The sequence below is a fragment of the Ranitomeya imitator genome, chromosome 4, assembly GCF_032444005.1.
Source record: "Ranitomeya imitator isolate aRanImi1 chromosome 4, aRanImi1.pri, whole genome shotgun sequence".
NCBI lineage: Eukaryota > Metazoa > Chordata > Amphibia > Anura > Dendrobatidae > Ranitomeya > Ranitomeya imitator.
This window is the reverse complement of record NC_091285.1, coordinates 449,399,928-449,544,106: the sequence shown is the minus strand read 5'-3', so window position 1 is coordinate 449,544,106 and position 144,179 is coordinate 449,399,928. Positions and strand designations below refer to the sequence as shown.

Sequence of the window (144,179 nt, the reverse complement as noted above, 5' to 3'; positions counted from 1 at the left end):
GGTCGGATCGGGTTTCATGAAACCCGACTTTGCCAAAAGTCGGCGACTTTTGAAAATGAACGACCCGTTTCGCTCAACCCTAGCTGCTACCACTAGGTCCCGCTCCAATTTTAGTTGGTGCCTCCCCTCTGTCTGTTGTTTTCATAGAGGTTCTCGCATTACCCTGATGTGTCCACCTGTACATCCTTTGCTTCTCCATATCCAATCTATGATGCTGAAACTTGCTCTTTTTACCTTTAATAATGTCTTTTTCATATCTATCAATTATTTCTTTGAGATGAATTATAAAAGGCTCTATTTGGGTTTTACTATCAAAAGTCTCTAGCTCTCTCTCTTTCTTATTTATGTCCTCTTTGATTCTTGTTAACACCAATTTGTCCTGTTCTATCAACATATCTATAATGATATATGAACATCTCTGCAGACCTTTCTCCCATGTGGTTTTAAATTCCTGGCCTACTTCCCACGCTGGGAATATTTGGACTCTGAGGCCCCGTGGTACCAGCCCCAACTTCTTATATTCACTTAGACTAGTCATATTCCACCATGTTTTTGTCAATTTTTTATGTAAGTTTATCAAATCCTGGGTTAAACTTTGAAATTCCCCATCATTAATATTACTGTTCCCAGCCACAGCACCCTCTATGGGCCCAAAAATGTCCTTCATTTGCTCCTGCCAGGCCGCTTCCCTGGTTTTTAAATCCATTATATCAAAAACCGATGTGCTTCCACTTATAGAAAAAACTCTTTACACAGAAGAGTCCAAAAATTACTACTCAAACACAGCTTTTTAAGTGGGCACCATCAAATAGTATATTATTTTGTATATATAAATAATGTGGGTTCACTACCGAGCATGTAAAAAGTACAACATAAATACGAGAAGAAAAAGCACATGCTCAAGAAAGGTTGGAACTCCACAAGAAAAATTATTGAAAAAATTACTAAAGTTCATTTCCACATAGAGATACTACACACAGTTAAAAACATTTAAAACATACTCCAAAGAGTAGATGGCTCCAGTAATCCAAAAGACAAGTGTTGCATATAAAATACACTATATCCTACAACAATAATAAAAAGTGAACCGAAACTAAGACCATACATTGGAGACCGGCCCAAAGTAGTAGCAAGGAGGGCGAAGAATCTGAAAGACTATTTGTCTAATAGTCGTTATAGACGCCCAACTACAAGATTAAGAACCAGCCACTCAAATAAGGGTTCCTTCCCTTGTGGGAACTGCACAATTTGCCCTAAAATGATTGCCAGCAGGGGGATTACAGTTAAACATCTGCCCACACAGATACAATCTAAAGCCTATTTCAATTGCTGCTCACGAAATGTGGTCTATGCATTGTTCTGTGGTTGCGACAAAATCTATGTCGGCCAAACGACACAAGAGATAAGATGCAGAACACAACAACATCTGTCTAATATAGCGACCGCCAGAGCAGATAAAATAAAAGGCAAAGCAATAACATCAGTGGCAGCACACTTCTTAGAAGCCCACGCGGGCTCGGAGGATTCCCTCAAGGTCATGGGTTTAGAAGGGGTAAACATCAACATAAGGGGAGGCAATGCAACAGAAGAACTTTTGCGTCGGGAAGCCAAATGGATATATGATCTGGATAGTTTGGCACCAAATGGTCTCAACGAGGAGTTATTATACTCTGGTTTTTATACAAAGAAATGATCTGAACGGCTCCTCTTTGTTTGACCATGGGTAGCAAGCTCTCCTTCCCTGTGTTTTCCATGCCCATGTACACATTTTCTGAGATCCCCCCCAAAAAAAACTTTGTTTCCATTCATTTATTATTTTATATATTTTTTTATTTTTTTTGTTCCCCCCTATCTCTTTCTTTTCCCCTCCCTCTTTCTAGGTTTTCTCCAGTAGTAATCTACTACAAAAAGTCTGGATGAAATATGTAAGATCCTGGAGACCTAGCCACCTATGACGAAAATCTTAGAAGCAAGAACAAGAGAAAACCCTTTAATTATATTATTATGGGTTTTTTTTTTTTCCTCCTGACAGCGGGGTCTATGTGATTCAAAATATATCCTTGAGATTCAACAACCTCCTCATGGGAATTTTTCCTGAAATGGGATAGAATACCAAAGAACATATATACTAGTCATTTACTATTGTAATTTATGATGTTTAGCCTCTACCTTTATGACATTTAGTGTCATTATAAAGTATTAAGATTGCAGAGTAATTCAGACTCATGAGTGACATATGTAAATATGTTTTATTTGTTCATATGGTCACATAACAATGATCGTTGCCGTACGTCCTGGATCACTGGTGGGACCACCATGATTATGCGCTTAGCGTAGGGGACCAATGTTATGCTGGAAGTGCGGGCGAGCAGGGCTATAGCCCTAAGACCACTGCAATATTAGAGGCACGGGCGCTGAAGCTTGGGGTCCGCAATGGTACTATTGGATCTTTGAGCATATTTAGCCCTGTCTCAACAAGAAGGAGCAGGGATTGGCTCTGCAGTCTGATCGTGCAGAGTTATTTTCCCAGCCCTCTGCGCAAGCACATTATTTGTAAGGGCTGAGTACCCAGTATGTAAAAGCAACCACACAATGCACATATACGGGTAAGGATGCAGATATACTCCCGTTCATGGATGCGCCAGCGCATACTGAAAGATAAATGATATGGACTAATGCGCAAGCGCACAATAAGGAGGTGATCCCGGACTTATATGTACAAACATGGGTAAGGATGGACGCATCCTCTTGCTTGTAGATGCGCCTGCGCACACCGAAAGGCAAATGAAAGGGGCTAATGCGCAAGTGCGTAATAAGGAGGTGACCCCGGACTTAGACTTCCGGGTCAGCAACAAACAGGTGAACACCACCGCAGCTTCCTACTTCCCACACCTGCGGGACAGGTAAATGAAATTAAGACGGCTTAAATAATCGCAACTCCACACAAGGGACACACTCACCTTGAAAAAGACACCCGTGTGTGTGTCGGAACGCATGGGTTTCCAATCTCCATTACAAAGCTGGCTGCACCGCTGCTTAAAGGGACCAGGGGGCGACTGTAGAGGACTGGTTAGGGTGAAGTATACAGCTCTCTCCTACCATATTTACTGGGCATACTATGTTTTCACATGGGCACTCCTGATTCACGGCACTGCCTGTGTTGGTGTGAGCATTTCTGGAGACCAAATTCCAGACTTAATAGGGTTATCAGACCTGCGTGTATCAGCGTTCGCTAATTGCAGGTAAAAGCGACTTTATGCATGACTTTGTCATATCACTATAAGTGCTGTGCCCTTATATAGGTTCTATTGGTTCACACCTCTATGAGATCAAAAATTAGGTTATTATACCAATCAAAGGAAAAAGTGTTAAGCCCTATGAGCCTGCTATTGATTATGTCCCCCCAGAGATTTTAGGTTCTGTCTATTGGAATTTTTCCTTATATTATATCTGTATGCAGCATTTGTGATACAAACAAATTTATGTTTGGTGCAAAAAAACTTTCATCTATGCCAGCCATTATTGTTGTAGGATATAGTGTATTTTAAATGCAACACTTGTCTTTTGGATTACTGGAGCCATCTACTCTTTGGAGTATGTTTTAAATGTTTTTAACTGTGTGTAGTATCTCTATGTGGAAATAAACTTTAGTCATTTTTTCAATAATTTTTCTTGTGGAGTTCCAACCTTTCTTGAGCATGTGCTTTTTCTTCTCGTATTTACAGTGGGGCAAAAAAGTATTTAGTCAGTCAGCAATAGTGCAAGTTCCACCACTTAAAAAGATGAGAGGCGTCTGTAATTTACATCATAGGTAGACCTCAACTATGGGAGACAAACTGAGAAAAAAAAATCCAGAAAATCACATTGTCTGTTTTTTTATCACTTTTTTTGCATATTATGGTGGAAAATAAATATTTGGTCAGAAACAAACAATCAAGATTTCTGGCTCTCACAGACCTGTAACTTCTTCTTTAAGAGTCTCCTCTTTCCTCCACTCATTACCTGTAGTAATGGCACCTGTTTAAACTTGTTATCAGTATAAAAAGACACCTGTGCACACCCTCAAACAGTCTGACTCCAAACTCCACTATGGTGAAGACCAAAGAGCTGTCAAAGGACACCAGAAACAAAATTGTAGCCCTGCACCAGGCTGGGAAGACTGAATCTGCAATAGCCAACCAGCTTGGAGTGAAGAAATCAACAGTGGGAGCAATAATTAGAAAATGGAAGACATACAAGACCACTGATAATCTCCCTCGATCTGGGGCTCCACGCAAAATCCCACCCCGTGGGGTCAGAATGATCACAAGAACGGTGAGCAAAAATCCCAGAACCACGCGGGGGGACCTAGTGAATGAACTGCAGAGAGCTGGGACCAATGTAACAAGGCCTACCATAAGTAACACACTACGCCACCATGGACTCAGATCCTGCAGTGCCAGACGTGTCCCACTGCTTAAGCCAGTACATGTCCGGGCCCGTCTGAAGTTTGCTAGAGAGCATTTGGATGATCCAGAGGAGTTTTGGGAGAATGTCCTATGGTTTGATGAAACCAAACTGGAACTGTTTGGTAGAAACACAACTTGTCGTGTTTGGAGGAAAAAGAATACTGAGTTGCATCCATCAAACACCATACCTACTGTAAAGCATGGTGGTGGAAACATCATGTTTTGTGGCTGTTTCTCTGTAAAGGGGCCAGGATGACTGGTCTGGGTACATGAAAGAATGAATGGGGCCATGTATCGTGAGATTTTGAGTGCAAACCTCCTTCCATCAGCAAGGGCATTGAAGATGAAACGTGGCTGGGTCTTTCAACATGACAATGATCCAAAGCACACCGCCAGGGCAACGAAGGAGTGGCTTCGTAAGAAGCATTTCAAGGTCCTGGAGTGGCCTAGCCAGTCTCCAGATCTCAACCCTATAGAAAACCTTTGGAGGGAGTTGAAAGTCCGTGTTGCCAAGCGAAAAGCCAAAAACATCACTGCTCTAGAGGAGATCTGCATGGAGGAATGGGCCAACATACCAACAACAGTGTGTGGCAACCTTGTGAAGACTTACAGAAAACGTTTGACCTCTGTCATTGCCAACAAAGGATACATTACAAAGTATTGAGATGAAATTTTGTTTCTGACCAAATACTTATTTTCCATCATAATATGCAAATAAATTGTTAAAAAAACAGACAATGTGATTTTCTGGATTTTTTTTTCTCAGTTTGTCTCCCATAGTTGAGGTCTACCTATGATGTAAATTACAGACGCCTCTCATCTTTTTAAGTGGTGGAAATTGCACTATTGCTGACTGACTAAATACTTTTTTGCCCCACTGTATGTTGTACTTTTTACATGCTCGGTAGTGAACCCACATTATTTATATATACAAAATAATATACCATTTGATGGTGCCCACTTAAAAAGCTGTGTTTGAGGATGAAAACCAAAATTACAAAAGAAAGGCGAAACCAAAGTAGCCGAACTAGCCCGATTATTAAGGGCTAACTCGGCCAATGGCAAGAAGGCCACAAATCATCCTGATCAGCAGACACAAAGCATCTCAAATAAGTCTCCAAAGTCTGATTAGTTCGCTCAGTTTGGCCATTTGTCTGAGACTGAAATGCAGAAGAAAAAGACAAATCAATGCCCAGCCTAGCACAAAAGGCCCGCCAAAACCTAGAAACAAACTGGGAACCTCTGTCGGACACAACATTCTCCAGAATACCATGCAAACGAACCACATGCTGAAAAAACAACGGAACCAAATCTGAAGCGGAAGGCAATTTAGGCAAAGGCACCAAATGAACCATCTTAGAGAACCGGTCACAAACAACCCAGGTAACAGACATCTTCTGGGAGACCGGAAGATCAGAAATAAAATCCATCAAAATATGCGTCCAGGGCCTCTCAGGGACTGGCAATGGCAAAAGCAACCCACTAGCACGGGAACAACAAGGCTTGGCCCGCGCACAAGTCCCACAGGACTGCACAAAAAAATGCACATCATGCGACAAAGAAGGCCACCAAAAGGACCTACCAACCAAGTCTCTGGTACCAAAAATGCCAGGATTACCAGCCAACACGGAACAGTGAACCTCAGAAATCACTCTACTAGTCCATCTGTCAGGAACAAACAGTTTCCCCACAGGACAGCGGTCAGGTTTGTCAGCCTGAAATTCCTGAAGAACCCGTCGTAAATCAGGGGAAATGGCAGAAAGGACCACCCCTTCTTTCAGAATACCGACCGGTTCTAAGACCTCAGGAGAATCAGGCAAAAAACTCCTAGAGAGGGCATCAGCCTTAATATTCTTAGAACCCGGAAGGTACGAGACCACGAAATCAAAACGGGAAAAAAACAAGGACCATTGAGCCTGTCAAGGATTCAGCCGTTTGGCAGATTCGAGGTAAGTCAGATTCTTATGATCGGTCAAGACCACAATACGGTGCTTAGCTCCCTCAAGCCAATGTCGCCACTCCTCAAACGCCCACTTCATAGCCAACAACTCTCGATTGCCGACATCATAATTGCGTTCAGCAGGCGAAAACTTACGGGAAAAGAAGGCACATGGTTTTATCAAGGAACCAACAGGATCCCTCTGAGACAAAACGGCCCCTGCCCCAATCTCAGAAGCGTCAACCTCAACCTGAAACGGAAGAGAAACATCCGGTTGGCGCAAAACCGGAGCAGAAGTAAATCGACGTTTAAGCTCCTGAAAGGCAGAGACAGCCGCAGAGGACCAATTCGCCACATCAGCGCCTTTCTTTGTCAAATCGGTCAAGGGTTTAACCACGCTGGAAAAATTAGCAATGAAACGGCAATAAAAATTTGCAAAATCCAAAAATTTCTGAAGGCTCTTCACGGATGTGGGCTGAATCCAATCATGAATGGCCTGAACCTTAACCGGATCCATCTCTATAGATGAGGGAGAAAAAATAAAGCCCAAAAAAGAAACCTTCTGCACCCCAAAGAGACACTTAGACCCTTTCAAAAACAAAGCATTGTCACGAAGGATCTGAAATACCATCCTGACCTGTTGCACATGAGACTCCCAATCATTGGAAAAAATCAAAATATCGTCCAAATATACAATCAAGAATTTATCAAGATAAGTCCGGAAGATATCATGCATGAAAGACTGAAAAACAGATGGAGCATTAGAGAGTCCGAATGGCATCACAAGGTATTCAGAATGGCCTTCGGGCGTGTTAAACGCAGTTTTCCATTTATCACCCTGCTTAATACGAACAAGATTATATGCCCCCCGAAGGTCAATCTTAGTAAACCAACTAGCTCCCTTAATCCTAGCAAACAAATCGGAAAGCAAAGGTAAAGGGTATTGAAACTTGACCGTGATCTTATTCAAGAGGCGATAATCAATACAGGGTCTCAAGGAACCATCTTTTTTAGCAACAAAAAAGAACCCCGCTCCCAACGGTGAAGAAGATGGTCGAATATGCCCTTTCTCCAAAGACTCCTTAATATAGCTCCGCATGGCGGTATGTTCAGGCACAGACAGGTTGAAAAGTCGACCCTTAGGAAACTTACAGCCTGGAATTAAGTCAATAGCACAATCGCAGTCCCTGTGCGGTGGAAGGAAACTGGACTTGGGCTCATCGAATACATCCTGAAAATCAGACAAAAACTCTGGAATTTCAGAAGAGGAAGAAGAGGAGATTGACATCAAAGGAACATCATTATGAACCCCCTGACAACCCCAACTAGTCACAGACATGGACTTCCAATCCAACACAGGATTATGTACCTGCAACCACGGAAAACCCAGCACGATAGCATCATGCAAATTATGCAACACCAGAAATCGACAATCTTCCTGATGGACTGGCACCATGCGCATGGTCACCTGTGTCCAAAACTGGGGCTTATTTTTAGCCAAGGGTGTAGCATCAATGCCCCTTAAAGGAATAGGGTTCTGCAAAGGCTGCAAGGGAAAACCACAACGCTTGGCAAACTCAAAGTCCATGACGTTCAAGGCGGCGCCTGAATCCACAAACGCCATGACAGAAAATGATGAAAATGAGCAGATCAAGGACACAGATAACAAAATTTTAGGTTGTACAGTACTGATGGTAATTGAACTGGCGATCCTCTTTGTCCGCTTAGGGCAGACAGAAATGACATGAGAAGCGTCGCCACAATAATAACACAACCTATTCTGAGGTCTGAAACCTTGTCGTTCCGTTCTAGACAGAATCCTATCACACTGCATAGGCTCAGGAATTTGCTCTGAGGATAACGCCACAACGCGCACAGTTCTGCGCTCCCGCAAGCGCCGGTCAATCTGAATGGCCAGAGACATAGAATCACTCAGACCGGAAGGCGTGGGAAACCCCACCATAACATCTTTAACGGATTCAGAAAGACCCTTTCTGAAAATTGCTGCCAAAGCATCATTATTCAATTTAGTCAACACTGACCATTTTCTGAATTTCTGACAATACAATTCTGCCGCCTCTTGACCCTGAGACAGGGCCAACAAGGTCTTCTCAGCTTGATCCACAGAATTAGGTTCATCATATAACAATCCCAAAGCCTGAAAAAAGGAGTCTACATCAAGCAAAGCCAGATTCCCAGATTCCAGGGAAAATGCCCAATCCTGCGGGTCGCCACGCAGCAGGGTGATGACAATTTTAACCCGCTGAATGGAATCACCGGAGGATCGAGGTCTCAAAGCAAAAAACAGTTTACAGTTGTTTTTAAAACTCAAAAATTTGGACCTGTCACCAAAAAACAAATCAGGAGTAGGAATCTTCGGTTCTAAAACAGGAGTCTGAACAATATAATCAGAAATACCCTGTACCCTAGCAGCAAGCTGGTCTACACGAGAAGCTAATTCCTGAACATTCATGCTAGCACAAGGCTCTTCAGCCACCCAGAGATAAAGAGGGAGAAGACAAAGTAGACTGAAGAAAAAAAAAATGGCTCAAGACCTTTCTTCCCTTCTTCTGAGATGCATTTAACTCATTACTGGCCAGTTGTACTGTTATGATCAGGTGACCTTGGAGCAGCATGAATAACTTTCACTGGAGTAGGTGGTAACTATACTGACCGCAAACCATGATCTTAACACCGCAACTGTTGTGAATTCCGCTCTTGGGCTCCCTCCGGTGGTTGTAAGTGGCACTTTTGTGAGTTCTGCTCTTGGGCTCCCTCCGGTGGCCAGGAGGATAATTCTTGGGTTGTTGCCTCCGATGTCCATGCCGTCGATTTGGTTCGTGCTTTTCACTTGGCTCGTCCTGATCGGCCTGGGGGCTCTGGTGAGGGTTCGGTGACCCCTCCTCAAGGGGGGTACTGTTGTGAATTCCGCTCTTGGGCTCCCTCCGGTGGTTGTAAGTGGCACTTTTGTGAGTTCTGCTCTTGGGCTCCCTCCGGTGGTTTTAAGTGGAATGGCTGCTCCTTGGATTTAGCAGTCTGCAGCTGCTTCCACTAATTGTCTTTCTGCTCGGCTATTTATGCCTGGCTCTTTCCTTCAGCCAGTGCCACTTGTCAATGGTTCCTGGTTGGATTCACATCTCTCTTGGCGTAGTGTAGCTGGGGTAGCGTGGGTTAGCGTTGCTCCCGGGACTGGTGACAGGCAGAGGCACTTCCGGGTATAAGTGCGCTCTGCCCCACGGTCACCTGACCGGCCACGTCACAGGGGCACGTGATCGGGAGAGTAGCGCATGCGTAAGGGAGCAGTCGGCTCAGAGGAGCCAGGGAAGTGACCGGGGCCTACGGCGCTTGCGCAAACGGGCAAGAGCCCAAACGGGAATAAGAGACAGACTGTGTAGACAGGATCGCAGCGCCGGGCGGGTCACGGAGAAAAGGACCATAAGCGAAGGGACTCGAGACCGATGGATAGGCAGGGCTGAGGAAAGGTATAAGAACACTCTGCATAAGGAATCCTCTGCATAAGGAATAAGGTAGTCATGTGAAGGAAAACAGGACCCTTACTGGTGGTCACACGGATATGATGTAGAGATAAGGATAACACTCTGTATCAGTCATGGCATTGTGCATATATACTATACCGTGTATTGTACTGTGCATCATGCAATTTTTTCTAAGTCCATTAAGTTCAGGGCAGCGCCTGAATCCACAAATGCCATGACAGAAAAGGACGATAATGAGCAAATCAGGGTCACAGATAAAAGAAATTTAGGCTGTACAGTACTGATGGTAACAGACCTAGCGACCCTCTTAGTACGCTTAGGGCAATCAGAAATAACATGAGCAGAATCACCACAGTAAAAACACAGCCTATTCTGACGTCTGAATTCCTGCCGTTCTGTTCTAGTCAAAATCCTATCACATTGCATAGGCTCAGGACTCTGCTCAGAGGACACTACCATATGGTGCACAGCTTTGCGCTCGCGCAGACGCCGATCAATCTGAATGGCTAGAGACATAGATTCGCTCAAACCAGCAGGCGTAGGGACTGTGATTGTGCCATTAACTTGATTCCAGGTTGTAAGTTCCCTAAGGGCCGACTTTTCAATCTGTCTGTGCCAGAGCATGCCGCCATGCGGAGTTATGTTAAGGAATCTTTGGAGAAGGGGCATATTCGGCCGTCTTCGTCACCATTGGGAGCGGGTTTCTTTTTTGTTGCTAAGAAGGATGGCTCCTTGAGACCCTGTATAGATTATCGTCTTCTTAATAAGATTACGGTCAAATTCTAATACCCCTTGCCTTTGCTTTCTGATATGTTTGCTCAGATTAAGGGGGCTAGTTGGTTTACTAAGATTGACCTTCGAGGGGCATATAATCTTGTTCGTATTAAACAGGGTGACGAATGGAAAACTGCATTTAATACGCCCGAAGGCCATTTTGAATACCTCGTGATGCCATTCGGGCTCTCTAATGCTCCATCTGTGTTCCAATCTTTCATGCATGATATTTTCCGCAATTATCTTGATAAATTCATGGTTCTATATTTGGATGATATTTTGATTTTTTCCGATGATTGGGAGTCTCATGTGAAGCAGGTCAGGATGGTATTCCAGATCCTTCGTGATAATGCTTTATTTGTGCAGGGGTCTCAGTGCCTATTCGGAGTTCAGAAGGTCTCTTTTTTGGGTTTTATTTTTTCTCCCTCGTCTATGGAAATGGATCCTGTTAAGGTCCAAGCTATTCATGACTGGATTCAACCCACATCTGTGACGAGCCTTCAAAAAATTTTGGGCTTTGCTAATTTCTATCGCCGTTTCATTGCCAACTTTTCCAGTGTGGTTAAGCCCCTTACTGATTTGACGAAGAAAGGTGCTGATGTGACGAATTGGTCCTCTGCGGCTGTTGAGGCCTTTCGGGAGCTTAAACGCTGATTTACTTCTGCCCCTGTGTTGCGTCAGCCGGATGTTTCTCTTCCTTTTCAGGTTGAGGTTGACGCTTCTGAGATTGGGGCAGGGGCCGTTTAGTCTCAGAGGGATTCTGATGGTTCTTTGATGAAACCGTGTGCTTTTTTTTCCAGAAAGTTTTCACCTGCGGAACGCAATTATGATGTCGGCAATCGGGAGTTGTTGGCTATGAAGTGGGCGTTTGAGGAGTGGCGATATTGGCTTGAGGGAGCTAAGCACCGCGTTGTGGTCTTGACTGATCACAAGAATCTGATTTACCTCGAGTCGGCCAAGCGGCTGAATCCTAGACAGGCTCGATGGTCCCTGTTTTTCTCCCGTTTTGATTTTGTGGTCTCGTATCTTCCGGGATCTAAGAATGTTAAGGCTGATGCCCTCTCTAGGAGTTTTTTGCCTGATTCTCCTGGAGTCCTTGAGCCGGTTGGCATTCTTAAGGAAGGGGTGATTCTTTCTGCCATCTCCCTTGATTTGCGACGGATGCTTTGGGAATTTCAGGCTGATAAGCCTGACCGCTGTCCAGTGGGGAAGCTGTTTGTTCCTGATAGATGGACAAGTAAGGTAATTTCTGAGGTTTATTGTTCAGTGTTGGCTGGTCATCCTGGGATTTTTGGTATCAGAGATTTTGTTGCTAGGTCCTTTTGGTGGCCTTCCTTGTCACACGATGTGCGTGCTTTTGTGCAGTCCTGTGGGACTTGCGCCTGGGCCAAGCCTTGCTGTTCCCGCGCTAGTGGGTTGCTTTTGCCTTTGCCGGTCCCTGAGAGGCCCTGGACGCATATTTCCATGGATTTTATTTCAGATCTTCCTGTTTCCCAGAAGATGTCTGTTATCTGGGTTGTTTGTGAACGGTTCTCTAAAATGGTCCATCTGGTACCTTTGCCTAAGTTGCCTTCCTCCTCAGATTTGGTTCCATTGTTTTTTTCAGCATGTGGTTCGTTTGCATGGCATTCCGGAGAATATTGTGTCTGACAGAGGTTCTCAGTTTGTCTCTAGGTTTTGGTGGGCCTTTTGTGCTAGGATGGGAATTGATTTGTCTTTTTCTTCGGTGTTTCATCCTCAGACTAATGGCCAATCTGAGCGAACTAATCAGACCTTGGAAACCTATTTGAGAAGCTTTGTGTCTGCTGATCAGGATGATTGGGTGGCTTTTTTGCCGTTGGCCGAGTTTGCCCTTAATAATAGGGCTAGTTCGGCTACTTTGGTTTCGCCTTTCTTTTGTCATTTTGGTTTTCATCCTCGTTTTTCTTCGGGGCAGGTTGAGCCTTCTGATTGTCCTGGTGTGGTGGACAGGCTGCAGCAGATTTGGACTCATGTGGTGGACAATTTGACGTTGTCTCAGGAAAAGGCTCAACGTTTTGCTAGCGGCCGTCGGTGTGTTGGTCCCCGGCTTCGTGTGAGGGATTTGGTTTGGTTGTCTTCTCGTCATGTTCCTATGAAGGTTTCTTCCCCTAAGTTTAAGCCTCGGTTTATTGGTCCTTATAAGATTTCTGAAATTATCAATCCGGTGTCTTTTCGTTTGGCTCTTCCAGCCTCTTTTGCCATTCATAATGTTTTCCATAGATCTTTGTTGCGGAGATATGTGGTGCCCGTTGTTCCCTCGGTTGATCCTCCTGCCCCGGTGTTGGTTGAGGGAGAGTTGGAATATGAGGTTGAGAAAATTTTGGATTCTCGTTTTTCGAGGCGGAGGCTTCAGTATCTTGTCAAGTGGAAGGGTTATGGCCAGGAGGATAATTCTTGGGTTGTTGCCTCCGATGTCCATGCCGCCGATTTGGTTCGTGCTTTTCACTTGGCTCGTCCTGATCGGCCTGGGGGCTCTGGTGAGGGTTCGGTGACCCCTCCTCAAGGGGGGGTACTGTTGTGAATTCCGCTCTTGGGCTCCCTCCGGTGGTTGTAAGTGGCACTTTTGTGAGTTCTGCTCTTGGGCTCCCTCCGGTGGTTTTAAGTGGAATGGCTGCTCCTTGGATTTAGCAGTCTGCAGCTGCTTCCACTAATTGTCTTTCTGCTCGGCTATTTATGCCTGGCTCTTTCCTTCAGCCAGTGCCACTTGTCAATGGTTCCTGGTTGGATTCACATCTCTCTTGGATTTCCCCGATATCCTGACCAGTGCAGCAAAGATAAGTCCTTGCTTTGCTCTTTTCTGTCCACATGTTGTGGACTTATTCGTTCTGTGCATTCTATGTTTTGTCCAGCTTGTCAGTATGGATTAATTCAGTTAAGCTGGAAGCTCTGGGAAGCAGATTTACCCTCCACACCTTTAGTCAGGTGTGGAGATTTTTGTAAACTCTGTGTGGATTTTTGTAGTTTTTAATACTGACCGCACAGTATTCTATCCTGTCCTATCTATCTAGCTAGACGGGCCTCCTGTGCTACATCCTGGTTTCATTCTGTGTATGTCTTTTCCCTCTCCACTCACAGTCATTACTTGTGGGGGGCTATCTATCCTTTGGGGATTTTCTCTGAGGCAAGATAGTTTTCCTGTTTCTATCTTTAGGGGTAGTTAGTTCTCAGGCTGTGACGAGGTGCCTAGGGAGTGACAGGAGCATCCCACGGCTACTTCTAGTGTTGTGTTGAGCTTAGGGACTGCGGTCAGTACAGGTACCACCTCCTTCAGAGCTCGTCCCATGTTGCTCCTAAACCACCAGTTCATAACACGCAACTAGAAGTAGCCGTGGGGTGTGCCTAACAAAACCTAGACACCTCGACACAGCCGGAGGACTAAATACCCCTATAGATGGAAATAGGAATTTCTACCTTGCCTCAGAGCAGAACCCCAAAGGATAGGCAGCCCCCCACAAATATTGACTGTGAGTAGTAGAGGAAAAGACACACGCAGACAGGAAACAGGATTTAGCAAATGAGGCACACACTAGCTAAATAGGAATGGATAGGACAGGATACTAAGCGGTCAGTATTAAAAATCCTTCCAAAAATATCCACAGCAGAAAATACAAAAACTCCACCATCTAACTAAAGATGTGGAGCATATATCTGCAGCTCCAGAGAATCCAACAAGACTGAGAAAACACTGACACAGTCTAAGCTGGACAAGAGAAAAACAAATGAATAGCACAGAATATAAGCACACTGCATGTGTGCCACAGAAACAAAAACCAGACACTTATCTTTGCTGAATTGGCAGCAAAGCAGGAGAAGCCAGAAAGTGATCCAACACTTCACAAGAAACATTGACAACTGGTAAGGACTAATGAATCCTGCACACCTAAATATCCCAGTCAGAACTGCAATCAGCAGATACACCTGGCCAGGACTGCGACTCAGAGACAACTGCATTCCCACCTACAACCACTGGAGGGAACCCAAGAGCAGAATTCACAACACCCACCCCACCTCGACGGGATAGTACGTCTGATGTCAGAAAGGGGTTAAAGCAACATGGCTGCCATAACACAAGCAGTATGTGGTCAGTGTTTTATATCAGTATTTGTAAGCCAAAACAAGGAGTGGAACAATTAGAGGTAAATTATGATATTAACATAATAACTAGCACCTCTGCCTTTAACACCCACTCCTAGTTTTGGATTACAAATACTGATATTAAATACAGACCAAATACTGCTAGTTTTAGGACAGACTTGGTTTGTAGAGGAAAAACATAGGAGACACGGTCAACACAACCAAAACTAAAGTTTATTAATGAGAAATATTATTATCATTTCAGATAATTACTGTTACAGATCTAATTACAACAGGACATTTAAACAACATTGTCCTGCCATGACACATGTCCAATATCTGAATCAAAAAATGCAGCAAATTGGTCCCGCATGTGACCAACTGCTGCAGTTGACCGCAGCGGGTGATGCTGGAAATCGGGCAGTGGGTGTGCAACTGGTTCATCCAGTTCAATGTTGGGTTGCTCCTTAGCCATTATATAATTGTGCAGAACCTCACAGGCTTTGACCACCTCGTCGAGTGTTTCCACTTTTAGATTTATGGCTGATGCAAGAATGCGCCATTTTGAGACCAGAATACCAAAGGAACACTCTACTGTTCTTCGGGCCCTGGTCAGTCTGTAGTTAAAGATCCTCCTAGTGTGGTTCAAGTCCCAACTGGAATATGGCTTCAGTAGGTTTTCACACATCTGGAAGGCCTGATCCCCAACCATAACAAATGGCATCGGTGGACCTTGAGTGTTGGGGAGAGGTTGTGGCGGGGGAAAATTGAAATTTTTGCCAAACACACGCCGGCCCATATCCGAGTTCTTCAAAGTCTGGGAATCGTTGCCATGGCCAAAAGCTCCAATGTCCATGGCGAAGAAACGACAGTTCGCATCAGCTATTGCCATGAGCACAACAGAAAAATATTTTTTATAGTTGAGAAACTCCGATCCTGTTCTGGCAGGTTTGGTAATACGGATGTGCTTTCCATCCACCGGTCCTTAACAGTTTGGGAAATCACACACACTCCAGAATTTGTCAGCTATTTCAAGCCACATGTCCGCGGTGGGTAGGGGTATAAACTCATCCTGGAGTACATTCCACAAAGCCCGACAGGTGTCCGCAACTATTCCGAACAGGGTGGATATTCCAAGCCGGTATTGGAAGTGGAGGGATGATAAACTCTCTCCGGTTGCCAGAAATCTGTAAGAAAAACAAAACAAAAAAAAAATTACAATCTATTCTATTTATGGTGTGTTTACGCTGAAGAAAGATAGGAAAATACCCAAAACATACATGTCTGAAAACACAAAATTTGGACTGTCATTGGTTTAGATTTGTAACGTACCTTAATGTAACCAGCAGACGTTCCTCCGGTGGAATCGCTCTACGGAGCTGGGTGTCCTGTCTCCGTATGGCTCCTTGGACACGAGCAAGAAAATCCCGGAACGAGTCTTGCGACATCCTTGTATATTCATGGAATTTCTCCGGGTTGGCACTAAGCTTGCCATACAGCGTGTGATAGGCTCCACGCCTCTCATGTAGTTCGATAATGGGGTGTCTCCAAAAACGCCGACGTTGTCTCCTTCTCCATCTTTCGCGATTTCTGTCTTGCTCCCAAGCAAAAGCACAGGCAAGAAACAGCTTGATGTTTAAATCCAGGTTGAAATAAAAGCTCTCCATGCGAAGATCCATCATGACACAGGATACAGGAGCAAAATCTAAATATTACAGCTGTTCAGGGGTCTATATAAAGAAATCCCATAATACACGCCCTCTGAAGTCACATTGGCGGTGTCTGGTTATCTAGATTTTTCTCTTGTGAAATTTCTCATCATTCGCACAAAAAACGCAAACGCAAGAAAAAACGCATACAAACGCGTACAAACACGGCGTTTTTTTACCGCATGCGTCTAAAAAACGCCGCGTTTGTACGCATTTATATGCGTTTTTTCTACCCCTTGCGGATGCGTATTAAACGCTGCGGATTTAAACGCAAATGTGAAACTAGCCTTACTGTATGTAAACCATGTCTCATATCATGTCGGGTTTGAGAAGGAGATAGGAAAAGCCGGCAATTGAATTACCGGCTTTTCTGCTATCTAGCGCTGTATGAAATATTAATATATATACAGTACATATATGTGTCTCACTGACATATATATATACCCCTATACTATGTGTAGACATTTATTTTAGCTATTCTATTCTAACCTGTCAGTGTGATTTTACTGTACACCGCACTGAATTGCCGGCTTTTCTGTAGAACACCGCTGCGTATTTCTCGCAAGTCACACTGTTGGTCCGTGTGTAATCCATATTTTTCTCGCCCCCATAGACTTTCATTGGCATTTTTTTGGCGCAATACGTTGACAAACGCAGCATGTTGCGATTTTCTATGGCCGTAGAAGACCGTATAATACGGATCAGTAAAATATGGCAGATAGGAGCTGGGCCATAGAGAATCATTGTACCGTGTGCAATCCGTATTTTCTGCACCTCTCATACGTCCGTAAAACTCGCTAGTGTGACGCCGGCCTTACTCTCAAGACTCTGGAAGTGACACAAGACTTGCAGCCTCAACTGTGGAAGACTCATACAAAATGTAAGTATACAAGATATATTTGTCTGCCTGTCTGTTTTTCTCCCTGCAGTCTGTAATCATTTCTATCTTTTGTGGTGCGTTAAGGCTACGTTCACATTAGCGTCTTGCGGTGGTGCGTCGGGCGCCACCGTGGCGACGCATGCGTCATGCGCCCCTATATTTAACATGGGGGCGCATGGACATGCGTTTGCATGCGTTTTGTGATGCATGTGTCTTTTTTGCTGCAAGCGTTAGGGCGCAGAGGACGCAGCAAGATGCATTTTTTTTGCGTCCAAAATCCGGCAAAAAAGGACGCATGCGTCACAAAACTATGCGTTTTGCATGCGTTCTTGTTTGCGTTGTGTGTTGCGTCGCCGACGCAGCAGTGCACAACGCAAATGTGAACGTAGTTACCCATGTTACAGCCAGGGGGCACTGTGTGTGTGCTTCAGAATGCGCTTGGAGGCATTATTATGGTGATGAGACAAAGTCCGGCAGGATTGTAAATGGCCGGAATGTGTCGCAGAGGTGCTCTGCGCTGTAAGCCCAAAATAATATGGTTATGCTGGGACTTATAGTCTCACAAGAGTTTGTTGTATTTACTTATAAGGGTGGGCTTATAGGCTGCATTCACACTATCAGCATTTGGTCAGTATTTTACATCAGTATTTGTAAGCCAAAACCAGGAGTTGAACAAGTAGAGGAAAGTATAATACAAACATATGCACCACTTTTGCATTTATCACCCACTCCTGGTTTTGGCTTACAAATACTGATGTGAAATATTGACCAAATACTCAGGGTGTTGGATTGTCCTGGGATAGACTGGAGTCCTGCAAGCACCTGGTGAGAGTGTGAGTCCTGGAATGGTCAGGGTGTTGGATTGTCCTGGGATGGACTGTAGTCCTGCAAGCACCTGGTGAGAGTGTGAGTCCTGAACGCTCAGGGTGTTGAATTGTCCTGGGATGGACTGGAGTCCTGCAAGCACCTGGTGAGAGTGTGAGTCCTGGAATGGTCAGGGTGTTGGATTCTCCTGGGATGGACTGGAGTCCTGCAAGCACCTGGTGAGACCATGGACTGATGGCCTATGTGTTGGAAGTGCCTGTGATTGGACTTCCTGGAAGCGCATGGAGATGCTGCATCTACAGAGCCTGAGACGGTTTCTGTGTTAGGGAAGTTACAGTTCCTACTGTGGGTCAGAACTATCCGAGGTGCCCTAGTCACAAGGACGGTGATCCCAGTGAGGCGGCTTTCCCCTGAGAACCAGCACTGGCAGGAGTCAGTGTGGGGAGCCGTAGCTCCTGAAAGGTAACCCCAGACAAAGGGGATTGTAATATATGGCAGAGAAGTTTATCTGCTGCATGAACAGACTGGTGGTCATGATAAGTTCATAAATGTAATGAAATAGACTGTATGCATTAGACTGTATAGACTCATTCTGCGGGACTGTCCCGATTTTCAGGCTTTGCCCCGCAGTCCTGCACGGGGCTCTGCTTCTCCTGTAGACAGCAGGAGAAGCAGCCGACATGCCCCCTTGCATGAGGCCATGCCCCTTCCCCTGCAATCTAATTATCTTCCAGTGTGCGTGGTACAGCTCAGAGGGAGAGAGAGGGGACATTTTTGAGGTACGTGTCACGGACGGGGTGTGTATGTAGGTGCTGAAATCTTTGCCTGCATTGTAAGCAGAGCTGCTAGGAGTGGGACACATCTACAGCCGGGAGCCCCGCCTGTACACTGGCATCTAACACCAGGGCTCTTACCTGCCGGACACAGCCTGGGCATCAATGTAAGCAGCAGTGGTGCTAATGCCTGGCTTATCCTGCGTGGAATGAGTGGGGCTGACCATGGTGGGATGGACACTGACAGCCTCCTCTGTTACTGGCCTCTGCTGCTGTGATTGCAGATCGACGTATCAGGTATGGAGAAGTCTGTGCAGTTATCCGTGTGTGTACGAGGTGTATGGAGCGGAGCTGAATGTGTATGAGGTGTATGGAGCGGAGCTAAATGTGAACGAGGTGTATGGAGCGGAGCTGAATGTGTACGAGGTGTATGGAGCGGAGCCGTGTGTGTATGGAGCGGAGCTGAATGTGTACGAGGTGTATGGAGCGGAGCTGAATGTGTACGAGGTGTATGGAGCGGAGCTGAATGTCTACGAGGTGTATGGAGCGGAGCTGAATGTGTACGAGGTGTATGGAGCGGAGCTGAATGTGTACGAGGTGTATGGAGCGGAGCCGTGTGTGTATGGAGCGGAGCTGAATGTGTACAAGGTGTACGGAGTGGAGCTGTGTGTGTACGAAGTGTATGGAGCGGAGCTGTGTGTGTACGAGGTGTGCGGAGCTGTGTGTGTACGAAGTGTATGGAGCGGAGCCATGTGTACGGAGTGGAGCTGTGTGTGCAAAGTGTACGGAGCGCAGCCGCGTGTGTAGGAGTAGCTATGTGTGGCCATTATATGGTACGGAGTATCTTGTGCGGCCAATATACAGTATGGAGCATCATGTGCAGTCATTATACAGTATGGAGCATCATGTTCAGTCATTATACAGCATGAAGCATCATGTTCTGCCATCATACAATATGGAACATCATGTGCGGTCATTATACAGTATGGAGCACTGTGTGGCCATTATACAGTATGGAGCATCATCTGTGGCCATTATACAGTATGGAGCATCATGTGCGGCCATTATACAGTATTGAGCATCATGTGTGGCCATTATACAGTATGGAGCACTGTGTGGCCATTATACAGTATGGAGCACTGTGTGGCCATTATACAGTATGGAGCATCATGTGTGGCCATTATACAGTACTAGCTATTGAATCCGTTCTACGCCCGGGTGGCGATCATTTATATTGGTATATGGTCTCCATCCTGGTATGTGCTGCTCCATCCTGCGTCCCCATCCTGTCATGTGCTGCTCCATCCTGCGCCCCCATCCTGTCATGTGCTGCACCCATCCTGCGCCCCCATTCTGACATGTGCTGCTCCCATCCTGCGCCCCCATTCTGTCATGTGCTGCTTCTATCCTGCACCCCCGTTCTGTCATGTGCTGCTGCCATCCTGCACCCCCGTTCTGTCATGTGCTGCCCTATTCTGTCATGTGCTGCTCCCATCCTGCGCCCCCGTTCTGTCATGTGCTGCTCCCATCCTGCGCCACCGTTCTTTAATTTAATGCTCCCATCCATATGCCCCATACGCTGCTCCATAAGATGCTCCATAGTATATGCCCCGTATCAGGTGGCGTAAGTAACAAATAGCTGTGGCATGAAGTGCCACAGCCTCATGCCACAGCAATTTGTTACTTGCGCCACCTGATTCCTTTCCGCCGCCATTTTCTTGGTCCTCCTGCTGGCGGAATCGGCGCCTGCGCAGTCTGCGATTTCCGGCACCATTTTCTTGAAGACACACTGCAGTCTTCAAGAAAATGGCGCCGGAAGGCGCGGACTGCGCAGGCGCCGATTCCGGCAGCAGGACCAAGAAAATGGCGGCGGAAAGGAATCAGGTGGCGTAAGTAAGAAGTTGCTGTGGCATGAAGTGCCACAGCTTCATGCCACAGCAATTTGTTACTTACGCCATTCCTTTCCGCCCATTTTCTTTGTCCTCCTGCTGCCGGAATCGGCGCCTGCGCAGTCCGCGCTTTCCGGCGCCATTTTCTTGAAGACACACTGCAGTGTGCAGGCGCCGATTCCGGCAGCAGGACAAAGGAATCAGGTGGCTTAAGTAACAAATTGCTGTGGCATGAAGTGCCACAGCTTCATGCCACAGCAATTTGTTACTTACGCCATTCCTTTCCGCCCATTTTCTTCGTCCTCCTGCTGCCGGAATCGGCGCCTGCGCAGTCCGCGCTTTCCGGCGCCATTTTCTTGAAGACACACCTGCAGTGTGTCTTCAAGAAAATGGCGCCGGAAAGCGCGGACTGCGCAAGCGCCGATTCCGGCAGCAGGAGGACGAAGAAAATGGGCGGAAAGGAATGGCGCAAGTAACAAATCGCTGTGGCATGAAGTGCCACAGCATAATCAGGGCGCAAATATGTGCACAGTGTCCCCCTGCTCCCGACCCCCTGTGTTATGACCTGGTGGTAAGGACAATAATGGACCTGGTGGTTAAGAGCACACGGAATGACCTGATAGTTACTAATAATATAAGACGAGCTCTGAGACGTGGAAACTCTGCTGACCGCAATCCCTGATCCTATCACACACACTAGAAATAGCCGTGGATTGCTCCTAACACTCCCTATGCAACTCGACACAGCCTAAGAAACTAGCTAGCCCTAGAGATAGAAAAATAAAGCCTACCCTGCATCAGAGAAATTCCCCAAAGGAAAAGGCAGCCCCCCACATATAATGACTGTGAGTAAAGATGAAAATTACAAACACAGAGATGAGATAGATTTAGCAAAGTGAGGCCCGACTTACTGAACAGACAGAGGATAGGAAAGGTAACTTTGCGGTCAGCACAAAAAACTACAAAAAGACCACGCAGAGGGCGCAAAAAGACCCTCCGCACCGACTCACGGTGCGGAGGCGCTCCCTCTGCGTCCCAGAGCTTCCAGCAAGCAAGACAAAAATCAAAATAGCAAACTGGACAGAAAAATAGCAAACCAGAGAAAAACAAGTGAAACTTAGCTTCTGCTGGGATGACAGGTCACAAGAACGATCCAGGAGAGAACTAGACCAATGCTGGAACATTGACAGGTGGCATGGAGCAATGATCTAAGTGGAGTTAAATAGAGCAGCCAGCTAACGAATTAACCTCGTCACCTGTGGAAGGAAACTCAGAAGCCGCAGCTCCACTCACAACCACCAGAGGAAGCCCATGGACAGAACCAGCCGAAGTACCATTCATGACCACAGGAGGGAGCTCAACAACAGAATTCACAACACCCCTGCTCCCGGCAGTCCGTGCTTTCCGGCGCCATTTTTTTTCTCCTGACACTCTATAATGTAACGCTAGGAGCGTCGCGCCTGCGCAATCTATAAAGGCTTCGGACAGAGTGATGCTCCCAGCGTTATATTATAGATGGAGCTGTTATGATTAGGCAATTCAGTACCACAGTGAACATAGAGGTCAGTGCACATACAGTGATCTGACAATAATCCAAAAACATAGAACGAGCTCTGAGACGTGGGAACTCTGTTGACCGCAATCCCTAATCCTATCCAACAACACTAGAGGCAGCCGTAGATTGCGCCTAACACTACCTATGCAACTCGGCACAGCCTGAGAAACTAGCTAGCCTGAAGATAGAAAATAAGCCTACCTTGCCTCAGAGAAATACCCCAAAGGAAAAGGCAGCCCCCCACATATAATGACTGTGAGTAAGATGAAAAGACAAACGTAGAGATGAAATAGATTTAGCAGTGAGAAGTGAGGCCCGACTTACTGAACAGAGCGAGGATAGGAAAGGTAACTTTGCGGTCAACACAAAACCCTAAAAACCACGCAAAGGGGGCAAAAAGACCCTCCGTACCGAACTAACGGCACGGAGGTACACCCTCTGCGTCCCAGAGCTTCCAGCAAACAAATAGATAAGCTGGACAGAAGAAAAGCAAACAAAATAGCAAAGGAAAACTTAGCTATGCAGAGCAGCAGGCCACAGGAACGATCCAGGAGGAAAACAAGTCCAATACTGGAACATTGACAGGAAGCCAGGATCAAAGCACTAGGTGGAGTTAAGTAGAGCAGCACCTAACGACCTCACCACATCACCTGAGGGAGGAAACTCAGAAGCCGCAGTACCACTTCCCTCCACCAACGGAAGCTTACAGAGAGAATCAGCCGAAGTACCACTTGTGACCACAGGAGGGAGCTCTGCCACAGAATTCACAACAGTACCCCCCCCTTGAGGAGGGGTCACCGAACCCTCACCAGAGCCCCCAGGCCGACCAGGATGAGCCACATGAAAGGCACGAACAAGATCGGGAGCATGGACATCAGAGGCAAAGACCCAGGAATTATCTTCCTGAGCATAACCCTTCCACTTAACCAGATACTGGAGTTTCCGTCTTGAAACACGAGAATCCAAAATCTTCTCCACAATATACTCCAACTCCCCCTCCACCAAAACCGGGGCAGGAGGGTCAACAGAAGGAACCATAGGTGCCACATATCTCCGCAACAATGACCTATGGAATACGTTATGTATGGAAAAAGAATCTGGAAGGGTCAGACGAAAAGACACAGGATTAAGAACCTCAGAAATCCTATACGGACCAATGAAATGAGGTTTAAACTTAGGAAAGGAAACCTTCATAGGAAAATGACGAGAAGATAACCAAACCAGATCCCCAACACGAAGTCGGGGACCCACACAGCGTCTACGATTAGCAAAACGTTGAGCCTTCTCCTGGGACAAGGTCAAATTGTCCACTACCTGAGTCCAAATCTGCTGCAACCCGTCCACCACAGTATCCACACCAGGACAGTCCGAAGACTCAACCTGTCCTGACGAGAAACGAGGATGGAACCCAGAGTTGCAGAAAAATGGCGAAACCAAGGTAGCCGAGCTAGCCCGATTATTAAGGGCGAACTCAGCCAAAGGCAAAAAGGACACCCAGTCATCCTGATCAGCAGAAACAAAACATCACAGATATGTTTCCAAGGTCTGATTGGTTCGTTCGGTCTGGCCATTAGTCTGAGGATGGAAAGCCGAGGAAAAAGACAAGTCAATGCCCATCCTACCACAAAAGGCTCGCCAAAACCTCGAAACAAACTGGGAACCTCTGTCAGAAACGATATTCTCTGGAATGCCATGTAAACGAACCACATGCTGGAAGAACAATGGCACCAAATCAGAGGAGGAAGGCAATTTAGACAAGGGTACCAAATGGACCATCTTAGAAAAGCGATCACAGACCACCCAAATGACTGACATCTTTTGAGAGACGGGAAGATCTGAAATAAAATCCATAGAGATATGTGTCCAAGGCCTCTTCGGGACTGGCAAGGGCAAAAGCAACCCACTGGCACGAGAACAGCAGGGCTTAGCCCGAGCACAAATCCCACAGGACTGCACAAAAGTACGCACATCCCGCGACAGAGATGGCCACCAAAAGGATCTAGCCACTAACTCTCTGGTACCAAAGATTCCAGGATGACCAGCCAAGACCGAACAATGAACCTCAGAGATAACTTTATTCGTCCACCTATCAGGGACAAACAGTTTCTCCGCTGGACAACGATCAGGTTTATTAGCCTGAAATTTTTGCAGCACTCGCCGCAAATCAGGGGAGATGGCAGACACAATTACTCCCTCTTTGAGGATACCCGCCGGCTCAGATACACCCGGAGAGTCGGGCACAAAACTCCTAGACAGAGCATCCGCCTTCACATTTTTAGAGCCCGGAAGGTATGAAATCACAAAGTCAAAACGGGCAAAAAACAACGACCAACGAGCTTGTCTAGGATTCAACCGCTTGGCGGACTCGAGATAAGTCAAGTTCTTATGATCAGTCAAGACCACCACGCGATGCTTAGCTCCTTCAAGCCAATGACGCCACTCCTCGAATGCCCACTTCATGGCCAGCAACTCTCGGTTGCCCACATCATAATTTCGCTCAGCAGGCGAAAACTTCCTGGAAAAGAAGGCGCACGGTTTCATCACTGAGCAATCAGAACCTCTCTGCGACAAAACAGCCCCTGCTCCAATCTCAGAAGCATCAACCTCGACCTAGAACGGAAGCGAAACATCTGGTTGACACAACACAGGGGCAGAAGAAAAACGACGCTTCAACTCTTGAAAAGCTTCCACAGCAGCAGAAGACCAATTGACCACATCAGCACCCTTCTTGGTCAAATCGGTCAATGGTTTAGCAATACTAGAAAAATTGCAGATGAAGCGACGATAAAAATTAGCAAAGCCCAGGAACTTTTGCAGACTTTTCAGAGATGTCGGCTGAGTCCAATCATGGATGGCTTGGACCTTAACAGGATCCATCTCGATAGTAGAAGGGGAAAAGATGAACCCCAAAAATGAAACCTTCTGCACACCAAAGAGACACTTTGATCCCTTCACAAACAAAGAATTAGCACGCAGGACCTGAAAAACCGTTCTGACCTGCTTCACATGAGACTCCCAATCATCCGAGAAGATCAAAATGTCATCCAAGTACACAATCAGGAATTTATCCAGGTACTCTCGGAAGATGTCATGCATAAAGGACTGAAACACTGATGGAGCATTGGCAAGTCCGAATGGCATTACTAGATACTCAAAATGACCCTCGGGCGTATTAAATGCAGTTTTCCATTCATCGCCTCGCTTAATTCGCACAAGATTATACGCACCATAAAGATCTATCTTGGTGAACCAACTAGCCCCCTTAATCCGAGCAAACAAATCAGATAACAACGGCAAGGGGTACTGAAATTTAACCGTGATCTTATTTAGAAGGCGGTAATCTATACAAGGTCTCATCGAACCATCCTTCTTGGCTACAAAAAAGAACCCTGCTCCTAATGGCGACGATGACGGGCGAATATGCCCCTTCTCCAGGGACTCCTTCACATAACTCCGCATAGCGGCGTGCTCAGGCACAGATAAATTAAACAATCAGCCTTTTGGGAACTTACTACCAGGAATCAAATTGATAGCACAATCACAATCCCTATGCGGAGGTAGGGCATCAGACTTGGGCTCATCAAATACATCCCGGTAATCAGACAAGAACTCTGGAACCTCAGAAGGGGTGGATGACGAAATTGACAGAAATGGAACATCACCATGTACCCCCTGACAACCCCAGCTGGACACCGACATGGATTTCCAATCTAATACTGGATTATGGACTTGTAGCCATGGCAACCCCAACACGACCACATCATGCAGATTATGCAACACCAGAAAGCGAATAACCTCCTCATGTGCAGGAGCCATGCACATGGTCAGCTGGGTCCAGTACTGAGGCTTATTCTTGGCCAAAGGCGTAGCATCAATTCCTCTCAATGGAATAGGACACTGCAAGGGCTCCAAGAAAAACCCACAATGCTTAGCATACTCCAAATCCATCAAATTCAGGGCAGCGCCTGAATCCACAAATGCCATGACAGAATACGATGACAAAGAGCAGATCAAGGTAACGGACAGAAGAAATTTTGACTGTACTGTACCAATGGTGGCAGACCTAGCGAACCGCTTAGTGCGCTTAGGACAATCAGAGATAGCATGAGTGGAATCACCACAGTAGAAACACAGCCCATTCAGACGTCTGTGTTCTTGCCGTTCAACTCTGGTCAAAGTCCTATCGCACTGCAAAGGCTCAGGTTTAAGCTCAGGTAATACCGCCAAATGGTGCACAGATTTACGCTCACGCAAGCGTCGACCAATCTGAATGGCCAAAGACATAGACTCATTCAAACCAGCAGGCATAGGAAATCCCACCATGATATCCTTAAGGGCTTCAGAGAGACCCTTTCTGAACATAGCTGCCAGCGCAGATTCATTCCATTGAGTGAGCACGGACCACTTTCTAAATTTCTGACAATATACCGTATATACTCGAGTATAAGCCGAGATTTTCAGCCCAAATTTTTGGGCTGAAAGTGCCCCTCTCGGCTTATACTCGAGTCACGGTAGCGATGCGGTCGGCGGGTGAGGGGGAGAGGGCGCTGAGGCATACTTACCGAGTCCCAGCGATCCTCGCGCTGTCCCTGCCTTCCTCCCCGTCTTCTGTGCTGCACCTACTTCCCCTCTTCAGCGGTCACGTGGGACCGCTCATTACAGAAATGAATAGGCGGCTCCACCTCCCATAGGGGTGGAGCCGCCTATTCATTTCTCTAATCAGCGGTGCCAATGACCGCTGACAGGAAGAGGCTGCAGCACAGAAGACGGGGAGGAAGGCAGGGACAGCGCGAGGATCGCTGGGACTAGGTGAGTATGTTATATTTACCTGTCCACGTTCCAGCCGCCGGGCGTCGCTCCATCTTCCCGGCGTCTGCGCTCTGACTGTTCAGGTCAGAGGGCGCGATGACGTATATAGTGTGCGCGGCGCCCTCTGCCTGATCAGTCAGAGCGGGGAGACGCCGGAACGAGACGCTGGGAGATGCAATCAAGAGAGGTGAGTATGTGTTTTTTTTTTTTATTGCAGCAGCAGCGGCCATGGCACAGATTTATGTGCAGCATCTATGGGGCACAATGAACGCTGCAGAGCACTATATGGGGCATCTGTGCAGCATCTATGGGGCACAATGAACGCTGCAGAGCACTATATGGGGCATCTGTGCAGCATCTATGGGGCACAATGAACGCTGCAGAGCAATATATGGGGCATCTGTGCAGCATCTATGGGGCACAATGAACGCTGCAGAGCAATATATGGGGCATCTGTGCAGCATCTATGGGGCACAATGAACGCTGCAGAGCAATATATGGGGCATCTGTGCAGCATCTATGGGGCACAATGAACGCTGCAGAGCACTATATGGGGCATCTGTGCAGCATCTATGGGGCACAATGAACGCTGCAGAGCACTATATGGGGCATCTGTGCAGCATCTATGGGGCACAATGAACGCTGCAGAGCACTATATGGGGCATCTGTGCAGCATCTATGGGGCAATATGAACGGTGCAGAGCACTATGGGGCATCTGTGCAGCATCTATGGGGCAATATGAACGGTGCAGAGCACTGTATGGGGCACACATATTGTGCAAAAATGAACGGTGCAGAGCATATATGGGGCACAGATATGGGGCAATATGAACGGTGCAGAGCACTATATGGCACAGCTATGGGGAAATAATGATCTATTTTTATTTTTGAGATTCACCGGTAAATGCTGCATTTCCACCCTAGGCTTATACTCGAGTCAATACGTTTTCCCAGTTTTTTGTGGCAAAATTAGGGGGGTCGGCTTATACTCGGGTCGGCTTATACTCGAGTATATACGGTAACTCTATCTCATCCTGACCCTGACAAAGAGCCAGCAAATTTTTTTCTGCCTGATCCACAGAATTAGGCTCATCGTACAGCAATCCGAGCGCCAGGAAAAACGCATCGATATTACTTAATGCAGGATCTCCTGGCGCAAGAGAAAATGCCCAGTCCTGAGGGTCGCCACGCAAAAAAAGAAATAATGATCAGAACCTGTTGAACTGGATCACCAGAGGAGCGAGGTTTCAAGGCCAGAAATAGTTTACAATTATTTTTGAAACTCAGAAACTTAGTTCTATCACCAAAAAACAAATCAGGAATAGGAATTCTTGGTTCTAACATAGATTTCTGATCAATAGTGTCTTGAATCTTTTGTACTCTTGCGGAGAGCTGATCCACACATGAAGACAGACTTCTAATGTCCATTGCTACACCTGTGTCCTGAACCACCCAAATGTCTAGGGGAAAAAAAAGGCAAAACACAGTGCAGAGAAAAAAAAATGGTCTCAGAACTTCTTTTTTCCCTCTATTGAGAATCGTTAGTACTTTGGCTTCCTGTACTGTTATGATTAGGCAATTCAGTACCACAGTGAACATAGAGGTCAGAGCACATACAGTGATCTGACAATAATCCAAAAACAGAACGAGCTCTGAGACGTGGGAACTCTGTTGACCACAATCCCTAATCCTATCCAACAACACTAGAGGCAGCCGTGGATTGCGCCTAACGCTACCTATGCAACTCGGCACAGCCTGAGAAACTAGCTAGCCTGAAGATAGAAAATAAGCCTACCTTGCCTCAGAGAAATACCCCAAAGGAAAAGGCAGCCCCCCACATATAATGACTGTGAGTAAGATGAAAAGACAAACGTAGAGATGAAATAGATTTAGCAAAGTGAGGCCCGACTTACTGAACAGAGCGAGGATAGGAAAGGTAACTTTGCGGTCAACACAAAACCCTAAAAACCACGCAAAGGGGGCAAAAAGACCCTCCGTACCGAACTAACGGCACGGAGGTACACCCTCTGCGTCCCAGAGCTTCCAGCAAACAAATAGATAAGCTGGACAGAAGAAAAGCAAACAAAATAGCAAAGGAAAACTTAGCTATGCAGAGCAGCAGGCCACAGGAACGATCCAGGAGGAAAACAAGTCCAATACTGGAACATTGACAGGAAGCCAGGATCAAAGCACTAGGTGGAGTTAAGTAGAGCAGCACCTAACGACCTCACCACATCACCTGAGGGAGGAAACTCAGAAGCCGCAGTACCACTTCCCTCCACCAACGGAAGCTTACAGAGAGAATCAGCCGAAGTACCACTTGTGACCACAGGAGGGAGCTCTGCCACAGAATTCACAACATGGAGCATCATGTGCGGCCATTATACAGTATTGAGCATCATGTGTGGCCATTATACAGTATGGAGCACTGTGTGGCGATATTTTTTTGTTTATAATTATTCTTTATGAAACAGTGTGATCAGCAGTGCTAAATGAGTGTGGTTGGGACGTGGATATGGGTGTGACTAGTTATGAATGGGTGTGGTCAGAGGCGTGGCCTAACATTTGCCGCGTTGCGCACCGCAAACTTTGTCCCTCTTTCCCATCTTCAAAAGTTGGGAGGTATGTGTATGTCATGTGGTTTATGTTGTTTGATATACTGGATATTTATTTTTATAGAACCATTCCAGTGCAGATGAGCGGGAGCAGCAGACTCTGGCCCAAGCTCCGGTGGCAAGACGGCATGTAAGTATTCTGGACTGTTTTTATTTATTCTTGACTGATGTTACTCCTGCCTTTTTTAATTTCTTGACTGTTTTTGGGAAGCTTTTTTTTTTTGTGACTGTTTTTGTTTTAAGAGCAGACACTCACTGCCGTAACGTATCCCTCCTACGATAATCGCATTTGCACTGCACGGACTGGCCGGCACCTCTCCTGTCCCTAGCATGACGGATTACTATGCAGCTGTCAAGTTCAGGTCAGGAGAGCCGACAGACAGTACCAGTTTTACAATGCGATTTTCGCACGAGAAATACGGCACTGTGTCTCTGCCCTAGTGTTTTATCTTTGTAACTTTTTTTTTTCATTTCTAGGTCCCACAATGGAGGATGAATTCATTGATAACAACCTCATCACCCTGGTGCAGGAGCGAGTTCCGTTGTGGGACACCCATCAGCAGCAGCACTCGGACGCTGTGGTGATTCGGCGGCTGTGGAATGAGGTGGCCCAAGCGCTGATGGATGACTGGGGCAATGCCACGTCACGGATCAGAAAGGCTTTTTATATGTATTGCAGTGTGGTCTGACATGGCAGTGAACCTGAAGGCCGGAATCACACAACCGTGTGTGATGCGATAAACTCCTGCAAGTTTGTCGCATCACACATGGTTGTGTGATCCCAGCCTAAAGTGCATTGTTTAACAAATTTTTTTTTCCATATTCACAGTGATCAAACTCAAAACCCGTTGGCGTTCGATGAAGGATCGTTTCAACAAGGACATGAGACAGGAGATTCAAGTTCGCAGTGGTGCTGCAGCAAGGCTCGGGAAATACAAGTACCACCGGGTGCTGTCTTTCCTGAGGCCTCTCCTTGCTCAGAGAACGTAAGTATTTTTGTGTTGTATTCCATTGTGTTGTATTCCCTAATCTGAATTTTTCTATTCCACAGGAGTTGGCACTTTTAGGGTTAGTTCACACAGGGTGTTTTTCCTGCTTTTTTTTTTTTTTTCTGGAGCAAAACCGGATCTTCTTGGCAGGAAAGAAGCTGCGTCAAAAACGCAGGTTTTGAAGCGGTTTTTTTGTGGCGTATTTGGTGCGTTTTTGGTGTGAATTTTTTCTCTTTGTTCAGTAGCAAAAACGCAGCAAATAATGATACCTGCGTTTTTGCTGCCTTTTTTTTTCAACAGTGACATGCTCTGTCCAAAAAAACGCAGCAAAGCACAAAATACTGATCAAACAAAAAAACAATGTGTGTGCATAAGATTTCTGAAATCTTATAGGCTTTGCTGGTACTGAAAAAAGCAGCTGAAAATTAGCATAAAAAAGCAGCTGAAAATTAGTATTAAAAAAAGCAGCCAAAACGCCCTGTGTGAACTTGTTTACCTTTTCACAGAACCTGTAGCAGCACCCTCAATCCTGGATCTTCCTCTGGAGCGGTCCCTCATCGAACTGCCACGGACCAGTCCCAGCCATCCACCAGTGAATCAGCAAGTGGATAAGCGTCACAGGCTGGAGAACAGGCAGCTGGTCCTTCAGGTGTTCCCCTGTCCCAGTCCTCTGCCTCTTTTTTGGGGCTCTTCCCGCCAGCGGCAGAAGGCCTTGGACAGGTCACTAATGCCTGAGTTTATTCGCTTGAGCTCGGTCTTCCAGAATGGCTTAAAGGTGCTGGGAGATAAACTGGAAAGTGGTCTGACCCATATTAACACACTTTTCCAGGATGTCAACCAACGCCTTAACCGTCTGGAAGCCGACCTCCAGAGGCCAGCACACCATTTTTTTAAATCCGATCGAGCGGGGCATGTTGGAACACCTTACGCCTGATCTCTAGCTCAATGTTCAGGCTATGCAGCAGACTCGGTACTACCACCAGGCACAGGTGGTATTTCCACCAATTACACATTTAACCTATATACCGAGTTCTGCTGCATTCCACTGTACTGCCACCACCATGCTCAGTCCTGCCGCACACCACTACCATGCCGGGTGCTGCTACAAGCCACTCCACCACCACCATACCGAGTCCTGCTCCTGCATGGCTGTCCACCGTCACCAGCACTAGGCCGCCTACTGATTCAGCACAGCTGACCCCCGCCATCAGCACTAGGCCACCAACAGAATCTGCATGGCTGACCCCCGCCACCAGCACTAGGCCACCAGCAGACTCTGCACAACTGCACACCACCATCACCACTAGGCCGCATGAAGATACTGCATGGCTGTCCACCACCACCACTAGGGCGCATAAAGTGTGAAAAGACTTGCTGACCCCCCCCCCACTCCCAATGAGACACAAAAAAAGGAAGCTGATGCATAAAACTGGCCAGAAAGGCAAAAGGACTCGTGGCAGAAGTGTCGTGCTACCTCCACCCTGACCTCCCAATGTGTCTGTGTTGTCCAGTTTTTCTCTCCCTTCCAATGTGTCTCTCCAGTCCCGTGCTTCCACTCCTAATGTGTCTACTTCCATCCTTGACCTCCCAGACCCCACAAGTTTAGTTACCCCTTCCCCTGGAACCCCTTCATCGTCCACCCATAGCCAATCCTCCCAGCTCCACCCCCCACCCCCACCCCAGGTCCATAACATGTCCCCCTCATCGGTTCGTAAAAGTTAATTTTTTTTTTAAATAAATAAATTTGTGTTACATTTTTATTTTTTTTAATAAAATTGTGTTTTTTTTTCCAATCACTGCTTTATCTTTGTCTCTATCGTCTCCGGCAACACACACCGTGCGTCGGCAACACACGTTGCTGTATACACACACTGTGTTTCTGCCACCTCATATCTCCCTGACACACAATGTACAGCTCCTCTTTTTTATTTGCTTTACACAGCAGCATGGCTTATTGTATGTGTAATGGAGCTATGAGGTGGCAAAAACACAAAGAGGAATGAAAATCCTCAAAAAATATATACTAATACAGCAAAAAAGGTCAGACGTCAACAATGCTCACCTGCCCAGGTGTCAGCACTAGTGCACTCAGGATGCTGTGTTTTCTGCATCCTGAGTGCACTAGTTCTGACACACGGGCAGGTGAGTAAAGATATGAGGTTAATTACCTCCATCATCTCTTCAGTCTGCAATAATATATAGAAATAGAGCAAAGCAGACTGAAGACACGATGGAGCTAATCAAATGTCACCTAACACAGCACTGACCTCAGAGAGAAGAGGTGTAGTGTTAAGCATGGGTGACATAACCCAATTTGGTTATAATCCAATCCTTATCTCGTGCAATCTGCATGATACAGCGAGTGAACTATATAAAAACTGTAGTTGTGAACCAGTGATCACCTTATTAACCTCTAAAAATTATTATTCTAATATAGAGGGCACTTGGAACAAATGTTTAATTATAGGTGTTTTATTGCCAGCAAACATTAAAGTAAATTTTAAGAATTACAGGTACAAAACATTACAAGAACACTAAACCATGTCATCTTGCCAAGGACATACGTCCACTCTATGAAACAAAGTAGGATACAAATGTATCCCTCATTTGGGCAACTTCAACGGTTGTCCTGAAAGGGGGATGATGGTAATCTGGCAATGGGTTAGAAACAGGTTCATCAAGTTCAATGTTGGGTTGCTCTTTAGCCATTATGTAGTTATGCAGCACAACAAACGCCTTGACAACCTCATCGACTGACTCAATTTAGAGATTAATGGCTGTCCCTAAAATGCGCCATTTTGAGACAAGGATACCAAAGGCACACTCAACAGTTCTTCGTGCCCTGGTCAGTCTGTAATTAAAAATCGTTTTTGTGTGGTTCAAGTCCTGACTGTAGTATGGTTACAGGAGGTTTCCTGTTATGGACCTGGTGGTTAGGAGCACCCGGAACGACCTGATGGTTAAACTCACACAGGACAAGCTCTGGGAAGTGGGAGCTCTGCTAACCGCAACCCCTAATCCTATCACACAACTAGAAATAGCCGTGGAGCGTACCTAACTCTGCCTAGACGCCTCTTCACAGCCTAAGACCTGTAGCCATGGCAACCCCAAAACGACCACATCATGCAGAATATGCAACACCAAAAAGCGAATATCCTCCTGATGTGCAGGAGCCATGCACATGGTCAATTGAGTCCAGAACTGAGGCTTATTCTTGGCCAAAGGCGTAGCATCAATTCCTCTCAATGGAATAGGATACTGCAAGGGCTCCAAGAAAAAACCACAGCGCCTGGCAAACTCCAAGTCCATCAAATTCAGGGCAGCGCCTGAATCCACAAATGCCATAACAGAATAGGACGACAAAGAGCAAATCAGAGTAATGGACAAAAGAAATTTAGACTGTACCGTACCAACGGTGGCAGACCTAGCGAACCGCTTAGTGCGCTTAGGACAATCGGAATAGCATGAGTGGAATCACCACAGTAAAAACACAGCCCATTCCGACGTCTGTGTTCTTGCCGTTCAGCTCTGGTCAAAGTCCTATCACATTGCATAGGCTCAGGCCTATGCTCAGAGAATACCGCCAAATGGTGCACAGCTTTGCGCTCACACAAGCGCCGATCGATCTGAATGGCCAAGGACATAGACTCATTCAGACCAGCAGGCGTGGGAAATCCCACCATGACATCCTTAAGGGCTTCAGAAAGACCCTTTCTGAAAATTGCTGCCAGGGCACACTCATTCCACTGAGTAAGCACAGACCACTTTCTAAACTTCTGACAATATACCTCCGCTTCATCCTGACCCTGACACAAAGCCAGCAAGTTTTTCTCTGCCTGATCCACTGAATTTGGTTCATCATAAAGCAATCCAAGCGCCAGAAAAAAAGGCATCTACATCACGCAATGCAGGATCTCCTGGCGCAAGGGAAAATACCCAGTCTTGAGGGTCACCACGCAACAAAGAAATAATGATTTTTACTTGTTTAACGGGGTCACCAGAGGAGCAGGGTTTCAAAGCTAGAAACAGTTTACAATTATTTTTGAAATTCAGGAACTTAGATCTATCCCCAGAAAACAAATCAGGAATTGGAATTCTAGGCTCTAACATCGGATTCTGAACCACAAAATCTTGAATGTTTTGTACCCTTGCAGTGAGATAATCCACACAAGAGGACAGACCTTAAATGTCCATATCTACACCTGTGTCCTGAAACACCCAGAGGTTAAGGGGAAAAGAAAGACAAAACACACTGCAGAGAAAAAAAATGGTCTCAGAACTTCTCTTATCCCTCTATTGAGATGCATTAATACTTTGGGCCAGCTGTACTGTTATGGACCTGGTGGTTAGGAGCACCCGGAACGACCTGATGGTTAAACTCACACAGGACAAGCTCTGGGAAGTGGGAGCTCTGCTGACCGCAACCCCTAATCCTATCACACAACTAGAAATAGCCGTGGAGCGTACCTAACTCTGCCTAGACGCTGTTGTGAATTCTGTGGCAGAGCTCCCTCCTGTGGTCACAAGTGGTACTTCGGCTGATTCTCTCTGTGAGCTTCTGTTGGTGGAGGGAAGTGGTACTGCGGCTTCTGAGTTTCCTCCCTCAGGTGATCTGGTGAGGTTGTTAGGTGCTTCTCTACTTAACTCCACCTAATGCTTTGATCCTGGCTTCCTGTCAATGTTCCAGTGTTAGACTTGCTTTTCCCTGGATCATTCCTGTGGCCTGCTGCTCTGCATAGCTAAGTTCTTCTTTGCTATTTGTTTGCTATTTTTTCTGTCCAGCTTGTCTAATTTGTTGCTGGAAGCTCTGGGACGCAAAGGGTGTACCTCCGTGCCGTTAGTTCGGTACGGAGGGTCTTTTTGCCCCCTTTGCGTGGTTTTCTTTAGGGTTTTGTGTAGACCGCAAAGTTACCTTTTCTATCCTCGCTCTGTTAAGAAAGTCGGGCCTCACTTTGCTGAATCTATTTCATCTCTACGTTTGTCTTTTCATCTTAACTCACAGTCATTATATGTGGGGGGCTGCCTTTTCCTTTGGGGTATTTCTCTGAGGCAAGGTAGGCTTATTTTCTATCTTCAGGCTAGTTAGTTTCTCAGGCTGTGCCGAGTTGCATAGGCAGAGTTAGGCGCAATCCACGGCTGCCTCTAGTGTTGTTTGGAGAGGATTAGGGATTGCGGTCTGCAGAGTTCCCACGTCTCAGAGCTCGTTCTATGATTTTGGGTTATTGTCAGATCACTGTATGTGCTCTGACCGCTATGTTTATTGTGGTACTGAATTGCCTTTCATAACAAGACGCCTCTTCACAGCCTAAGAGCTAACTAGCCCTAGAGATAGAAAATAAAGCCTACCTTGCCTCAGAGAAATTCCCCAAAGGAAAAGGCAGCCCCCCACATATATTGACTGTGAGTTAAGATGAAAGTCACAAACACAGAAATGAAACAGGTTTCAGCAAAGGGAGGCCAGACTTACTAAACAGACTGAGGATAGGAAAGGTATCTTTGCGGTCAGCACAAAAAACTACAAAAAGACCACGCAGAGTGTGCAAAAAGACCTCCGCACCGACTCACGGTGCGGAGGTGCCACTCTGCATCCCAGAGCTTCCAGCTAGCAAGGCAAAATCATGATAGCAAGCTGGACAAGGAAACAATGAACAAATAATTAACTAGCAGGGACTTAGCTTCTGCTGGAGTAGACAGGTCACCAGAAAGATCCAAGAGCGAACTGAACCAGTACAAGAACATTGACAGCTGGCATGGAGTAACGCTCTGAGTGGAGTTAAATAGAGCAGCCAGCCAAAGAATAAACTACGTCACCTGTGGGAGGAACCTCAGAAGCAGCAGCTCCACTCACAGCCACCAGAGGGAGTCCATGGACAGAACTCGCCGAAGTACCATTCATGACCACAGGAGGGAGTTCGATAACAGAATTCACAACAGTACCCCCGCCTTGAGGAGGGGTCACCGAACCCTCACCAGAGCCCCCAGGCCGATCAGGACGAGCCAAATGAAAGGCACGAACTAGATCGGCAGCATGAACATCAGAGGCAAAAACCCAGGAATTACCTTCCTGACCATAACCCTTCCACTTGACCAGGTACTGGAGTTTCCTGTTATGAACAGGTAATTCAGAACCACAATGGACCTTGAAGTTCAGAGCACACAAGGTGACCTGACATTTACCAAAAACATAGGACGAGCTCTGAGACGTGGAAACTCTGCTGACCGCAATCCCTAATCCTAACACACCACACTAGAGGTAGCTGTGGATTGCGCCTAACGCTCCCTATGCAACTCGGCACAGCCTGAGAAACTAACTAGCCCTGAAGATAGAAAAATAAGCCTACCTTGCCTCAGAGAAATTCCCCAAAGGAAAAGGCAGCCCCCCACATATAATGACTGTGAGTAAAGATGAAATACAAACACAGAGATGAAATAGATTTAGCAAAGTGAGGCCCGACTTACTGAATAGACCGAGGATAGGAAAGATAGCTTTGCGGTCAACACAAAAACCTACAAACAACCACGCAGAGGGGCAAAAAGACCCTCCGCACCAACTAACGGTACGGAGGTGCTCCCTCTGCGTCCCAGAGCTTCCAGCAAGCAAGAAAAACCAATATAGCAAGCTGGACAGAAAATATAGCAAACAAAAAAAAACACAAGCAGAACTTAGCTTATGCAGGATAGAGAGGCCACAGGAACGATCCAGGAGGAAGCAAGACCAATACTAGAACATTGACTGGAGGCCAGGATCAAAGCACCAGGTGGAGTTAAATAGAGCAGTGTTGTGAATTCTGTGGCAGAGCTCCCTCCTGTGGTCACAAGTGGTACTTCGGCTGGTTCTCTCTGTGAGCTTCCGTTGGTGGAGGAAAGTGGTACTGCGGCTTCTGAGTTTCCTTCCTCAGGTGATGTGGTGAAGTCGTTAGGTGCTGCTCTATTTAACTCCACCTAGTGCTTTGATCCTGGCCTCCAGTCAATGTTCTAGTATTGGACCTGTTTTCTCCTGGATCGTTCCTGTGGCCTGCTGCTCTGCATAGCTAAGTTCTGCTTTGCTATTTTGTTTGCTGTTGTTTCTGTCCAGCTTGTCTATTTGTTTTTTCCTGCTTGCTGGAAGCTCTGGGACGCAGAGGGTGTACCTCCGTGCCGTTAGTTCGGTACGGAGGGTCTTTTTGCCCCCTTTGCGTGGTTTTTGTAGGGTTTTGTGTTGACCGCAAAGTCACCTTTCCTATCCTCGCTCTGTTCAGAAAGTCGGGCCTCACTTTGCTAAATCTATTTAATCTCTACGTTTGTCTTTTCATCTTAACTCACAGTCATTATATGTGGGGGCTGCCTTTTCCTTTGGGGTATTTCTCTGAGGCAAGGTAGGCTTATTTTCTATCTTCAGGCTAGCTAGTTTCTCAGGCTGTGCCGAGTTGCATAGGGAGCGTTAGGCGCAATCCACGGCTGCCTCTAGTGTGGTTGGAGAGGATTAGGGATTGCGGTCAGCAGAGTTCCCACGTCTCAGAGCTCGTTCTATGTTTTTGGTTTATTGTCAGGTCACTGTATGTGCTCTGACCTCTATGTCCATTGTGGTACTGAATTACCTTTCATAACAGTACTGGAGGCCCAAAGTACTAATGATTCTCAATAGAGGGAAAAAAGAAGTTCTGAGACCATTTTTTTTTCTCTGCACTGTGTTTTGCCTTTTTTTTCCCCTAGACATTTGGGTGGTCAGGACACAGGTGTAGCGATGGACATTAAAGGTCTGTCTTCATGTGTGGATCAGCTCACGGCAAGAGTACAAAATATTCAAGACTTTGTAGTTCAGAATTCTATGTTAGAACCGAGAATTCCTATTCCTGATTTGTTTTTTGGAGATAGAACTAAATTTCTGAGTTTCAAAAATAATTGTAAACTATTTCTGGCTTTGAAACCTCGCTCCTCTGGTGACCCAGTTCAATAAGTTAGGATCATTATTTCTTTTTTACGTGGCGACCCTCAGGACTGGGCATTTTCTCTTGCGTCAGGAGATCCTGCATTAAGTAATATCGATGCGTTTTTCCTGGTGCTCGGATTGCTGTACGATGAGCCTAATTCAGTGGATCAGGCAGAGAAGAATTTGCTGGCTCTGTGTCAGGGTCAGGATGAGATAGAGGTATATTGTCAGAAATTTAGAAAGTGGTCCGTACTCACTCAGTGGAATGAAAGTGCGCTCGCAGCTATTTTCAGAAAAGGTCTCTCTGAAGCCCTTAAGGATGTCATGGTGGGATTTCCTATGCCTGCTGGTCTGAATGAGTCTATGTCTTTGGCCATTCAGATCGGTCGACGCTTGCGTGAGCGTAAATCTGTGCACCATTTGGCGGTATTACCTGAGCTTAAACCTGAGCCTATGCAGTGCGATAGGACTTTGACCAGAGTTGAACGGCAAGAACACAGACGTCTGAATGGGCTGTGTTTCTACTGTGGTGATTCCACTCATGCTATCTCTGAGTGTCCTAAGCGCACTAAGCTGTTCGCTAGGTCTGCCACCATTGGTACGGTACAGCCAAAATTTCTTCTGTCCGTTACCTTGATCTGCTCTTTGTCATCATATTCTGTCATGGCATTTGTGGATTCAGGCGCTGCCCTGAATTTGATGGACTTGGAGTATGCTAGGCGTTGTGGGTTTTTCTTGGAGCCCTTGCAGTGTCCTATTCCATTGAGAGGAATTGATGCTACGCCTTTGGCCAAGAATAAGCCTCAGTACTGGACCCAGCTGACAATGTGCATGGCTCCTGCACATCAGGAGGTTATTCGCTTTCTGGTGTTGCATAATCTGCATGATGTGGTCGTGTTGGGGTTGCCATGGCTACAAGACCATAATCCAGTAGTAGATTGGAAATCCATGTCTGTGTCCAGCTGGGGTTGTCAGGGGGTACATGGTGATGTCCCATTTCTGACTATTTCGCCATCCACCCCTTCTGAGGTTCCAGAGTTCTTGTCTGATTACCGGGATGTATTTGATGAGCCCAAGTCCGATACCCTACCTCCGCATAGGGATTGTGATTGTGCTATCGATTTGATTCCTGGTAGTAAATTCCCAAAAGGTCGACTGTTTAATTTATCTGTGCCTGAGCACGCCGCTATGCGGAGTTATGTGAAGGACTCTTTGGAGAAGGGGCATATTCGGCCGTCTTCGTCACCATTGGGAGCAGGGTTCTTTTTTGTGGCCAAGAAGGATGGTTCACTGAGACCTTGTATAGATTACCGCCTTCTAAATAAGATCACGGTTAAATTTCAGTACCCCTTGCCGTTGTTATCTGATTTGTTTGCTCGGATTAAGGGGGCTAGTTGGTTCACCAAGATAGATCTTCGTGGTGCGTATAATCTTGTGCGTATTAAGCGAGGCGATGAATGGAAAACTGCATTTAATACGCCCGAGGCTCATTTTGAGTATCTAGTAATGCCATTTGGACTTGCCAATGCTCCATCAGTGTTTCAATCCTTTATGCATGACATCTTCCGAGAGTACCTGGATAAATTCCTGATTGTGTACTTGGATGACATTTTGATCTTCTCGGATGATTGGGAGTCTCATGTGAAGCAGGTCAGAACTGTGTTTCAGGTCCTGCGTGCTAATTCTTTGTTTGTGAAGGGATCAAAGTGTCTCTTTGGAGTTCAGAAGGTTTCATTTTTGGGGTTCATCTTTTCCCCTTCTACTATCAAGATGGACCCTGTTAAGGTCCAAGCCATCCATGATTGGACTCAGCCGGCATCTCTGAAAAGTCTACAAAAGTTCCTGGGCTTTGCTAATTTTTATCGTCGCTTCATCTGCAATTTTTCTAGTATTGCTAAACCATTGACCGATTTGACCAAGAAGGGTGCTGATGTGGTCAATTGGTCTTCTGCTGCTGTGGAAGCTTTTCAAGAGTTGAAGCGTCGTTTTTCTTCTGCCCCTGTGTTGTGTCAACCAGATGTTTCGCTTCCGTTCCAGGTCGAGGTTGATGCTTCTGAGATTGGAGCAGGGGCTGTTTTGTCGCAGAGAAGTTCTGATTGCTCGGTGATGAAACCATGCGCCTTCTTTTCCAGGAAGTTTTCGCCTGCTGAGCGAAATTATAATGTGGGCAATCGAGAGTTGCTGGCCATGAAGTGGGCATTCGAGGAGTGGCGTCATTGGCTTGAAGGAGCTAAGCATCGCGTGGTGGTCCTGACTGATCATAAGAACTTGACTTATCTCGAGTCCGCCAAGCGGTTGAATCCTAGACAGGCTCGTTGGTCGTTGTTTTTTGCCCGTTTTGACTTTGTGATTTCGTACCTTCCGGGCTCTAAAAATGTGAAGGCGGATGCTCTGTCTAGGAGTTTTGTGCCCGACTCTCCGGGTTTATCTGAGCCGGCGGGTATCCTCAAAGAGGGAGTAATTGTGTCTGCCATCTCCCCTGATTTGCGGCGGGTGCTGCAAATATTTCAGGTTAATAAACCTGATCGTTGCCCAGCGGAGAAACTGTTTGTCCCTGATAGGTGGACGAATAAAGTTATCTCTGAGGTTCATTGTTCGGTGTTGGCTGGTCATCCTGGAATCTTTGGTACCAGAGAGTTAGTGGCTAGATCCTTTTGGTGGCCATCTCTGTCGCGGGATGTGCGTACTTTTGTGCAGTCCTGTGGGATTTGTGCTCGGGCTAAGCCCTGCTGTTCTCGTGCCAGTGGGTTGCTTTTGCCCTTGCCGGTCCCGAAGAGGCCTTGGACACATATATCTATGGATTTTATTTCAGATCTTCCCGTCTCTCAAAAGATGTCAGTCATTTGGGTGGTCTGTGATCGCTTCTCTAAGATGGTCCATTTGGTACCCTTGTCTAAATTGCCTTCCTCCTCTGATTTGGTGCCATTGTTCTTCCAGCATGTGGTTCGTTTACATGGCATTCCAGAGAATTTCGTTTCTGACAGAGGTTCCCAGTTTGTTTCGAGGTTTTGGCGAGCCTTTTGTGGTAGGATGGGCATTGACTTGTCTTTTTCCTCGGCTTTCCATCCTCAGACTAATGGCCAGACCGAACGAACCAATCAGACCTTGGAAACATATCTGAGATGCTTTGTTTCTGCTGATCAGGATGACTGGGTGTCCTTTTTGCCTTTGGCTGAGTTCGCCCTTAATAATCGGGCCAGCTCGGCTACCTTGGTTTCGCCGTTTTTCTGCAACTCTGGGTTCCATCCTCGTTTCTCTTCAGGGCAGGTTGAGTCTTCGGACTGTCCTGGTGTGGATACTGTGGTGGACAGGTTGCAGCAGATTTGGACTCATGTAGTGGACAATTTGACCTTGTCCCAGGAGAAGGCTCAACGTTTCGCTAATCGCAGACGCTGTGTGGGTCCCCGACTTCGTGTTGGGGATTTGGTTTGGTTATCTTCTCGTCATATTCCTATGAAGGTTTCCTCTCCTAAGTTTAAACCTCGTTTCATTGGTCCGTATAGGATTTCTGAGGTTCTTAATCCTGTGTCTTTTCGTCTGACTCTTCCAGATTCTTTTTCCATACATAACGTATTCCATAGGTCATTGTTGCGGAGATACGTGGCACCTATGGTTCCATCTGTTGACCCTCCTGCCCCGGTTTTGGTGGAGGGGGAGTTGGAGTATATTGTGGAGATTTTGGATTCTCATGTTTCAAGACGGAAACTCCAGTATCTGGTTAAGTGGAAGGGTTATGCTCAGGAAGATAATTCTTGGGTCTTTGCCTCTGATGTCCATGCTCCCGATCTTGTTCGTGCCTTTCATATGGCTCATCCTGGTCGTCCTGGGGGCTCTGGTGAGGGTTCGGTGACCCCTCCTCAAGGGGGGGGGGTACTGTTGTGAATTCTGTGGCAGAGCTCCCTCCTGTGGTCAGAAGTGGTACTTCGCCTGATTCTCTCTGTGAGCTTCCGTTTGTGGAGGAAAGTGGTACTGCGGCTTCTGAGTTTCCTTCCTCAGGTGATGTGGTGAAGTCGTTAGGTGCTGCTCTATTTAACTTCACCTAGTTCACCTAGTGCTTTGATCCTGGCCTCCAGTCAATGTTCTAGTATTGGACCTGTTTTCTCCTGGATCGTTCCTGTGGCCTGCTGCTCTGCATAGCTAAGTTCTGCTTTGCTATTTTGTTTGCTGTTGTTTCTGTCCAGCTTGTCTATTTGTTTTTTCCTGCTTGCTGGAAGCTCTGGGACGCAGAGGGTGTACCTCCGTGCCGTTAGTTCGGTACGGAGGGTCTTTTTGCCCCCTTTGCGTGGTTTTTGTAGGGTTTTGTGTTGACCGCAAAGTCACCTTTCCTATCCTCGCTCTGTTCAGAAAGTCGGGCCTCACTTTGCTAAATCTATTTCATCTCTACGTTTGTCTTTTCATCTTAACTCACAGTCATTATATGTGGGGGCTGCCTTTTCCTTTGGGGTATTTCTCTGAGGCAAGGTAGGCTTATTTTCTATCTTCAGGCTAGCTAGTTTCTCAGGCTGTGCCGAGTTGCATAGGGAGCGTTAGGCGCAATCCACGGCTGCCTCTAGTGTGGTTGGAGAGGATTAGGGATTGCGGTCAGCAGAGTTCCCACGTCTCAGAGCTCGTTCTATGTTTTTGGGTTATTGTTAGGTCACTGTATGTGCTCTGACCTCTATGTCCATTGTGGTACTGAATTACCTTTCATAACAGAGCAGCACCTAACGACTTAACCTCATCAACTGAGGAAGGAAACTCAGAAGCCGCAGTACCACTCTCATCCACCAAAGGAAGCTTATAGACAGAACCAGCCGCTGTACCACTCACGACCACAGGAGGGAGCTTGGCCACAGAATTCACAACAGTATCCCCCCCACTTGAGGAGGGGTCACCGAACCCTCACCAGAGCCCCCAGGCCGACCAGGATGAGCCACATGAAAGGCACGAACCAGATCGGCAGCATGGACATCAGAGGCAAAGACCCAGGAATTGTCTTCCTGACCATAACCTTTCCACTTAACCAGATACTGGAGTTTCCGTCTCGAAATACGAGAATCCAAAATCTTCTCCACAATATACTCCAATTCCCCTTCAACCAAAACCGGAGCAGGAGGATCAATAGATGGAACCACAGGTGCCACGTATCTCCGCAACAATGACCTATGGAACACGTTATGGATGGAAAAAGAAGCCGGAAGAGTCAAACGAAAAGACACAGGATTAAGAACCTCAGAAATCCTATATGGACCAATGAAACGAGGCTTAAATTTAGGAGAGGAAACCTTCATAGGAATATAACGAGATGACAACCAAACCAAATCCCCAACACGAAGTCGGGGACCCACACAGCGCCTGCGGTTAGCGAAACGTTGAGCCTTCTCCTGGGACAAAGTCAGATTGTCCACTACATGAGTCCAAATCTGCTGCAACCTATCCACCACAGTATCCACACCAGGACAGTCCGAAGGCTCAACCTGCCCTGAAGAGAAACGAGGATGGAAACCAGAATTACAGAAAAAAGGCGAAACCAAAGTAGCCGAGCTGGCCCGATAATTAAGGGCGAACTCAGCCAAAGGCAAGAAGAACACCCAATCATCCTGATCAGCAGAAACAAAGCATCTCAGATATGTTTCTGTTTCCACAGCGCCTAGCAAACTCCAAGTCCATCAAATTCAGGGCAGCGCCTGAATCCACAAATGCCATGACAGAATAGGAAGACAAAGAGCAGATCAAAGTAACGGACAAAAGAAATTTTGACTGTACCGTACCAATGGTGGCAGACCTAGCGAACCGCTTAGTGCGCTTAGGACAATCAGAGATAGCATGAGTGGAATCACCACAGTAGAAACACAGCCCATTCTGACGTCTGTGTTCTTGCCTTTCAGCTCTCGTCAAAGTCCTATCGCACTGCATAGGCTCAGGTTTATGCTCAGATAATACCGCCAAATGGTGCACAGATTTACGCTCGCGCAAGCGTCGACCGATCTGAATGGCCAAAGACATACAGTTAGGGCCAGAAATATTTGGACAGTGACACAAGTTTTGTTATTTTAGCTGTTTACAAAAACATGTTCAGAAATACAATTATATATATAATATGGGCTGAAAGTGCACACTCCCAGCTGCAATATGATAGTTTCCACATCCAAATCGGAGAAAGGGTCTGTAATGCATAGCGTCCTCTTTTTCAAGGGACCAAAAGTAATTGGACAATGGACTCTAAGGGCTGCAATTAACTCTGAAGGCGTCTCCCTCGTTAACCTGTAATCAATGAAGTAGTTAAAAGGTCAGGGGTGGATTCCAGGTGTGTGGTTTTGCATTTGGAAGCTGTTGCTGTGAGCAGACAACATGCGGTCAAAGGAACTCTCAATTGAGGTGAAGCAGAACATCCTGAGGCTGAAAAAAAAAGAAAAAATCCATCAGAGAGATAGCAGACATGCTTGGAGTAGCAAAATCAACAGTTGGGTACATTCTGAGAAAAAAGGAATTGACTGGTGAGCTTGGGAACTCAAAAATGCCTGGGCGTCCACGGATGACAACAGTGGTGGATGATCGCCGCATACTTAATTTGGTGAAGAAGAACCCGTTCACAACATCAACTGAAGTCCAGAACACTCTCAGTGAAGTAGGTGTATCTGTCTCTAAGTCAACAGTAAAGAGAAGACTCCATGACAGTAAATACAAAGGGTTCACATCTAGATGCAAACCATTCATCAATAACAAAAATAGACAGGCCAGAGTTAAAATTGCAGAAAAACACCTCAAGAAGCCAGCTCAGTTCTGGAAAAGTATTCTATGGACAGATGAGACAAAGATCAACCTGTACCAGAATGATGGGAAGAAAAAAGTTTGGAGAAGAAAGGGAACGGCACATGATCCAAGGCACACCACATCCTCTGTAAAACATGGTGGAGGCAATGTGATGGCATGGGCATGCATGGCTTTCAATGGCACTGGGTCACTTGTGTTTATTGATGACATAAGAGCAGACAAGAGTAGCCGGATGAATTCTGAAGTGTACCGGGATACACTTTCAGCCCAGATTCAGCCAAATGCTGCAAAGTTGATTGGACGGCGCTTCATAGTACAGATGGACAATGACCCCAAGCATACAGCCAAAGCTACCCAGGAGTTCATGAGTGCCAAAAAGTGGAACATTTTGCAATGGCCAAGTCAATCTCCAGATCTAAACCCAATTGAGCATGCATTTCACTTGCTCAAATCCAGACTTAAGACGGAAAGACCCACAAACAAGCAAGACCTGAAGGCTGCGGCTGTAAAGGCCTGGCAAAGCATTAAGAAGGAGGAAACCCAGCGTTTGGTGATGTCCATGGGTTCCAGACTTAAGGCAGTGATTGCCTCCAAAGGATTTGCAACAAAATATTGAAAATAAAAATATTTTGTTTGGGTTATGTTTATTTGTCCAATTACTTTTGACCTCCTAAAATGTGGAGTGTTTGTAAAGAAATGTGTACAATTCCTACATTTTCTATCAGATATTTTTGTTCAACCCTTCAAATTAAACGTTACAATCTGCACTTGAATTCTGTTGTAGAGGTTTAATTTCAAATCCAATGTGGTGCCATGCAGAGCCCAACTCGCAAAAATTGTGTCACTGTCCAAATATTTCTGGCCCTAACTGTAGACTCATTCAGACCAGCAGGCATATGAAATCCCACCATGACATCCTTTTTTTTTTTTGTTTAAATAGTTTTTTATTGAAAGCAAACATGCACAATACAATTTATGCACTGTCCAGTATTTTACAAAAATTTTAACATTTTCCAAACCCCCAACAATCCCAACCATACCCAAACCTCCCCCTCCCCTGACAGCTCCTTCCCAGTTATACTTTTGTTACCAGTATTGATGGTTCCTTGAGCCATTTGACTCACTTATGTTCGCTTGTTCCTCTAGCACTCTCTTCCTTTCAGAGGCTCTCACTCTCCCATTTCCCATAACTACTCATCCCAGCTCGAGCCACGGAGACCACATTTTGTCAAACGTTTCTATTTTCCCACGTCTTTTATAGACCCCCTTTTCCAGATTGAGACCATGTTTAACATAATTCAGGAATTCACCCCTTGTAGGCGGTTCCTCCTTGATCCAGTTCCTTGCTATTACCTTCCTTGCCATGTATAATAGCCTAGCTATTGCTATCTTCCAGATGTTATCCACTCTAATTTCCTCTACATATCCTAGTATACACACTATCGGATCTCTCGGCACTCTGCATTTATACGCCCCTTCCACACGGCTCATTACCACCAACCAGAAAGCAACCAGTCTTGGACATGTCCACATCATGTGATATATTCCTGCATTCCCAGTCTTACATCTCGGGCATTCAGAGTCAGCACGCAACCCCGCTCTGCACAACACTTCCGGTGATTTATAGACTCTGTGCAAGATGTACAGCTGCGATAGTCTATACGGCTCGCTCAGCGACACTCGTGGAACCGACTCCAACACCGACTCCCAGGTTTCATCCTCCATTGGGCCTAAATCTCTTTCCCATTACGCTCTCGCTTTTAAAGGGAAGTCTAGCAAATATGCATGTAGAAGGTCCTTATAAAGGGTGGTAATGACTCCCCTTGTGGACCCTTCCCCACACACGTATTCCAGAACTATGTCCTCTTGGATCTCAACACCACCGCCCCTGTTTTGAGCTTTAAAAGCATGTTTCATCTGAGCATATTGATACTCCCCAGTCGGTCTCAGTCCAAACTCCCCTTGCAGCTGCGAAAAGGACTTTAATCCTCGTTGTTGAACTATCTGAGCCACCAAGTGGATTCCTTTGGCCCTCCACTCCGCCAGCACTCCAAGGGCCGCAAACTCAACCAAATTATTATTAAACCATATCGGTGTAAATTTAGTCAGCCCCGTAACCCCCCGAATCTGTCGCAGTCTGGTCCATAATTTATATATCAAAAACATAGTTGGGTATAATTTCCCCAATACTCCCAAGGAACCATCCTCCAGACACTGCGCTACCGGTCGTCGGTCTGTCACCCTCTCCATCAAGTGCTGTACCGCACTGGAGGACACCTCCCGTGCCCAGCCCTTCAAATGTTGGCTCTGGGCTGCAAGAAAATATAACTCAGGATTGGGTAAAGCCAATCCTCCATCTTCCTTGGGTCGCTGAAGCGTCTCCAGGCGAATACGTGGGTACCGCCTCCCCCATATCAGACTTCTAAATAGAGCATTAATCTGCCGGAATTTCCCACGTGGAATCCAAACTGGCGCGTTATGTAGGACGTAGAGTAATTTGGGCATCAGAACCATTTTAATTAGATTAACCCTCCCCACCACCGATAAGTGCAATTTATTCCATGCATCCACTTTTGCTTTAAGGGCGCCCACGAGAGGTGTCAAATTCCTATACAGAAACTCTGTAACTGGCATCGAGATCCATATTCCCAGGTATCTGAAAAGGGATACTACCCTAAGCCGCCCCTCTCCCAATGGCTCACTTCTGCTCTCCTCCACCCCATCCACCTCAAAGAGGACCGATTTATCCCAGTTTATCCTCAATCCCGATAAGTCTCCAAATTTCCCAACGATCTCGATAGCCCCATTCAAGGCCTCATCCGGGTCCGCTAGGAACAGTAGGATGTCGTCTGCATATAACGCAATCTTCTCCTCAACACTCCCATAACTGAACCCAGGGACTTCATCCGACTGTCGGATCTTGGCGGCCAATGGCTCCACAGCTAAGGCAAACAGAAGGGGCGACAGTGGGCAACCCTGCCTCGTACCTCTGGCCAGCTTTATAGGCTGAGAAAGTTCCCCATTCACTCTAATTCTAGCTGTTGGTAGTGAATATAACAGTTGAGTCCACGCCACAAATTGCGGACCAATACCCATACATTTCAACACCCGCCAGAGATATCCCCACTCCACACTGTCAAACGCCTTATGGGCGTCCAAGGATGCAATAACCCTTCGGCCACAATTGTCAGACTTCAGCTGCAGGTTCATATGCAGCCTCCGCAGATTAACCGCTGTAGACCTGTCAGGCATAAAACCAGACTGATCCGGATGCACAAGGTTAGTAATGACACTAGACAGACGGGTAGCTAACACCTTGGCCAAGAGTTTGACATCAATGGTTAACAGAGAGATTGGCCGATATGACTCAGGCTTCCCCAGATCCTTATCCTCCTTCGGAATAACCACTATAATAGCCTCCCTCATAGATGCTGGGAGATACCCTTTACATCCAGCCTCCTCCAGTACTAACTTTAATCTGGGAATCAGCACTTCCTCCAAACTTTTATAGATTTCGGCTGGTAACCCATCAACCCCAGGTGACCATGACATCCTTAAGGGCTTCAGAGAGACCCTTTCTGAAAATAGCTGCCAGCGCACATTCATTCCATTGAGTGAGCACGGACCACTTTCTAAACTTCTGACAATAAATCTCTATCTCATCCTGACCCAGACACAGAGCCAGCAAATTTTTCTCTGCCTGATCCACTGAATTAGGTTCGTCGTACAGCAATCCGAGCGCCAGAAAAAATGCATCAATATTACATAATGCAGGATCTCCTGGCGCAAGGGAAAATGCCCAGTCTTGAGGGTCGCCACGTAATAAAGAAATAATGATTTTAACTTGTTGAACTGGGTCACCAGAGGAGCGGGGTTTCAAAGCCAGAAACAGTTTACAATTATTTTTAAAATTCAAAAACTTAGCTCTATCTCCAAAAAATAACTCAGGAATAGGAATTTTAGGTTCTAACATAGGATTCTGAACCACTAAATCTTGAATGTTCTGTACTCTTATAGTGAGATTATCCATCAAAGAGGACAGACCCTGAATGTCCATGTCCACACCTGTGTTCTGAACCACCCTGATGTAAAGGGAAAAGAAAGACAGAACACAGTGCAAAGAAAAAAAAATGGTCTCAGAACTTCTCTTTTCCCTCTATTGAGAAGCATTAGTACTTTGGGCCTCCAGTACTGTTATGAACAGGTAATTCAGAACCACAATGGACCTTGAAGTTCAGAGCACACAAGGTGACCTGACATTTACCAAAAAGATAGGACGAGCTCTGAGACGTGGAAACTCTGCTGACCGCAATCCCTAATCCTAACACACCACACTAGAGGTAGCCGTGGATTGCGCCTAATGCTCCCTATGCAACTCGGCACAGCCTGAGAAACTAACTAGCCCTGAAGATAGAAAAATAAGCCTACCTTGCCTCAGAGAAATTCCCCAAAGGAAAAGGCAGCCCCCCACATATAATGACTGTGAGTAAAGATGAAATACAAACACAGAGATGAAATAGATTTAGCAAAGTGAGGCCCGACTTACTGAATAGACCGAGGATAGGAAAGATAGCTTTGTGGTCAACACAAAAACCTACAAACAACCACGCAGAGGGGCAAAAAGACCCTCCGCACCGACTAACGGTACGGAGGTGCTCCCTCTGCGTCCCAGAGCTTCCAGCAAGCAAGAAAAACCAATATAGCAAGCTGGACAGAAAATATAGCAAACAAAAAAAAACACAAGCAGAACTTAGCTTATGCAGGATAGAGAGGCCACAAGAACGATCCAGGAGGAAGCAAGACCAATACTAGAACATTGACTGGAGGCCAGGATCAAAGCACCAGGTGGAGTTAAATAGAGCAGCACCTAACGACTTAACCTCATCACCTGAGGAAGGAAACTCAGAAGCCGCAGTACCACTCTCATCCACCAAAGGAAGCTTATAGACAGAACCAGCCGCAGTACCACTCACGACCACAGGAGGGAGCTTGGCCACAGAATTCACAACAGTTTCCGTCTCGAAATACGAGAATCCAAAATCTTCTCCACCACATACTCCAACTCCCCCTCGACCAACATCGGGGCAGGAGGATCAACGGAGGGAACCATAGGCGCCACGTATCTCCGCAATAACGACCTATGGAACACATTATGGATGGCAAAAGAAGCTGGAAGGGCCAAACGAAATGACACAGGATTGAGAACTTCAGAAATCTTATACGGACCAATGAAACGAGGCTTAAACTTAGGAGAGGAAACCTTCATAGGAACATAACGAGACGACAACCAAACCAAATCCCCAACACGAAGTCGGGGACCACCACAGCGCCGGCGGTTAGCGAAACGTTGAGCCTTCTCCTGGGACAATGTCAAATTGTCCACCACATGAGTCCAAATCTGCTGCAACCTGTCCACCACAGTATCCACACCAGGACAGTCCGAAGGCTCAACCTGCCCTGAAGAGAAACGAGGATGGAAACCAGAATTACAGAAAAAAGGCGAAACCAAAGTAGCCGAGCTGGCCCGATAATTAAGGGCGAACTCAGCCAAAGGCAAGAAGAACACCCAATCATCCTGATCAGCAGAAACAAAGCATCTCAGATATGTTTCCAAAGTCTGATTAGTTCGTTCGGTTTGGCCATTTGTCTGAGGATGGAAAGCCGAAGAAAAAGACAAATCAATGCCCATCTTAGCACAAAAGGACCGCCAAAACCTCGAAACAAACTGGGAACCTCTGTCCGAGACGATGTTCTCCGGAATGCCATGCAAACGAACCACATGCTGGAAAAACAATGGCACCAAATCAGAGGAGGAAGGCAATTTAGACAAGGGTACCAAATGGACCATCTTAGAGAAGCGATCACAAACCACCCAAATGACCGACATCCTTTGAGAGGCAGAGAGATCTGAAATAAAATCCATGGAAATATGCGTCCAGGGCCTCTTCGGGACCGGCAAGGGCAAAATCAACCCACTGGCACGAGAACAGCAGGGCTTAGCCCGAGCACAAGTCCCACAGGACTGCACAAAAGAACGCACATCCCGTGACAAAGAAGGCCACCAAAAGGATCTAGCCACCAAATCTCTGGTACCAAAGATTCCAGGATGACCAGCCAACACCGAACAATGAACCTCAGAGATAACTCTACTAGTCCATCTATCAGGGACAAACAGTTTCTCCGCTGGACAACGGTCAGGTCTATCAGCCTGAAACTTCTGCAGCACCCGCCGCAAATCAGGGGAGATGGCAGACAAAATTACCCCCTCTTTGAGAATACCCGCCGGCTCAGGAACACCCGGAGAGTCAGGCACAAAACTCCTTGACAGGGCATCAGCCTTCACATTCTTAGAGCCCGGAAGGTACGAAACCACAAAATCAAAACGGGAGAAAAACAGCGACCATCGAGCCTGTCTAGGATTCAACCGCTTGGCAGACTCGAGATAAGTCAAATTCTTGTGATCCGTCAAGACCACCACGCAATGTTTGGCTCCTTCAAGCCAATGTCGCCACTCCTCGAATGCCCACTTCATGGCCAACAACTCTCGATTGCCAACATCATAATTGCGCTCAGCAGGCGAGAATTTTCTAGAAAAGAAGGCACATGGTTTCATCACCGAGCCTGTTATGATCTGGTGGTTAGAACTAATAGTGGACCTGGTAGTTAGAGCACCAGAAAAGACCTGATAGCACATTAATACAGGACCAGCTCTGGGAAGTGGAACCTCTGCTGACCGCAATCCCTAATCCTATCACGTACACTAGAAATAGCCGTGGAGCGCTCCTATCATGACCTAGGCGCCTCGTCACAGCCTCAGAACTAGCTAGCCCTAGAGATAGGAAAAATAAGCCTATCTTGCCTCAGAGAAAATTCCCCAAAGGAAAAGGCAGCCCCCCACATATATTGACTGTGAGTAAGATGAAATCACAAACACAGAGATGAAATAGATTTAGCAAAGAGAGGCCCGACTTACTAAACAGACAGAGGATAGGAAAGGTCACTTTGCAGTCAGCACAAAACCCTAAAAAAGCCACACAGAGAGTGCAGGGAAAAATACCATCCGCACCGACTAACGGAGCGGAGGCGCCCCTCTGCGTCCCAGAGCTTCCAGCAAGCAAGGCAAAATTCACATAAGCATGCTGGACAGAAAAAAAAGCAAACAAGAAAAAAGCAAAGCGAAACTTAGCTTCTGCTGGAGAAAACAGGAAACCAGGAAGATCCAGGAGCGAACTAGACCAATGCTACAACATTGACAGCTGGCATCGGACAAGGATCCAAGTGGAGTTAAATAGAGCAGCCCACTAACGAATTAGCCTCGTCACCTGTGGAAGGAAACTCAGAAACACCCACAGGCATCAGAGAAAGTCCATGGACAGAACCAGCCGAAGTACCATTCACGACCACAGGAGGGAGCCCGAAAACAGAATCCACAACAGTACCCCCCCCCCCCCTTGAGGAGGGGTCACCGAACCCTCACGAGAGCCCCCAGGCCGACCAGGATGAGCCAAATGAAAGGCACGAACCAGATCGGCCGCATGAACATCAGATGCAAAAACCCAGGAATTATCCTCCTGACCATAACCCTTCCACTTGACCAAGTACTGGAGTTTCCGTCTCGAAATACGAGAATCCAAAATCTTCTCCACCACATACTCCAACTCCCCCTCAACTAACACCGGAGCAGGAGGGTCAACAGATGGAACCACAGGCGCCACATATCTCCGCAACAACGAACTATGGAACACATTATGGATGGCAAAAGAATCTGGAAGGGCCAAACGAAATGACACAGGATTGATAACCTCAGAAATTTTATACGGACCAATGAAACGAGGCTTAAACTTAGAAGAGGAAACCTTCATAGGAACATAACGAGATGACAACCAAACCAAATCCCCAACACGAAGTCGGGGACCCACACAGCGCCGGCGGTTAGCGAAACGTTGAGCCTTCTCCTGGGACAATGTCAAATTGTCCACCACATGAGTCCAAATCTGCTGCAACCTATTAACCACAGTATCTACACCAAAACAGTCCAAAGACTCAACCTGCCCTGAAGAGAAACGAGGATGGAAACCAGAATTGCAGAAAAACGGCGAAACCAAAGTAGCCGAGCTGGCCCGATTATTAAGGGCAAACTCAGCCAACGGCAAAAAGGACACCCAATCATCCTGATCAGCAGAAACAAAGCATCTCAGATATGTTTCCAACGTCTGATTAGTTCGTTCGGTTTGGCCATTTGTCTGAGGATGGAAAGCCGAGGAAAAAGACAAATCAATGCCCATCCTAGCACAAAAGGATTGCCAAAACCTCGAAACAAACTGGGGATACCTCTTCATCACCAACAAACTCTCCTTCCTCGGCCTCACTGAAACCTGGCTCACCCCCTCTGACTCGGCCTCTCCAGCTGCGCTCTCCTATGGCGGATTCCACCTCTCTCACACCCCTCGCCCCAGCAACAAACGCGGTGGAGGAGTTGGCTTGCTCCTGTCCGACACCTGCTCCTTTACTCCAATCCCGCTACCACCCTCCGCTACTCTTCCCTCGTTTGAGGTGCACTCTGTCCGCATCTATTCCCCCTCCAACCTCCAGCTGGCTGTCATCTACCGCCCCCCAGAACTAGCCATCTCCACCTTTCTCGACCACTTCACCACCTGGCTACTTCATTTCCTCTCTGTTGACATCCCCACTATCATCATGGGTGATTTCAATGTCCCCATTGACACTTTCACCTCAGCTACCTCTAAACTTTTATCACTGACTGCCTCCTTTGGCCTCACTCAATGGTCCTCTGAGGCCACTCACAAAGATGGCCACACGCTGGACCTCATCTTCACCCGCCTCTGCTCCCTTACTAACCTCACTAACACACCCCTCCCCCTGTCTGACCACAACCTACTGACATTCTCGTCCCTCTCCTCTCCTAGTGTGCAACCCCCACTCCACAAACTCACTCACCCTCGCAGAAATCTCAAACATCTCAACTTACAATCACTCTCTGAGTCCCTTCTCCCTCTCACAGACATAGCCTCCCTTCATGACACAGATGCTGCTGCCACTTTTTATAACACCACAATAACAACAACACTCGATTCGGCCGCCCCACTCATGCATAGTAAAACTCGTACAATTAACAGGCAGCCCTGGCTGACCAGCCTGACCAAAGAATTGAGACGGGCTTCCAGGATTGCTGAGCGGAGATGGAAGCGATCCCACTCTGCCGACCACTTCACTGCATACAAGCAGTCCCTCGCCAGCTTCAAGTCTGCGCTCACTGCCGCAAAACAAACTTACTTCTCATCCCTCATATCCTCCCTGTCCCACAACCCTAAACAGCTTTTCAACACTTTCAATTCTCTACTCCGTCCCCCCGCACCTCCTCCCTCCCCCCTCATTTCTGCTGATGACTTCGCCTCTTTCTTTAAACAGAAGATCGATACGATCAGAGAAAGCTTTGGCCCACAGCGCCCACTGCCCCTCTTAGCTGCTCAACCCTGCTCCTCCAAAACCAGCTTCTCCACCATGACAGAAGATCAGCTCTCCACCCTCCTGTCAAGATCACACCTCACCACCTGCACGCTTGACCCGCTCCCATCCCACCTCATCCCTAACCTTTCCACGGTCTTCATCCCAACCCTAACACACCTCTTCAACCTCTCACTCACAACAGGTGTCTTTCCCTCATCCTTCAAGCATGCCAAGATCACACCCATCCTCAAAAAGCCCTCCCTCGACCCATCCTCTGTGTCTAGCTATCGCCCAATATCTCTTCTCCCTTATGCCTCCAAATTGCTGGAGCAACACGTCCATCTTGAACTGTCCTCCCACTTCTCCTCCTGCTCCCTCTTTGATCGGTTACAATCAGGCTTCCGTTCCCATCACTCAACTGAAACTGCCCTAACTAAAGTCACCAATGACCTACTAACTGCCAGGAGCAAGCGACACTACTCTGTCCTCCTTCTCCTGGACTTGTCTTCTGCCTTTGACACTGTAGACCACTCCCTTTTGCTACAAATCCTCTCATCCCTTGGCATCACAGACTTGGCCCTTTCCTGGATCTCGTCATATCTGACAGACCGAACATTCAGTGTCTCCCTCCCCCACACCACCTCCTCACTTCGCCCCTTGTCAGTCGGTGTTCCTCAAGGCTCTGTTCTAGGACCCCTACTCTTCTCCATCTACACTTTCGGCCTGGGACAGCTCATAGAATCCCACGGTATGCAGTACCATCTCTACGCTGACGACACGCAGATCTACCTCTCCGGACCTGACCTCTCCTCCTTGCTTACCAAAATCCCGCACTGTCTGTCTGCCATTTCAGCCTTCTTTTCTGCTCGCTTTCTACAACTGAACATGGACAAAACAGAATTCATCATCTTTCCCCCATCTCACTCTACCCCTCCACCAGACCTATCCATCAATGTCAATGGCTGCTCACTATCCCCAGTCCCACACGCCCGGTGCCTCGGGGTGATCCTCGACTCTGCCCTCTCTTTCAAGCCACATATCCAAGCCCTTGCCTCCTCCTGTCGTCTCAAACTCAAAAATATTTCCCGGATCCGTGCTTTCCTTGACCGCAACACTGCAAAAACGCTAGTGCATGCCCTTATCATCTCCCGCCTCGACTACTGCAACCTCCTACTCTCTGGACTCCCCTCTAGCACTCTGGCACCACTCCAATCCATCCTACACTCTGCCGCCCGACTAATCCACCTGTCCCCCCGCTATTCCCCAGCCTCTCCCCTGTGTCAAGCCCTTCACTGGCTTCCTATCGCCCAGAGACTCCAGTTCAAAACCCTCACACTGACATACAAAGCCATCCACAACCTGTCTCCTCCATACATCTGTGACATGGTCTCCCGGTACCTACCTACACGCAACCTCCGATCCTCCCAAGACCTCCTTCTCTACTCCCCTCTCATCTCTTCTTCCCATAACCGCATCCAAGACTTCTCCCGTGCTTCCCCCATACTCTGGAACTCTCTACCCCAACACATCAGACTTGCGCCTACCATAGAAACCTTCAAAAAGAACCTGAAGACTCATCTCTTCCGACAAGCCTACAGCCTGCAGTGATCCTCAACCTACTGAACAGCCGCACAGCCAGCTCTTCCCTCTCCTAGTGTATCCTCACCCACCCCCTGCAGACTGTGAGCCCTCGCGGGCAGGGTCCTCCCTCCTTATGTACTCGTGTGCCTTGTTATCTGCTCATGTTTAATGTATTTGTCTATATTTGCCCCGTATTCACATGTAAAGCGCCATGGAATAAATGGCGCCATAAAAATGTATAATAATAATAAAATAACCTCTGTCCGAAACGATGTTCTCCGGAATGCCATGTAAACGAACCACATGCTGGAAAAACAATGGCACCAAATCAGAGGAGGAAGGCAATTTAGACAAGGGTACCAAATGGACCATCTTAGAAAAGCGATCACAAACCACCCAAATGACCGACATCTTATGAGAGACGGGGAGATCCGAAATAAAATACATAGAAATATGCGTCCAGGGCCTCTTCGGGACAGGCAAGGGCAAAAGCAACCCACTAGCACGAGAACAGCAGGGCTTAGCCCGAGCACAAGTCCCACAGGACTGCACCAAAGAACGCACATCCCGTGACAAAGAAGGCCACCAAAAGGATCTAGCCACCAAATCTCTGGTACCAAAGATTCCAGGATGCCCAGCCAACACCGAACAATGAAGCTCAGAGATAACTCTGCTAGTCCATTTATCAGGGACAAACAGTTTCTCTGCTGGGCAACGGTCAGGTCTATCAGCCTGAAATTTTTGCAGCACCCGCCGCAAATCAGGGGAGATGGCAGACAAAATTATCCCCTCTTTGAGAATACCTGCCGGCTCAGAAACACCCGGAGAGTCAGGCACAAAACTCCTTGACAGGGCATCAGCCTTCACATTCTTAGAGCCCGGAAGGTACGAAACCACAAAATCAAAACGGGAGAAAAATAACGCCCATCGAGCCTGTCTCGGATTCAACCGTTTGGCAGACTCAAGATAAGTCAAATTTTTGTGATCTGTCAAGACCACCACGCGATGCTTGGCTCCTTCAAGCCAATGACGCCACTCCTCGAATGCCCACTTCATGGCCAACAATTCTTGATTACCAACATCATAATTGCGCTCAGCAGGCGAAAACTTTCTAGAAAAGAAAGCACATGGCTTCATTCCTGAGCCATCAGAACTTCTTTGCGACAAAACAGCCCCTGCTCCAATCTCAGAGGCATCAACCTCAACCTGAAACGGGAGCAAAACATCTGGCTGGCACAACACAGGGGCAGAAGAAAAACGACGCTTCAATTCCTGTAAAGCATCCACGGCTGCAGAAGACCAATTGACCACATCAGCACCCGTCTTGGTCAAATCAGTCAACGGTTTAGCAACACTAGAAAAATTAGCGATGAAGCGACGATAAAAATTAGCAAAGCTCAGGAACTTTTGCAGGCTCTTCACAGATGTCGGCTGAGTCCAATCATGAATGGCCTGGACTTTAACAGGGTCCATCTCGACACTAGAAGGGGAAAAAATGAACCCCAAAAATGAAACCTTCTGAACTCCAAAGAGACACTTTGACCCCTTCACAAACAAAGAATTAGCACGAAGGACCTGGAACACCATTCTGACCTGCTTCACATGAGACTCCCAATCATCCGAAAAGACCAAAATATCATCCAAATACACAATCAGGAATTTATCCAGGTACTCTCGGAAGATGTCATGCATAAAGGACTGAAATACTGATGAAGCATTGGAAAGCCCGAATGGCATCACCAGGTACTCAAAATGGCCCTCGGGCGTATTAAATGCTGTTTTCCATTCATCGCCCCATTTAATACGCACAAGATTATACGCCCCTCGAAGGTCTATCTTGGTAAAACAACTAGCCCCTTTAATACGAGCAAACAAGTCGGACAGCAACGGCAAAGGATACTGAAATTTGACAGTAATTTTATTAAGAAGGCGGTAATCAATACAAGGTCTCAAAGAACCATCCTTCTTGGCCACAAAAAAGAACCCTGCTCCCAACGGTGATGACGATGGGCGAATATGGCCTTTCTCCAAGGATTCCTTTATATAACTCCGCATAGCGGCGTGTTTTGGCACAGATAAATTGAACAATCGGCCCTTAGGAAACTTACTACCAGGAATCAAATTAATAGCACAATCGCAATCCCTATGAGGAGGTAGGGCACTGGCTTTGGGCTCATCAAATACATCCTGATAATCCGACAAAAACTCCGGAACTTCAGAAGGAGTAGAGGATGAAATTGACAAAAATCACCATGTACCCCCTGGCAACCCCAGCTGGACACAGACATAGATTTCCAGTCCAATACTGGATTATGGACTCTGCCATAACAGAGTAGGAAGACAAAGAACAAATCAGTGTAACGGACAATAGAAATTTTGACTGTACCGTACCAATGGTGGCAGACCTAGCGAACCGCTTAGTGCGCTTAGGACAATCGGAGATAGCATGAGTGGAATCACCACAGTAAAAACATAGCCCATTATGTTTCTCCCTGAAATGTCTGGGCAGGGTTTTAAGGGCACTAACATCCTCCACATTAGTCGCTGCCATGATGTCCCTTACGTGTTCACGCGTTCTAACGCGGAGTTCTCTGGAGGTTAGGCCCACATACACCAGTGAACACGTACACCTGGCATAGTAAACTACATGAGTAGTATTACAGGTAATATACTCCTTAATTTTAAATTCACGGGAACCATCACTAGATGTGAAGGATGTAGCCCTAGTCAGATTACTACAGGCCAAACATTTCCCACAAGTAAAAAAACCCACTCTTGGTCTCCAATAGAAATGTACTTCTTTCAAGCCATCATGGGTCGAATAGGGACAAGAGAAAGGGAGGCCAGGCTACTACAAGGTTAATATCTACCTATAATCACCAATGGGAAACCATGCGAGTAATACTATCTAAATATTGGTCGATATTAAAAACAGACCCGATATTGGCTAGGCATTTACCTGATAGACCCATGATGACAGCCAGAAGATCGAGAAATTTACGCGACATGCTTGTCGATAGTCATTATATTGCCAAACCAAATGACCTTTTTGGGGCGGGGAGACCAAGAGTGGGTTTTTTTACTTGTGGGAAATGTTTGGCCTGTAGTAATCTGACTAGGGCTACATCCTTCACATCTAGTGATGGTTCCCGTGAATTTAAAATTAAGGAGTATATTACCTGTAATACTACTCATGTAGTTTACTATGCCAGGTGTACGTGTTCACTGGTGTATGTGGGCCTAACCTCCAGAGAACTCCGCGTTAGAACGCGTGAACACGTAAGGGACATCATGGCAGCGACTAATGTGGAGGATGTTAGTGCCCTTAAAACCCTGCCCAGACATTTCAGCTAGAAACATAATTGTGACCCGAAATGCCTAACTATATTTGGTATAGATAGAGTTAGACTGGGAATTAGAGGGGGGGATTATAAGCGCATCTTGGCTCAAAAAGAATGCAAGTGGATAGCAACTCTTGGAACTATGGTCCCTGATGGGTTAAACGAACAGCTCAGCTTTGCCTCATACCTATGATATTGATTTAGCTTTTATTATGTATGTCTGTTTTCTAATTTGGTTTTTTTCTTTTTAGTTTTAACGTCCTTGTATATTATATGATTCCTCGATTGTGCTTATCACGTCCCATGTGTGGAGAGTTATAAGAATTATGCCGTATTGACCGGACTATGGATTTCAGCTGTTTACGAGTGAGAACTATAACCCATCTGACTATGGCCGGATATAAGAAAATTTAAATTCCTATTGGTGGATCTGAGTTTATATTATTGTTACTTTGCTTTTGTTATTATATATTTACTTATTTATTGTTATATATTGTGATTTGTTTTTGTTGTTTTTCACTTTGATTATCATTTTTTTGCACATTTCTATTGTTAGCAATAGACTTATTATGTACTCACTGTGTTCATATGTATACACATATCCGGCGTTTATTCAGCTAGTGGTTAAACATTTATGTGGGTTTTTGCCAAGTTCTATAGGCATACGTATTACCATGGTTACTAGACTCACTCGGGACGCACCTCGACGGGATCTGTGTGGGGGTGCGTCATATCCGGCGATTACGGTGATGATGTGGGATAATGCGGCACTGACCCAGTGTGGAGACATGTGCGCATGTCTGCGATGTGTGCGGGCGGTGGCATTGCCTCGGCGTCTGTACTGCGGCGCGTGCTGGCTGCGGTTACCATGGCAATGACCGGGGCCGGCGCTCGTCGCATGAGGACGCTTAGCGGTGATGTCACTTCCGGCCCTGCGGACTTCGCCGACATGCGCCGCTGATTGCGTCCACATTTGGGACAGGTGTGTTAGGCATATAAAGAGCGCAGACATACATGTGTGAGCACGGCCCCCTGAGGAAGCCCACGCGAAACGTGCGTTGGGGCTACGTCTAACCACACACACGGATCCATCTGGGTGAGATATCTTTACATTTGTTTGGCACACAGTACACTGAGTCTGGGACACTTAGTTTTGGGCCACATTTGTGGTGATCTATGTGGTTTTCCCTGGATCTCTCCTTTTGACTAGTGTATGATGCTGCTAGTTGCTAGATGCTGTTATATGTAACACCAGATGTATAGGGTCCTGTGCACACTATGTTAAGTGGTTAGGTTCTTGTTTGTGTCCTTCACAAATTTTATATGTTTGTTCATAAGTAATATACAAAAAAATTTTTTTGATACTATCCTGTATTATAGTGCATGTTACAATTTTTATATATATTAATATTAATAATAAATATCAGATTTTATTTACGGGTGGTTTGGTACTCCTTTCTCTTTTGTTTATATCCTTAGTGGAGTATGTGTTGTGCCTGTTTTTGACAGTGCTGTGTTTTATTATTGTTTCTGGGTATTTTTTATCCGTCCAATCATAAATGGCCTGAACTTTAACAGGGTCCATCTCAATAGTAGAAGGGGAAAAAATGAAACCCAAAAATGAAACCTTCTGAACTCCAAAGAGACATTTTGACCCCTTTACAAACAAGGAATTCGCACGAAGGACCTGGAACACCATTCTGACCTGCTTCACATGAGACTCCCAATCATCCGAAAAGACCAAAATATCATCCAAATATACAATCATGAATCTATCCAGGTACTTTCGGAAGATGTCATGCATAAAGGACTGAAACACAGATGGAGCATTAGAAAGCCCGAATGGCATAACCAGGTACTCAAAATGGCCCTTGGGCGTATTAAATGCTGTTTTCCATTCATCGCCCTGTTTAATTCGCACAAGATTATACGCCCCTCGAAGATCTATCTTGGTGAACCAACTAGCCCCCTTAATCCGAGCAAACAAATCAGACAGCAGCGGCAAAGGGTACTGAAATTTGACTGTGATCTTATTAAGAAGGCGGTAATCAATACAAGGTCTCAAAGAACCATCCTTCTTGGCCACAAAAAAAAACCCTGCTCCCAACGGTGATGACGACGGGCGAATACGACCTTTCTCCAAGGATTCCTTTATATAACTCCGCATAGCGGCGTGCTCTGGCACAGATAAATTAAACAGTCGGCCCTTAGGAAACTTACTACCAGGAATCAAATTAATAGCACAATCGCAATCCCTATGAGGAGGTAGGGCACTGGATTTGGGCTCATCAAATACATCCCGGTAATCTGACAAAAACTCAGGGACTTCAGAAGGAGTGGAAGGCGAAATTGACAGCAATGGAACATCACCATGTACCCCCTGACAACCCCAGCCGGACACAGACATAGATTTCCAATCCAATACTGGATTATGGACCTGTAGCCATGGCAACCCCAAAACGACCACATCATGCAGATTATGCAACTCCAAAAAGCGAATATCCTCCTGATGTGCAGGAGCCATGCACATGGTCAATTGAGTCCAGTACTGAGGCTTATTCTTGGCCAAAGGCGTGGCATCAATTCCTCTCAATGGAATAGGATACTGCAAGGGCTCCAAGAAAAAACCACAGCGCCTGGCAAACTCCAAGTCCATCAAATTCAGGGCAGCGCCTGAGTCCACAAATGCCATAACAGAATAGGACGACAAAGAGCAAATCAGAGTAACGGACAAACGAAATTTAGACTGTACCGTACCAATGGTGGCAGACCTAGCGAACCGCTTAGTGAGCTTAGGACAATCGGAGATAGCATGAGTGGAATCACCACAGTAAAAACACAGCCCATTCCGACGTCTGTGTTCTTGCCGTTCAGATCTGGTCAAAGTCCTATCACATTGCATAGGCTCAGGCCTATGCTCAGAGAATACCGCCAAATGGTGCACAGCTTTGCGCTCACGCAAGCGCCGATCGATCTGAATGGCCAAGGACATAGACTCATTCAGACCAGCAGGCGTGGGAAATCCCACCATGACATCCTTAAGGGCTTCAGAAAGACCCTTTCTGAAAATTGCCGCCAGGGCACACTCATTCCACTGAGTAAGCATAGACCACTTTCTAAACTTCTGACAATATACCTCCGCTTCATCCTGACCCTGACACAAAGCCAGCAAGTTTTTCTCTGCCTGATCCACTGAATTTGGTTCATCATAAAGCAATCCAAGCACCAGAAAAAACGCATCTACATCACGCAATGCAGGATCTCCTGGCGCAAGGGAAAATGCCCAGTCTTGAGGGTCACCACGCAACAAAGAAATAATGATTTTTACTTGTTTAACGGGGTCACCAGAGGAGCGGGGTTTCAAAGCTAGAAACAGTTTACAATTATTTTTGAAATTCAGGAACTTAGATGTATCCCCAGAAAACAAATCAGGAATTGGAATTCTAGGCTCTAACATCGGATTCTGAACCACAAAATCTTGAATGTTTTGTACCCTTGCAGTGAGATGATCCACACAAGAGGACAGACCTTGAATGTCCATATCTACACCTGTGTCCTGAACCACCCAGAGGTTAAGGGGAAAAGAAAGACAAAACACACTGCAGAGAAAAAAAAAAGGTCTCAGAACTTCTCTTATCCCTCTATTGAGATGTAATAAGACTTTGGGCCAGCTGTACTGTTATGGACCTGGTGGTTAGGAGCACCCGGAACGACCTGATGGTTAAACTCATACAGGACAAGCTCTGGGAAGTGGGAGCTCTGCTGACCGTAACCCCTAATCCTATCACACAACTAGAAATAGCCGTGGAGCGTACCTAACTCTGCCTAGACGCCTCTTCACAGCCTAAGAGCTAACTAGCCCTAGAGATAGAAAATAAAGCCTACCTTGCCTCAGAGAAATTCCCCAAAGGAAAAGGCAGCCCCCCACATATATTGACTGTGAGTTAAGATGAAAGTCACAAACACAGAAATGAAACAGGTTTCAGCAAAGGGAGGCCAGACTTACTAAACAGACTGAGGATAGGAAAGGTATCTTTGCGGTCAGCACAAAAAACTACAAAAAGACCACGCAGAGTGTGCAAAAAGACCTCCGCACCGACTCACGGTGCGGAGGTGCCACTCTGCATCCCAGAGCTTCCAGCTAGCAAGGCAAAATCATGATAGCAAGCTGGACAAGGAAACAATGAACAAATAATTAACTAGCAGGGACTTAGCTTCTGCTGGAGTAGACAGGTCACCAGAAAGATCCAAGAGCGAACTGAACCAGTACAAGAACATTGACAGCTGGCATGGAGTAACGATCTGAGTGGAGTTAAATAGAGCAGCCAGCCAAAGAATAAACTACGTCACCTGTGGAAGGAACCTCAGAAGCAGCAGCTCCACTCACAGCCACCAGAGGGAGTCCATGGACAGAACTCGCCGAAGTACCATTCATGACCACAGGAGGGAGTTCGATAACAGAATTCACAACAGTTTCCACACATCTGAAAGGCCTCATCCCCAACCACAACAAATGGCATTGGCGGTCCTTGAGTGTTGGGAAGAGGTTGTGGCAGGGGGAAATTAAATGATTCCCATACAACCTTTGGCCCATGTCAGTTTTTAAATGTCTGCGAGTCATTTCCACTGCCAAAAGATCCAATGTCCACGACGACAAACCTACAGCTCGCAGGTGCAATCGCCATGAGCACTATGGAAAAATATTTTTTATAATTAAAGTACTCTGATCCAGTTCAAGCCGGTTTGGTAATCCTTATATGTTTTCCGTCCACTGCTCTCAAACAGTTGGGGAAATCACAAACTTCCCAAAATTGGTCTGCAGTTTGCTGCCACATTTCCGCAGTGGGTAGGGGGATAAATCCTGAATGGAGAACATCCCACAAAGCCCGGCAGGTGTCTGCGACAATCCCAGAGAGTGTGTAAACTCCTATCCGGAACTGGAATTGGAGCAATGATCGGCTCTCTCTGGTAGCCAGGAATCCGCCGAAACAAGAAAGAAAGATATAAATCAGAACAATAATTGTTATGACTGGGGTATGAAAGAAAGAAAGAAAACATGGCTTTTAGAACAATAATATTTAGGACAGCTAAGCAAAAAAAGGGGAAAATGGCCGCCGCGATCTCTTCTGCGCACGAGCAGCATCCCGCGGCCATTTTCCTGAAGCCCCGTGCAGCAGAGCACTCCATCTGCGCACGCGCGGCCCCAGGAAGATGGCCGCCCCCACCGATGACAGGGGGTAATAGCGCAGATCGCGCGCTGCTTCTTCACGTGCGCGCAGTGGATTCGTCACTGCGACATGCGCACACCACTACGCCACCAACGGAAAGCTGGGGAAGAAAAGAGCGATGTCACCACGCCCACCTGACCTGACCAGCCTGATTGACAGACGAAAACGGCGACTTTGGTAATGTATTTCGCAGCATAGGTGGGGAATCAGGGTACACTACATACACTATTGTAACGCACAGCGCAGGCCCTATTTAACAGTATTTATATCTCAATCTGAAAAAACGGGGTGACAGGTTCCCATTACGTGTCACCAGCAGACGTTCCTCAGCTGGAATTGCTCTATGGAGCTGGGTGTCCTGCCTCCTGATGGCTCCTTCTACACGGTCCAGCAATTCCATAAAGCTATCTTGAGTCATCCTCAAGTACTCGAAATATTTCTGTGGGTTATCACGGCGCTCACTGAATAAGGAGTGGTAGGCTCCACAGCTCTGTCATAGTTCAGGAATCGGGTGCTGCCAAAAGCGCCGACGATGTCTTTTCCGTTTTTCTCTCTTGTGTTCTTGCTCACAAGCAAATGCAAAGGAAAAAAACAAGTTGACATCCAAATCCAGAGTCCATTAGAAACTCTCCATGCGAAGAGCCATCTTGACACAGGATACAGGAGCAAAATGTGAGGATTTCATCTGTACAAGGGTTTATTTGCAGAAATCCCATGAGCTACGTCCATTTGGCGTGGCTTGTTTCAGGGAAATTGTTTTTGAAACAATATTTCCTTTCAAACGCATGCGCATAAAAACACGAACGCATGCAAAAACGCGTGCAAAAGTTGCGCTTTTTATTCGTCATGTGTAAGTTGATGCGGATAAAAAACACAGCGTTTGTACGCATTTTGCATTGCGTTTGCGGCTGCGTCCGAAACGCTGCGGACACAACCGCAAATGTGAACCTAGTCTTGGTCTTTCCTGCTTCATCAGATCCCATGATTTCCATTTGCTTCTCCTGTTGTTGTTCTGGCATAACAACTTCTGTAGTTCCGTCATCTGGACAAAGGACTATGCAGATCCACCTCACCTAGTGATAGACAAGCAGGAAGCATGAAGAGAAGTGGGAGATGCAGGCAGTGGTTCCAAGGATCCTTTAATCTTCTATTTGGAAATTCTTCAAAGCCAAGTGCTTCACATTCCTCATAAGCTTCAATGGAAAATGCCAGATTGATGAGCAAACCATCTCTAAGTACTCTTAGCTCTGCAGCCTTGCAGCAGTGGGGTCTTTGGTTCATGTCCCACCAAGGACAATATCTGCAAGGAGTTTGTATGTTCTCCCCGTGTTTGCGTGGTTTTCCTCTGGTTTCCTCACACACTCCAAAGACATACTGTAGGATGTCGGGGCTGAAGATAAGCCTCTGGTGACCAGTACAGGAGGAATTGGGGCAGTTTGGGTACAATGGGTTTTCTATAACTTCCATCAGGGCCAGGAATTTGGAGGCTGACTGACCCTGCTCTGCGTGACCCGTGGCCCAGTGTATAAGGAGCCCTAGGCATCGGGGACTGCCCTGCACAATATGGTGGCACCACTTTCATGACTTTCATGGTGCCCGTATTTAGTAATAAGCCCATGTACAATATTAGTGACTGGAAATACAACCACTGTCCCTCACACCAGAGAGTGCCCCCTGATACCCCCGGGAGCACAGGGGTAATACTAAAGACTAGGGGTGCCAATATTGGGAGAACACTGATAGTTACACCCAAATGATTCCTGCTGTAAAACTCGTCAGTAAAGGTACAGAAAGTGTGCAAATCTCTCAGGTGAAATACTGTGTAACCATGGAAACGAAAAGGACGGTGGCAGCACAGAGGCCACACACATCCCTCGTCTCTCCCCAAAGCAGCAGCAGGGAACTGGCCTGGGAAGCTAACACCGGTGGGCGGAGCCACTTCCTGTCACCTGACACATCCGCGTTCTTCCGCCGGTCCCGGTTGCTGCCGCCATCTGACTACTGTGGTGTCTCCTTTTTCCATAAGACGCCGGAGGAATCATGTCCGCAGATCTGCTGGGCTGGTGCGTGGGAGAGATGGAGCGCCGCTTCGGATTAAGTGTCAGCGAAGACATCGTCCAGTAAGTGCACGGGGGGCAACGTGCGGGGCAGGGACTGCGGGCATTACCGTCAGTGCGGGGCAGGGACTGCGGGCATTGCCGTCAGTGCGGGGCAGGGACTGCGGGCATTGCCGTCAGTGCGGGGCAGAGACTGCGGGCATTGCCGTCAGTGCGGGGCAGGGACTGCGGGCATTGCCGTCAGTGCGGGGCAGGGACTGCGGGCATTGCCGTCAGTGCGGGGCAGGGACTGCGGGCATTGCCGTCAGTGCGGGGCAGGGACTGCGGGCATTGCCGTCAGTGCGGGGCAGGGACTGCGGGCATTACCGTCACAGTGCGGGGCAGGGACTGCGGGCATTGCCGTCAGTGCGGGGCAGGGACTGCGGGCATTGCCGTCAGTGCGGGGCAGGGACTGCGGGCATTGCCGTCAGTGCGGGGCAGGGACTGCGGGCATTACCGTCAGTGCGGGGCAGGGACTGCGGGCATTACCGTCACAGTGCGGGGCAGGGACTGCGGGCATTACCGTCACAGTGCGGGGCAGGGACTGCGGGCATTACCGTCACAGTGCGGGGCAGGGACTGCGGGCATTGCCGTCAGTGCGGGGCAGGGACTGCGGGCATTACCGTCACAGTGCGGGGCAGGGACTGCGGGCATTACCGTCAGTGCGGGGCAGGGACTGCGGGCATTACCGTCAGTGCGGGGCAGGGACTGCGGGCATTGCCGTCAGTGCGGGGCAGGGACTGCGGGCATTGCCGTCAGTGCGGGGCAGGGACTGCGGGCATTGCCGTCAGTGCGGGGCAGGGACTGCGGGCATTGCCGTCAGTGCGGGGCAGGGACTGCGGGCATTGCCGTCAGTGCGGGGCAGGGACTGCGGGCATTGCCGTCAGTGCGGGGCAGGGACTGCGGGCATTGCCGTCAGTGCGGGGCAGGGACTGCGGGCATTGCCGTCAGTGCGGGGCAGGGACTGCGGGCATTGCCGTCAGTGCGGGGCAGGGACTGCGGGCATTGCCGTCACAGTGCGGGGCAGGGACTGCGGGCATTGCCGTCACAGTGCGGGGCAGGGACTGCGGGCATTGCCGTCACAGTGCGGGGCAGGGACTGCGGGCATTGCCGTCACAGTGCGGGGCAGGGACTGCGGGCATTACCGTCACAGTGCGGGGCAGGGACTGCGGGCATTACCGTCACAGTGCGGGGCAGGGACTGCGGGCATTACCGTCACAGTGCGGGGCAGGGACTGCGGGCATTACCGTCACAGTGCGGGGCAGGGACTGCGGGCATTACCGTCACAGTGCGGGGCAGGGACTGCGGGCATTACCTTCATTGTGCCCAGTTGTACAGATGGAGCGCTCTGAGGGTGTTCTTACTTTTTGTTATAGTCTCTGATTCTGAGTGAATGGGGACACTTGTATCCATCTTCCAAACAAGTGCCTAAATTTGCTGTTCCAGAAATGTTAAGGAAGAAGAATTACTTACCCCTTGAATCCCTCATTACCCCTGAGCTGCCACTCTGGTGCTCCCTGCTAGTACGAGAAGCACTGACGAGCTCGTCCATCCGTCTCCTGACCGCTGCAGCTGATCACTAACCTTAGTGGTCATGTGCGGCCAATCTCTAAGGAGAATTGTCGGAATCCTGCCTAATCATAGATGACTTTTCAGCAGCCTGTATAGTACGAGCCTATAGAGGGCTATGCCGCTGCTTTGTTTGGATATCATTAACCGGTGCTGGACAAGACTTTGTAGTTTATTTGTAACTTTGGAAATAACTGTCACCCACAGGTATATCCTTTCCATCGACACAGAAGAAGAAATTGATGAGTACATAAATGACCTTATCCAGGGCTATGATGAGCAAAAACAAACTTTCATCAATGACCTAAAAATACGCTGGAAAAGAATAAAGAGCCCTCACAGCTCCTCCTCAGCTCCGACCTATAGGAAAGATGGTCAGTGACTACTGTAGTGACAAAATAAAAGAACATACCGGAACCAATTAAATGCATAATATTCCTAAAGAGGGGGAAGATCCTATAAAAATGCAATAGAAAATACATGAGAACAATAGAGGGCTTTTTTGAACCTTATTAATATGAATACAATACAAAAATGGGTTTGCCTATGAGAAAGTCATCTTCAATTTCTTGTAGAATTAAAAAAATGTCTTTATTAATATCAAAAAATTACAAACAAACCACATACCAAGTGAAAGTTTTGTCCGTATCCAAGAACAACTTATGTTAAAAAAGAACAAGCGGGCAGCAATGAAAACCATGAGAGGCAAAGGTGGGCACACAATGTGTGAACATATGGGGAGACCCCAGACATGCAAATAAGACAAGTGCTATTTATTAATAAGGTGCATAGTGCATACCACATAAGGCGATATCTAAATGCATGTACTGAGGCATCACCACAACTCGCATAAAAGCAGGGCAAGGATTTGTTAGAAAGTATTGCACAATATCCGGTACAACAACCATGACCAGTAACATATCGTTATAGCTGCAAAGTAGCAGCTTCAGTTACGGTAATAATGAAGGTATATGAATCGCCCAAGTGCATTACGGATAATCACACAGAAACCTCTTACCCATGCTGATGCCCAACCAATGCGCTGATGCCCCGACGCGCGTTTCCCGGTTGCTTCTTTGGGAAGCAGTGCATATTGTGTCTCAAGCGCCGTTTTAAATATCCCGCGATATTTGCCAGTAACCAATAGGAATCCCAAAGGGACACACACACCTCTCCAGCCGCGGGGGTGGAGCTCCAGACAGTCCAAAGCGTCACATCCGGCATCACGGAGGCAGTGAGTATACAGAACAAAGTGTTCCAGCTGACTTCAATACTACGCACCGCCCTGTAAAGGTGCCATCTGAGACGCAGGCCAAATGAAGGACCGCCCGCACACGCTGCACATGGCAACAGAAGAGCGCCATAGTAAGTCTAATCTGCCACACGGGGGCGGCCATGATAGTCCACGGCACAAGAGAGAGCAGGACAAACAATATTAATTGTTAATGCACTTACGGCGATATTAAGTGTGTCATAACTGAAATAAAAATGAATTGATAACATAATTTCTCCAAAATTAATATACGGTATATTAATGAGAATCAATATATCATGTATAACAATTTTTAAAGTCCACCAGTGAGTGGTTATCCCTTCATGCTGCACACGACCTCCAAAGGATCTAAATAACATATCAGATCATTCACTCCACTCCATGAGTTTGGCTGATGGATATAGCATCCTTATAAGAAGTATATATAGAAGTGAGGATGCTATATGCATCAGCCAAACTCATGGAAAATAAACAAAACACTCAGGAAAAAAATTGAATAAAAAGCAATCAAAAATCATGTGTATGTGGGGGGAGGGGGGGAGGCATAATTGAAAACGGCAAACCATTCGGCAAAAACAAACAACTTACCGCTGTCAGAATATGACAATGCAAAAACAAATTCATTTTTGCAAAATATTGTTTTTAGTCTGTAAAAAGAGCAAAGCATAAAAAAATATAAATCCGGTATCGCTGTAATCATACCTACCCGACGAACAAGTTGGTCTTATCACTTTTACTGCGCGGTGAAAAACGCAAAAAATAAAACAATAATTGAATTGCTTGGTTTTGTTCATTCTGTGTCTGAATAATCTGAATAAAAAGCTATCAAATTATATTAAATACCCCAAAATGGTACCGCAAAAACCCTGCAACTTGTCCTGCACAAAATAAGCCCTCATACTGCTGTTAGTCAAAAAATAAAAAAGTTACAGCTCTCAGAATATGGCGACAAAAAAAAAAAACCTCTTTACTGTTTTTTAAGCATTTTTACTGTGTGACAGCAGCAAAACCTAAAAATAAAAACCCAATATAAATCTGGTAGCACTGTCAACGCACCAACCCGAAGAATAAATCCATCTCACCACTTATACCGCATGGTGAACAGCGCAAAAATAAAAATATTTATTCTTGTACTGCTGTCTATTTGTTCATTCTACCTCCCAAAAATCTGAAAAAGGCTTGGCTCACATTTATCCTGCACTCTGAGTGCTTATGTCAGGGTTTCTGTATAAATTCCCCAAAACCGCGATTCAGACAAAACCCCGGACGGAACCAATCACTTATGAGGCAGATGGGGTCACTTTGGACTGGTCTCTGTTCTGGTGGTGTTCCATCATTTTAGGCATCTTTTTAGCGCACAAGTGTGGGTTACTACAGATCTGTGCATGCCTAAAAAGATGGAGACCACCAGAGCAGACGCTAAACAGAGTACAAAGCGTCTCCATCTACCTCATTATGATGGGTGGTTCATTTCGGAGTTTCAACTGAATCACAGTTTTGGGGGGATTTACACAGAAACCCAGAGGTAAGTGCTCAGCGTAGAACACAAGAATGTGATCCAGCCTTATTCTGGATGCGATTGAAAAATATAATGTACCCCCAAATGTTGCCAATAAAAACCCTCATTTATCCCAAACAAAACCAGCCCCTACTCAGGTCCGTTATCTGTCACTGGAACTATAGGGGTCCGACATTACTGGTAGAACAAAGACTCTGGAAAATGGCTCCAATCCCCTCAAATAAAATTCTGCAAATTCTGACCTCCTCCTGAGCCCCGCTGTACCTAAACCACAGTAAGCAGGCACATGTTTGGAATTATTGTAATGGAGAGAAGGCACTGAATTTATGGGTGCATATCGCCAGAATCACAAGCTGGGCACAATGTATGGGGGCGCTACTGTACATGGGGCACAATGTATGGGCACTAGATTCGCAGATTTGTAATTCTCCAGAAAAAAAAGCCTGGCATCAGTGTTACAAAATAGTCACTGCATCTGTAGATGAATGAATTGATAGCTGCAGTTTCTACACTGGGGTCACTTTTGGGGTTTTTCTGCTGTTCTGGCACCTTCAGGGCTCTGCAAATGTCACCCGTAAACTATTCCAGCAACATCTGTGCTCCTAAATCTGCTCACCTTCTCAGCCCTGAAGTGTGGCCAAACAGTAATTTCTGACAACCTATGGGGCAGCACTGCATTTGGGAGAAATTGCACAATAAATTGTGGGGTATGGTTTCACCTATTAACCCTTGTGTACCTGACAAGTTTGCAGCAAATACAAAAATTACATTTTTACCACTAAAATGTCATATTTCCCTGTCTCAATGTTGTAAAATTCTGTGAGGCACCTATGGGTTCAAAATACTTACTACACCCCTAGATGAATTCCTTGAGGGGTCTAGCTTCCAAAATGAGGTCATTTGAGGGGGATGTCTGCTTTTTTCACATGTCAGGAGCTCTTCAAATGCGACATGGCATTCACAATCTATCTTAGGCAAATTAGTGCTCTTTTCTTTCCAAGCCCTGCCATGTGCCCAAGCAGAAGTTTTTGACCACATATGGGGTACAGTCGCGCTCAGGACAAATTGCATAACAAATTACTGGGTCCGTTTTTTCCTAGTTTCCATTGAGAAAATTACAAATTTGGGGCGAAAACATTTTCTTTATCGCTTCATTGGGGGACAGGGGTAACCATGGGTGTATGCTGCTGTCGCTAGGAGGCTGACACTATGCAAAAAAAAGGAAAGTGGCTCCTCCTCCGCAGTGTACACCCACCGACAGGCACAAAGTACCTCAGTTTACTGTCTCTGTAGGAGGCAGACCTGGATCTGATCTTTTTCTTTTTCAGGTCACCTGTTGTGTTTTATTAATCTTTTTACTTTTGTCTTTCAGGTTCTTCAGCTTCAGTGTAACGGGGTGTAATTTCTCACCCTGTTTTCCCACACTTATGCGACCGAGAGTAGTATGGTGTCACCCACATCGCCCACTCTCGGACCTGCAGGCAGGACTTTATCCCCTGTCACCTTTACGGGTTTTTCAGGGTGATTCCCGGTGGCCAGTCCTAGCCTTTTCCCCACCTCACCTCTCTCCTCGGAGAGGGCTAAGAGGAAGACGGTGGTTACCAGCGGTGGCCTCCCCACTTCTTGTAAGGGGTTGATGCCGTCTTCTGCACCGTCCGGAGACTGTGCGGGAAGGAGGATCTCGGATTACAGTGACCCTCTCCCACCTGAGGGCTCCTGATTTGATCATCATCGCTGCAGAGGGCCCGGGACTCACCGCAGGTATGTCTCCCTCTCAGCACAGCGGCAGGCGTTATCGCGAGGTACGCTGTCCCTTCATCCCAAGGGGACAGGGCGGCATTAGTGGTTTAGAACAGCCGGTGGGCACTGCCATGTTTCCCATAGCCCGGCCCTGCACTTGTGTACCTCCCCTCCTCCCTTTGCTGGCCGCACCTTTCCTGCTTCCTTTAGCCAGTCAGCGGCATGTATTTAAATCGCATGCTCTTTTTATCCAATAGGACATGTCTTACTCCTCTTCTGTTGAGCTGGCCACGCCCCCCGCAGCGTGCTTTTTTCGGTACGCTTTCTTCCGCTCCTACCACAGAGCTTCGCCTTCCCGGCTGTCCATGCCCCCGGCATGTCAGCCAATTGGAGGGGGACCTTCGTTTTTCACCGTGCGGCAGATTGTCTTGGCTGTCCGCGCTCCCACCGTGTCAGCCGATAGGACGCTTGCTTTCTCTTTTGCTGGACGGCAGAATGCAGCGGTGTGGGGACAAGCAAAGCCTCTTCACACCGCCACATCCTGCGTGCTCTGTGGTCCAGGCAGCCTATTTTCTGAGTTGTCAGGGTCTCACTTCGGTTGAGTGGTCGCTCAACCCCGCCGTCTTCATCCAGATATGCAGAAATGGGGCTCCCTGGGCGTCGACCTATGGCGTCTCGGATGAACCACGAGGTTCCTCAGTTCATAGCCAGGTCCCGGTATCTGCTACCATCCATTGAGATGCTCTAGTAATCCCGTGCTCACATTTCCAACTGCCTTGTCTTTTTCCGCCTTTCCTTTTGATCCGAGAGTCGTAAAAAAGATAAAGGCAGAAGGGTTCCCTGTACTCCTGATAGCTCCGGACCGGTCAAGAAGGTCCTGTATGCGGAGCTGGTGAACATGCTCATGGACGCTTCCTGGAGGTTTCCAGGCCATCAAGATCTTCTCTCTCAAGACCCCTCTTCCACCAGAGTTCAGTCTCTGAATTTAACAGCATGGCTCTTAAGGCTGCAGTCCTGAGGGAGGCTGGTTTTTCTTATCAGGTCATTCTGACCATGATTAGGGCCAGAAGACCAGCATCCTTGCGTATCTACTACAGATGCTAAAAGGCCTTCTTCTGGTGGAGTGAGGACTATGGTTTGGTCCCTATGTCCTTTTCCTTCCATTGTTGGTTTTCTACAAGCGGGTCTTTGGTCTATCGCTCTGTCAATTCTTTACCTGGAAACGAGAAGCCAGATTTTGTTGGAAAAGACCTTTCTTCAAGGAGTCGCCCACCTGGCACCTCCTTATCTTCCGATAGATCCATGGGATTTTAACCCTGTCTTTGGCATGCTCCAGCGCGCTCCTGTTGAGCCCATTTAAGACATCACATTTTTTCTTCTGTCATGCAAAGTTGTCTTCTTTGTTGTGTTGAGGGAGGATCTAAAGTGATCCTTCACGGTTGACTCAGTGATTTCCAAATTAATCTAAAGGGCGTTGCCGGCAACTGAAAATGACCAGACGGAGACTCGTGGCTCTGTGTGGGGGATCGAGCAGATCTCTGGGCCCCCGTTTATTCTCTGACTTTTCATAGTCATAGAAATTATACTTCAACCAATCAGCATAAGAACACGTTCAAATTTCTTAACCTATAAGAATGCAGGAACAGTCTGTACGTCAAAGTCTCGTAGAACAATGCACCCTCAGTCTCATGTCCTGGCAGATTGCAACAATCAAGGTCTCATCAAGGTTTCATAACATCTGTAAACTTTAGTCTACTAACAAAATTTATATTCAAAACAACAAAATGGAGTCGAAAAGCACAAAATGGAGAATCCTTCTTAATTTGTTCCTTCACAATTGCATTACGTCCATCAGGAGAGTTTCCGAGTTAGCGGCATTGTCCTGCCGTTCCTCGTTCCTGATTCTACATTAGGACAAGGTACTTCTCAGACTTGTTCCTTCCTACCTAAGGTGGTCTCTTCATTTCACATTAAAGAAGACATTGTCCTTTCTTCTCTGTGTTCCCCTGGAGAAGTCCCTCCACAAGCTGGATCCCGTCAGAGCTATCAGAGTCTACCTCTCAAGGATTGCTCCCTTTCATCATTCTGATGCTCTGTTCGTCATCTCTGAAGGTCGTCGTAATGGGCTCGCAGCTTCTAAGTTCACTATTGCCGTTGGATTCGTTCGGCAATATTGGAGGCATACTGCATTCAAGACAAACAGCCTCCACCGGGGGTGAAGGCTCACTCCGCTCCGCGGTGGGGGTGAAGGCTCACTCCGCTCCGCGGTGGGGACCTCCTGGGCTGTTCGTTACCAGGCCTTGGCTTTCCAGATTGTAAAACCATGACTTGGGCATCTTTGCACTCCTTTGCGAGTTTTTTACAGGGTTCATACTCATGCCTCGTCTAATGCAGGCCTGGTAAGGAAGGTGCTGCAGGTGGCAGTTACGCACCGGTCGACCTGAGTCCGTTGTCCTTGCATCTTTTTCCACCCTAGGGACTGCTTTGGGACGTCCCGTGGTTACCTGAGTCCCCCAATGAAGCAATAAAGAGGGATTTTTTTGGTATTCACTGTAAAATCTCTTTTTTGGAGCCTTCATTGGGGACACAGCACCATCCCTAATTGTTTGTACCATTATTGGGCCTATGCGCCTTCGTTGTTTGGTTGGTACATACGTAAAGTTTTTGTTTGCTTCTCCTACTGCTTTAACACTATCTGGGTACTTTGAGCCTGTCGGCGGGTGTATACTGCGGAGTATGAGCTATTTTCCTTTTTTTGCATAGTTTCAGCATCCTAGCAACATATGGGGTGTCAGCGTACTCATGAGAAATTGCACAAGAATTTTTTTTTCTTTTCTGTTCTTTCCACAGCTCTACCTTTATAAACTTCTGTGAAGCACCTTGGGAGTTCAAAATGCACACCACACATCTAGATAAGTTCCTTGGGGGGTGGTCTAGTTTCCAAAATGGTGTCACTTGTGGGGGTTTCCACTGATTAGGCACGTCAGGGGCTCTCCAAACGCGACATGGCGTCTGCTCTCGATTCCATCCATTTTTGTGTTCAAAAAGTCAAACAGTGCTACTTCCCTTCAGAGCTCTGTTGTGTGCCCAAACAGTGGATTTTCCCCACATATGGTGTATCTGTGTACTCGGGAAATTGCACAACAAATTTTAGGCTCCATTTTCTTCTTACCTTTTGTGGAGCTAAAGTTTTATTTTTGTGGAAAAGAAAAAAAATTAAATGTTCATTTTTTTTTTTCCCTTCCACATTGCTTTAGTTCCACTTCCTGCGACGCACCGGAAGGGTTAATAATCTTATTGAATGTGGTTTTGTGCACCTTAAGGGATGCAGTTTTTAGAACGGTGTCACTTTTGGGTATTTTCTGTCATATAGGCCCTTCAAAGTCACTTCAAATGTGAGGTGGTCCCTAAAATAAGAACGGTTTTGTCAATTTTGTTGGAAAAATGAGAAATTGCTGATCAACTTTCAACCCTTCTAACATCCTAACAAAACAAAAAAAAAGTTTAAAAAATCATGCAGGTGTATAGTAGACATGTGGGAAATGTTAGTTATTAACTAGTTTGTATGACAACTTTCTGATTTAAGGGCATAAGAATTAAAAGTTTGAAAATTGTGAAATTTTTGAACATTTTCAGCTAATTTCCAATATTTTCACAAATGCAAGTCATATCGAACAAATGTTACAAGTATTATGAAGTACAATATGTCACGAGAAAACAGTCTCAGAATTCGTGGGATCCGTAGAAGTGTTTCAGCGTTATTACTGCATGAAGTGACAGTGGTCAGATTTAAAAAAAATAAAAAAAAAATTGGCCTGGTCATTCAGGAGTTAAAGGGGTTGTGCACACTGTTATGATTCTCCAGTGTTGCCTATGTATGCAATACTCCTATTTCTGGTCAAATTCTGACTAGACATAACACTCTTCTGTCTATTCTTAGTACATAGTTTTTGATCATCTTCTTAGATTGTATGTAAGGATGTGAGACCAAGCTTGGCATTATTTGGCACAACACCTTAATTCTGAGAAATGCCAGCGTGTTAAAATACTTTATTTTTACTTTCGATTAACAGTTTAATTTTTCAATATCCACTATTTAGTCCTCTCAATTGATTCTTCCTATGTGAATATTGCTAGTGCCCTTACTCTTTTTGTTATAAAACTAAACAATTGAAGGGGCTGTACCAAGTTAATAATTTGTCCCTTATTGGTAGAATAGGGAATGACTTATTGATTGCTGGGACCCCCACTGATCCTGAAAATGGTTCTTTGAAAAGTCCTCTCTGAATGGTGTGTGTGGAGGGTATACTTGCCCATCATCGATCCTTTTATTCTGTATGGGACTTACTGATATTACCAAGAGCTGTACTTGGCTATTTCTGTCAGTTCCATAGCGGATGAATTTAGTTTTAAATGATAACTTACAGTGGGGAAAAATAAGTATTTGACACCCTGCCAATTTTGCAGGTTTTCCCGCTTACAAAGAATGGAGAGGTCTGTAATTTTTATCATTGGTACACTTCAACTGTGAGAAACAGAATCTAAAAATAAGAACTAGAAAATCACATTGTATGATTTTTACAAAATTGGCAGTGTGTAAAAAAACAAAAAAAAAAACCATTATTTTTCCCCACTGTACATTTTCGTCAAAATAGTGGCAAGAAAGATGCATTTTGTTGTGCAAAAAAAACGAACCTTCATACCACTATAAAATAAATAATAAAATGTATAGTTCCTGATAGATAACAGTAGGATTTTCTTTGTCTATAGGGTGGTAAATGTGGTATTAACAGAATAAAACAAATGTTTTCACATGTCAGATACACCAGGCATGCAAGGGTTGTCGTTTATAGACCAGACCAAAAAAGGCAGACGTAAAGGAAGGAACAAACTGGAGCCTCTCCCGACATCCGCTGTGACCACATCGGCTGCTGAAGAGGTTAAGACCCCAATGGACTTGGCTAAGGTCAGTGCAAATTTAGAAAACCATATATATATATTTACCTGAAGCACGTATATTAGAATCCCTTCTAGAGACCCCACACTAACCTCATATTTTAATACTAGATGGTGGCCCGATTCTAACGCATCGGGTATTCTAGAATATGTATGCGTAGTGTATAGCACAGCCCACGCAGTACATTGCGCAGCCCACGCAGTACATTGCGCAGCCCACGCAGTCTAAAGCAATGTGGGCACCATATCCCTGTTAAAAAAAAAAAAAAAAGTTATATACTCGCCCTCTGTTGGCCCCCCCGGATCGAAGCGGTTTTCGACGCTCCTCGTGCGCTCCGGTTTGAAGAGTGCATTACGGTCTCGTGAGATGATGACGTAGCGGTCTCGCGAGACTGCACGTCATCATCTTGCGAGACCGCAATGCATGGAGCGGTCATCGGGGCGTCGCGAGGAGTGTCGGTAACCGCTTCGCTCCGGGGGGCCAACGGAGGGTGAGTATATAACTATTTTTTTTAAATTATTTTTAACATTAGATCTTTTTAGTATTCATGCTGCATAGGCAGCATGAATAGTAAAAAGTTGGTCACACAGGGTTAATAGCAGCGTTAACCGAGTGCGTTACACCGCGGTCAACGCTGCCATTAACCCTGTGTGAGCACTAACCGGAGGGGAGTACAGAGCGGGCACTGACTGCGGGGAGGAAGGAGCGGCCATTTTCTTCCGGACTGTGCCCGTCGCTGATTGGCCGTGGCTGTTTTGCCGCGACCAATCAGCCACTTGGATTTCCATGACAGACAGAGGCCGCGACCAATGAATATCCGTGACAGACAGACGGAAGTGACCCTTAGACAATTATATAGTAGATGCCAGAATAGTGCAGGGAGCACCTTAAATTCCAGCAGGTAACAAGCATTGCTTTTATAATGGGTGGGCAAAAGGGGGTGATTTGAACGTTTGTGCTTTTTTTTTTTTTTTTTTAAATATTGAAAGCGTTTGCATCAGGTGCTCAGGTATGCACAGAGTATGAAGAATCCCGGCATGTCTTTTTGGTGGTATCTAACAACCACGAAACATGCGGGACAGGGACTAGAGCATGTCACTCAAGCACCCGTGATGTTTGGTGCATAACCAAGCACCCAATGCAAACTGGAGTAGAGAGCACTTGTGCTCAACACTAATGATGACATATTCAATATGGCAACCTAATGTTATCAAATTCTGTGTTGTGCCTGTGGGTTCAAAATGCTCACTATACCTCTGGATAAAATCCTTGGGGTGGGGGGTTAGTTCCCAAAATGTGGTCACTGGGGGGCGGGGGAAATTCCACTGTGTAGGCACAGCTGAGGTTCTCCAAGCGCGAGATGGCGTCCGTTCTCAATTCCAGCCATTTTTGTGTTCAAAAAGTTAAATGGCGCTCCTTCGCTTCTACAAAGCAAACTGTTTCCAAAATTGTGCTGATGGAAAGTAGACATGTGGGAAATGTTATTTCTGAACTATTTTGTATGACTGAACGCTCTGATTTAAGGGCACAAAAATTAAGTTTGAAAATTTTCTACATTTTTGCCAAATTTCAATTTTTTTTTTCATAAATGCAAGTTATATAGAAGAAAATTTATCATTAAGTACTATGTCACGGCCGGCCGACTCAGGTAGTGGGGGGGGGGGGGGGGGGTCCAGTGCGGAGATCCTGGAGATTTCACGGTGGTCCTGGCAGGGCTGCACGGAGGTGACATTTCGTCAGAGAACGGTTGCCGGTGGTATCCTGTCTCTGAGACCAGCGCTAGGTGAGTATGTCCCCTGGGTCTCCTCCTCCCGGTAGGATGGTGTGGCTGGGGCTGTGGGGGGGGGGGGGGGGTCTGCGGCGGCGGTGACATTTGGCGCCACCCGGTCTGCTGCGGGTCAGCACGGCGTCCCACGCTGCTCTAGGCGCCGTCAGGGAGCCGAGCTGACATCGGGGGCAGAGCCGGCAGTCACTTCCGGGTTTTCGGGGTCCCGCGCATGCGCGGTGCATCCAAGATGGCGGCGCCCACCGGTAATTGCATACCGCTTCCATTCAGACCCCAGAGACGACCTCCTGCACCTGGGGGGAGGCAGGCAGCAAATCAGGGGAGCGCTTGGCATATCTGCTGACCGGAGGAGGGGTTGTATGAAGAACTCTGGATCGTGGTTCCTTGCTTCTGGCCTCATATTGTGAGCATGGAGGACGAGCATGAACAGCAGCCCCAGCTGCTGGAAGAGGTGTCTCCGAAGCCCAAAGGAAAGGAACGCGACAGAAGGAGTAGTGAATCTGGCTGCAAAAGCTCCTCCAGACGGGTCTGGAGCATTAGCCAGGAAGAATCCCCCTCATATTCCGGTATCTTTCTTTGGGCAGCCGCTGGTAAGGCTACTTTCACACTAGCGTCGTTTGCATACGTCGCAATGCGTCGTTTTGGCGAAAAAACGCATCCTGCAAAGTTGGCTGCAGGATGCATTTTTTCCCCATAGACTAACATTAGCAACGCATTGCCATACGTCGTGTGCGTCGTGTTGTGGCGGACCGTCTGCGGACCGTCTGCACCAAAAAACGTTGCTTGTAAAGTTTTTTGGTGCGTTGTGTCCGCCATTTCCGACCGCGCATGCGCGGCCGGAACTCCGCCCCCTGCTCCCCGCAACTCACAATGGGGCAGCGGATGCGTTGTAATAATGCATCTGCTGCCCCCGTTGTGCGGCGCTTCCACAGTATGCATCGGTACGTCGGCCCGACGCACTGCGACGGGCCGAGTACGACGCTAGTGTGAAAGTAGCCTAAGTGATCTTCGTGAAAGTTCACCCAGTGACGTGATTCCCCCTCATATGTTTTATTTTAGGGGAAGAAATGCATCAGTAAGGCGAAACACAGAGAATGCTCCATCTGCGGAGTTCCCTTACCTGATTCGTGCCCTAAAAAACTGTGCCCCCTGTATCCAGCAGATGGTGAGGTCTCAGGAAGGGGGAGGGTGTGAGAGCATTATATCTACATAGATTAGATTGCCTTACTTGCCCCCTCAGGTAGCGGAAGAATCCCTTACTATTGCCGCAAGCCTGAAAGAGATGGTCAGGATGGAAGTCAAGCAATCCATAAAGGGCCGATCTCAAGCGGGAAGTTCTAAATATAAAGCTCCATTGTTCTACGATTCCTCAGCGGATGAGGATAGGGTTGAAGTTTTTTCCGGTTCAGCTGCATCGTCCTCTTCCTCGGACAAAGACACCGCTCGCTACTATCTACCCCTTGAGAGGATAGATAAGTTAGTTAAAGCAGTCAGAGGAACAATGGGCATATCAGAACCCAAACCCCAACTTTCCAAGGAGGAAATTATGTTTAGTGGTTTGGAGCAAAAGAAACGTAGAGTTTTTCCGCTCAATGAAAAAATTCAAGAACTTATTAATAAGGAGTGGAAGAAGCCTGAGAAAAAAGGTTCCTTACCACCAGTGCAGAAACGCAGGTATCCCTTTGATGACCCGGCAGTCATCAATTGGGAAAAAACCCCTAAGTTGGATTCAGCAATAGCCAAAGTGGCAAAACAGTCCTCTCTCCCCTTTGAGGATATGGGAACCCTTAAGGACCCCCTTGACCGGAAGGCGGACACTTTTCTAAAGGGTACCTGGGAAATGGCGGCCGGTTCCTTAAGACCTGCGGTGGCTTCAACCTGTACAGCCAGATCAATGATGGTTTGGCTGGATCAATCAGAGACCCAGTTGAAAGAGGGAGCTTCTAGGGACTCTATTCTTACTGCTTTACCGGTAATTCAGGAGGCGGCTGCCTTCTTGTCGGACGCTTCCATTGACTCTGTTAAAATGGCTGCTAGAGCAGCAGGACTCTCGAATGCGGCTAGGAGAGCCCTGTGGTTAAAATGCTGGCCAGGTGATATACAAGCGAGATCAAAGCTTTGTGCCATTCCGTGCAAAGGAGAATATTTATTTGGTCCCACCTTGGATGAACTCCTAGAGAAAGCAGGAGGCGACAAAAAGAAGTTCCCTAATCTATTTGGGTCCTATCGTCGTCCCTTTAATAAGAAGAGATTTGGTCGGGGAAGAAAGCGTGCCTTTTCACCTGTAAGAGATCAGTCTAGATGGGATGATAGACGTAGAAGAGGTACAGGATATATGTTCCGTCGTTCTTCAAAGGAGAGAAAGAAGGAGGACAAATGACTAGGAATCCCGGTGGGGGGTAGACTATTGCATTTCTGTTCGGAATGGTCAGAGATCACTGTGTTTTGGTACAAAACCCTATTTCTCGGGGTCTCACACTTGAGTTTATCCGTACCCCACGGGATAATTTTAAATTAACTCCCTTACATTCTTCTCCCCTGGAACAATCTGCTTTAGAAGAAGAGGTGTGGTCTTTGTTCTAAAAATGTCCTTATAGAGGTTCCAAAGTCTGATAGAGGAAAGGGATTTTATTCTCCCCTGTTTCTTATTCAGAAGCCTGATAAGAATTTTAGGACCATTAGAAATCTCAGACATCTTAATCGTTACCTGGTTAAACATACCTTTAAGATGGAGTCCATCAACTCAATAATAAAGATGCTGTTAAAAAATTGTTTTATGGTAGTAGTCGATTTAAAAGATGTCTATTATCATGTACCCATTCATGAAGATTTCCAACAATTCCTGAGGGTAGCAGTATTAATGGGGGGAGTAGTGCACCATTTTCAGTACAGAGCACCCTTCAGTATAACTTCTGCCCCTAGGGTATTTACAAAAATAATTGCGGAGGTTATGGCACATTTGCAGGAATCTAATATTCTTATTGTTCCCTACCTTGATGATTTCCTCATAGCGGGGAACTCAGTGGAACACTGTTTGTCTCAATTAGGCTACGTTCACATTTGCGTTGTTGGGCGCAGCGTCAGCGACGCATGCGTCATGCGCCCCTATCTTTAACATGGGGGGCGCATGGACATGCGCCGGTATGCGTTGTACTGCGTCTTACGACGCATGCATCATATAGACGCACAAGACGGGGCAGGGGACGCTACTTGTAGCGTTTTCCCTGCGCCGAAATTCCTGATCTGTAGGATCTTATGACAACGCATACGTCGCAAAACGCTGCGTTGTGTACATGCGTTGTTGGTTGCGTCGCCGACGCTGCGCCCAACAACACAAATGTGAACGTAGCCTTAGAGGTAACTAGAGTTAAATTAGAACACCTGGGCTGGATAATTAATTTTGAAAAATCCCAGTTGCAGCCTCTAAAAATTCAAAAGTTTTGAATCCCTAAAATGGTGGTTGGATAGGGATAATTTGTCAGCAGGAGTTCCCTGGATAATAGATATACCCCGGGTGATAACTACGGATGCTAGCTCCTCAGGGTGGAAGGCTCACATGAGTGACATTGTGGTTCAGGGACAATGGGAACCATACACAACGTCTTCATCCAATCAGAGAGAATTATTGGCAATTGAGTTGGCAGTTAAATAACTCCTCATGTATCTGCAGGGCCACCACATCAGGATCCTCTCGGACAACCAGGTGGCAGTCGCCTATATAAATCATCAAGGTGGAACACGTTCCGAGACTATGATGCAGGTCACAGATCGCCTGTTCCAGATGGCAGAAACAAATTTTCAATCTTTAACTGCTCTCCACATCAGAGGAAAGGAAAATATAAAAGCGGACTTTCTCAGCCGCAATATACTAAGACAAGGGGAATGGTCTCTAAATGGAGACATCTTCAATCAGATTGGGGTCGGCCAGTGGTGGACCTATTTGCTACAAGAGACAACAAAAAAGTAAAAAACTTTTGTTCTCTAAATCCCAGGGAAAATCCGCTGGCAGTGGATGCATTCGTCATAAAATGGGATTTTACTCTGGCTTATGCAGGGGCGGACACAGACTGCAGAGGGCCCCTGTGCAAGAAATCTTCCCGGGCCCCCCCTCCATAGCGCAACAAAGTTATGTAAGCATATAGGTAGGGGTGGGATTCAAATTTTTAACAACAGGTTCTGTGTTTGTGTAGGAAAACCACAGCCATTTTTAAGCCACACCCATTTACACACACCTTTTCCTCTAACATATACAAGTAGGGGCGCAGTTAAACCATACCTCCCAACTTTTGAAGAGGGGAAAGAGGGATAAAGTTTGCAGCGCCTGCAGCGAACCACGGCAAATTTTAAGCCATGCCTCTGAGCACACCCATATCCACGTCCCAACCACAGCCATTTAGCATTGCTGATCGCACTGTTTCATAAACAATAATTATAAACAAAAAATATGGCCACACAGTGCTCCATACTGTATAATGGCCACACATGATGCTCCATACTGTATAATGGCCACACATGATGCTCCATATTGTATAATGGCCACACATGATGCTCCATCTAATATATAATTGCCTAGAATACTACTTCCTGCAGTTTGTGCCAACTTCCTGTCCGGAGCTAATGTCCGGAGATAAGTGACGTCAACAGTGTCCAGTGTCTGATTGGTTGCCGCCTGCTGCGAGCGACCAATCAGAAACGTGCCGTACTGTGACACACTCCGCCCGCCATTTTGGTGTGATTTTTGAATTTTTACCTCACAGCAAGTTTCTACTGCGTGGAGGCGGGCCCAGTGACGTTGCTCTTCAAGCTCCTGCCGAATTTCGTCAAAAAAATGATAATACCATTTACCAAAACTATATATATTTAGTTGTGAAGTGGTTCAGTTACATTTTCACACCAATTTTGAACTTTTGTTTGGTGTTTTCTCCATATACTGCCTATTATTTTTGTTCTTTCTTACTATTATTTATTGTATTATTCTTACATTTGAATAAATAAAGTATATATGGATTCTAGACTCCCGATTCTTAAGGAATCGGGCTGCCATCTAGTATTGTATAATGGCCGCACATGATGCTCCATACTGTTTAATGGCCGCACATGATGCTCCATACTGTATAATGGCCACACATGATGCTCCATACTGTATGATGGCCCTACATGGTACTACATACTGTATGATGGCCACGCATGATACTGCGCACAGTATAATGGCCACGCATAGTTACTCCTACACATGCGGCTCAGCTCCGTACACCTCATACACACACACGGCTCTGCTCCGTACACCTCATACACACATGGCTCCGCTCCGTACACCTCATACATACACACACACACACACACACACACACACACACACACACACACACACACACACACACACACACACACCTCAGCTCCGTACACCTCATACACACACGGCTCTGCTCCGTACACCTCATACACACACATGGCTCAGCTCCATACACCTCATGCGCACAAACACGGCTCAGCTCCGTACACCTCATACACACACGGCTCCGCTCCGTACACCTCACACACACACGGCTCCGCTCTGTACACCTCATACACACACGGCTCCGCTCTGTACACCTCATACACACCCACGGCTCCGCTCTGTACACCTCATACACACACACGGCTCTGCTCCGTACACCTCATACACACAGCTCCGCTCCGTACACCTCATACACACGCACGGCTCCGCTCTGTACACCTCATACACACACGGCTCCGCTCTGAACACCTCATACACACACACGGCTCTGCTCCGTACACCTCGTACACACACACACGGCTCTGCTACATCCACACTATAAACAACTCCGACCCCACACATAAGCTTACCGTCTAGCACCATGACAGAACAGCAGAGTACTGCAATACATGGAGGCCCCTGATCATGTGACTCCTGACTCCTCCCCTACTGTGACCTCATCACAGGTCCTGAGCAAGCTTCTGTGACTCACTGTGACTGAGAGGCCCTCCCCCTCTGTCCTCTCTTCCTGGTCCAGCGTCTGCTACCCGTCACCTCACCGCAGACCACAGCAATGACAGCTGGCTGGACAGCAGCATAATATATGCTAGGAGGTGAGGAGGGGGGCCCGTTTAACTGTCATATCACATGCATGCAGCAGAGCGGGCCCCCCTGCTTCTCCTGTTAGCAGTAATACTGCCGCCGGCTGTCATTCACCTCATTGCTTTGTATGCCCGTCGGGGGCCCCCTCCCGCTCTGGGCCCCTGTGCGGTTGCACAGGTTGAACAGGCGGTATGTCCGCCCATGGGCTTATGCCTTCCCACCATTGAACCTTGTTACCTCTAGTGTTGAGGAAAATCAGAGAAGATCGTGCGAAGGTCATTCTGATTGCTCCTTTCTGGCCCAGGAGAACCTGGTTTGCATTGCTCAGAACAACGTTGGTAGGCGATCCCTGGGTGCTGCCAGACATTCTGAATTTACTTTTCCAGGAGCCAGTATTCCATCCACAAGTGAAGGGTCTCCATTTAACGGCTTGGAGTTTGAGCGGTCATTATTAAAAAATAAAGGCTTCTCCTCTAATTTGGTAGATACTCTTTTAAAAAGTAGAAAGCAGATAACAACAAGAATCTACTCTAGAACCTGGAGAAAGTTCCTGACTTCCTCCGATTTTTAACATCAGTGAAGGAGTACCGATACGCCAAATATTAGAATTTCTGCAGAGGGGGTTAGAGTTAAATCTCTCTACAAGCACACTGAGTACAGGTGTCAGCACTTGGTGCCCTATTCTCGTGAAATATTGCCAATAATTATTGGGTGTCGAGATTCATTAAGGCAGTCGGTAGAGCTAGACCGTTACATAAAAATAAAATGGTACCGTGGGACTTAAATCTAGTCCTTTCTTCTCTAACAAAAGACCCCTTTGAGCCCTTAAATGAAGCCTCAATCAAAATGTTATCTATCAAAACAGCTTTTCTAGTAGCTATAACATTGGCTCGCAGAATAGGAGACCTCCAGGGGCTTTCTAGACTTCCCCCATATATGGAATTTTTACAGGATAGTTATCCTAAAGGTACCGTCACACTAGACGATATCGCTAGCGATCCGTGACGTTGCAGCGTCCTCGCTAGCGATATCGTCCAGTGTGACAGGCAGCAGCGATCAGGCCCCTGCTGTGCTGTCGCTGGTCGGGGAAGAAAGTCCAGAACTTTATTTGGTCGCTGGACTCCCCGTAGACATCGCTGAATCGGCGTGTGTGACACCGATTCAGCGATGTCTTCGCTGGTAACCAGGGTAAACATCGGGTAACTAAGCGCAAGGCCGCGCTTAGTAACCCGATGTTTACCCTGGTTACCATCGTTAAAGTAAAAAAAACAACCGCTACATACTTACCTACCGCTGTCTGTCCTCGGCGCTCTGCTTCTCTGGTCTGGCTGTGAGCACAGCGGCCGGAAAGCAGAGCGGTGACGTCACCGCTCTGCTTTCCGGCCGCTGTGCTCACAGCCAGACCAGAGAAGCAGAGCGCCGAGGACAGACAGCGGTAGGTAAGTATGTAGCGTTTGTTTTTTTACTTTTTAGGATAGTAACCAGGGTAAACATCGGGTTACTAAGCGCGGCCCTGCGCTTAGTAACCCGATGTTTACCCTGGTTACCGGGGACCTCGGGATCGTTGGTCGCTGGAGAGCTGTCTGTGTGACAGCTCTCCAGCGACCAAACAGCGACGCTGCAGCGATCCGGATCGTTGTCGGTATCGCTGCAGCGTCGCTCAGTGTGACGGCACCTTAAGGCCAGACCCAGCCTACTTACCAAAGGTAGCATCGCAGTTTCACAGGAGATAGTTTTACCTTCATTTATCCCTAATCCTTCTAACCCTAAAGAAAATGAACTCCATACATTAGACGTCAGGAGATGCCTTTTACAATATATTTCAGTTACTAATAACTGGAAGAAAGATAATGCACTATTCCTATCCTTTCAAGGTCCTAGGAAGGGGTTTAGAGCGTTAAAATAGACACTAGCTAAATGGATTAGGGAGGCTATCTCTCTGGCTTACACGGCAGGTGGGGTCTGGCTCGGCAGCATCTGATGGCGCATTCCACCCGAGCCATGGCATCATCCTGGGCGGAAAGGTCTGGAGTGTCAGTCGACCAGATATGTAAGGCGGCCACATGGTCATCCCCTTCCACCTTTTTTAAACACGATCGGTTGGACTTGGGGTTCTCCTCAGATCTCACCTTCGGGTTAAGGGTGCTGCAGGCTGTGGTCCCTCCCTAAAAAGGCTTACATCTCTGTAAATCTCTCGTGGTGCTATCATGGGAGTCCGAATAAAGCATTAAGCTACTTACCGGTAGCGGCATTTTTCGGAGGCCCATGATGGCACCCTTAGTTCCCTCCCTATTGACGTGGGAATTGCACTTCCTTTAAGTAAAAAAAAAAAAAAAAAAAAATGGGGTGTCTCATGTGTGATATCTGGATTGTTACTTTATTAAAGATTTTGTATTTAACTATATATAATGTTGTGTTTGCTTGTCATTAACTGCGGTAGTCCTCTTAGGCTCTGTAATACAACTGATACGTGCCACCCTTTTGTATCTGTGGGTTTCCTGTTCCTGAGGGGCGGATCCCCTCTCTCGTGGTGCTGTCATGTGCCTCCGAAAAATGCCGCTACCGGTAAGTAGCTTAATGCTTTTCTTCCAGTGCTAAAAGATTCAAAATTCGTGCAAGGCATTTCAATCAAATCACAGCAAAGGCACTTCCTACTGCCACAATTGTAGGAACCCACTAATAAGTTAGAGGATCTATCCCCACCTAAAACAGGCGTTTAAGTAGGTTTTAATCTACCAAATGATTTTTTAGGGTCATATTCTGATGATAAATGATGTTCGGTTTATCGGGTAGACCATTATACAGAATAGGGTCATCTTTAATAATCGGCCAATATTTGATAACTTTATTACTAATTTTAGACATTTTTTTTAGTAAGAGATTGTTTATAGGTGGTGATGAAGTTATATTTTAGCCTATTCGTAAGCCCAGGATCATTAGGTTCAGTATTTTTGGGGGTAATTCTTCTCCTGGAAGCTACTCTTTAGTATTTTCGCTTCTTTTTCAAAATGTTTACCATAGGTACAATTCATTTTTTATTTTTCTATACTGTCCACATGGAATATTATGCATCCGTTTATGGCTGTGACCACTAGAAAACGCCCAAGTAGCTATTAAGGGCTACAATTTTTATATGTGTATTGGTAACAATCCTACACGGCGTACTCTTAAAAAGAGTGAGATCAAGATAGCTGATTTCCATCTCTGAGAAAAAATATGAATAATTCTATCCACCCAAGTGTTCCGATTGAGCTTGTGAGCAAACCTTTCCGCCTCCAAACGAGTTCCAGTCCAGATAGAAATTACATCATCAATGTAACGCCTCTAAAAATGTACATGTCCCATCGGCAGGAGGGACTGAGCCATGTGCATGGATTTGAAACATCCCATGAAAAGATTCGCATAATTTGGGGTGAATGGAGTATCCATCGCATAGCCCTTCAAATGCCTATAGGGCATACCCTCGAAGGTAAAAGTATTCTGCTCCAATATAAATAAAATACTCTGTAGGATAAAGTGAGTTTGTGAATTTAGGTAGGAAGGTGTCACGTTTAAGGTAATATTCTGTGTATTGTTTTTATTTTAATAGTGTGATATGGAATATTGTGGATAAAACTGGTTAACATATGTTTAATCTAGAAACCTGACTTAATAATAGAATGCGGTAACCAGTTTTGTTGTAGCCATGATTCAGATTAGAAGTTCCACTTATCTAGGTTAGTTACCGTATATACTCGAGTATAAGCCGAGATTTTCAGCCCATTTTTTGGGGCTGAAAGTCCCCCTCTCAGCTTATACTCGAGTCATAACCAGGGGTCGGCAGGGGAGGGGGAGCGGGGGCTGTCTATTTATACTCACCTGCTTTTGGTGCGGTCCCTGCACTTCTTTTCCCCTTCGCTGACAGCTTCTTCCTGTAGTGAGCGGTCACATGGTACCGCTCATTACAGTAATGAATATGCGGCTCCACCTCCCATAGAGGTGGAGCCGCATATTCATTACTGTAATGAGCGGTAACTGTGACCGCTCAGTACAGGAAGAAGCAGCAGTGCCAGGGAAAAGACGTGCAGGGACTGCACCAAAAGCAGGTGAGGGGAGCGCTGCGCGATATTCACCTGCTCCTCGTTCCGGCGCTGCTCCATCTTCACCGTCTTGTGCAGTGACGCTCAGGTCAGAGGGCGCGGTGACGTGGTTAGTGCGCACCCTCTGCTGAACGTCAGTGTAGGAGACGCTGAAGACGGAGCGGCGGCGGAACGAGGAGCAGGTGAATATTGAAAGTGCCAGGGGCCTGAGCGACGGAGAGGTGACCATGTGATTTTTTTTTTTTTTTGTTTTTTATCGCCGCAACAGCAAATGGGGCAAGTGTCTGTATGGAGCATCTATGGGGCCATAACGTTTGTGCAGCATTATTTGGGTCCATAACGTTTGTGCAGCACTGTATGGGGCCATAACGTTTGTGCAACACTGTATGGGGCCATAACGTTTGTGCAACACTGTATGGGGCCATAACGTTTGTGCAGCACTATATGGGGCCATAACGTTTGTGCAGCACTATATGGGGCCATAACGTTTGTGCAGCACTATATGGGGCCATAACGTTTGTGCAGCACTGTATGGGGCAAGTGTCTGTATGGGGCCATAACGTTTGTGCAGCACTATATGGGGCAAGTGTCTGTATGGGGCCATAACGTTTGTGCAGCACTATATGGGGCAAATATCTTTATGGAGCATCTTATGGGGCCATAATCTACATTTGTGCAGCATTATATTGGGCAAATGTGTCTATGAAGCATCTTATGGGGCCATTATTAACCTTTATGCAGGATTATATGGGGCATATTTTAATATGTAGCATACTATGGGGCCCATCATAAACTTTATGGAGCATTATATGGGGCTCCTGATTCAATCTGGATATTCAAAAACACTTAACCTACTGATGTCTCAATTAATTTTACTTTTATTGGTATCTATTTTTACTTTTGACATTTACAGGTAGCTGCGGCATTTCCCACCCTAGGCTTATAATCGAGTCATTAAGTTTTCCCAGTTTTTTGTGGCAAAATTAGGGGGGTCGGCTTATACTCGGGTCGGCTTATTCATCTGGTTGTAAAGTCACATATTTCCATTAATCAGTGTGCTATGGTAAAGGTCTTCCTAATGTAATGTATCATGTTCCCCCACAGCAGGCCCAGGCCCAGGAAGTGGCGGCTTTGTCCTCCTCAAAGAAAAAACAGAAGTTTGTTAACCTGTACACTAAAGAAGGACAGGATCGCTTGGCTGTGCTGATCCCGGGCCGTTACCCATGTGAATGTCTGGCCCAAAAGCATAAGCTTATTAACAACTGCATTACTTGTGGACGTATTGTGTGCGAACAAGAGGGATCGGGACCATGTTTGTTTTGCGGCAACCTAGTAAGACTCTTCATTTTTTTCTGAAATGTAAAAAAAAAAGTTTGAAAACTAAATGCTCAGCATTTATTTATGTTCTTGTTTTAATATCGGATGTTCTTAGGTGTGTACAAAAGAAGAAGCTGATATTCTAGTAAGAGACTCCAATAAAAGTCAGAAATTACGAAAGAAGCTCTTGGGCGGTAAGCTAGATATATGGCAATATTTTAATTAATTCTTGAAGGGGGGGGGGGGAAATTGTAAAGGCTTTGAGTTTTTGTTCCATTTCAGGTTGGTCTACATGAACAAGAGACAAACCATCGTGATTTTATTTATCAAAATATACAGTTGTCCTTTCTATTACCGCATGATATGGACATTTCTACAATACTAGGCTAAAAGTACATGACTGCTCAGTTATATGTGAGCTATATGGTGGCCCGATTCTTACGCATCGGGTATTCTAGAATATGTATAGTAGTATATAGCACAGCCCACGCAGTATATAACGCAGCCCACGCAGTTTATAACACAGCCCACGTAGTATATTGCCCAGCCACGTAGTATCTTGCCCAGCCACGTAGTATATAGCACAGCCCATGTAGTATATTGCACAGCCACTTAGTATATAGCACAGAGACGTAGTATATAACATAGGCCACATAGTATATAGCACAGGCCACGCAGCATATAGCACAGCCCACGCAGTATATAACGCAGCCCACGCAGTTTATAACACAGCCCACGTAGTATATTGCCCAGCCACGTAGTATCTTGCCCAGCCACGTAGTATATAGCACAGCCCATGTAGTATATTGCACAGCCACTTAGTATATAGCACAGAGACGTAGTATATAACATAGGCCACATAGTATATAGCACAGGCCACGCAGCATATAGCACAGGCCACGCAGCATATAGCACAGGCCACGTAGTATATAGCAATGTGGGCAACATATCCCTGTTAAAAAAAATAAAAATAATTAACCCCTTAATGACCGCCGATATGCCTTTTAACGGCGGCAGTTTAGGGTACTTAAACCACAGCGCGGTTAATTAACGGGGCTGTGGAAAAAGTGAATAGCGCCCCCCAGAGTCAGATTTTCTCTGGGGTCTCGGTTGCTGGGGGTAGCCGAGACCCCAGATAACATGATTCGGGGTTTTTTTACCGACCCCCGGGTTGCGATCGCCGGTAATTAACAGTTTACCGGCGGTCGCAAAAAAACACCAAAAAACGCTATTTCCCATTTAATTTCTCTGTCCTCCGATGTGATCGCACATCAGAGGACAGAGAAATGGGGTCCCCGATAGCCCCCCGATACTCACCTGTCTCCCCCAGTGCTCCTCGTGGCCCCCGATGGGTGCCGCCATCTTCCAGCAAAAAAATAGCGGGCGCATGCGCAGTGTGCCCGCCGGCCGGCACCCGGAAGATCTTTGGGGTCTCGGCTGCCAGGGGTAGCTGAGACCCCAAAGAACATGATCGGGGTCGGTTTTTACCGACCCCTGTTTTGCGATCGCCGGTAATTAACTGTTTAAAAAAAAAAAAAGCGATCTGTCATTCTCTGTCCTCTGATGTGATCGCACATCAGAGGACAGAGAAATAGTGGGATTCGGGGACCCTGTTATACTTACCGGTGTCCCTGGATCCTCCTGTGTCCCTTCCTGCCTGCCGGCTTCTTCATCGGGAAAGAAAATGGCGGCTGCATGCGCAGTGCGCCTACCATAACCTACCGGCCAGCAGCTAGAGGAGTTGGGGCTAAAATTAGGGTTAGGGTTGGGGCTAAATTTAGGGCTAGGGTTAGGCTTCTTTCACACTTGCGTCGGTACGGGGCCTTCCAATAAGTCGGCCCAATGCACGTTGTGAAAGTTGTGGGCAGCGGATGCATTTTTTCAACGCAACCGCTGCCCAGTCTATGTCCTGGGGAGAAGAGGGCAGAGTTACGGCCACGCATGCGCGGTCGGAAATGGCGGACACGACGTACAAAAAAAAGGTTACATTGAACTTTTTTTTTGTGACGACGGTCCGCCAAAACACAATGGATCCAGTGCACGACGGATGCGACGTGTGGCCATCTGCCGGCAATATAAGTCTATGGGCAAAAAAGGCATCCTGCGGGCACATTTGCAGGATCCGTTTTTTGTCCAAAACGACGGATTGCGACGGATGCCACACGATGCAAGTGTGAAAGTATCCTTAGGGTTAGGGTTGGGGCTAAATTTAGGGTTAGGGCTAGGGTTGGGGCTAAAGTTAGGGTTAGGGCTAATCCCAACCCTAACCTTTACCCTAATCCCAAACCTAACCCTAATACCAACCCTAATCCAAACCCTAACCCTAATCCCAACTCTAACCCTATCTTTAGCCGCAACCCTAGCCCTAACTTTAGCCCCAACCCTAGCCCTAACTTTAGCCCCAACCCTAGGTGTATTGGGATTAGGGTTAGGTTTGAGGTTGGGGTTGAGATTAGGATTAGGGGTGTGTTGGTTTAGGGTTTTGATTAGGGTTTTGGTTAGGGTTGTGATTATGGTTTTTTTGGGGTTAGGGTTGGGATTAGGGTTAGGGGTGTGTTGGGGTTGGAGTTAGAATTGGGGGGTTTCCACTGTTTAGGTACATCAGGGGTCTCCAAACACAACAGCCAATTTTGCGCTCAAAAAGTCAAATGGTGCTCCCTCCCTTCTGAGCTCTGCCGTGTGCCCAAACAGTGGTTTACCCCCACATATGGGGCATTAGCGTACTCTGGATAATTTGGACAACAACTTTTGGGGTCCAATTTCTCTTGTTGCCCTTGTGAAAATAAAAACTTGGGGGCTAAAAAATCTTTTTTTGTGGAAAAAAAAATTATATTTTTTGTTTTCACGATTCTGCATTTTAAACTTCTGTGAAGCTCTTGGGGGTTCAAAGTGCTCACCACACATCTAGATAAGTTCCTTAAGGGGTCTAGTTTCCAAAATGGTGTCACTTATGTGGAGTTTCCACTGTTTAGGCACATCAGGGGCTCTCTAAACGTAACATGGCATCCAATCTCAATTCCAGCCAATTCTGCATTGAAAAAGTCAATCGGCGCTCCTTCACTTCCAAGCTCTGCGGTGCGCCCCGATGTGCGCCCAAACAGTGGTTTACCCCCACATATGGGGTATCGGCGTATTCAGGAGAAATTGCACAACAAAATTTATGGTTAAATTTCTGTTTTTACACTTGTGAAAAAAAAAAAATGGCTCTGAAGTAAAATATTTGCAAATAAAGTTTAAATGTTCATTTTTTTCCTTCCACATTGTTTCAGTTCCTGTGAAGCACGTAAAGGGTTAATAAACTTCTTGAATGTGGTTTTGAGCACCTTGAGGGGTGCAGTTTTTTAGAATGGTGTCACACTTCATTATTTTCTATCATATAGACCCCTCAAAATGACTTCAAATGTGATGTGGTCCCTAAAAAAAATGGTGTTGTAAAAATGAGAAATTGCTAGTCAACTTTTAACCCTTATAACTCCCTAACAAAAAAAATTTGTTTCCAAAATTGTGCTGATGTAAAGTGGACATGTGGGAAATGTTATTTATTAACTATTTTTCGTGACATATCTCTCTGATTTAAGGGCATAAAAATACAAAGTTTGAAAATTGCAAAATGTTAAAAAATTTCACCATATTTCCATTTTTTTCATAAATAATCGCAAGTAATATCGAAGAAATGTTACCACTAACATGAAGTACAATATGTCACGAAAAAACAAGCTCTGAATTAGCGGGAACTGTTAAAGCGTTCCAGAGTTATAACCTCATAAAGTGACAGTGGTCAGAATTGTAAAAATTGGCTCGGTCATTAAGTACCAAATTGGCTGTCACTAAGGGGTTAAAATAAAAAAAAGTTATATACTCACCTTCTGTCAGCCCCGGATCCAGCCCAGGCATTAGCGATGCTCCTCGTGATGCTCCGGTCCCAAGAATGCATTGCGGCAATAACACATGATGTAGCAGTCTCGCGAGACCGCTATGTCATCATCTCGCGAGACTGCTACGTGATCTCCAGTCATTACCGCAATGGATTCTTGGGACCGGAGCGTCTCAAGGAGCTGGAAAGGTGCCGGAAGGTGAGAATATAATGATTTTTCCAGGACGTCCTCCTGACAGCACCCTGGAGGACGTCCTCCTCCCCTTGCTGGGACAGGAAACACACGAGTTTAAAAGGTCAAGTCCCACCCACAGACCTCAGTGTTTTTCCTGTCCCTCCAAGGAAGGGACGCACGAGTGAGAAGCTGCGCAGGACTTACCGGAGCTCAGGGGGATCGTGCGGCTTGCCAATACCCTTCCCCCTGTCAAGAGGCTCAGGGCAGAAACCCTCCGGTGGGGGGTCCCTCTGCTCCAAAGACCAGGAGTGGGACGAGGCTCCTGGTGGCAGCCGCTCCTCCCGGTGGGAGGCTCTCGGCTGCGGACGCTATCCACGCGGTGTGCGGCCATCCTGGGCAGCGTGGTATCCAGAATGGCGTCTCCAGGCAGGAAGTCGTCAGAACGCGTCACTTCCGGTCCGTCGGCATTTCGTTACCGCTACTTCCGGTAACGCTGTATGCGCGGGGGAAAGCGTGCAGTGAATTGCACAGCGGCAGAAGTGCTCCTGATCTGGCGCTGAGAGCTGCGGGGACCTGCTACCCTCATCATGGAAGCAAGCACTCCAACCGAGGAGGGGGTAAGTGCGCATGGCGCAAGTTCCCCTATCTATATGCAGAAGCAGGCTCACCCCAGTGCTTATCCCTTCTTATGTCATTTAAGGATAAGGGAAACCCCGCGGGTCCTCCTGTTCAGATTAAGAAATCCGGCAAGGCATCTGGGAAATCCTTTAGATGTCCCCTTTGTAATATGAAGCTCCCGGACTCCCATGGGAAATCCTTATGCGGGGACTGCACAGCTAAGGTCGTAAGGGACGAGCAACCCACACTGCTGGCTGAAATGAGATCCCTTATACGTGAAGAAGTACAAGCTTCTTTGTCCACCATGGTGCAGAAATCCAGTCCTATCCCCAGCCGTAAGCGGGCCAGACGGGAGCAGGATTTAAGAGAACAGGAGGTTACTTCTGAGGACAAGTCTAACTCAGAGGACTTTGTCTCAGAGGAAGAGGGAGAGCTTCCGTCAGGAAGCCAAGATTATCAAAGAAAATACCTCTTCCAGGCAGAAGACACAAATGATCTGGTGCAGGCAGTGCGATGCACCATGCAAATAGAGGAGACATCTAAACCACAGTCCAGGCAGGACTTGATGTTTGGGGGACTTATGTCACGTCAGCAGACAGTATTTCCGGTTAGCGAGCACATTAAGGCCATGATTCTGGAAGAATGGAAGGAGGCAGAACGCCGGCTGGTGTTATCCAAGGACTTTAAAGCTCGTCTACCTTATGAGCCTGAAGACATAAAATTATGGGACGAAGTTCCTAAAATAGACGTTCCTGTGGCAAAGGTGGCTAAGAAAACGGCCATACCTTTTGAGGACTCATCAAACCTACGCGATCCTATGGATAGGAAGGCTGACATATTGTTAAAAAGAGCCTGGGAATCTTCTGCGGCTCTAATAAAAACTAATATAGCGGCTACTTCGGTAGCTCGGTCTATGTACCTATGGATGGGTCAATTGGAGGAGCACCTATCCAATAAGACCCCGAGATCCGAAATCATAAATTCTCTTCCTATAATAAAATCTGCCACGGCTTATCTGTCTGATATGACTGCTGAGTCAGTCAGATTTTCGGCCAGATGCAGTTCCTTATCTAACGCGGCTAGGAGGGCGGTCTGGCTAAGGTCCTGGTCAGGGGATAATGCCTCTAAATCAAAATTATGTTCAATTCCCTTCTCAGGTGAAAGGGTTTTTGGACCCTCACTGGATACTATTCTGGAGTCAGCCTCCGACAAAAAGAAGGGGTTTCCAGAGGAGAAATCTAAGAAGCCCCAGTCCTTTCGGAGAGGATTCCCCTTCAGAAGGCAGTCTGAGTTTAGAGGAGGCAGATCCAATAGAGGATCTTATTGGGGGCTCCCGTAGCCAGGGCTATAGAAACAGAGGTTTCTTCTTCAGCCCTTCCTCAAAATCTAAATCGCAATGACGCCAGTCTTATAGGGGGTCGGCTCCGCCAATTTTCGCACAATTGGGCCCGGATCACCCAAAATCAGTGGGTCCTTCGGACCATCTCAGAAGGCTACAATATCGAGCTCTACTCCCCCCCACCAGACAGATTCATCAGTCCTACGGTAGTACCGCGAGACTCTCCTATGTTGATAGACCTAATGGAGATGCTCTCCTCAGAGGTCATAATTCCGGTACCATCCCTGGAAATAGGCCTGGGGCATTACTCCTCCCTTTTTTCCATAATGAAACCGTCCGGAGAATCTCGCACTATAATAAATCTGAAACCTCTGAATGCCTGGGTCAGGTACAAGAGGTTTCGTATGGAATCCATCCGTTCGGCAATACTCCTAATAGATCAGAATGCTGTGATGTGCACTCTAGATCTAAAGAGTGCCTATTATCAGGTTCCCGTCCACCCTTCTTCTCAGAGGCTTCTGACGTTTGCGGTAGTTCTGCCGTCCGGGACCTGTCACTTCCAGTTTCAGTGCCTTCCATTTGGTCTTGCCTCAGCACCTCGTATCTTCACAAAGCTGGTGTCGGAGATTGTCGCTTTCCTAAGAAATCAGGGGATCAGAATAATCCCTTATCTAGACGACTTTCTTCTGGTGGCAAGAACGCCAGAAATTCTATCAGACCACAGGAACCGAACTATTTCGGTGATGGAAGAACTTGGTTGGGTCATAAATTGGCGAAAATCCGATTTAACTCCAGAGTGCAGGAAGACTTTTCTGGGAGTATGTCTGGATTCAATGAACAGAATATCCCTCTTACCCGAGTGCAAGCTGATTGCAATACAGTCTCAGATTCGGCTCCTGTTGGAACACAGGGTGACAACAAGGACGGCCATGCGAGTCCTCGGCCTAATGACGGCCTGTATTCCGTGCGTAAGATGAGCTCAGTTCCATTCAAGACCACTGCAGAAATGGATTCTTTCCAGATGGGACAGGAGTCTGTCTTCTCTGGACAGTACTTTAGATCTATCACATCGTGTAAGAAGGTCTCTCCTCTGGTGGACAGAGCCAGAGAAGTTAAGAAAAGGAGTGTTATGGTCCGCAGATCCCTACGTAGTAGTTACTACAGATGCCAGCGCTTGGGGCTGGGGAGCTCACCTAGAAGACAGGATCCTTCAGGGGAGATGGCCGGAAGACGTCATCCACAGCTCCTCCAACTTCAAGGAACTATACGCTGTCTGGGAAGCCTTGAGAAGGAACCGACACATCCTGGAGAATCGTCATGTCAGGATAATGTCCGACAATGTGACGACAGTCTCTTTCCTGAAACATCAAGGAGGTGCGAAACACCATGCACTTCAGGAACTGACAGAGAAGATATTTCGTTGGGCAGAAAGATCGGTTCTTTCTATCTCAGCAGTCCACCTGGAGGGCTCCCAGAATGTTATAGCGGACTATCTCCGCAGAAGAAAGGTGTCTGCAACAGAGTGGGAACTCAACCAGGACGTCTTCCAGGACTTATGTCTTCGCTGGGGAACCCCCTGTATAGACCTATTCGCAAGCAGGAGAAATTCAAAGGTCTCAAAATTCTTCTCTCTGAACCCGCGGGATCTTCCGGAAGGGATAGACGCTCTGAGCCAGGACTGGACGGAACCTCTCTCGTATGCATTTCCCCCTCTGGCGTTAGTTCCGGCGGTTCTCAGAAAGATCAAGGAGGATCGAGCTCTCGTCATATTGATCGTTCCATACTGGCCAAGAAGGAGTTGGTTTTCCCTTCTACTAGAGCTAGCAATCGAGAATCCAGTAGAGCTCCCTCTCAGAGCGGACGTAATCCACCAGGATCCGGTATTCCACCCAAACCCAGAGAAGCTTCATCTCTCGGCATGGATCCTGAAGGGTCCATCTTGAAGGCAAAGGGTCTATCGAGCCAAGTAATATCTACTATGAAGTCTAGTAGGAAGCCTGTTACGTCAGCAATTTACTTGAAAATTTGGAGACGGTTCTGTCTGGAGGGTGGCAGGTCTGAGGTTACGGCAGGCACTCCCGACTTACCCAGAATTTTAGATTTCTTGCAGGCTGGGTTTGACAAAGGTCTTTAACCAAGCACATTAAAGGTGCAGATCTCGGCACTTAGTTCTTTCCTTGACTATCCCCTAGCGTCACACCCGTGGATAGTTAGATTCATCAGAGCCACCCAGAGGTTGCGCCCCACTATCAGACAGATGTCACCTTCTTGGGACCTTAATCTGGTCCTCAGATTTCTCTGCAAAGACCTCTATGCGTCAGTGGATAATATGCCCATTTCCATTCTTACACGTAGAACGGCATTTCTTGTGGCAGTGACTACAGCTAAAAGAGTGGGGGAAATTCAGGCCCTGTGTACTAGGGACGCATACCTACAAATTAGAGAGGATTGTATAATTCTTAAACTCGACCCCTCTTTTATTCCAAAAGTAGGAACTAAAAATAGAAACCAAGAGATCGTGTTACCATCTTTCTGCAATAACCCTGCTAATGCTAAAGAAAGGGCCCTTCATTCGCTGGATGTCAGGCAGGCAGTTCTAGACTACCTGGCAGCCACCAACGCTTGGCGCATTGACCCAAACCTATTCATTTTATATGGGGGCAAGAATAGGGGTAAAAAAGCCTCTAAGGCCTCTCTTGCACGGTGGATCACGTCGGTAATCTCTGAGGCCTATCAATCTGAAGGGCTCTCTCCTCCGGAGGGTCTCCATGTACATTCGACTAGAGGGATAGCTACTTCCTGGGCTGAAAGGGCAGGCGCCTCTCTAGAACAGATTTGTAAGGCCGCGACATGGGCTAGTGCCAATACCTTTTGCAAACACTATAAACTTGATGTTTTGTCTGGTCAGCATACTGCATTTGGGAGAAAGGTTCTCCAAGCGGTAATCCCACCCTGAGGAGGTGCTTTGGTACTCTACAGGGTGCTGTCAGGAGGACGTCCTGGAAAATAGGTATTAAGCTTACCGTTAATGATGTTTCCAGGAGTCCATCCTGACAGCACGGGTAGTTCCCTCCCTGTATTATATTATGTATGGTATTCTAGCATGATTGTAACCTATTCCTTACATATGATGTAATATGTTCCTGGTTATAATGTAATATGTTTGTTACCATTAAACAAATTTTTTTTCTGCATTTCCTTGAGGCGGTTCTTGTTACAACACTGAGGTCTGTGGGTGGGACTTGACCTTTTAAACTCGTCTGTTTCCTGTCCCAGCAAGGGGAGGAGGACGTCCTCCAGGGTGCTGTCAGGATGGACTCCTGGAAACATCATTAACGGTAAGCTTAATACCTATTTTTAAAATTTTTTTTTTTTTTTTATTATTTGTAACATTAGATCTTTTTACTATTGATGCTGCATAGGCAGCATCAATAGTAAAAAGTTGGTCCCACAGGGTTAATAGCAGCGTTAACGGACTGCTAAACCGCTATGGAGGCACTGACTGGAGGGCAGTAAGGAGGGGGCACCGAATTTGCCGCCGGACTGTGCCCGTCGCTGATTGGACCTAGCCTGGCCGGGACCAATCAGCGACGTGGGATTTCCGATTATGTAGATAGATTTTATTACATTTGTGTTCACAATGCAGTGTGTATTAGTTCTTTTTGTGGAAAGCCTACATATGATCTTGTAAATATTGCACAATTGCCCATTGTGTTAAAGTGGTTATCCGTGACTTTCTTTTTAAACCTTTATTTTATTATGGGCCTAAGAACTAACAGACCGGGAGTTGCTACCTACTTGCCTGTTGTGTCCGCGCCGATGGCCACCGGTACAGAGCGGTCACGGACTGATCCAGCTGGCAAATCGGTGGCTTATGCTGATGTCCTATGTCGACAGAACAGCGGCTCCTTTTCTGCTGTGCTCTGTTAACAGTTGATGAATGCCGACGTTCTGCTGATAGGCAGAGGGGAAGCGGCTGTCAATCTGCAGAGTATGAGGCCGGCAGGAGCAGCCCGGAGAAGGAAAAGCTGCTGTGGTGATGTGGAGCAGCTGAATCGCTTGCAGGAGCCAGTTGTTTAGTTTTCAGATCGAGGGGAAAAAAAAATGTACCTAATAAACTCTTAAAGGCACTCATACTTTATAGATCAAAGTTGTCTGAGCTTGCAGGTTTGGGCAGGGTGGGCTAACCATCTGATGTGTTTGGGGGCCTTCCCTCTATGGCCGAGAAAAGAATGGGACTGTTGGAATTCCAATGGTCGATCCTTTTATTTTGAAGTGAGATAATCCGCTGCCATTAGTGTCTGGTTTCTTCTCTCTCCATGTTGAAAACACATGAATACTGTGCTGCGCTGAGCGTTTTTGTGTATGGGGAGGCAGCCAAACGTTCATTCAGCAGACCGCTATCCTGTGTGTATACCCATCTGTGGAGTTTATGCACTAATTGAAGGTTGTTTGTAACATTTTCCCCATTGGGAACAATAAGACTTGTGATATGTAACACCTGGAATGGTTTTTTTTTTTTTAATGTTTTGTGGGTGATCATAAATGATCTTGTTACAGGTGCTGAAACAGGTTTGAAAATGGATATTCTACCACATCAAGAAAAGCAACTAAATGAAGGTTTAGAAAGGGCAAAGCAGCATCGTGACAAGCTCCTGGAATATGATAAGACGAGGTATCACTCAGTTACTGCAATATTTATTGGGGGCAGGGACTGATGTGAATGCTAAGCACTGTGGAATTTGTTTCCATAATACCTGTATAAGTAACTGGAAACAGATATGAAATAATAGATAAGAAGCTGACGGCGTTCTCCACGTAATAAAGTCTTCTTTATTACTGGCCCATAGAAATGTCAGTGGATTCTAAATGGACGTCGCCAGCTATGTGTCTTGCCACAATACTCTCCTTGCTTGAGCATACAAGCCTTTAATGGATTAATTAAAAATATTTTATTACATGGGCAGTCTTCTTCATTTATTCTGCATTCGAGTCTTTGAAATGACTGCATGTGGCAGAGTAAAGGTACCTTCACACTGAGCAACTTTAGAACCATAACGACAGCGATCCGTGACGTTGCAGCGTCCTGGATAGCGATATCGTTGTGTTTGACACACAGCAGCGATCAGGATCCTGCTGTGACATCGCTGGTCGGAGCTAGAAGGCCAGCACCTTATTTTGTCGCTAGATCACCCGCTGACATCGCTGAATCGGCGTGTGTGACGCCGATCCAGCGATGTGTTCACTGGTAACCAGGGTAAATATCGGGTTACTAAGCGCAGGGCTGCGCTTAGTAACCCGATATTTACCCTGGTTACCATTGTAAATGTAAAAAAAAAAAAAGCACTACATACTTACATTCCGGTGTCTGTCGCGTCCCCCGGCGTCAGCTTCCCTGCACTGTGTCAGCGCCGGCCGGCCGTAAAGCAGAGCACACCGGTGATGTCACCGCTGTGCGTTATGGCCGGCGCTTACACAGTGCAGGGAAGCTGACGCCGGGGAACGCTACAGACAGATGGTAACCAGGGTAAACATCGGGTTACTAAGCGCGGCCCTGCGCTTAGTAACCCGATGTTTACCCTGGTTAACTGGGGACTTCGGCATCGTTGGTCGCTGGAGAGCTGTCTGTGTGACAGCTCTCCAGCGACCACACAACGACGAAACAGCGACGCTGCAGCGATCGGCATCGTTGTCTATCGCTGCAGCGTCGCTTAATGTGACGGTACCTTAAGTCCGATTATCACCATAGCTATATGCAGGTAATGGCTACGAATGTAACACCACACCTAAAAGTGAGAACTGTGCCAATTGTACGTCTTCTCTCATTTTCAGTAATAGATATCTTCGGTTATCCAGTTTTTAATCTAGTAAGTTTTCTCAAGATTTATTGTGTTTTTGTTCTTGACACACAAACTTACGTTTTATACCTTTCTGATCTCGTCTTCTCTTCTCTTGCTCTGGATATACAGTGTGAGACGCACCCATGTAATTGACGATGAGTCTGATTACTTCTCCACTGATTCCAACCAATGGTTGTCTCAGGCTGAACGCGAGACTCTTTGCAAGAAGGAACAGGAATTGCAAGAGCTGCGTCACGCTTCTCGACTTTCCCGCAAGGTGACTATAGATTTTGCAGGACGTAAGGTTCTAGAAGAAGGCGCAGATCTGGATGAGTATCACAAGAGGTAAGGAAGAGCCATATGTTAATCTCACTCATCAGTGGATGTAACACCTGGAGTTTAAACCAAAAAAAAAATTTGATCTTTAACCTTTTCTTTTTTTTTTGTTTCAATAATTTTTATTTAAAGAGTAATACAAAAATCTCCCAACATGGGAGTTTTGGTAACATATCAAGGGATCACACTTGAGACATTATACGTATGGTAAAATCAAAGTAAAGGATCCCTACTTACAAGTGTATATGACAAGACAGAGACAAGACAGGAACAATAGGGAAAAACAGACTAGGGAATGAATCATAAAGGTCCACTTAACAGAATTTTTCCTTCACAATAGAATGTTATGGGTCGACATTTGACGAAGATCAGATTCAGTATTACAACTTATAGTATAGGAGAAGCATATAGATAAGAGGAAGAAAACATAACCCACACACCTATATATATTGCCAGTTGGTTGTTTCTGGCTCTAGTCTGTATCTCAAGGAGAAAGCGTAAGGGCAAGTGTCAGCTGATCTCCATGGTTCAAATCTAGCCACGGGGACCAAACCTGTAAAAAGGTGTTCCAGCTATCAGTTCTTGTAGCCTGGATGCGCTCATATATCATAATAGTGTTCATTTTGGTTTTGACTTGTGTCATTGATAGCGATGGAGTCCTCCATTTTGATGCTATGTGTATTTTGGCCGACATGCCCAGTATTGTTATCAGTCTAAATAATCTCTTGGACACTTCCTGTGGTTTTATTCCAAGCAGGAATGTTCGTGGGTCTAGAGGTATATCCTTTCCAGCCATTCCATCGATCAAAAGTTTCACCTCCTGCCAGAGACCTGTCACCACCGGACATGTCCACCATATATGTCTCATGTCTCCAGGTGCATCACATCCCCTAAAACACTTATCTGAGATCTGAGGACAAATGGCATGGAGTCTCGTGGGCACCTGGTAAGTCCTGTGGAGGACTTTAAGAGAGGACTCGACCATGGATACCTGATGAGAGCCTTTTGATAAGGCATCACAAGAGCGCCACCACTCCTCCAATGATATCTCGAGCCCCAAATCCTCCTCCCACTGGCACATAAATTTAAGTTTTTCCTCCCCCCTTGCTGCAGAAAAGGAGGAGTACAACATGGATATCACCCCCCTTCCCAAGGGGTGATCTTTAACCTTTTCTTAACATTGGATGTACTGATACTTCTAAGGACTGAGTGTGCATCATTGCTGGCAGACAGTGTTTTATTCAGCCATCATCTGCTTCTGAGAGCAATAGGTGGAGTTGAGCTCAACCAACTATAGGTAACTTTTTCAATCTCTGACAGCAATCTCTAATGCGAGCGGACCAGTGAGCTCATTGTTCCACATGCCCATCAACCCCTCTCTGCAAAGTGTTCGCAGGGTTCCAATGGGTTTCTATGCCAACTAAGGATCTGTTGAAGGCCCCTGTGTCTGCCATCACGGTGCTCCTATGAAGACCTTACATTGAGAAGAGACCATGATTTTCACTATGTACCTATATACTTCAATATCCTGTTTTTTTTGTTTTGTTTTGAACAACGAAAAAGAGAAGCGCAAAGACCACCAAATGATCAAATAAATTTTATTAAACAGTCATACATAAAACAAGACATAATTCAACAACAAATAAAGGGGAAGTAGGAGACAGGCAGGTAACCAAAAAGGGAGACTGTGGGTAAAAAAAATAGAAGTTGGGCAAGCAGAGAGGAACAAATAATCACAATAAGGTGCACAAAGATGGCACTAACAGGTGGATGCTGTAATAAATTATCCGGTATACCAAGAGTTCATCCAAAGGTAAAGTGCTAAGATAGAGATACTGCTTTCCCATCGTAGTTCCGGACTTTTAAACAGCCTTCCCGCGACCCCTGACGCGTGTTTCGCGTCTTCACTTTTTCAAAGGGGTATCCTGGTATTGCAGTATGTAGTAGTGTAAGTGATCAGAACATCCCAGGTTCAACTTCCTAAGCGTACTAAAAACAAAGTTGAAGAAAATAATGTTTTTAAAGTTATAAAATAGAATAAATAAAAACTCAAATCCTCCTTCAATCCTCTTTTCACTCATTAGCAATAACGAAATTATAACATTTATAAAAAAAAAGTGCGGTATCGCTTGGTCTGTGAAAGATCAAATTATAAAATTAATTAATCCGATTAGTAGGTGCCAGAATTGTGTGTTTATTTTTGTTTTGTTTTTGATGCTGCAAAAACAAATGCAATAAAAAGCGATAAAACCATCATAGCTACCCCTAGATGGTATCAATAAAAATATCAGCTTGCCACTTAAAAAAGGAGATCCTTATATGGCTATGTGATAAAAGTTATGGCTCTTGGAGAAAGGATTAATATTGGAGATGAGCAGATCGCTTTGTGCAACCACGGTCCAGGTCACTGCTCTCTGGCCATGGACAGGAGAAGGGTGAATTTCCTGACCTTCCAGGATATCTGGCTGTGGATAGGAGATGGGTGAATTTCCTGACCTTCCAGGATATCTGGCTGTGGACAGGAGATGGGTGAATTTCCTGACCTTCCAGGATCTCTGGCTGTGGACAGGAGATGGGTGAATTTCCTGACCTTCCAGGATCTCTGGCTGTGGACAGGAGATGGGTGAATTTCCTGACCTTCCAGGATCTCTGGCTGTGGACAGGAGATGGGTGAATTTCCTGACCTTCCAGGATCTCTGGCTGTGGACAGGAAATGGGTGAATCTCCTGACCTTCCAGAATCTCTGGCTTGTCTTATGATTGGCTGTGCTTGTGCATTGTCATATGCGTGGCATCAATCAACCACTGCACCGAGAAACCTGGAAGGTCAGTAAATTTGCACAAGTCCTGTCAACAGCCAGAGATCCTGGACCGTGAACTGCAAAGCGATCAGCTCATAGCTAGATAATGTGGTTTAGGCATTTAACAGCACTGCAGCTCTGTTCATGCTTTTTTTTTTTTTATATATCTTTGTTTATGTGATTTATAATATGTAGTCTATAAAGGATTGTCGCTTTCAAAATGTTTCTCTGTCCTCACAGGTTTGATGAGGTTGTCCATGCAGTCAACTCAGGCACAAAAGCAAAGCCAGTGAGAAGCTCAGAGAATACACGTGATTCCCTGCTTTTGAATCCAGCTGTGATGTTTCCCCCACCAGTGGTAAGTAAACTGGAGCAGAAATACTTGTGAAAATAGAATGGGATAGTGGAAATTTGTAGTGTTTTTAATACATGAACGCTTTGTCACAAGTTTATTTAGTACTAGCTGAAGAGTCCGACGTTGCCTGGGCATAGTAAATATCTGTGGTTAGTTATAGCACCTCACTTCTCTTATTTTCCCATCACGCCTCTCATTTTCTCCCTCACTCCTCTCATTCCCCCCTAACAGTTGTCATTTCGACCTCACATCTGTCATTTTCCGATCGCTCCACTATTTTCCCTAAACCTCTCATTTTGCACTCACACCTTTTCATTTTCACCTCGCACCTCTCATTTTCCCCTCAGTATATACATGTTTGTCATCTACCTTATACATAGTATACACCTGTATGTCATCTCCTGTATATAGTATATACCTGTATGTCATCCCTGTATATAGTATATACCTGCTGTATGTCATCTCCCCTGTAAATTGTATATACCTATGTCATCTCCTCCTGTATATAGTATAACTTGTCATCTCTTCTGTATATAGTATATACCTGTGTCATCTGCTCCTGTATATAGTATATACCTGTATGTCGTCTCCCCTGTAAATAGTATATACCTGCTGTGTCATCTCCTCCTGTATATTGTATATACCTGTCATCTTCTCCTGTATATAGTATATACCTGTATGTCATCTCCCCTGTATATAGTATATACCTGTGTCATCTCCCCTGTAAATAGTATATACCTGCTGTATGTCATCTCCTCCTGTATATTGTATATACCTATGTGTCATCTCTTCTGTATATAGTATATACCTGTGTCATCTGCTCCTGTATATAGTATATACCTGTCATCTCCCCTGTATATAGTATATACCTGCTGTATGTCATCTCTTTTATATAGTATGTACCTGTATGTCCTCTCCTCCTGTATATAGTATATACCTGTGTCATCTCCTCCTGTGTATAGCATATACCTGTCTCATCTCCTCCTGTGTATAGTATATACCTGTCATCTCCTCCTGTATATAGTATATACCCGTGTGTCATCTCCTCCTGTATACAGTATATACCCGTGTGTCATCTCCTCCTGTATATAGTATATACCTGTGTGTCATCTCCTCCTGTATTAGACCGCGTTCACACGTTATTTGCTCAGTATTTTTACCTCAGTATTTGTAATCTAAATTGGCAGCCTGATAAACCCCCAGCCAACAGGAAGCCCTCCCCCTGGCAGTATATATTAGCTCACACATACACATAATAGACAGGTCATGTGACTGACAGCTGCCGTATTTCCTATATGGTACATTTGTTGCTCTTGTAGTTTGTCTGCTTATTAATCAGATTTTTATTTTTGAAGGATAATACCAGACTTGTGTGTGTTTTAGGGCGAGTTTCATGTGTCAAGTTGTGTGTGTTGAGTTGCATGTGGCGACATGCATGTAGCAACTTTTGTGAGATGAGTTTTGTGTGGCGACATGCGTGTAGCAACTTTTTGTGTGTCGAGTTGCATGTGACAGGTTAGTGTAGCAAGTTGTGTGCATCAAGTTTTGCGCATGGCGAGTTTTATGTGTGGTGTGTTTTGAGTGTGTGCAAGTTTTGTGTGTGGCAACTTTTGCATGTGTTGCACATGCGAAAAAATTGCCACAAGCGCAAAAGTTGCAAGTTTTGCATGTGGCCAGTTTTCCATGAGGTGAGTTTTGCACATGTGGCTAGTTTTGCGTGAGCCTAGTTTTGCATGTGGCTAGTTTTGCGTGAGCCTAGTTTTGTGTGTGGCGAGTTTTAAATGGCGACTTTTGTGTTTTGACCTTTATGTGGCGAGTTTGTGTATGTGTGGTGAAATGTGTGCTGAGGGTGGTATATGTGTTCAAGCACGTGGTAGTGTGTGGCGCATTTTGTGTGTGTGTTCATATCCCCGTGTGTGGTGGGTATCCCATGTCGGGGCCCCACCTTAGCAACTGTACGGTATATACTCTTTGGCGCCATCGCTCTCATTCTTTAAGTCCCCCTTGTTCACATCTGGCAGCTGTCAATTTGCCTCCAACACTTTTCCTTTCATCTTTTCCCCATTATGTAGATAGGGGCAAAATTGGTGAATTGGAACACGCGGGGTTAAAATTTTGCCTCACAACATAGCCGATGATGCTCTCAGGATCCAGACGTGTGACTGTGCAAAATTTTGTGGCTATAGCTGCGATGGTGCAGATACCAATCCCGGACACACACAGACACCCACACACACCTTTATATATTAGATTTGTACCATGGATTTTATGTCTCTCCAGCAGTGAAACTAAGGAATATTCATTCCCCACCTTACACTCTTGAGTGGTACATATTATCCTGAGGCATTTCATGCATCTCCTCCATATTCTTTTATTCATCCTTTGCCTAAAACTATTTTGATCCTTTAAATACAGTGAAACTCAAGGCCCGGAGGTGGGATATTATTTTACCAGTATAATTGATTAGGACATTTCCTGCTAGAGCCAATTTTTGGTTTTTGCACATTTAGTTTTTTTTTTTCTCCCCTTCTTCTAAAGGCCCCTTCACATTAAGCGACGCTGCAGCGATACCGACAACGATCCGGATCGCTGCAGCGTCGCTGTTTGGTCGCTGGAGAGCTGTCACACAGACCGCTCTCCAGCGACCAACGATGCCGGTAACCAGGGTAAACATCGGGTTACTAAGCGCAGGGCCGCGCTTAGTAACCCGATGTTTACCCTGGTTACCATCGTTAAAGTAAAAAAACAACCACTACATACTTGCCTACCGCTGTCTGTCCTCGGCGCTCTGCTTCTCTGGTCTGGCTGTGAACACAGCGGCCGGAAAGCAGAGCGGTGACGTCACCGCTCTGCTTTCCGGCTGCCCGGCGCTCACAGCCAGACCAGAGAAGCAGAGCGCCGAGGACAGACAGCGGTAGGTAAGTATGTAGTGGTTGTTTTTTTACTTTAATGATGGTAACCAGGGTAAACATCGGGTTACTGAGCGCGGCCCTGCGCTTAGTAACCCGATGTTTACCCTGGTTACCAGCGAAGACATCGCTGAATCGGTGTCACACACAGCGATTCAGCGATGTCAGCGGGAGAGCCAGCGACGAAATAAAGTTCTGGCCTTTCTTCCCCGACCAGCGACATCACAGCAGGGGCCTGATCGCTGCTGCCTGTCACACTGGACGATATCGCTAGCCAGGACGCTGCAACGTCACGGATCGCTAGCGTTATCGTCTAGTGTGACGGTACCTTTAGATACCGTAGTTGTTTTTTTTTCCCCCCAGGCAACATAGGACTTGTTTTGTGAGGAACAAATTGAAGTTTTGAATTCCAATGTTCCCACTATAACACCCTGTACTAAATGCCATTAGCAGAGATGGCCTTAATCTTGCTGTCAATGTGCACACGTTCAGGATTTGTTGCAGAAATTTCCTGAGCAAAACCGGACATTTTCTGCAAGAAATCCGCATGCGTTTTTGACGTGTTTTTTTTTCTGGAGCTTCTCAATGCATTAAACAGTGGGAAAAACACAAAAAATCCGCAAAATTAATGAACATGCAGCGTTTTTTACCGCGATGCGTTTTTTTTTGCGGCGAAAAATGCATCATGTGCACAAAAATTGCGGAATACATTCTAAATGATGGGATGCATAATGTATGCATTTTTTATGTGTTTTTATAGCGTTTTATAGCGAAAACACGCAACGTGTTCACACAGCCTAAGCGGCAGCGATCGGAGCAAGCTCATATTACTGGTGTTATAAGGCAGGTGACAGCTGTATAATGCATGTGGCACACCAAGTATTGTGCAGGCCGCTCCATACACGATTATTTCTTCTGCCGTATATGCATAGCGGATATTGAGAAGGGGCTTTTCATTAAACAAAAATGTTTGAAATGGCAAAATCTACATTTTACTAATATCAATCACGTGATATTGTGCTATATTTTTTGCGGCCTGTAATACGCACTTTTTGTCTCAAATTTTTGAGAAAAATGGGAGGGTGCGTCTTATAGTCCGGATGTACTTGCAGATGGGGAGGTGGGCGAGCGATGGACAAGCTGGTCACAGGTAGAGTTGAGTGACTATGTTCGGGTTCCCTCTTATTCGGCAAGCTATAGCGCTTACCAAATAAGCTGCAGAGGGAACCCGGCTTCCTGGATCGCGCCGGCTGATCAGCTGTCCGGCTCCGCAGCTACATGTGATGCGGCTGTGTGACAGTCACGACACATGCATGGAGAGCCTGTGTGTTGTGCTCTAGCTATTATGCAGCCCACCATTCCAAATATGAATTGTAATCCATCACTGTGCCCCCACAAACTATAAATAGTCACTTTCCCCACCTAATAAATAAATAAACTGATTAGCACCTGTACTTTTTCCCAATTCATTACCAGTCACTGCATCCTCAACACCCTCCATGCTGTACCTCCTGATCTTTTGATTCATTATAGTTACATGCTCCTTCCGTCCCAATTCATTGTCATGTCTTCTCTCTCCCACCCTCTATTCATTATCAACTGCTCTCCCCCACATTCAATACATCATTTACTCATTTACTCTCCCCCGCCCTCAAGATTCATCATAATTTGCTCTCCCCCAGGTCATCATTTGCTCTCCCCACCCCTCACCTTCAAATCAATTGCTGTGCCCGTCCTTCACCCTCAGTTCATCATTTGCAGTCCCCCTCACCCATTTAATTCATTTTTTAACCCCTTCCCGACCCATGACGCCACGTAGGCGTCATGAAAGTCGGTGCCAATCCGACCCATGACGCCTATGTGGCGTCATGGAAAGATCGCGTCCCTGCAGATCCGGTGAAAGGGTTAACTCCCATTTCACCCGATCTGCAGGGACAGGGGGAGTGGTAGTTTAGCCCAGGGGGGGTGGCTTCACCCCCTCGTGGCTACGATCGCTCTGATTGGCAGTTTCACTTTCAACAGCCAATCAGAGCGATTTGTAATATTTCACCTATTATAACGGGTGAAATATTACAATCCAGCTATGGCCGATGCTGCAATATCATCGGCCATGGCTGGAAATACTAATGTGCCCCCGCCCCCCCCCCAGCCCCCCGATCTGGCCGGTACACTGCTCCGGCTCCCCTCCGTCCTGTGCTCCGCTCCCCCCCGTGCTCCAATCACCCCCCCTGCATTCCGATCCACCCCCGTGCTCCGTTCCACCCCCCGTGCTCCGTTCCACCCCCCGTGCTCCGTTCCAGCCCCCCCGTGCGCCGTTCCAGCCCCCCCGTGCTCCGTTCCACGCCCCCCGTGCTCCGTTCCACGCCTGCCGCGCTCCGATTCCCCCCCCCCCGTGGTCCCCCCCACCCCATCATGCTTACCGATCCTGCCGGGGTCCCGTCCGTCTTCTCCCTGGGCGCCGCCATCTTCCAAAATGGCGGGCGCATGCGCAGTGCGCCCGCCGAATCTGCCGGCCGGCAGATTCGTTCCAAAGTGCATTTTGATCACTGAGATAGATTATATCTCAGTGATCAAAATAAAAAAAATAATAAATGACCCCCCCCCCCCCCCCGCCCCCTTTGTCACCCCCATAGGTAGGGACAATAAAAAAATAAAGAAATTTTTTTTTTCCACTAATGTTAGAATAGGGTTAGGGTTAGGGGTAGGGCTAGGGCTAGGGTTAGGGCTTCGGTATGTGCACACGTATTCTGGTCCTCTGTGGATTTTTCCGCTGCGGATTTGATAAATCCGCAGTGCTAAACCGCTGCGGATTTACCGCTTTTTTTTCTGCGCATTTCACTGCGGTTTTACAATTGCGATTTTCTATTTGAGCAGTTGTAAAACCGCTGCGGAATCCGCACAAAGAAGTGACATGCTCCGGAATGTAACCCGCTGCGTTTCCGTGCAGTTTTTCCGCAGCATATGTACAGCGATTTTTGTTTCCCATAGGTTTACATTGAACTGTAAACTCATGGGAAACTGCTGCGGATCTGCAGCGTTTTCCGCAGTGTGCACATACCTTTAGAATTAGGCTATGTGCACACGGTGCGGATTTGGCTGCGGATTGGCCGCTGCGGATTCGCAGCAGTGTTCCATCAGGTTTACAGTACCATGTAAACATATGAAAAACCAAATCCGCTGTGCCCATGGTGCAGAAAATACCGCGCGGAAACGCTGCGTTGTATTTTCCGCAGCATGTCAATTCTTTGTGCGGATTCCGCGGCGTTTTACACCTGTTCCTCAATAGGAATCCGCAGGTGAAATCCACACAAAAAACACTGGAAATCCGCGGAAAATCCGCAGGTAAAACGCAGTGCCTTTTACCCGCGGATTTTTCAAAAATGGTGCGGAAATATCTCACACGAATCCGCAACGTGGGCACATAGCCTTAGGGTTAGGGTTGAAATTAGGGTTGTGGTTAGGGTTGTGATTAGGGTTATGGCTACAGTTGGGATAAGGGTTAGGGGTGTGTTGGGGTTAGTGTTGGAGGTAGAATTGAGGGGTTACCACTGTTTAGGCACATCAGGGGTCTCCAAACGCAACATGGCGCCACCATTGATTCCAGCCAATCTCGTATTCAAAAAGTCAAATGGTGCTCCCTCACTTCCGAGCCCTGACGTGTGCCCAAACAGTGGTTTACCCCCACATATGGGGTATCAGTGTACTCAGGATAAACTGCGCAACAATTACTGGGGTCCAATTTCTCCTGTTACCCTTGGGAAAATTAAAAAATTCTGGGCTAAATAATTATTTTTGAGGAAAGAAAACGTATTTATTATTTTCACGGCTCTGCATTATAAACTTCTATGAAGCACTTGGGGGTTCAAAGTGCTCACCACACATCTAGATAAGTTCCTTTCGGGGGCTAGTTTCCAAAATGGGGTCACTTGTGGGGGGTTTCTACTGTTTAGGCACATCAGGGGCTCTGCAAACGCAACGTGACGCCCGCAGAGCATTCCATCAAAGTCTGCATTTCAAAACGTCACTACTTCACTTCCGAGCCTCGGCATGTGCCCAAACAGTGGTTTACCCCCACATATGGGGTATCAGCGTACTCAGGAGAAACTGGACAACAACTTTTGGGGTCAAATTTCTCCTGTTACCCTTGGGAAAATAAAAAATTGCAGGCTAAAAGATCATTTTTGAGAAAATAATTTTTTATTTTTATTTTCATGGCTCTGCGTTATAAACTTCTGTGAAGCACCTGGGGGTTTAAAGTGCTCAATATGCATCTAGATAAGTTCCTTGGGGGGTCTAGTTTCCAAAATGGGGTCACTTGTGGGGGAGCTCCAATGTTTAGGCACACAGGGGCTCTCCAAACGCGACATGGTGTCCGCTAACAATTGGAGCTAATTTTCCATTCAAAAAGTCAAATGGCGCGCCTTCCCTTCCGAGCCCTGCCGAGTGCCCAAACAGTGGTTTACCCCCACATATGAGGTATCGGCGTACTCGGGAGAAATTGCCCAACAAATTTTATGATCCATTTTATCCTACTGCCCATGTGAAAATGAAAAAATTGAGGCGAAAAGAATTTTTTAGTGAAAAAAAAGTACTTTTTCATTTTTACAGATCAATTTGTGAAGCACTTGAGGGTTTAAAGTGCTCACTAGGCATCTAAATAAGTTCCTTGGGGGGTCTAGTTTCCAAAATGGGGTCACTTGTGGGGGAGCGCCAATGTTTAGGCACACAGGAGCTATCCAAACGCGACATGGTGTCCGCTAACGATGGAAATAATTTTTAATTCAAAAAGTCAAATGGCGCTCCTTCCCTTCCGAGCCTTACCATGTGCCCAAACAGTGGTTTACCCCCACATGTGAGGTATTGGTGTACTCAGGAGAAATTGCCCAACACATTTTAGGATCCATTTTATCCTGTTGCCCATGTGAAAATGAAAAAATTGAGGCTAAAAGATTTTTTTTGTGAAAAAAAAGGTACTTTTTCATTTTTACGGATCAATTTGTGAAGCACCTGGGGGTTCAAAGTGCTCACTATGCATCTAGATAAGTTCCTTGGGGCGTCTAGTTTCCAAAATGGGGTCACTTGTGGGGGAGCTCCAATTTTTAGGCACACGGGTGCTCTCCAAACGTGACATGGTGTCCGCTAAAGAGTGGAGCCAATTTTTGATTCAAAAAGTCAAATGGCGCTCCTTCCCTTCCAAGCCCTGCCGTGCGCCCAAACAGTGGTTTACCCCAACATATGAGGTATCGGCGTACTCAGGACAAATTGGACAACAACTTTCGTGGTTCAGTTTCTCCTTTTACCATTGGGAAAATAAAAAAATTGTTGCTAAAAGATAATTTTTGTGACTAAAAAGTTAAATGTTCATTTTTTCCTTCCATGTTGCTTCTGCTGCTGTGAAGCACCTGAAGGGTTAATAAACTTCTTGAATGTGGTTTTGAGTACCTTGAGGGGTGCAGTTTTTAGAATGGTGTCACTTTTGGGTATTTTCAGCCATATAGAACCCTCAAACTGACTTCAAATGTGAGGTGGTCCCTAAAAAAAATTTTGTAAATTTCGTTGTAAAAATGACAAATCGCTGGTCAAATTTTAACCCTTATAACTTCCTAACAAAAAAAAATTTTGTTTCCAAAATTGTGCTGATGTAAAGTAAACATGTGGGAAATGTTATTTATTAAATATTTTGTGTCACATATCTCTCTGGTTTAACAGAATAAAAATTCAAAATGTGAAAATTGCGAAATTTTCAAAATTTTCGCCAAATTTCCGTTTTTATCACAAATAAACGCAGAATTTATTGACCTAAATTTACCACTAACATGAAGCCCAATATGTCACGAAAAAACAATGTCAGAACCGCTGGGATCCGTTGAAGCGTTCCTGAGTTATTACCTCATAAAGGGACACTGGTCAGAATTGCAAAAAACGGCAAGGTCTTTAAGGTCAAAATAGGCTGGGTCATGAAGGGGTTAAAGAAAAAAAAAGTTATTCATACTTCCCTCACTGACGATCCCCTGCAGACGCAGCTCTACTTCTGGCGTTCTAGTACAGGACGGCGTGTACGCAATGATGTCATCGTGTACGCGCCATCTCCTGACCGGAAGTCCAGAAAAGGCAGAGTTAGCTGGAGCTGAACAGCTGTCCAGGTTAGACGGCTATGTAGCTCCGAAAAAGCTCCCTGACCCCAGCGGCGACGGGTGCGCTGCAGTGCACAGCACTTTAATGCATGATGGGGCCTGGTGAACAGAAGCGCAAAAGAGGGGGCCAGCCCCACTCTGTACTGCTGTTTACCAGGCCCCATACCGCAATAAGGGCAGTAATGCCATGTTGGCGGCCCTGATTTGTGCTGGAACAGAGACATGCGTAATAAAGGTTAACTGAAGTACATCTCTACTGGATAGAAACATTGATTCCAGGAATAGTGTGGTCATCCAAACGTCATCGCCCCCCAGCCCCTACTCCTCAACAGTCTGTACATAGACATAGGAGGGGACTGGTTCGGCTATTGAATATACGATGTCATCCAGCCTTCTCCACACAATAGATTGTGTGGTGGTAGAGGAAATGCTCTGATTTTTATAATTTTTACCTTTAGTGATTGAACTGAATTAATAAGTAGTATAATTTTGCTATTTTGAGTAAATTTGTTATGACTGGATAACCCCTTTAAGGGTAAGTTCTCAAAGGGAGTTTTTTTCTGCAGCAAAACCTGATCATCTTGGCAGGAAATAAGCTGCGCCAAAAATGCAGGTTTAGGTGCGTTTTTGATGTGTGTTTTGCCGCGTTTTGCTGCTGATGCAACTGCTTTCAGTTGTAAGCTTTATCTCCCCCAGATACGTCGTGGGACACTCGGTATATTGGACTATGACGGATCAGGGAGTATACTTTTGCTTTTTTATTTTATTTTTATTACTAAAGATCGATGGCTTCGCTTTGGAATACAGTGGGGCAAAAAAGTATTTAGTCAGTCAGCAATAGTGCAAGTTCCACCACTTAAAAAGATGAGGCGTCTGTAATTTACATCATAGGTAGACCTCAACTATGGGAGACAAACTGAGAAAAAAAAATCCAGAAAATCACATTGTCTGTTTTTTTAACATTTTATTTGCATATTATGGTGGAAAATAAGTATTTGGTCAGAAACAAACAATCAAGATTTCTGGCTCTCAGAGACCTGTAACTTCTTCTTTAAGAGTCTCCTCTTTCCTCCACTCATTACCTGTAGTAATGGCACCTGTTTAAACTTGATATCAGTATAAAAAGACACCTGTGCACACCCTCAAACAGTCTGACTCCAAACTCCACTATGGTGAAGACCAAAGAGCTGTCAAAGGACACCAGAAACAAAATTGTAGCCCTGCACCAGGCTGGGAAGACTGAATCTGCAATAGCCAACCAGCTTGGAGTGAAGAAATCAACAGTGGGAGCAATAATTAGAAAATGGAAGACATACAAGACCACTGATAATCTCCCTCGATCTGGGGCTCCACGCAAACTCCCACCCCGTGGGGTCAGAATGATCACAAGAACGGTGAGCAAAAATCCCAGAACCACGCGGGGGGACCTAGTGAATGAACTGCAGAGAGCTGGGACCAATGTAACAAGGCCTACCATAAGTAACACACTACGCCACCATGGACTCAGATCCTGCAGTGCCAGACGTGTCCCACTGCTTAAACCAGTACATGTCCGGGCCCGTCTGAAGTTTGCTAGAGAGCATTTGGATGATCCAGAGGAGTTTTGGGAGAATGTCCTATGGTCTGATGAAACCAAACTGGAACTGTTTGGTAGAAACACAACTTGTCGTGTTTGGAGGAAAAAGAATACTGAGTTGCATCCATCAAACACCATACCTACTGTAAAGCATGGTGGTGGAAACATCATGCTTTGGGGCTGTTTCTCTGCAAAGGGGCCAGGATGACTGATCCGGGTACATGAAAGAATGAATGGGGCCATGTATCGTGAGATTTTGAGTGCAAACCTCCTTCCATCAGCAAGGGCATTGAAGATGAAACGTGGCTGGGTCTTTCAACATGACAATGATCCAAAGCACACCGCCAGGGCAACGAAGGAGTGGCTTCGTAAGAAGCATTTCAAGGTCCTGGAGTGGCCTAGCCAGTCTCCAGATCTCAACCCTATAGAAAACCTTTGGAGGGAGTTGAAAGTCCGTGTTGCCAAGCGAAAAGCCAAAAACATCACTGCTCTAGAGGAGATCTGCATGGAGGAATGGGCCAACATACCAACAACAGTGTGTGGCAACCTTGTGAAGACTTACAGAAAACGTTTGACCTCTGTCATTGCCAACAAAGGATATATTACAAAGTATTGAGATGAAATTTTGTTTCTGACCAAATACTTATTTTCCACCTTAATATGCAAATAAAATGTTTAAAAAACAGACAATGTGATTTTCTGGATTTTTTTTTCTCAGTTTGTCTCCCATAGTTGAGGTCTACCTATGATGTAAATTACAGACGCCTCTCATCTTTTTAAGTGGTGGAACTTGCACTATTGCTGACTGACTAAATACTTTTTTGCCCCACTGTAGCAGAACAATAAAAATATGGTCAAAACTGTGTGGTGTTTTATTTCGTTAAATGACTTTTTTCTTAGTGTGTGTGTTTATTTAACTCTTTAATATTGGATTAGTAATGGATAGGTGTCTTATTGACACCTCTCCATTACTAAGCGGGCTTAATGTCCCCTTACAATAGCAAGGTGACATTAACCCCTTATTACCCTGCTTGCCACTGCTACAGGGCAAGTGGGAAGAGGTGGGCAAAGCGCCAGAATTGGCACATTTAATAGATATGCCTTTTCTGGGCAGCTGAGGGCTTCTATTTTTTTGGCTTGGGGGGGGGGGGGGGGGGGCAATATCCATGGCCCCTTTCCAGTCTGAGAATACCATCCCCCAGCTGTGAGCTTTAGCAAGGCTGGTTGTCAAAAATGGGGGGGACCCCATGCTGTTTTTTTTAAATTATTTAAATGACCCATCTATTCTTGATAACTAGCCTTGCTGAAGCTGACATCTGGGGGTTGCAGCCTCCAGCTGTGAGTTTTGTCTGGCTGGTTATCAAAATTAGGGGGAAACCCACGCCTTTTTTATTTATTTATTTTTTAAATTAGTTATAGCACAGGAGCGGCAGATAAACTCCCATCCACAGCTCCTGCTCTCACTGTAATTAGTGGCTGTAGGTGTCAGATGATGGGAGCAGTTGTCCCATCATCTGACACCAGTGATCGGAGGTGAGGTTTACACCTCCGATCACAGCTGAGCGCTCCCTGCTGTCTTCTGACAGCGGGGAGCCGCGGCTCTCTGATCGGCGGGGATTATTTCCCCGCCGATCATAAGCGGTATTTGCGGCGCTGTCATGACAGCTTGGCAAACACTAATGTCGAGCCGGGGGGTCCGCTGCTGGATGACAGGCTGCATGAACGCCTCCTTGACTTTTCTACAGCAAATACGCTGCAAGAAAAGTCAACCTAGCGTATTTGTAGAGTTTTTTTCACCACCCATTCAAGTCAATGGGTGAAAAACGCTGAAAGAAGTGACATGCTCTATGTCCAAAAAACCCAGCAAAGCACAAAATACTGACCAAACAAAAACCAATGTGTGTGCTTGAGATTTCTGACATCTCATAGGCTTTGCTGGTATTGTAAAAGCAGCTGAAAAATAGCATAAAAAAGCAGCAAAAACGCCCTGTGTGAACTTACCCCAAGTCTACTATAAAGTATTGAGAGATCATTCCTGAAAAGAAATGTCAGTCAAGAGATAGCCGATTAACACCTCTATATGTGACTTCTGGATACATACATTAATCCCACGAAACCTTTTCAAAATGACCAAGTAAAGGATGTACACTGTACTAATGGAAAAATGGGGTTATATTTCTTTGTTCTTTTTGGGCCAATTTAAAAAAAAAATCTTAAGAACATGTAAAACTGGTAAGTTTACAATAACCCAGCATATTCTAGGGTAGAATGACTTTGAATGGTGTTGGTGGTTTTCACCACTAAATGCTTATGATCATGAGCCTATTTTTTACAAATAATTTCTTTAGGTAATTTCTCTGTATATTACTTTGCACATTCTAGCTTTGATATACTTTTCCATCTTTGGAAACAATTGGACTCTAATAATATACCGTAATGCAAAACATTTTCTCACAATATGGTTAGTGTCGAGCGCACTATAATGCCCAGGACTCTCTGCCTTCACTAAGTGACACGCTTTGTACCTTGTGCAGCCTTTTTATCAAAACATGTCTGAACATAATTTTTAAAAGCACTGATGCCTAATTCCATTGGTAAGCATGTCTCATTGTGCTTTGGTTGTAAAGATGTTCAGACTTCAAACATCACCTTGTCCATTTGTACTTTAATTGCTCAATGCACTATTAAAGGGAATATGGCAGCAGGTTTTTGCGATTTTATTTATTTTTTCCCCGCCATCTGCGAGCAATATAATGTAGGGAAAGAGTATTTTAATCCATTGATGTAGATTAGATTACTGGGTGTAAACATTCTGACACATTCCGAGCTTTTAGATTTAGCATGAAGCAGAGCTGAGGAAGCTAACTCCGCCCACACCATGCTCTGTATGTGCAATGTCTGTAGACAATGAGCTGCCTATTACAGACGTGGGCGTGTTGGACCAGGAGGCAATGATATGTTGCAGCATTGAGTTCCAGCAATATGTTTATTCTTAACGTTCTGTTGTCTTGTTTTTCCAGTGGGTTGATCAGGTGAGCGCTACTTCAAGTAGGCGAAGGACTGGTGTAGAAGATTCAGATGAGCGCCGCAGACTCCGGATACAGGACAAAGAGCTGCAGGAGATTAGTGATCAGGGCATGTGTCTGAGTATGCACCAGCCATGGGCGTCTCTTCTCGTTGCTGGCATTAAAAGGTAAACGTGGTGCCCTAATTCTCTCTTGCTTTGCGTACGATTACCTTTAAATTTCTCCCATCCGAGACTCCTACCGCTTATCAAGAAAATATGGCGGAAATATTTGATAGATGCTTAAAACAGAATTTTATTTTAAAAGGGGTTGTTTGCTTAAAGGTAATGTTCCGCCCTGGCTGCAATTTGTTAAAAAAATAGCAGACAGGCTGTACTTGCATTCCTCAGGTCCACTGGTGATTGTCCACTGCTGGTCCCAGTGTCTGGCACTGGCTGCAGCGCTGGCGTCACATCAACAGCAAGGAAGCCAATCGGCGAGCTCAGCAGCTGTGAAGGGGGTGTTCTGTCTACCCTCGCGGACCCTCTCAGATCACTGATTCACAATGCCAGGCAGCGGTTGCAGTGGCGGAGACTTGCTGGAGGACCAGGGAGGGGAGTACAGTATGATCTGTTATTTTTTTAACAAAGTGCAGCCGAGGCTGAGCATGATCTGAAAGGGAACAAATCCTGTATAGAGAATATATAATCAAACAATGTCCCATTGTTAGAATCCACTTTTTGATGATAAATTTTTTTCTTTTTTTTTTCTTGAGGTTTCTTTTATTTGTTTGACTTACTGTTGTAGAGATCACTTATCGGCAGCCATCTCATTAACAGTAAAATGTAAATGTAGTCTGAACATGCCAATTTAGGATCACCATAAATTATGTTGGAGGGTCACCAAACTCTCACGTGACAGCAGATATTGGGAGGATGAATTGGTCATCAGGCATGTTGGATTTCAACATGCCCAATCTCCCCCAAGAGCTGGGAAAAATGTCAAACATGCTTTTTTTTATGGTGCCCATGTTTCCATCCATTGTTTTTTTTATTTTCCCAATTGAAACGCACAATACTAAAGATGCAATCAGAAAACTGATACTTCTCACAATATGAATAATATTATCCATTTTTTTATGTTTGTGCGAAATATGAGCTTCTCATTTTCACAATAGCAACATCATTTAGTATATTTATTGACCGCCCGCTACCCATAGCGTGCAGTTCACAGACTGAGGATTCTCAATTTGTAGCCTAAGGTTGGACAACCCCTTTAAATTGCATGTACACGGTGGCGTTATCACATTTTAATAATTTCTATAATTTTTTAAACTTTTTAGTGTTTGTTTATGCTGTTGCTTTCCTACTGTATATGTGATTAAGTGGGCACAATCTGCAGGATTTTTGTTGTGGCATTGTATAGGAGTTGAGAAAATAATGCAAAATAACTGAATATTGGTGAAAAATTAAACTGTCAAACACAGTAGTTACAAAATTACTCTTACAACTCTGAAGAATCCTTGTATTAATATGTAGCACATTCCTCCTGGATTATTGGGATGTAACATTGCCAGTCAGTATTGGGACCTGTTCTCTTCAACATATTCATTAATGATCTGGTAGAAGGTTTACACAGTAAAATATCGATATTTGCAGATGATACTAAACTATGTAAAGCAGTTAATACAAGAGAAGATAGTATTCTGCTACAGATGGATCTGGATAAGTTGGAAACTTGGGCTGAAAGGTGGCAGATGAGGTTTAACAATGATAAATGTAAGGTTATACACATGGGAAGAAGGAATCAATTACATTACACTTCCCATTACACACTGCATGGGAAACCACTGGGTAAATCTGACAGGGAGAAGGACTTGGGGATCCTAGTTAATGATAAACTTACCTGGAGCAGCCAGTGCCAGGCAGCAGCTGCCAAGGCAAACAGGATCATGGGGTGCATTAAAAGAGGTCTGGATACACATGATGAGAGCATTATACTGCCTCTGTACAAATCCCTAGTTAGACCGCACATGGAGTACTGTGTCCAGTTTTGGGCACCGGTGCTCAGGAAGGATATAATGGAACTAGAGAGAGTACAAAGGAGGGCAACAAAATTAATAAAGGGGATGGGAGAACTACAATACCCAGATAGATTAGCGAAATTAGGATTATTTAGTCTAGAAAAAAGACGACTGAGGGGCGATCTAATAACCATGTATAAGTATATAAGGGGACAATACAAATATCTCGCTGAGGATCTGTTTATACCAAGGAAGGTGACGGGCACAAGGGGGCATTCTTTGCGTCTGGAGGAGAGAAGGTTTTTCCACCAACATAGAAGAGGATTCTTTACTGTTAGGGCAGTGAGAATCTGGAATTGCTTGCCTGAGGAGGTGGTGATGGCGAACTCAGTCGAGGGGTTCAAGAGAGGCCTGGATGTCTTCCTGGAGCAGAACAATATTGTATCATACAATTATTAGGTTCTGTAGAAGGACGTAGATCTGGGGATTTATTATGATGGAATATAGGCTGAACTGGATGGACAAATGTCTTTTTTCGGCCTTAGTTACTAACTATGTTATTGCCGTGTTCCTGTATATGGAGGGTTGTGGTTATACTACATTTGTCAGCATGACTGAGCCTCATCTTTGGCTGGATCTGCACTATTTGCACAGCTTCCCCAGCTGATGAGAAGTGTAATGACAAGCTTTTGTCTCAGTGTGACTGGTTATATTTGATATGTGTCTGCAGTTCCATATTTGCTGGATCAGACTGTTCATTGTGTGTCTCGCTGCTTTCTTTTTCAGGGTGGAAGGCAGGTCGTGGTACAGTGCGCATAGAGGCCGTCTGTGGATAGCAGCTGCAGCTAAAAATCCTTCCCCACAGGAGATCTCTGAGCTAGAAGCATCATATCGAGTGCTACTTCACAAAGGTTGAGCTGGCAAATCTTCTAAAAATGTAAAACCTTAGTAACCTCACTTGAGGGATCCTAACTTATTAGGGAAAATGTGAGATGCATTACAAAACACATGGATACCTGTCCCATGTTATACAGCGAGCAGACAATGCAAATGCAGTGCGGATCCACCATAAAATCCATGATTTGAGGCCTTGATAAATTGCCTTTTGAGTTCATCAGTATTTTTATGATCTTCTCTGGCGAGTTATGCCTATGCTCAAACAATGTAGATTAAAGGGATTCACCAAGAATGTAACAAAACGGCCCCCATCACCTAAATCCAACGGCAACCCATCCTAGTAACATGTGAAGATGGTCTGTAGTCTGAAGAAGCAGCGTGCCCGAGATCTGTGTCACATTTGATAGATAAAGTGTATATTAAGCACACACACATGGTGAACCTCCAGAAAAGGGCTGACATAAGAAGAAATAAATCCTCTCGGCTGACTGAGCACAAGGGCTTTTTTCTCCAGTGTCAGACCTCCTGTGCTCAGTCAGTCGAGATTTATTTCTTCTCCTGTCACAGCCCTTCTCCAGCAGCTCCTGTATATGTGCTCATGATACAGCTCCTTTGTCAGTTGATATATAGGTCTCGGGAGCCATGTTTCTTCTGACTGCAACCCATTCTGACATGTGACAGGCTGTTTGACTTGCATAATAATAATAATAATCTTTATTTATATAGCGCCAACATATTCCGCAGCGCTTTACAGTTTCAAACACAAAAGTCATAAGTAACAACGTTAACAATACAATAATTAAAGCAAAATAAGACGACCCTGCTCGTGAGAGCTTACAATCTACAATGAGGTGGGGGAGATACAAAGTACAGGTGTGTATTTACAATGATGTATTTACAATCATGGTCCAGCCATCTTCAGGGGTTGGGGAATAGATGGGGATAGTGAATGGACTACACACACAAACATAACATAACTTTGATTAGTGAACGTGATAGGCCGCTCTGAACAAATGTGTTTTGAGCGAGCGCCTAAAACTATGCAAATTATGGATGGTCCTAATATCTTGGGGTAGAGCATTCCAGAGGATTGGCGCAGCACGGGAGAAGTCTTGTAGTCGGGAGTGGGAGGTACGGATTACTGCAGAGGTTAGCCGAAAGTCATTTGCAGAGCGCAGTGGTCTGTTAGGCTGATAGACAGAAATGAGGGAGGAGATGTAAGGTGGTGCCGCACTGTGGAGAGCTTTGTGGGTGAGAACAAGTACTTTGAATTGTATCCTGTAATGAATGGGCAGCCAGTGTAACGACTGGCGAAGAGCGGACGCGTCCGAGTAACGATTAGCCAGATGGACGACCCTGGCTGCTGCATTAAGGATGGACTGGAGAGGGGAAAGTCGAGTGAGGGGGAGGCCAATTAATAGAGCGTTACAGTAGTCCAGGCGGGAGTGGATCAGGGCGACCGTGAGGGTTTTAGCTGTCTCCATGGTGAGAAAAGGGCGGATTCTAGAGATGTTCTTTAGGTGTAAGCGGCACGAGCGGGCAAGAGATTGTATATGGGAGGTGAAGGAGAGATCGGAGTCAAACATAACACCCAGACAGCGCGCCTGCTGCCGGGGTGTTATTATGGTGCCACCCACGGAGAGGGAAATGTCAGATTTAGGCAGGTTAGTAGATGGTGGGAGCAGAAGAAGTTCAGTTTTGGAGAGGTTGAGTTTCAGATAGAGAGCGGACATGATGTTGGAGACTGCGGACAGACAGTCAGTGGCATTCTGTAGTACAGCGGGGGTAAGGTCAGGGGATGACGTATATAGTTGTGTGTCGTCGGCATAAAGATGGTACTGAAAGCCAAATCTGCTGATGGTCTGTCCAATTGGGGCCGTGTAGAGAGAGAACAGAAGGGGGCCAAGGACTGAGCCCTGAGGTACCCCAACAGTGAGAGGAAGAGGAGATGAAGTGGAGCCAGAGAACAGAACACTGAAGGAGCGGTCGGAAAGATAGGAGGAGAACCAGGAGAGAGCAGTGTCCTTAATGCCTAGTGACTGGAGCCTAGAGAGCAGGAGAGGGTGGTCAACAGTGTCAAAAGCTGCAGAAAGGTCGAGAAGAATGAGCAGAGAGTGGTCACCATTACGACTTGCATGAATACTATTTCACATTTAGCGATATGTGACTTCAAGTTGTGTGGAGGAGCACTTTTAGTTTTTATATAATCCAAAAAAAGGTAACATGGTAACAGTCATGGTGATTGTATTCAAATAATGCATAATTAATGGTCAGAGAGGAAATGGTGTTATCTAAGACATCCTTTATAATATGGCATATAGTACATCAAAATGACATTCAAATACCTTACATATCAGACCTCTGGATTTTATATGATGGACATCTGTGACACCAGGAAGGCCCTGAAGAGGGCAATTTTAACTGTAGTATTCTGTACAATAACTATGGAGTAAGCCTATATTGACACAAGTAACAAGTATGTGTCTGTCATTTTTGTAAAGTGGCTTTCATTGTTTATATTTGTGGCCCAGATTTTATTTATTGGAACTTTTCTATTATTTTGCTCATTTCTGGAATTTAACTTGATGCTGGGTTGAACTGTTGGTCTTGGTGACCAGATTTTCCTTTGTGCCCTCTCTACCATGGCGACTGGATGATTTCACCTGGGCTAGTTGCACCAACAGGATACTGTCACTAATTGCACCAACCCCATAGAGCAGAGGTGGAAAATGTAATTATTCGAGGAGCAACATAAGAGACCATGACTGTTGTGGAGGGCCAAACCAATAGACTGAAATTCCGCTCAATATTAATATAACATCAATATAAAATAATAATTAATATATTAATTGTATCACTTAATATTGAGCAGAATTAAGTATGCTGACGTCCCCCTATATTCCCTATGAGCCCGCACACAGGCCCCTTTACAACTCCCACAAAGCCCCCTAAATACAGTGAGCCCTCTCATAGCCCCTATATATATAGTATGAGCCCCCACACTGCCCCCTTGTATACAGAATGAGCCCTTACATAGTTCCCTACATAAAGTTTTAACCCTCACAGTACCCTATATACAGTGTTTGCCCCCTATATACAGGAACACATCCCATACACATATAAAAACAACACATACTCACCTTGCACCTGTTCCCTTAGCTGGGCTGCGGTCTCCAGTGCACTTACCCTCCTCATAGTAGATGCAATGACGTAATGTCTTCACGTCTGCTATCTCAGTCGCACGTGCCAAATGGAGTAAGAAGGAGCCAGCTGTGTCCTCTAAGACTATATTCACCCCTATCCATGATCTCAAGATGCAAGCAGCAGAGTGTGTTTTCAGCTCTTCGACTGTTTCGCTCCACGGGCCAGACTAGAACAGCCAAAGGGCCGGATGTGGCCTGTGAGCCACAGTTTTCCCAGGTCTGCCCTATAGGCCGGAGTACAACCATATTAACACAGCCATATTGGCAGATACTTAGATGATAAATTGAGTTTGAACATGCCGACAAATTATCAGTTTCTGATTAAACTAGTTCAAATGTATGGCAGATATTTCTACAGAATGACCAATGCAACAAAACCAAAAACTTCTGACATCTGCATGTTAGGATCTGTTATCACGGACCACCGAGCGGCACGATACGACTGCTGATCTGTAAACCAATAGTAAAGCCTGCCTTATTTGCAACCGTATAGCCTTTCTGAAGCTTAGTCTGGGGAAACCTCCTTACAATAAATAGGAAAATGCTAATTATTGTATATGGTGTGGGTGATCTACTTCACAATTGGCTTCAGACTGTTTTTATCTTTAGCTCTGAATACACTTTTGTTCTTTTTTTTAAATGTGTAAATAAAATGTTTCGTATCGTAAGTAAAGATTTTTGTATTTGTAGACATTAAATTTCCAAAGGATTACCCGACCTCCTGTCTGCTGGGCTGTGTGGAAGTAGTTGACTGCCTGCCACATGAGCAATTTAAGGAACAGGTGAGCTAGTATTTCTCATGCTGTGCTTTGTAATGTTTTTAGACATATCTGGAGACACACAAAATGTAGTTTGAAGATGTAAATTACAACTTGATAAAATACTGAAAATTAAAACCTTTAGAATTAAGTGCATAGATATGCCTTGTATATTCCCTATGTTTCTGTATGAAAAGGTTCATTAAAGGGGCATTCCCATCTCCAGGATCCTCTCCCAATACGTTGGACGTGTAATAATAAAAAGTCTATTAGCAAATACCTCCAAGAAATGTAGTATAGTTTTCTCTGATTCGCTATGTCTCATTCCTCATTTGCAGGCACTGCAGAACCTTAGGTATCCATGGTTATGACCACTGATATAGTAAGTTGGCTAGTTGCTAGTGGTTGTAACCATGGATACCTAAGGTCCTGCAGTGCATTCAACTGAGGAAAGAGACATAGCAAATCAGAAAAACTATAATGCACTCCCCATAGGCCTCTATACTATAATGCTCTCCCCATAATCCTCTATACTATAATGCCCTCCCCATAGGCTGATTCTATATAGTATAATGCACTCCCCATAGGCAGATTGTATATAGTATAATGCACCCCCCATAGGCAGACTCTATACAGTATAATGCACTCCCCATAATCCTCTATACCATAATGCACTCACCATAGGCAGACTCTATTGTATAATGCACCCCCCATAGCCAGACTCTATATTGTATAATGTACCCCCCTAGTTAGACTCTATATATTATATATTGCACCCCCCCATAGGCAAACTATATAGTATAATGCATCCCCAATAGGCAGATTCTATATTGTATAATCCACCCCTGTAGACCTCTATAGTATAATGCACTCCCTATATGCAGACTCTATATAGTATAATGCACTCCCCATAGGCAGACTCTATATCATATAATGCACCCCCTCATAGGCAGACTATATAGTATAATGCACCCCCTCATAGGCATACTGTATACAGTATAATGCACTCCCCATAGGTAGACTCTATATAGCATAATGCTATATAGAGACCTCTTTAGACCTCTATAGTATAATGCACTCCCTATATGCAGACTCTATATAGTATAGAATGTAAGTCCGAACGGACAGGGTCCTCTCCCCTCTGTACCAGTCTGTCACTGTAAACCTGTTTACTGTAAACGATCTCTATATCCCTGTATGTAACACCTTTCTCATGTACAGCACCATGGAATTAATGGTGCTATATAAATAAATAATAATAATAATATAGTGCACTCCCCATAGGCATACTCTATATAGTATAATGCACCCCTCATAGGCGTACTGTATAATGCACTCCCCATAGGTAGACTATATAGCATAATGCACCCCTTTAGGCCTCTATAGTATAATGCACGCCCCATAAAAATACAATACTCTCCTCTACGCCTCGTTCCCCTGCTGCTCCGAGCACCCGCACATCTCCACAAAGTGGGCACCGAGTAGTGATGTCATCGCACCCGTTGTTATTGACGTCCGATGCAGAGGGGCAATGATGGGAGAGGGAGCTCACGGGCCCCATAGTGGCCGGGTGGCAGTGTAGTGAAATAAACTCTGAGGCAAAGCAGTGAGACTCTGTATCGGCGTGCTCAGCACCCATACAGGTAGTCAACAGTAGCGTAGCTCCAGGTGGGACCCTCAGAGAGCGGGTCCACCTCTGCCAGCCCCTGGTGGCTATACTACTGCGTCACATGCAGTCTGATGTACGCACACAGAGACAATGGAGGAGTTGGAGAAATTAAGTTCTTTATCTTCTCTGCATCTGTGCTGCAGTTCTCTTGTAAGAGAATCTGATCACACTCAGAGTTGGAGCCAAATGTTATTAGCATAAACGGCCTGATTCTCTCACATTTGAGAATCTACCCAAGTGTGAGCGTATCCTAAGGCCATGTTCACATCTTCAGTATTTGGTCAGTATTTTCCATCAGTATCTGTAAGCCAAAACCAGGAGTGGGTGATAAATACAGAAGTGGTGACGTGTTTCTATTAGACTTTTCCTCTGATTTGTATTTATAAAGTTTTGTTTTTTTAATTGTACAATAGTAGCAAAGCAAAAACAACTTATATAAATTTAGTTAATTACATCTACCAATGAACGGTCTTTAAAAAAAAAAAAAAATCAAATGTAGAATCTGTTTTTCTGTTTGATTGGTCTCCCAAAGGGTGTAATAATAAGTGCTTGAAAAGTCGCATATACAACAAATTAGCACCACTGAAATCTACTGCCTGTCGTGCAAAAAATAAGCCTTCAAGCGGTTTTAATGCGCAAAAGTTTGTTATATGTACCCCAAAATTATGCCACTGGCCTTGTCATCAAGGAACAGATAGCCTTGCCTCATTATAATAGACTAGCTATTGAACCCGTTCTATGCCCGGGTGGCGAGCATTTATATTGGTATATGGTCTCCATCCTGGTATGTGTTGCTTCCATCCTGCGCCCTAATCTTGTCATGTGCTGCTACCATCTTGCGCCCTCATCCTGTCATGTGCTGCCCCCATCCTGCGCCACCGTTCTGTAATTTGCTGCTCCCATCCATATGCCCAATACGCTGCTCCATAAAGGTTGATGGCCCCCATAAGATGCTCCATAGTATATGCCTCATATGCTGCTCCATTATGGTTGATGGCCCCCATAAGATGCTCCATAGTATATGCTCCGTATCCTGCTCCATTATGGTTGATGGCCCCCATAAGATACTCCATAGTATATGCCCTGTATACTGCTCCATAAATGTTGATGGCCCCCATAAGATGCTCCATAGTATTATATGCCCCGTATGCTGCTGCGATATATATAAAAAAATAACATACTCACCTATCGCCGCTGGGCGCCGAGTGCTGGGGGGCCTGAGCAGGCGGGGACACCGGCGCGCTGTGGGGGTCAGGTGCCAGAGTCGCCGCTAGCTCAGGCCCCCAACACTTGCTATAGTCACCTGGCCCTGATCCAGCTCTGCGTGCTGCTCCATCTTCCGGGTCCTCTGGCTGTGACTGTTCAGTCAGAGGGCGGCACGCATTAAGCGCGTCATCGCGCCCTCTGCCTGTGACGTTCAGTTCAGAGGACCCGGAAGATGGAGCGGCACGCAGCGCTGGAATGGGACAGGTGACTATAGCATACTCACCCTCCTGGCACGTCCCTGCTTCTCCGTTGGAGATCGCGGTGTGCGTTCAGTGCTTACGCATACCGCGATCTCCTGGGCTGCGTCACTCTGTGGGGTCCAGACTGCCCCGGCGCTTGCGCAGTCTATAAAGGCTTCGGACAGAGTGACGCTCCCAGCGTTATATTATAGATGGTAGAATTCTACATTGGTTCGCGCCTCGTTTCAACATTTAAACACAATTAAAATGGAATTGGTTTTGGCAACAAGACAGTTTGAGTTTTATTACAGGTCCGTGGATATACTGTATTACTTTAAGTTTTCTGAGACTGGGTCTATGTACCAAGATATGTGCTGATATGACTTGTGCTATACATTTGTACTGGCTTGGTTGCAAGCAACATGTATGTCTTATTGTTCATTGTTCTTTTGATGTTTAATAAACGAACTTAAAAAAAAATTATGCCACTGGTACATACAGCTCATACTGAGGGAAAAAAAAAGCTTTATTTAGTTTTCACTGAAAAAATAGTTATTGCTTCTGAAAAGTGGAAAAAAAAGGTTTACTCCTAAAGGCAAAAACTTTGTTTTTAGGTGTGTGAAAACTGCACTAAACTTGCATATTGTGTTCTATGTCAATGTTGTTGTTTTTTTTCCCCCCCAGTATTCCTCTCTCAGCCAGGAATCTGCATCTCCATTTGTGTTTATTTGTACAAACCCTCAAGAGCTGCTCATAAAGTTCCCGATTAAAGGACAGCACAAGATCTGTAAGTTCTCCAATGTAAAGAGCAGCCTGGTACTTATGTCTGGGGGGGGGGGGGGGATGCAGAACTGAGTTGTGCTCATCGCAGGACCCGAGGGGTATTATTATTATTTATTTATATAGCGCCATTATTTCCATGGTGCTGTACATGAGAAAGGGGTTACATACAGAGTTATAGATAACGTTTACAGTAAACAAATTTACAATGACAGACAGGTTCAAAGGGGAGAGGACCCTGTCCTTGCGGACTTACAATCTACGTGATAATGGGGAGGAGACAGAAGATCGGGGGAGCGGCCGCTCTGGCGGTGGTGACGTGGCAGAATGGTTATTGCAGGCTGTAGGCTTTCCTGAAGAGATGGGTTTTCAGGTTCCGTCTGAAGGATCCGAAGGTGGTGGATAATCGGACGTGTTGAGGCATGGAGTTCCAGAGGATGGGGATATTCGGGAGAAATCTTGGAGGCGGTTGTGTGAGGAACGATTAAGTGTGGAGGAGAGTAGGAGGTCTTGGGAGGATCGAACATTACATGAGTGGAAATATTGGGAGATTAGTTCAGAGATATAGGGAAGGGGACAGGTTGTGGATGGCTTTGTAGATCAGTGTTAGTAGTTTGAACTGGATTCGTTGGGGAATTGGGAGCCAGTGGTGGGATTTGCAGAGGGGAGAAGCAGGTGAGTAGCGAAGAGAGAGGTGGATTAGGCAGGCAGCAGAGTTGAGGACAGACTGGAGTGGTGCAAGAGAGTTAGCAGGGAGGCCACAGAGGAGGATATTGCAGTAATAGAGGCGGGAGATGATGAAAGCATGCACAAGAGTTTTAGTAGATTGTGGGCTGAGGAAGGGACGGATTCTGGCAATATTTTTGAGTTGGAGGCGACAGGAGGTGGCAAGAGTTTGGATGTGCGGCTTAAAGGACAGGGCAGAGTCGAGAGTTATCCCGAGGCAGCGAATTTCAGGTGCAGGAGAGAGCGTGATGCCGTTTACCATAATAGATAGCTCAGGTAGGGGGTATACGCGAGATGGGGGAAAGATAACGAGTTCAGTTTTGATACGTTGAGCACGCTGATAGACACTCCGGGATTCTGGACAGCAGAGAGGTGACATCTGGGCCAGAGAGGTAGATCTGAGTGTCATCCGCATACAGGTGGTACTGGAAGACATGGGACTTTGAGTTGTCCTAGACCTAGACCAAGGGTATAGATGGAAAAAAGTAGGGGCCCTAGGACAGAGCCTTGAGGAACTCCAACAGAGAGAGGGCGGGATGAGGAGGTGGTGTGGGAGTGTGAAACGCTAAATGTGCTAAATGTGCGGTCGGAAAGGTTAGGGCTGGAATGAGCATGTTTGTGAGGTTGGGGAGCAGGTGGGAAGGGATGGGGTCAAGTGCACAGGTGGTGAGGTGTGATTTGGAAAGGAGGCGAGTAAGCTCTCCTTCAGTGATGTTGGAGAGGGAGGTTATTAGGGAAGGGCAGAGGTCTGGTATATGGAGTGGTTGGGGTTGTGGAACAGTAAGGCAAAGAATCTTTGCAGAAATTTCCTGACCCAAACCGGACTTTTTCCGCAGGAAATCCTCATGCGTTTTTATCACTTTTTTTCCGGAGCTTCCCCAATGCAATATATAGCGGCAAAAAATGTGAAAAATCCACAAAATTAATGAACATGCTGCGTTTTTTTGCGCGAAAACATGTGCACAAAAAGTTGCGCATTGCATTCTATTAATAGGTTGCTTAACGGATGCGGTATTATCATGTTTTTATAGCAAAAAAAAAAACGTGAAAAATCCAGAACGTGTGCACACAGCCTAAAGATTTGCCTTGTTTGATCGATCTTGTTTTTGAAGTAGGTGGCAAACTCCTCAGAAGAGATGAGGGGAGCTGGAGGTGGCAGTGGTGGGCAGAGGAGACCGCCGAATTATTACCAAACTTGTCATAAATCCCTTCGGCTAGATTCACACATCAGTTTGTCACAGTCCAAGCATGAAGTGTGATGCAATGAGTTGTCCTGACCCTATCTCTGCAGGCTCAGATATGCCCATGATGAGTGTGGGTCAGCAGACCTGCGGCTGCACCAAACATCAGTCCGTGCTTGGACTGTGACAAGCTGATGTGTGACTCTAGCCTTTGTGCTTCTGCTGAGTGAAAGCTTTTGTTAGTATACACGGCCCAGCTGTCTTTCTATAGCCTCATACATATAGTGGCTACTGTATATAGCACTTGGTATAAATATAGAACAAGATCAGATAATTGGAAACAAAATGACCAATTTATGATTGCACTCCCACCACAATTTTGTATGCAGTAGATATGTGTATATGCATGTAGTGTCAGTGTGTTAATATACTCACCTACCACTGCTCTCTCTGGTGTCCAGCACCGTTCTTCTCTGCTTCTCACTGACATCACCGGAATTCTAACCAGCCGGCTCATTCTATGTGATACGCATGAGGTGGAAGTCTATTGCACCATGAAAGCGTCGTTCTGACATAGGCTTTCATTGTAAAAGATACTTCTGGGTCACGCAGAGTGCAGCAGTCTGCAGAGCGGTGATGTCCGTGTGAAGCATAGAACAGTGCTGGATACTGGAGAGAGCAGCGGTAGGTGAGTATATTAACACACTGCTACGTTACATGCATATATATACTCAAATTCACTGCATAAAAAAAAGATAGTGGGTGTGCTCCTTACACCATTAAATGCTACATTGCAGACAAAACAGAATAATGTTCCACAAAACTTTTTACCTTCATTTCCCTCAGTTGCAGAATTTTCATTCACCAGGTTTGGAGTCTCGTTGACTGTATTCATTGCAGTTCTACCAGTAATATATAGGTTTTATAATTTTCTCAAAGATCCTATGGTGACAAAATAGGGATTTTTGTGTTACCATAAAATCCTTTTCTCCGAGACGCTCATTGGGGGACACAGGACTGTGGGTGTATGCTTCTGCCGCAAGGAGGCTGACACTAAGTAAACGTGAAAAAAAGTTAGCTCCTCCTCCACCGTATACACCCTGACACTGGCTACCAGAGACTCCAGTTTGGTGCAAAAAGCAGTAGGAGAACCAAACACAAAAATTAATATAACAGCATAAATACAGAAAACTTATGTCTAGAAAAGATCCTACTGACTAATGTAATCAGATATAACCAAAGCAGCCATAAGCCTACCAGGGAGGGAGCTGTGTCCCCCAATGAGCGTCTCGGAGAAAAGGATTTTACGGTGAGTAACACAAAAATCCCTATTTCTCCTTCGCCTCATTGGGGGACACAGGACTGTGGGATGTCCTAAAGCAGTCCCTGGGTGGGAAATATAACTCACCAGTAAAACACATCCAGATAATGGTTGTCTGTAAATGCGCCACTGCCGCTTGAAGAATCCTTCTACCCAGACTTGCATCCGCAGAGATCTGGGAGTGGACATTATAATGTTTGACAAACGCATGCAGACTAGACCAGGTCGCAGCCTTGCAAACCTGTTCTGCTGAGGCCTGGTGCCGAATGGCCCAGGAAGCCCCCACTGCTCTAGTCGAATGAGCCTTGATTCCGGCCGGAACCATCACGCCCATGGTGCGATAGGCCTCCTGAATGGTCGCCCTTATCCACCTGGCCAGGGTAGATTTTGAAGCCGCGCATCCCTTCCTGCGACCCTCCGGAAGGACAAACAGAGCATCTGTCTGGCGAAAAGGAGCCGTTCGGGAAACGTACCTCCTCAGAGCCCTCACCAGATCCAACGCATGGAGAGCTTTTTCTACACGGTGCGTAGGTGCCGGACAAAAAGAGGGCAGAACAATATCTTCATTGATGTGGAATGATGAAACAACCTTCGGCAAAAAGGACGGTGCTGGTCTGAGCACTACCTTGTCCTGATGAAAACGTAGAAAGGGTGTACGACAGGAAAGGGCTGCCAGCTCCGATACCCGCCTTATGGACGTTATTGCCACTAAAAATACGACTTTCCAAGAAAGAAACATCAAAGAAACATCTTGAAGAGGCTCAAAAGGAGTGTCCTGTAAAGCCCTTAAGACCAGATTAAGGTCCCAAGCTTCCAAAGGAGTCTTATAAGGAGGGACCTTATGAGCGACTCCCTGGAAAAAAGTCCTGACCTGACGAATAGTAGCAATCTTGCGCTGAAAAAGGACTGATAAAGCCGAAATCTGCCTTTTAAGGGTACTTGGAGCAAGCCCAGAATCCAGGCCTGCTTGAAGTAAGGCTAGAATGTTTGGAACGGAAAAACGCAGAGGAGGCAGCCCGCGCTCTCTACACCAGGAAAGGAAAACCTTCCAAGTATGATAATAAATCCTGGCCGAAACGGACTTACGTGCACTGATCATGGTATCAGCTACTTCTTGAGAAAACCCTGCCTGAGTTAAAACCCAAGATTCAACGGCCAGGCCGTCAAACGTAGGACCCCTGAGTTCTGGTGGTAGATCGGCCCTTGAGATAGAAGATTCGGCCGATCGGGGAGCCGCCATGGAACCCCGGCGAGAAGTTGTACCAGGTCTGCATACCAGGTACGTCGTGGCCAATCCGGAGCCATCAGGATAGCCGGTACTCTCTCTGATTTGATTTTCTTGATTACCCTCGGGAGCAGTGCCAGAGGAGGGAACAGATAAGAGAGATGGAATTGATTCCAAGACCGTACTAGCGCATCCACGGCGATTGCCTGGGGGTCCCGGTACCGAGAGACAAAACTGGGCACCTTGGCATTCACCTTGGACGCCATTAGATCCACGTCCGGAGTCCCCCAAAGATGGCATATCTGCAAAAATATGTGGACTGCTGAGATCACAGAGTGATTTCTCTCTGCCCAGAGTAGAATTTGTTTTACCTCCTGCATGGCTGCCTTGCTGTGGGTGCCCCCCTGGTGATTTATGTAGGCTACCGCTGTGGCGTTGTCCGATTGAATTCGGACAGGGCGACCCGCCAGAAAATGGTGGAAATGTAACAAGGCTAGTCGAATTGCTCGAATCTCTAAGATATTGATGGGGAGATCTGATTTCTGAGGAGACCAGCGTCCCTGAGCTGTGTGGTGAAAAAACACCGCTCCCCAACCCAGGAGACTGGCATCTGTGGAAACCACTAGCCAATTGGTTGGGGGAAAGGGCTTTCCCCTGAGGAGAGATGAGCTGTTTAGCCACCAAGAGAGGGCCTGCCTGACCTGGAGAGACAACCGAAATCTGCGGTTGAGAGAGAGAGGATTTCTGTTCTACACTGCTAGGATTGCTTGTTGGAGGGGTCGAAGATGAAGCTGCGCTAACAGAACCGCCTATATAGTTGCAACCATCTTTCCTAACACCCTCATGCCGGACCGAATCGTATGAGAGTACGGTTGTTGAAGACTCCTCACTTCCCGCCGAAGGGCTAGGACCTTGTCCTGGGGAAGGATTGATAGGGCTAGAGAGGTGTCGAAGATCATGCCTAAAAATGAGATCTTCCGAGACGGCTAAAGGGATGACTTCCTTAGATTTACCAGCCAACCTAGACGAGAAAGGGTGTCCAGAGTGATGCCGACATTTTCCCTGCAAGATTGAAAAGTCGGTCCCTTGATCAGCAGATCGTCTAGGTATGGCAAGACAACTATACCTCGGGAGTGCAGAATGGACACCACAGTTGACATGACTTTTGTGAACACCCTGGGAGCGGAGGCCAGCCCGAAAGGTAATGCCGTGAACTGGAAGTGTAGATTGTTTACGGCAAACCGGAGAAATCTTTGAGGCGGAAAGATGGGAATATGTAGATAAGCATCCTGGATGTCCACTGAGGCCAAAAACTCTCCTTTTTCCAGAGAGGCGATGACTGACCGGAGAGACTCCATCCGAAAGTGATGAACGCGGACAAACCTGTTTAAGAGTTTGAGATCTAGGATAGGCCTCACTGCTCCGTCCTTTTTGGGTACTACAAAAAGATTGGAATAAAAGCCCTGAAACCTTTTCTCCCTTGGAACAGGAGAAATGACACCGCTGATACGAAGGGACTCTACGGAATTGAACAGGCTTTGACGGAGAGACTCGGACCTGGGAAGACGGGATGGGAAGAACCGGGGAGGAGGCAGCCGAACCAGCTCTATTTTGTACCCTGATGAAACGAGCTCTCCAACCCACCGGTCGTGGATTACCTGAAGCCAGACCTGGCAAAATAAAAGTAGACGTCCGCCTACTTTGTTGGAGACACCCAGAGGAGGCCTCCAGTCACTTAGCCGAAAATCTTTGAGTCCTAGATCCTCTGGATCTAGTAGAGTGGGGACGCATTTTTCCCCCCTGGCTGGCCGTATAAGAGATCCGACCGTCTTGGTCCTGATTGGGTCGACCCTGCGCAGGAGAGCCTGATGCTGGGGGCCCATCTCACATTGCGAAAGGTTCTAAAACGGGCCTGAAATTGGCGACAAAAAAGCTGTCTAGCCCTCTGCTGAGGAAGAAACTTACTATTCCCTCCTGTGGAGTCAGAAATGAGCTGATCCAGCTTCTCTCCGAACAAACGACCACCCTGATACGGTAGGGTTGTAAGTGATTTTTTAGAGATAGAATCAGCCCGCCAGGATCTTAACCATAGGGCCCTTCTGATGGCAATAGCATTAGCCGCAGCCGAAGAAGCACAATCTGCTGCATCTAGGGATGCGTTAATCAGATAGCTACCAGCCAGAGCTACCTGAGATGACATTTCCGCCAATTCCGCTGACAAATTACCTTCTTGAAGAGCCTTTGACAACGACTCTGACCAAGATATCATAGCAAATATCCAAGGAGAAAAAGGAAAATGCGGCACTCACCCAGGTAGATTGCGAATCAAAGTCCTTTATTCATCATAACGTAACAACGGACATAGTAAGGAGAGGCGGCTGGGAGAGATCAGCGGTGCGGGGAGAAAGAACAGGACTACGATCGTTTCGCGCTTGTGCGCTTCCACGGGTCATGGACCCGTGGAAGCGCACAAGCGCGAAACGGTCGTAGTCCTGTTCTTTCTCCCCGCACCGCTGATCTCTCCCAGCCGCCTCTCCTTACTATGTCCGTTGTTACGTTATGATGAATAAAGGACTTTGATTCGCAATCTACCTGGGTGAGTGCCGCCTTTTCCTTTTTCTCCTTGGATATTTGTTCACTGCTTTTTATGCTGAGCACCACCCGAACATTGCAGACTATATACGTGCTATAGGAGTCTTGCAGTGGAATCCTCAGGCTGCTGCTACACCGCCTGCTGCGATAACACCTAGTGCCGTTCATATTTTGTGCTTCAAGATATCATAGCCTTGGCAACCCAAGTTGCCGCGAAGGAAGGAAAAAGTGCCGAACTTGAGGCCTCAAAGACGGAACGAGCCAAGCTCTCTATAAGACGATCCGTAGGATCCTTAATCAATGAGCCATTAGGGAGAGATAGCAACGTGTTAGAGGCTAAACGGGACAATGGAGGATCTACAGAAGGATTTTCTGCCCATTTACTACAAAGTTCAGTAGCAAAGGGATACCTAGCCTTCAAAGCTCTTTGCCCCGAAAAGCGCATGTCCGGGTGCTCCCGGTTGCGTCGAATCAGGTCCTCAAACTCAGGGTAAGAGGAAAACACCCTATGGGCCCGTTTAGCCCGCTTAAACGAGACCTTAAGATCTGAGGATGAGGCGAGCTCGTCCTCTATCCCCAAAGACTGATTGACAGCCTCAATCAGGCTATCTACCGACTCCTGAAAACCAGGATTCTCAAAATTAAGGGACCCTTCTGACTCGTAGTCAGTCTCAAGTTCCCCGCTTTCTGCAGGGGAAGGAGAACGAGATACGGAACTCCAGGATGCAGAAGCACCTGAGTGCCTGGGCGACGCTGTGCGAATCCGCTTTCCATGTGTCTGTCTAGTGTGAGCGCGGCCCCTGCAGTCCGAAGGCTCCTGAGGCCCTCTCCGAGACAGGTGGACTACCGGCCCTGACTGCTGGGGTCTGCAGAGATTTCATCGCTTCTGTAAGGGACGCCATGGATTGCGACAAAGACGTGACCCATTCCGGCGGAGCTGCCCCAGCATCGGCTTGAGGGCTCGGAGCCGGAAAGATTGCTGGAGAGCTGGCATGGGGGGAAGCTCCTGGGCGCATTCAGAGTCATAGGCCTCGCAGAGGCGATTACTTTGGGCGTGCGGAAAAGGGGCACGACAAGCTACACAACCGGTAAAAAGAACCGTGTGAGTTTTAACCCTTCTAGACATAATGATCCGTAAAGCTATACCTAGGGCCAGAGACTGGGACAAAAAGAATGCTTCAGCCAGGTGGAGGGAGAAGCACTTACCCCAGTCCTGTGTCCCCACGAGTGCAGCGATGGAGTCTGAATGCACGATGCGGAGCCCAAATGAGCTGTCTTATATGCACAGCAGGCTTCAGGGGGGAGGGACCGCCAATCAACGATGCGGCCTGTAGCAGGCCCGAAGCCGGGGCCTCAATTTTTCCTTTTCTCATTATGAGAGGAAAACCCGGAACCGGAAGTGATGCGCCGGAGCAGGCGGGGCCTCACAGCGCGGTCTGCTGGACGGAAGTCCCAGGCTCCAGGAAGCTGCCCCACGCCCGCAGGAGGCCAGGCAAGGTCTGAAGCCTCTAGGGGGATAGCGGCGCCGCCGCATCATACCGCCGTCTCCAAACGCTGTCCTAACGCCGCAGCGCCAAATCACGCTGCAGCGCTGCTGACCTAACGCCGCAGCACCGGATCACGTTGCAGCGCCGGCTCACACCACCCGAGAAGGAAACTTCAGCCAGCCAAGTAAAAAAAAAAAGGCACCGCACTCCCGGAGGACGCAGCAGCAGGTAATGCCAGGAGCCCCCCTTGTCACACCGCACTCCAGCGAGGGGGAAGCAAATGACGGTGCAAGAACCCTATCTCCATTATCCCCAGGATAAGGAGAGGGACCGTCCACCACCCCAGCTAACACCGCCGAGCAGGGGTGTAGGAATCAGGGGGAACACACGGACATCTACGGGCACCTGTACAGCCTGGAGTCTAGCTACCTCAGGGTGGTCAGGGCCAAGTCCGGTGAAGGATCCCACGTAGCGGGAAAGGATACGTGGATAAAATCGCACGTACTTGCCCGTTGATGGTTTGGGGAGATAGGACCCTCAAAAAGGTCCGTCGCCCCCTCAAGCCAAAGATGTTGAAAATCGGGTCCAAAAAAAAAACCAGGACCCAGAGATGTGCCTCCTTGAGACACTAAGCATAAACTGGAGTCTCTGGTAGCCAGTGTCAGGGTGTATACGGTGGAGGAGGAGCTAACTTTTTTTCACGTTTACTTAGTGTCAACCTCCTGGCGGCAGAAGCATACACCCACAGTCCTGTGTCCCCCAATGAGGCGAAGGAGAAAATCCATGGACTAGCTGAACTTCAGTGAAGCTAATTCTACTTTCACACATCAGGTTTTTTGCATCAGGCACAATCCGGCAAATGTTGGAAAAGCCGGATCCGGCGCAGATTGTGAAAAACTGATGCGACGGATCCGTTTTTTTTCGACGCATCCGACTAGCATATCCAGATAATTGGATAAAAAAAAATTTGGAGCATGCTCAGTTTAAAAAAATGGAATCCGGTGCCGGAATCCGTCATTTTCCATATCCTGCACCTTCCGGCTCCCATAGGCTTCCATTCTAGCAAACAGCTGGATCCGTTTTTTTTAAATTTAGCCGGATTGAGCCTGACAGCGAAAACCTGATGTGTGAAAGTAGCCTAAGACAGAAATCTGAGTTTCAGTCGTCAATTGAATGTGTACGAGGGCATTCTGACTCTCCCTCTACTGTTGCGGGGTAGCTGAGGTTCACGCTGTGTTAAGTTATACTCTCCCCTCGTCCCTTTTGTTCTCCAGGAGACAAGATGCAGCCAGTCTTCTGTTCTGCTCACTGTAAGCATATGAATGCTCGGCTAAGCTGTGGAGTTGGGAGAGATTACTGTCAGCCATACAATCGTTCAGCTGAAAATTATTGCATGTGTATGAGTAGCTTTATAATGGCCTAAATAACTGTGCCATCCATGACTAGAGTATTCCAGATCTCTTCTACTGGTATACTTTGTCATGTTCCATCCCTTGTGTCTCAAACTTTGTACATCATTTTCTCCCTTTCCTATATAGACTCCCTGCTCTCTTGTAAAATGTATCTAGTTTATGGCACCTGCGTGCATGCTGATTCTCCCACGGGCAGAGAAAAACAGCTGCATTGATCACCATAAAAAATCCGTAAGCCATATGTAAATCAGCCAAACATAGCCAATTTTCTAATGCACAGATGCACAACGTTTTTTGGTCTATGGGCCACCTTGCCATATTGAACCAAACCCAAAGGCTGACTTTTTTAAAGGGGCAATTTACGTTAATACATCACCAAAACCAAGTGTTGAGTATTTGAGGAGGATTTGGAGAGTTGAAAAAAAATCAGTGTAAACACAAACTTAAGTTAAACTGAGTTTTTGGAGCAGAAACTTGCCAAATCCTTTTCATAATCTCAGATTTCTAAGTTTTGATGATTTTTAAGTTATAGTATAGCCATTAAGCATATTATGGATTGTTACATGTCTACAAAATTAGAACGACTGTTAACACATGAGTGCGGCTCCAGAAACATCAGTACATGAATGCAGCTATAAAAACACTGTGAGTACATGAATGCAACACCGGAAGCACCATCAGTACATGAATGCAGCGCCAATCTTAGTAAATCAATTATTTGTAATGACCGTTCAGCCCCATTTACAATTGTATCGCATGAACTTGCCTTTCCCAGAATGTCATTAAGGCCAGGATCACACATGCGAGAAACACGTCCGTGTCTCGCATTTGAAATCCAAGCTCTGGCGCCGGCACTGTGGAGCGGAGCGTGGGGCTCCATGTGTTGCTATGCGGCCGCACGCTCCGCTCCACAGTGCCGACGCCAGAGCTTGGATTTCACATGCGAGACACGGACATGTTTCTTGCATGTGTGATCCCGGCCTAATAATGGTGAGGAGATATTGGGAGTTGTTACCAGTCATCAGGCTGTGGACCATACAGGAACAATAGTACTAATGAGACGTAGTCAGTATCATAAATTAACAGTTACATCCAGGTACCTTTTTATATGTGGCATCTTATCTAAAGAAAGTTATTCCCATCCCTTTTGTCTCCTTGTGGTACAGAAGCCACGATGAGATATCACACCCAGAGCTCGTCTCTCCAGACCTCCCTCTTCGCCGTCTTCAGCAGCACTTCCCGTAATGGTGCCCTTAACAATAACAGTATCATTATACTGCTCCATAAATATAAATATCTCCCATGCTGCTCTCCTGAATAAAGAAAAATTGAATTGCCCCTCAATGTGCTTCCTGCACAAAATATCCACCCCAAGACAGCCTCGCTTTACAATATTCCCCCCACACTGCCTCTCTGCATAACGTCCCCCATTATGGTCCCTCATAGTAACACAACCCCCCATCTAAATTAATAGCACATATCCTCTTCAGGTTCTCTATGGAGTGCTTACTGGAGCCCTACACGTCCATTTCCTCTGTGACACTGGCAGCGGGGTGGTGAGATCAGTACCATGCTGCTCTCCTCTGCCCCAGGCCCACAGTGTTCAAATGTATTCGCGTCGGAAAGAAAAATGCTGAAGATAAATACAGGGTGTCTATGCCGTTATTTGGGGTTGAGCTGCATGGCGATGTCGCCTGATGCTGAAATCGCAGCAACACATTGCTACATTGGACCTAGTGATTTGCTATAGTGCCACGTTGTGACTAGTGCCATTCTACAACTAGGTAACAGTCTCAAATATTTCCAAATGTGCTGGATTTTCTGTCGCTGGTCACAAGTCTCATGGAACACACTTGCCATAGACTTCAATGCAAGTCACTCTCTACGTGCAACTTGTCTTATTTACAGCAAAATCAGAGCTCTCAGAATAGTCACCCGAGAGCGAGTCGCAGACAAGTCGCACAAGTGTTTTTGTCAGAATTGCTGTGTTGTGACACGTCACCGCGTAGCTCTAGCCTTAGCGCTGGGAAACGTAGCTACTATATTCCACTTACCTAGATTTCACTCTGAATGTTAAACTAAGATATAAAGAAAGAAATGACCTAAGACCTGAACACTTTCTTGAGTATTGCTGTAAAAGTACATTTGGGACGACTCAAAACCCTGATAAACGGACCGTCTTTGTTTCCTTTGTCTGCCAACACCGCACCGCTTTCACTTTACAATACGGCAGTTTGAGAAAAGAAAGCTGAGCTCTGATTGGTTGCCATGAACAATTTTTTTTTTTAGCCAGTTTTGATAAATGAGGTATATCTTTATCTTAAATATATATTATCATAAGTGTTGTGTTTATATATTTTTGGCATGCATTTGTTTTAATACTAATTTTTTTTTTTCCAGGGAAACTGGATTCTAAAATTCACCAAGGTGCCAAGAAAGGATTAATGTTCAAGAAAGCGAGTATGGGACAAGCTGCAAAGAGTGGCACCGGATTGTACAGATGAAGGATTCAACATGGCTATGCTTCTCTAGATTCCAATTCCTAAATATTGTTTGCTCTAAAGTGGTTATATTTTTGGAAAGCATTAGCAAATCCAAAATTTAAATAAAGTTATTAATTTGTGCACTGTATGTAAAATGGGCCCAGAAGCGCTACACAGGGCATTTTATGGTGAAAAGGTCTGGATCCCCTTGCTGTAGTGCTTTTTTATGATGAGCTCTATAACAGGGAGGCAGCTTTTCACTAGGACAGCACTGCGATACCTTAGAAAAATATCGTGCGGGCCAGTATGAAGCTGCTGGGAAGCCAGTGTAACCTAATTTAGGATTCTGCTGATCGTCTGCCCCCCACACATCTGTTATTAAGGGTGCAGTCAGACGGCCATGTACCGGTAAATCGGACAGCAATGTACAGACTGGCCAGAGGCTATCCCAAACATGACAGCTTCATATATTTCTATTCAGCTGTCACACTCTGGTTGGGAGAGCCGCTGCCAGTCTGAGCATT

The 144,179-nt window shown here is 46.2% G+C and overlaps 1 protein-coding gene across 4 annotated transcripts; it reads left to right on the top strand.

Moving 5' to 3' along the window:
- Positions 1-67,017: 67,017 nt before the first annotated feature.
- On the top strand, positions 67,018-143,803 carry TRIP4 (thyroid hormone receptor interactor 4). 4 transcript variants are annotated; one of them, XM_069765729.1, is made up of 13 exons: positions 67,019-67,197; positions 68,950-69,116; positions 78,095-78,240; positions 91,283-91,507; positions 91,608-91,686; positions 102,059-102,173; positions 103,468-103,683; positions 106,715-106,832; positions 120,469-120,641; positions 123,263-123,387; positions 127,267-127,358; positions 131,133-131,235; positions 143,573-143,803. In XM_069765729.1, exons 1-13 carry the CDS (start codon positions 67,118-67,120, stop codon positions 143,674-143,676), a joined length of 1,743 nt encoding a protein of 580 aa, XP_069621830.1. In that variant the 5' UTR covers positions 67,019-67,117; the 3' UTR covers positions 143,677-143,803. The 4 variants fall into 4 exon arrangements, with proteins under 4 accessions (XP_069621831.1, XP_069621830.1, XP_069621829.1 ...); XM_069765728.1 differs by having other exon boundaries at positions 91,280-91,507; XM_069765730.1 differs by lacking the exon at positions 131,133-131,235 and having other exon boundaries at positions 67,018-67,197; positions 91,280-91,507.
- Positions 143,804-144,179: the final 376 nt, after the last annotated feature.

What these genes read in the sequence shown, in the direction of transcription:
- TRIP4 (XM_069765728.1), top strand. Translation starts at nt 67,118, where the DNA reads ATGTCCGCAGATCTGCTGGGCTGGTGCGTGGGAGAGATGGAGCGCCGC. An exon ending in CCCCAATGGACTTGGCTAAG is followed by an intron (nt 78,241 to 91,279) that starts GTCAGTGCAAAT and finishes GTTCCCCCACAG; the next exon opens with CAGGCCCAGGCCCAGGAAGT. An exon ending in TGATGTTTCCCCCACCAGTG is followed by an intron (nt 106,833 to 120,468) that starts GTAAGTAAACTG and finishes TTGTTTTTCCAG; the next exon opens with TGGGTTGATCAGGTGAGCGC.